Here is a 144,179-nt window from a genome sequence, read left to right as displayed (position 1 = left end):
TCAACATAAGAGGTATCATGGTTCTCAGGAGGAGAGAGTGCTCTTCCTGCCCAGAGGCACCCCACATGATGTGCAGAGGCTCTCAGCTCTGCCCATGGACCCAGCCAGCCACGTATGTACCACCCTGGGTCAAGCTACACACCTGTGGTGACCACTTTGAAGCTGCAGATTGGTGTGCCCACGCTTACCTCTCTCAGGGGTAAGGACCAGAACCCCTGCTTGCCTGTAAATGTGCTGGGTGGGCAGAAGCTGTTGACCACTACCCCTGGTCTCCGCCAGGCTCGGCTCTGAGCCCGGGTCAGCCTCGAGGCACGGCTGGTCAGCCACTCACTTTTGCCGAGAGCATAGGCTGCTGTTACGTCAGAAGAACTAGACCACGTTAATTAATTCAGGAAAGATAAGAATGTCTGGTCTTTGCCCATCTGCTGCTGTAAGGCCTGGGGCATGTCCCTTCCCCTCTCGGGTCCTCAGCATCTCCAGGGACTTACACTCCATGACCTCTAGGAACCTTCTAGGCTCAAGCTGTTGATGGAAAACTGCAAAGACCCCAGAGGGTCTCCTTCAACTAGTCCCACTTTGCTCGCTTGTCTGGAAAAGCCAGTGGCAAAAACACCACTCTCTCCTGTCTGATTTGTACCCATCCCTGGCAGGAAGACCTCAGGACTGGTTTCTGTTTCCACAATTAACGCTATTATTGTTACTGTTGTTATCTTAGCTGCATTAACTGACCTGGAAGAGAAGAGTGCGCTGAGTATTTTCTCTGCGCTATCTCTTGAATCCCCGAAATAACCTCGGTACCACGATGCCTTCCCTTAACAGACAAGGCAAGTAAAGCTCAGAGGGGTTGATTAAGTAGCTCAAGGTCGTTCTCCGTGCCCGGTCGGGGAGAAGCCACAGTTTGAACCCGGGAACTCCCAGTTCAGCATCTCGGCTCTCGGCCACGAGACGTCCTGCCCTGTGGGTCAGAAAGCAGATCCTCCTCCTCTTGCCCGAAAGCTCCCCTCACCTTGGCCACCCCGCATGGAAATATTCTGCATCCAGATGGCCAAGAAAAGAGAAGTAAGAGAAAGGGAAGAAAAGAAGAATGAAGAACGCTTTGTTCCTTGAACCATTCTCCATAAACACAGCCTCTGCCAGGTACATGACATAACTGTGGAGGTGACCCCTGACCCGCCTGGCCGCCTCTGGCCCCCCTGGCAGCCGGGGGGTCATGTGATGCTCAGACAGCCCTGGTTGCTATTCAAGCATGCCCACGTGAAGCGGCTCCAGTGAGCATGGCTCCCATGAGGGGGGCAGGCGGCGGCTAGAGTCAGCCTCGGACATGGCCCCTCACCCTGCTCTGGAGGAGCCTCTAACAGTGCCAACTGCCCTTGTGAGGAGGCTGTACACTGAGCCTGCTTCTGTGCCCCCTGCCTAGGAAGCAGCATCTTGGGCGAGATGAAATGGCCAACACAGGGTAGCATCATCTCGGGGCTTCTGCTCACTGGGGCTGAGCCTGACCTCCTAGCTTCACTCATTCATTCACTCACTCATTTGTTTATTAATTCATTTCATACTCATTGAGAAAATGTAATGTGTCTGCCACTCTTCTCAGTAGCTGGGATACAGCAGTGAGCAAAATAGCGGATACTCTGATGGATTCTCCAGTATAGCAGGGTAGATAGCCATTAAACAATTAAATACTCTATTAATTATTCAATTGCAATTGTGCTAAGTTTCAGAAAGGAGTAAGCATATGATCACATAGAAAAGGGACCCAGCCTTGTCAGACAGCCAGTTACGAAAATATAGAGCACTCTTTCTCTCTCTCCATATTGCAAAGCAGATATTTGCAAGCACTTAGAATCCTGCAGGCCTAAAAATGGCAGGCATTGGAAGAAACATCAAAGATTATCCCAGTCATCATGGCAAAAGGCTGTGGAGTGATGTGGTCTAGGGCTCAGACCTTTGAGCTGGATTTCTGGGTTTGAAACCAGCTCTACTCTGCACTGTAGAGGTTGGTGCTAGTTCCTGAAGCACGTTTCCTTGGAAGAATGAGGATTAACAGAATTCTAGTGCTACGGGAACATTAAATGAGATGCTACCTGTGAACCACTTAGCATGCGCCCAGCCCAGAGCAGCAAGTGGTTCGTGTCACTCTCTGTGATGGTTTATCTCCGTTGGGAGGAGGAGAACCATATGCCCCAAGGCCACTCACCAGGAGTCTGCACGCGAACCCAGGTCTCCCAACTGCCACTGCAGTGCTTTGGACCAGCACAAATGAGCTTTGGGTGCCTCATGGAAAGCTACCCTTCTCCTGCCCTTCACCAGCCTGTCGTAATATACCAGATAGCAAGCCCAAGATCAAGTCCTGAGACCCATGTACCCGGGGTGGCTGCATGACTCTCTTCCAGGGCACCCTGGCTGGTGGGAGGAGGCAGAGGAGAAAGCATCCAGCACAGCTTCGCCGTGGCGGGAGCGGTAACGTCTCCTAATTATTTCCCAGCTCCCGGTTTCATTAGCGACCCCAGTATTAATTCAGATTGTTGCATTTATCCCCATCTGTCCCAGATTCATCATCAAGACACTGACGATGCAAGTGTGGGGGGTTTCAGCTCCAAAGGCTCACTGGTTAACGTTGTTGCTGGGAAGGAAGAAGGGCCCCGGCAATTGTTGGTTTAGAATAGGGAGCCCCCTACCAAACCCAGACACACCAGCCCCTCAGCCTCCAAACCCCCATATCAGGCAGCCCACAGGCCCACGGGCAGATAACCTTGCACCCTGGCCTCAGCATCAGAGAAATTCCTGTTAAATGACTCTGCAGACCTCCCCACCCACTGAGCTCCCCTCTTTGGTTAACAGATGGGCTCGGCTAACCATTCCCAGCTTTCCGATAAAGCAGTGTCAGGCAGTGAGGCCCCCTCAGAAAGGCATGCTTGGATAATAAATTCCAAGGCACCCCCGCCATCTGCAGGCTGCCAATCACAGGGGCGCAGGGCACACCAGGGCTCCCAGCCTGCTGCTGCAAAGGAGCTGGGGTGGGACCGTGGCGGGTGGGGCTGCAGCCCGCCCCCGCCCACACTTGCCTGCCCCTGCTGCCCTGTCCTGCTCAGCCTGTGACCTGTCCCGGCTGAAGCGGGCCAGGGCCGTTACGGCTGAGCCCCTCCATCTACTGACGTGAGACCCAGCATGCCGGCAGCACTTTGATTCAATGCCATGATCAGGAGCCTCAAAGGCAGACGGTCAGAGCTGCTGCCACCTTTTGGCTTAGCCACAGTCCACTGCTTCATCCCAGGCAAGCCTTCCCCACTGGAGCCTGGATGTCTCCATCTATAAAATGGGAGTTAAAGACAGCCCTTCCCGTGTAGATTTCATTTAAGGATGTAAGCAAAATGCGTGGCACAATGTCTGGTTCGTGAATATAAGTGTATCATGGTGCCTTAATTTAGAAAGCCATTTAGCCTCAAAAATGGACGTTATGATTTCTGCTTCATGAGATTCTTGGGTTGGAGATGTGATGGTCGGTATACAATGTCTTAACCTGGTACACAGTAGGCATTCATGAAATGTTACCTGCCTCTGTTGAATCTCCAGTTCATTCATTCATTCATTAATATACGAGACGTTCACTAAGCACTGTGCCAGCCTCCGTTAGGCCTGGAGAAATAAGGAACAAAGCACATGCTTTCTGCCTTCAAGTCTCTCATGATCTAGGGGGCTGATGGAGCAGTCCCTGCACCGGTACAGGTCCTGAAGCTCTCAGAGTTTTGACATCTGTCTGGAAAGAGACCAGGCTTCCCAGATGAGCCTTTCCCATAATAATAGAGGCTATTTGTATCATATTGCTTGAGCTCTTTCTGATTGCTGAGGTTTCCTGAGGCCAGGGATGCAAAATACACGGTATGTGTGTTGTTGGATCACATATTGGGCCAAGACAGACATAACTAATTGAACACCATTTTCTTCCTTATTGAGCCTGAGAAAGATTCCTAGCTCCTGGCAGACACAGGCAATTGATTGAAATTGGCACCCACATTGTAAACGAACATCATCCCAGTCTTAGATTAGGGATTAGCTATGGCCAGCTATGTGAGCGACATCTGGCCCTCCACTTCTTTTTGTTAATAAAGTTTCGTTAGAACACAGCCGTGCTCATTCATTTACATATTACCTGTGACTATTTTCACATCACAGTTGAACAGTTGTAGCAGAGACCAAATGGCTTGCAAAGCCCAAAGTGTTTACTCTCTGGCCCTTTACAGGAAAAGTCCTATGCTGCAGGGGTTTTACTATAAGGAAGTGAACAGGATCACTATGAGCTGAGATTGTTAGCACCTCACCAAGTCCTGTCCACACTCACGCTTGCGTCTACTTGCTATAAATGCCCACAGTTCTCTGCTTCTGAGTGTTGTCCTGGCCTTGACAGCCTGTGCAGCCTAAGAGAGGGCAGACTGGAGGTGCCAATGAGTTAATGCCCCTGAGTGGAGATGGGGTTGAGATGGGTAAATGCCCCAGTCCCGGAGCCCTGAGGCCACAACTGCACGTGGCAGAATTTCTTGCCAAACCATCAGAGAAGGGGTTTCTGTCCCTTGCCCTGGCTTCCCAGTATCTGTGTCTGCATACGGTGCTGTTAGCTAAACTCTTAGCCTTGTCTCCAAAAGCACATTCCTACCCCGAAATGCCCTACTTCCCTGCCCAGGGCGGACATCATTAATCAATCACAGCCTGACTTCCTCTTTGCGTCTTTTCCTGTAAAGCATGCCAGACAGCCACTATGGACGGATGGGAACCAGCACACCAGATTAAATGCATTATACGGGGGAAATGCCCATAATATGAGTGGAAGGAAGCACAGTGGTAAGTATAGCGTAAAACGGTTCTTCAAAAGAGAAACTAAGTATGCCAGTGCACATGCTAAATGTAGGAAAGTGATGTCTCATAGGTGTGTGAGTGTGTATGTAGGGGCATGGGGCAGGACTGCAACATTCTTTTTCTCTTTTGTGTTGCCTCTACACTGAGTATCTACTCATTTGATGCATGTGTTCATTGAGCACCTATTATGTGCTGGTCCTGTGTTAGGGGTGCAAGGACTATCAAGACTAATGCATAATTGCTTAACTGAAAAGACAGTTAAAACACAATGTGATAAAGTAGGGACGGGGCCCGTGGGGACATGCTCAGATTAGATCTCAGTGCACCTGTGCTTCTTTTCCACGATGTTCATCGCAGTTAGGATGCTTGCGAGATTACGTGCTCAATCTCCCTCCCAGAAATCTCCCTTTCTCTCTCTCTCTCTTCTTCTTAGACTACAGACTCTGTAAGGGCAGATACTGCATCTTGTTTTGTTTCCTGCCACATCCCCAGGGCCTAGAATAGTGCCTGGCATAGGGTCTGGACTCAATATTTCATAAGGAAACAGACCCATTTATTAAGAAGCGGGAGGTGGGCATGGGGTGTAGACTGCGATAAGGGATAAAGGTGGACCACACTGACTTGTAAACTACACAAAAGAGTTTTCACTTTGTCCTGAAGGTAGTAAGGCACCCGCTGAAGGTTTTCAATGTAATCAAACAAAAGAAAAACAGACAAAACAGTCTAGTCTTTGCAGATCCACACAACAATGAACCACCCAGGCTAGTATCCAATTATTAGCTAGTCTGTTCTGAACGGGGTTTACTTTTGAGTTCATGCATAGGCTCTGGTGTCTGAGAGCTTTCACTAAAAGCACAGGAACTGGCAACACAGACTTGAAATGCTGATGGACGGGTTTGCACCCCTGGAAGGTCGATATGTGACATGTGATTTGTCCTTAAGCTGTAGGGTCACCTTGAGTACTCTTCTTAAAGTGTTTCCTACCCACTGAGGCAGAGAAGGGTTTCCAAAGCAGGCAGTGGAGAGGGAAACAAAAGGTGCTACTTTCTGCCTGCGATGCCCAGGGTTCCTGAATCCCTTAGAGGCTCGAGTTCCTCCTCTGTAAAGTGGGGTCAATGAGGATGGTTCCTTCAGAGTGGTTGTGAGGAGGAAGTTGCCTGACACATACTGGGAACTCATTTTCAAAGGTGACACTGGTGATGATGGTGATGATGAAATATTAGAGCTGGTAGAGGTCTGGTTTTGCAGGGAAGGAGGGAAACTGAGGCCCAGAATGGTAAGTGGCTTGTTCAGGGTCACACAGGGAATCACTTAGCAGAGCTGGAATCCCAAGGAAGTTCTCAAGAACCAATTCACATACCCTTTTCTCTGGGACTGCAGTTCCCAAACTGTGAGCTGGGGCACCCTGGGGTACCACAGCAGCCTCCCAGGAACGCTGCAAGATATTTTTAGTTGTCAAAGTCATCTTACCAATACTTGGCATCTCTCGAATGTCACATGAACTATTAGCTTGAGGTCATTCCCAGTTCCAGCATTAGAGCAAATCACATTCCTTTTGATGATGTCATATCTTTGTGACCCTGGGTTTTCGGTGGTTGCTGTGATAAAAAGCAAGGTCTGCGCCAAAATCAACGTGGAACAGGAAACGAGGGTGGCAGAGTCCAATCCGATTCTGAGGTTTCAGAAGCTGTGCAGAGCCTAACAGGCATATACATTTCGATAGTAAGTAACTGTGTTTATTTAAGACTGAAATAAAAATATTATTCTTCTATCAACTTATGTGAATTATTTTTTAAACTGCTACTAAGTATTTAGGACATACATGCTCATTAAGTTTGCACCTAAATACCTAATAAACAGAACGATGAGGGATTTCTTTTGGTGAAACAATGTTGGAGCACTCAGGCTGCTGTGAACCCAGAAAGTTTAAGAACCTCTTCTCCATGAGAGAAGGCTCCGAGCTTGCAGGGAAGGAGGCAGGCAGCTCTGAGCCTCCATCCAGGACTGAGGCATGAGAGAGGGAGGTTAATGCCTTGCAAACAAGACAAAGCAGAAACAGGAAACCTCATCTCTCAGCTGTTGCCAAGTCATTGTTTATTTAGAACCAGTGGTGTGAGTACATTGGAAACCGAGTCCTACCCAGTTCCCCAGCAAGACCGGCTACTCACTCATTCCGTGAATGCATACGCAGCGTTTACTCTGTGTCAGACACTGTGCTGATACAGTGATAAAGGAGGCATAGTCTCTGTCTTCAAAGGTAGGAGAGGGAGCAGAGGAGGAAGGATGAGAGGCAGGAAGGGAGATGCCACTATTCTTATTTGTACAAATAAAGCTCAGTGAGACAAATGTTCAGAGAGGTTAGGTAAATGACCTGGAGTCACGCAGCATCAAGAAGTTAGATCATGACTCACTGCCAAGACAATGACCTATACCCTGCGTGTGGGCATTCATGGTCTACTCTGAGAGCTCAAACACTGGCATGCAACATAATATTTGGAGACAGGATTTGACACCACTTAAGAAGGGTATGAACAAGTATGGTACCAGCACAAGGAAAGAAGTCTCGATCAATGGAATAGAATTGAGAGTCCAGAAATAAACATTGATGGTCAGTTTATTTCTGAGAAAGATGCCAAGAAAACTAAATGGGGGAAAATAGTCTTTTCAACAAAGGATGCTGGGGACAATGGATATCTACATGCAAAAGAATAAAACTTAACTCAAAATGAATCATAGACCTAAATATAAGACTCAAAATTATAAAACTCTTAGGAGAAAATACAGGAGTAAGTCTTCATGACCCTGGACTAGGCAAGGGTTTCTTAGATATGCTACCAAAAGCACAAGAGACAAAATTAAAAATAGGCAAATTGGACTTTCTCAAAATTAGAAATGTTATGCTGCAAATGATATTATCAAGAAAGATGGGGTTGCTCCAGTGTTCACTGCAGCACTAGTTACAATAGCCAGGACATGGAAGCAACCTAAGTGTCCATCAACAGAGGAATGGATAAAGAAAATGTGGCACATATTATTACTCAGCTGTAAGAAGGAATGAAATTGGGTCACTTGTAGAGACATGGATGGACCTAGAGACTGTCATACAGAGTGAAGTGAGTCAGAAAGAGAAAAACAAATATCGTATATTAACACATATATGTGGAATATAGAAAAATGGTACAGAGCAACCAGTTTGCAAGGTAGAAATAGAGACAAGGATGTCAAGAACAAACATATGGACACCAAGTGGGGAAAGCGGCGGGGGTGGGTGGGAGGGGGCGTTAGGAGGGAATGAATTGGGAGATTGGGATTGCCATATATACATTACCTATTAGAAAAAATATCAAATTGTACACTTTAAATATATGCAGGTTATTGTCAGTTGTATCAATAGAAGTTCTTTTTTTTTTTTTAATTTAATTTAATTTAATTTTATTTTTTTGGGGGGGGTACATCAGGTTCAATCATCTGTTTTTATACACATATCCCCATATTCCCTCCCTTCCTTGACTCCCCCCCCTCGAGTCCCCACCACCCTCTCTGCCCCAGTCCTCTAAGGCATCTTCCATCCTCGAGTTGGACTCGCTTTGTTATACAACAACTTCCCACTGACTATTTTACAGTTGGTAGTATATATATGTCTGTGCTACTCTCTCGCTTCGTCTCAGCTTCCCCTTCACCCCCCGCCCCCTCCCATACCTCGCGTTCTCCAGTCCATTCTCTGTATCTGCATCCTTATTCTTGTCACTGAGTTCATCAGTACCATTTTTAGATTCCGTATACGTGAGTTAGCATACAATATTTGTCCTTCTCTTTCTGACTTACTTCACTATGTGTGACAGATTGTAGTTCTATCCACCTCATTACATATAGTTCCATCTCATCCCTTTTTATAGCTGAGTAATATTCTATTGTATATATATGCCACATCTTCTGTATCCATTCATTTGTTGATGGGCATTTAGGTTGCTTCCATGTCCTGGCTGTTGTAAATAGTGCTGCAATAAACATTATGGTACATGTTTCTTTTGGGATTATGGTTTTCTTTGGATATATGCCCAGGAGTGGGATTACTGGATCATATGGTAGTTCTATTTGTAGTTTTTTAAGGAACCTCCAAATTGTTTTCCATAGTGGCTGTACCAACTTACATTCCCACCAACAGTGCAGGAGAGTTCCCTTTTCTCCACACCCTCTCCAACATTTGTTGTTTCCAGACTTTGTGATGATGGCCATTCTGATTGGTGTGAGGTGATACCTCATTGTGGCTTTGACTTGCATTTCTCTGATGATGAGTGATGTTGAGCATCTTTTCATGTGTTTGTTGGCCATCTGTATGTCTTCTTTGGAGAAATGTCTGTTTAGGTCTTCTGCCCATTTGTGGATTGGGTTATTTGCTTTTTTGGTGTTAAGCTTCATGAGCTGCTTGTATATTTTGGAGGTTAATCCTTTGTCCGTTGTTTCATAGGCAATTATTTTTTCCCATTCTGAGGGTTGCCTTTTAGTCTTGTTTATGGTTTCTTTTGCTGTGCAAAAGCTTTTAAGTTTCATGAGGTCCCATTCGTTTATTCTTGATTTTATTTCCATGCTTCTAGGAGGTGGGTCAAAAAGGATCTTGCTTTGATGGATGTCATAGAGTGTTCTGCCTATGTTTTCCTCTAGGAGTTTGATAGTGTCTGGCCTTACATGTAGGTCTTTAATCCATTTGGAGTTTATTTTTGTGTATGGTGTTAGGGAGTGTTCTAATTTCATTCTTTTACATTCTTTTACACTTTAAATATATGCAGGTTATTGTCAGTTGTATCAATAGAAGTTCTTTAAAGAAAAGATGGTGATGGATGTTAACTAGATGTATTATGATGATCACTTCAGAATGTTTACAAATATTGAACCATTATGTTGTGCACCTGAAACTAACATCATGCTATATGTCAAAGATACCTAAAAAAAAAAAGAAAAGAAAGAAAAGAAATATAACAACAACAAAATAAAGTGAAAGCATAATCCACAGAGGGGAGAAATTTGTTGCAAATCACATGTCTAATAAGGAATTTGTATCTAGAATATGTAAAAATGTTTAAAACTCCATGAGAAAAAGGCAATCCAATTGAATAATGAGCAAAAGATTTGAGTAGGCATTTTCCCAAAGAACACATCCACATGGCCAGTAAGAACGTGAAAAGATACTCAGCATTATTAGTCAGCAGGAAAATATGAATCAGAACCATTAAGATGGCTATAATCAAGGAGACAGACAATAACAAGTACTGGTGAGGATGTGAAGAAACTGGAACCCTCATACACTGCCGGTGGGAATGTAGAAAGGGGCAACCCTTTGTAAAGCAGTCTGGCATTTCCTCAGAATGTCAACCAGACCCAGACCACATGACCCAGCAATTCCGCTCCTAGGAACCTACCCAACAGAAATGACAACATATATCCATCTCAAAATTTGGACATGAATGTTCATAGCAGCCCTATTCATAGCAGCCAAAACATAGAAACAATGCACACGTCTGTCAACTGATGAATGGATAAACAAAATGTGGTCTATTCAGACAACAGAATGTTGTTCAATGATAAAAAGGAATGCGTTATACTAATGAATGAGTGAAATGGCATCTCCTACCAAATGTCCTTAACAATCATAATAAAGTCAACACAATTACCACCATTTTGACAATGGGGAAATTGAGGCACAAAGAGGCTAAAAGACCTCCCCAAGAGCCCGAAGGTGGGGACTTCTAGTCAGCACTGACAGTGTCAAGTTGGCTAGGTGCTGGATTCTTGGAGGGTCCCAAACTCACAGGCAATTCATTCATTCTCATTGCCTCATTTCATTTAATACTATTTATTGGGCTCTGTTGGAGTGGCTGCTGCCGTCCTGCTCATGTACCCCTGGCTTGACCTTTCCAGGGCATTCCAGCCCAGCTTCCAACTGCCAACATGTGTGCCTCTCTGCTGCAGGGTTTCCTTGGGCACTGAGGCTTTCTCAGCCCATGAACATGGTGATGTGGAATTAACGAGCCCTTCTCCCCTGCCCCTGCCTTCACCCCATGATGCGGGAGTTGATGTGCAAATACCTTAGCTCTCTTCTTCACCCACTTCTGCACTGTCTCCCAGAGGTCCCTGGCAGGGTTGGGCTCCAGTGGCCCACGGTGGTAACCCCATCATGGTGTCCTCTCCATTCTGTCCCATTTCCCCACTCCCATACAGGTGCCTCCTGGGGTCACCCATGTGCACTGAAGTCCTTGTCTCAGGGCCTGTTTCTGGAGGAGCTCAAACTCAGACAGGCACCTCCTCTGTGCCAGGCACGCAGGTTGGTGAGCAAACTGGTGAGGTTTGGTCCTCATAGGGCACCCAGGCTTAGGGGCCGGCCGACAGGCAATTATGACACTCAATGGTAGATAGAAGTGCCGGTTCCTGGCTTCCCGTTGCCTTGGAACCAGCATCTCCTTCCTTCTCTTCTCAGCCCAGAACCTGACATCCCACCGAACACCCAGAATCCCCATGGCAACCCTACCTCTGCCTTTTGACAACTTGACCAGGACAAAGGCAGTAGTTACCCTGTTTGATGGGTGCTGCCACAGAAGCCAGGGCAACATCCAGGACCCAACTAGGTGGGGTGGTGGGAAGTAGAGACAGGTTTCCTCCTTCCATCCTGCCCGCCCCCTCTGCTCCCCACGCCCCAGCTCCAGCCTAAAGCAATTAAGTCATTTGCTGCCGGGACCTGGAGGTGGCAGTAACATATAATCACAACATAAACAGTTTTATGTGGTAATTATGAATTCTGCTTATTTTTTTTTATCAGTGCAACCCAGACCGAAGATTATTTTCTGCTTGATATAATTCTAATTTTGATCCATCCTCCCCTCACCTCTACCCAACTTCAGAAGGATTAAGATGGGGCCATGGTTGATAATTTGGGATATGACAGAACTGAAGCCTCTATTTGCAGTTCTTGTACTACATGGATTGGACTGTAGTGGATTTGTTGCAGACGCTCCTCCCCGTATTAGGTTAAATATCCAAATGGTAACAACCCACCATTCCACGGCTGGGCCCAGCCCACGCTGCCATCACGTCTTGTCTGGGTTTCAGCAGTACTTTCTCCACTGGTCTCTGGGACTCCAGTATCTTTCCTTTGGCTGGGACCAAATTTTTCTTTGCAAAAACATGAATCTTTCTGCCTAACTGCTCCTTTCCAGGTGTTCAGTGCCTTCCTAAATGGCACTACTGATATCCCAAAGCATAAGCTAAAATCCCAGGAGTCTTCGTGTATTCCAGGCTCAGTCTCATCCTGTCTACTTTCCAAATATCCCCTCCCACAGACGTCCACAGTTCTCCATCTATGCCACTATCACCCGGTTCCAAGTCATCTTCTCTCACCTGGGGAGCTGAACACGCTTCCCCACTGACTGCCCAGCTTCCTTTTATGTCCTCCGTCTTCTCTTCTCTCCCTTTCCCCCACCCCCCACTCATAATCCACTCTTCACCCAGCAGCCAGAGTGAACTTTTAAGACATAAATCAAATCATGCAATGCCCTTCTATTGCACTTAGAAAAAAAAATCAAATTCTTTGCTATGACCCCGCATGCCTGGCCTCTGCCTCTGTCTCTGCCTCTCACCCTGTACCAGTCTCACCTTCACATGCCGTGCTCCAGGCGTGCTGGCCACACTTCTATGTCTCAGGCAAGATAAGCCCCTTTCAACCTCAGGGTCTTTGCCTCTGCTGCCCCCCTGCCTCCAGCACTGTTCCCACATGTCTTGGCAGAGGAAGCATCTACCTCTCATTTATGTCTTAGCAAACTTAGTGAGACTTTCTTTGACCACCGTCGCCCAAGCAAAGTCTTTGCCTGCTCATCCCACCCCATCATTCTGTTTTATTTTCTTCCTAGTTCTTATCTAAAATGATTGTATGTGTATGTGTATTTACTTAGTTGGTACCTGTGTTCTCCTACTGGAATGTACACCCCATGAGGGCAGGGGTTTTGTCTGATTCGCTCACTGCTCTATCTCCAAGGTCCCGAAGAGGACCCGGCACATAGTAGGTACACAATAAATAATTGCCAAGTGAGCGAAAGAAGAGCGCCCTTCATGGTTGCCTGAAAAGCCTTTCACGAGAGGCTGCAGACTGCCTTTCTCCTACAACTACTGTTGTATATTTATGGGGTAATCAGCAATTGAAAAGTTCCCCGTAATAGTAACTGGAGCTTAACATACACATACAGTGAACAGCATTAAGGACGTTTTGTGGCCACTGGGGTGGATCAAGTGAGCTAATCGCCCAACTCCCAGCAATTAAGTCAATTAACCAGTTAGACATATGCTGAGCCATTTCCCAGCTCGAGTTTCCTGGGGGCATCTGTGAAATTTGTGCAACTTATGTATGGTGTACGCTTCTGGTGGTTGTTCCTAACTGGGATGACTGGGGGAGCGGGAGAGAGGCAGCTAATTAAATAAGAAAAAAAGTCAAGGCTGCAGCAAACATGTGATAAGCTGTGTGTTTCCCTCCGAAGGCACTTTTCACTCCCTCGTTTCCTGTCGGCAGAAAGGATGAGGGCTGCAGCCATTTCTTGCCTTGACTGACTCCCTTACCACGTTCAGTGCTGTTTTAACACCTGGTGGGTCACTGAGGGAAGGAGAAAGAGGAGAGAAGTGAATGCAGGGTAACCTGTCGGGACACAGTCTCCGTCCTGGCTTTGAATCCTGACTCCCCCTCAGTAGCTGAGCCTCCCTGTCCTCGTCTGGAAACTGGGGAAGTACAGAGCCTGTCTCACAGGGTTGTGGTGGGGACGAAAGAAGACAAACAGTGTAAAGTCTTTAAAGCAGCGCTGGACACAGGGAAGGTGCTGCCTCAGTAGTAGTAAGGATCGTTATCTTCATTGAAAGGCTAAAGGGAGGGAGGGTGAAAGAGCACGGATAAAGGATGACTCCTGACTCTGATGACACACCTGGTTGGAATCCCAGCTCTTCCTGGTGTTACATTACTGTACACAACTAACTTCACCTCTCTGAGCCTCAGGGTCCCCATCTGAGAAATGGGGCTAAAAATGCCAAGAGGGGTTTTAAGATCAAGCGGGTCTGACCCTTGAGAGGCGCTGGCCTGTGGTCCTCCTCACCCCACCGGATTCTTCCTTGCATTTGCAGAAGAAAGAATGGAAAGGACTTGCCCCAGGTCACAGAGCAAGTTGAGAGATGGAGCCCAGGTCTCTGATTCCACTTGGGAGCTGCTTCCACATTGCCTTGCTTAGGCGCTTTGCAGTCATGTAAAACAAAGCCGTCCTTTCAAGGAGAGGGATGCTCCTGGAGATAATTAGCATGTATCGATCCGATGTTTTCTCTTTTCCCAAGCACTGCACAAAGCCTTTCACCGATATTGTGTAATTTAAACCTTACAAAGAAAGTCTGTAAAGTGTATTTTATAGACAAAGAAAGGACTCAGAAAGGGCAGGTAACCCGCCCTAGATAACAGAGCCCGGAAGTGATACAGCCAGGATTTGAACCAGGTTCTGCCTGAGTCCAATGCTCTCACCCACTGTACCCTCCTGCCCACGGCGTGCATGCTGCAATTTTCTCTGCGTGGAACTCCAGTTTGCAAGAGAACGAAAGCATCCCAAATTCAGGATTAATCAATGGCTTTTGGAGACGGGCCCTTACTCCCCTCCCCCTGCCCCAGCCCCAGCTGTCACCTTCCTCCTCTCCTTCTCTTACTCCCACCCCGCAGGCTCCCGCAAGGCAGCAGGTCCTTGGCTGAGGGTGGAGAGCAGCCAGATGGATCAGGCTGCTGAGACAGAGACCGAACCTCCACATCAGAGACAGTCCCCACCCTCCATGTGCAGGGAGCCATGCTGGACCTGCCAATATCCTGGGCCTTCAGGCTCAGCTCAGCCACATCCCTGCATGGGATTTTGGAAAGCACTGAAAGCAGACATCCCCGCACCTAAGACATATCTCTGATCTTCTGTAGCCGGGGCAGCAGGGTTGCCCGAGACTGTTTCTTCCTGGCAACAGTCAACACCAGCCGGTGCCAGAAAGAGGGAGGAACAGACCCCTAGCTGAGAGCCCTCCTCAGGTTCCTGCAAGGACCGAGGCACCAGTTGCTGGCTACTGGCTCACGTTGACAGTGTGCTAAGATGGAGGGGCATTTTTCCTACCTCCTCCTTCTACCTGGATGGAGCTTTATAGTTTGCAAAATGTGTTACTATTGGGATGCAATGCAATTTATTCAATATGGTCATAATAACAGTTACATACATGCCTTTTTTCACGTGTGTACACATCTGTGTATCTACTGCTTTATCTACTTATCCTTATGCAGATTCTCAGTCTCCGGCTTATAAATTAACAGGCAGGAAAACAAACAGTCATGTGCTAATAGAGAGAAGGACAGTAGGGCAGTGGTTATTAAACTTGGTGTGTGCAAGAATTATCTGGGAACTGTATTAAAAATGTAGATCGCTGGTGCTAACATCAGAGCTTTCAATGCCATAGGTTTAGGTCAAGGCTTGGGAATCTAGATGTTAAAAATGCTACTGAACTGTACATGTTATCCTGGTTAATTTTATGCTATGTAAATTTCACCACAATTAAAAAAAAATCACCCCAGTGAGCCACACTCCACAGACTAGAACAGTAGGCAAGGCTTCCTGTGAAAGATGCTATGTGAATCTCCATGGAGATTTCCAGGTGGGCAAGGCAGGGAAGGGCATTCCAGGCAGAGGGCACAGCATGGGGAAGTTTTGGAGGAGGAGACCATATGGGAATGTGGAAAACTATGAGGCTCGATGCGGGGAGGGGGAGGTGTAGGGGCCAGGACACAGGTGGCCTCGCTGGCCAGGCTGAGATTTTGAGTGTTATCCTGATGGCCCTGCGCGTCCTTGAAGTCTGTGTGATGAAGTTATGCTTCGAAACAGTCACAGGCTGACCCACAGGGACTTGATTGGATAGGCAGACGTACAAGGCATAGTAGCTAACTCTAGTGAAACAAAACAATCTCAAGTTAAATAATGCAGAAATCCGTAGAGTCAAAGGAGACCACTTCCCTAAACCACCCTGTTTTAGGCCTTTATAATATACATAATTAAATTAGCTACATACATTAGACCATGATAGATGTGCTGTCTAGAAATTACTTTTCTCTCTTAACAATTTAAAACAAAATGTTCCCATAATACTACACCTGTTAAACTGGCTCATCCTTTTGAATGGCTGCATTGTATCCTATTATTTGGATATATTCAGTTGAAATTGTAGATATGCCGCCATTTTTGACTTACAAAATAGCCATTTTGGTTTACTGAACCATCCCCTTCTTGACGGGTAGTTAGGTTTTCTCCCCAAGTTTCTTCCATGCTGTACTTAATAATGTTGCAATGGCCTTCATTGAAGATAAGCCTCTAACCATCTGTGCAAGTATTGCTCTAAGGTAGATTTCTGAAAATGGAATTGCTGCATTAAACGGTGGACAGTATTTAAAATTTTGATGGGCACTGTTAAGTTTTCTCTAAGGAAAGAAAAAGTCATCCATTTATACCCCCAGGGAGAGGAAACTGATACAGGGGAACTGCATCAAAACTGTATCTCTCAACACTCACACGATGTTACGGCATAATAAATAACTACAAAATCTCAAGGCATACAAACAAATTTACTCTTGGGCTCCATAAGGATTATACCCCCAGTGTTCAAAAGTGCCTATTTTGCAACAGCCTCACAGGCAGTGTGTGTTATCATTAAAGAAAAACGTGCTGATTGAACCATTTAAAATTATATCTGTTCTTGTAAATTGTATTTCTTTTATTGTGAGTGAAGTTTAGCTTGTGTTATGTGCTTATTTGGCCATTGCTGTGCTTCCTTTGATTAATTTCACATTTATATACTTAACTTCGTTTTTTTCCTGCTTTTTTTTGTTTTCTTAATAATATCCAAGAACTCTTTATATAATGTGTCTGTTAACTCTTTGCCCAGTGTATATGAAGCAAGTGTTTTTTCCCAGTGTATTTTGTCTTTTATTTTTTGAAATTGTAAATATTTCCATTTTTATGGAGTTTAATCAATCTGTGTTTTCTCTTATAGCTTGTTATTTTATTTTTATACTTAAAAACGTTCTCTCTGCTTAAGGTCACAATTTGCTAACCCGCATTTTTATCTGGGGGTTGTAGAGTTTTATGTTTTACTGTTTTGTTTTTATAAATGTATTTATTTATTTATTGGCTGTGTTGGGTCTTCGTTGCTGCGCGCAGGCTTTCTCTAGTTGTTGCCAGCAGGGGCTACTCTTCATTGTGGTGCTCGGGCTTCTCTTGTTGTGGAGTGCAGGCTCTAGATGTGTAGGTTTCAGTAGTTGTGGCACATGGGCTCAATAGTTGTGGCTCTCGGGCTCTAGAGCACAGGCTCAGTAGTTGTGGAGCACAGGCTTAGTTGCTCCATGGCATGTGGGATCTTCCCAGATCAGGGCTTGAACTCGTGTCCCCTGCATTGGCAGGTGGATTCTTAACCACTGCGCCACCAGGGAAGTCCCTTATGTTTTACTGTTAACTTCAGTCCATCAGGAATTGATTTTGCCGAATGGCTGTGAAGCAACAATTTAACTCTAATTTTGTCCTTTTATGGTTAAACAATTGTACCAATGCTGTTTGTGGGATAATCTTTTCCCAACTGAGTTGAACAGCTACCTGTAGTACATGCAGATTTTTACAAATCCTCAGATCTGTTCCTAGATCAACTTGTTTTTTTAATTAATAAGCAGAAATGCCTCTAACCTTTCCTTAGATTACATTTGCTGGTCTCAGCTTTGCTTCTGAGAAAAGCCTTCCCCCTGTTTTTACTCATTCATTCATCCCTCTGGGCATCCACTCATTTATTCATTCATTCACTTTTACTCTTTCATATGAGTTCTACACAGATGTGTGGGTCCTAGGATGAATGACACACGATCAGCTCAGGTGTATCTTCTGTACCAGGCACTGGGCTCTGCAGGTCACCTGCTCCAATTTACTGACTTCTCCCAACAACCCTGTGAAGTAGATTCTCCTTTTAGCCCCATATTACCGATGAGGAAACAGGCTCAGAGAGGCTAATTAACTTGCCCCAAAGTCCCCTAGGTAGTAAGCTCCAGAGAAGACATTCAGATCCAGGTCAGCCTAGTGCTAGTTTTAACTCTAACTTTACTGCTTTCCTTGTATAACATTCATTCATATTTATCGTGCACCTACTCTGTGCTGGAAATTGTGCTAGGCAGTGGGAATCTCCAGGTGGCCCAGACTCTGTCCCTGCCCTGAGGAGATGGCAGTCTGATGGTGGAGGCCGTTCATTAAACAGACGATTATAATCTAGTATGATGAAGGCTAAAATACGATGGTAAAGTAGAAACCCCAGTGAGGGTTTCCCTGGCAAAGCAAAGGCTTCCAGCCTCTGGAAAGATGACTTTGCTGTCAGCCTGGGAAGTTAAAAAGCCCATTTAAGGAAAAAAAAAAAAAAAAAAAAAGAGCCCATTTACAGTTAAGTCCTGAAGATCCAGAGCCAGGATTTTCTAGCCCTATCTCCTGTCCCTTTCCACTCTGGATGCAGCTACTGTGTGGGGATGAAGGACTCTGGGCAGCCTGCATGGGAGAGAGTATAGGCAATGAGCAAAGAAGGAAAAAAAAAAAATCAACACCCTTCAAATCGGCCTTCTGGGCCCCATAGCTTCTAAAAACCTCGCCATCTGTCCGCATAAGCATGTTCCAAAGTTTTAAGTACCTCTTTTCATGAAGTCCGTTAAAGTTAACCTGGCCTCATAATATATGGGGGAAATCTGCTATAAATAGAGGTAAATAGAGATGGTAAAGATAAATAACAATACCAGCATGTGAGGACCGATAATGCACTCTATTTATGGCCCGACTCTAAAAAGGGATGTCCAGCAACGCGGCGTCTTTAATGACTTACTTTCGCCGTGGCAGCCTGTGTTCCCCGTTAGGCTGCTAAAGATTCAGTGACACAAAAAGCTTACAGATAATTAAATATTGATTTTTGTTTTCTAATCCTATATAAAAATTGTCCTGGGTCTCCCAATGGTGGTTTTATCTCACCAGGACATGGAGAGAGGGGAGGCGCCTGTTAACCCTCTTCGTACCCCGGCTGCGTAACATTGGGGCATTGCTCCGACAAGCAGGGAGGGGAAGGTGTCCAGGGCATGTGACCTCTGCAGCCACACAGGACCCTGCACTCAGAAGGGCCCCACACTTGGCTTTATGCTCACCTGGTACCCTGTTAAAATTCTTAATAATTTTTGCCCAAGGGGACCCGCATTTTCCTTTGGTACCAGCCTTGCAATCATGCAGCCTATTCTTGGAGGCTGGTCTGACTGAGAAATTGGGGCAGCGGGTTCTGGACCCTCCGCCATCCCCTGCCGCCCAGCACTCTCCCTTCTCTCCTGCTCCGAATTTCGCCAGCCGTGCCAGAATCTCTCTGGGAAGAGGGCCAGAGAGAAATTTTTGACGAGAACAGTTTTCTCCCACCCTCTGCTCCCTTCTCTCTCTCTTTCTTGAAAAAAAAAAAAAAAACCACTTCATTGTCGTTTTGCGTCTGGAGTGTGGCAAGGGACATCTGGCAATGTGGCGGCATTGCTGGCTGGCTGGCTGGCTGGGAGGGGGTGGCGTCCACGGCCAGGCCGGTCCTTGGGCTCCAATAGCAGACAGTGTCTGAGGCGATAGAGTCAGATTCAGAGAGCTGGGTCCTGTGTCAGATCCTGCCATGTGTCTGTTGTGTGGCCTTGAGCGAGTGAATACAATCCTCTTATGCCTCAGTTTTCTCATCTGCAAAATGGAGACATTAATTCTAGCCCCGTTGCCTGCCTCCCCTCTCCCAGCAAGACTGCTGGGGAGATTTTAAGTTTAATAATAATAATACTAAGAATACTAGCTAATGCTTACCTATTGCCTGCATGTATCAGGCTCTTTACATAAGTTCTTTATAGAAGCTAACTAATGTATGCTTAGCAAAGACTTTGTATATTCTCATTCACTTAAACCTCACAGTAACCTCACGAGGGAGGCACTATTATAAACATCCCCATTTTAGAGATGGGGAATTATGCACAGAGAGGCTAAGCAACTTGGCCAAGGTTGCACAGCCTGTAAGTAGCAGAGCAAGGGTTTGAACTGTACATTCTTGCTGCTGAGTTCTGGCTCCTAACATCTGCACAGGACTATGTCTAGTTCTTTTGATGCCTCCTCCTACAGGATGTGAAAATTAGAGGTCTGCAGGCAAAATTGGACCACAGAGCTCTTTTTTTTAAAATTTTGGTTTGTTTTGTTTATTTTTTGGCTGCATTGAGTGTTCGTTGCTGTGCATGGGCTTTCTCTAGTTGCAGTGAGTGGGGGCTACTCTTTGTTGAGGTGCGAGGGCTTAGTGCAGTGGCTTCTCTTGTTGCAGAGCATGGGCTCTAGGCGCATGGGCTTCAGTAGTTGCAGCACGTGGGCTCAATAGTTGTGGCTCAATAGTTGTGGGCTCTAGAGTGCAGGCTCCGCAGCTGTGGCGCACGGGCTTAGTTGCTCCCCAGCATGCGGGGTCTTCCTGGACCAGGGGTCGAACCTGTGTCCCCTGTGTTAGCAGGCAGATTCTTAACCACTGCGCCACCAGGGAAGCCCCTACAGAGCATTTGTGATTGGTATTCCACATAGTATCCACTGTGTTTGAAATTGGAATCAGTTGCCAGTATTGAAAGAGAATCTCAAGATTTCTACATTAAAGTATAGATTTCCAGCATCTGGTAGATGCTCCGGTAAAGATGGGCTCCTGTACCTACATGGCAAAGATCCCTCATCTGCTGCAGTCCCTACCAGTCCCTATTGCTTCCTAACACTGATGTTCAGAGTCCATTATTTTACTGCATCTACGCATTGCCCTCACATACTTCACCTGCCTAGCCCCTGGGGAATCTCAGCTTTTGGTCCCTTCCCTGGGGTGGCAAGGATCTGCTGATGGAGACAGAAATCTTCCTCCTTAGTGTCCCCTCTGTGGATAGCACCATATGTGGAAGGAACAATTGATTTTATGGGAGGGGGTAGAACAAGGGAATCTAGAGGTGAGTCAATTCCCTGAAGTGAGCTTAGATTCTGAAGCTCCTTTAAGTTTTGGATTTCCATGGTCCTGTTTTGATAATTCCAACAAGCTATGATTGAAGAATATCAAATTTGAAAACAAATTTATAATTACAAAATTCTGAGATTTTATGACCCAAATTGTTTATAATTCTAAGACCCCCCATCCTAATATTTTATATCTCCAAAATTCAAGCTATTGCAAAGATCCTCTGATCCTAAAATCTCATGATTCAAGTTTACTCATTTTCTAGAAAATGTGATACAGTTGTCCCTTTTTATCTGTGGTTTTGCTTTCTCCAGTTTCGATTACCCGTGGTCAACCATGGTCTGAAAACAGTAAATGGGAAGTCTCAGAAATAAACAATTCATACGTTTTAAATTGTGTGCCGTCCTGAATAGTGTGATGAAATCTTACTCCATCCTTCTCCATCCCACCTGGACATGACTCATCTCTGTCCAGCGATATCTATGCTATATACGCTACCTACCCTAGCTGTTAGTATAGGAAAAACATAGTGTATGCGTGATTCGGTACTATCTGCGGTTTCAGGCATCTGCTGGCTGTCTTGGACTGTATGAGGGGATGACTCTGCTAAGAAGAAAGAGCACTAAAATGCTGTGGCTCCCTAGTGTTAAGAACTGTGATTTGGTAATTATCAGCTCTACAAAATCAGAGAGAAGTTAATCAACAGTTAACTGAACAATCATTGACACATGAGGCAGTCTGGTTGCTGTCTTGTTACAAGGCAGGATTGGAATTTTCCTTCCACCATCTAATCTGATGTGACTGTTCCTTCATTTTCATAATGAGATCAAATGCCACCAAAAAGGAGATGTGGAAGTTGGTATCTCACTTTGAATAAAGCCAATATGTAAATATCCTGAGTTAAGAAACAAACTTTAGGGATTGTGTATTTTTTGGCCTTATCCGCATCCAAGCCTTACACGCATCCCTTCATCAGACTGTGTTTAATGAAAGAGAACCCGTGTTAAATGTAAAGTCTGATTAGATTAAAGGCACATTGACCTCAGGACGAAGAATGTGGAAGGACTGATTTTGGGAGTGAGAGGATTTGGGCTCCTTCAGCTAGAAGAGGGATGCTTTGGAAATGTCATGGGACCAATGGGAGACAGGTTTTCAGTTCAGTCTTAAGTTGGAGGTGACTCTTCCCAACACCTTTAGATGTGGCATGGATGGACCGCAGAAGCAGCTGGCTAGGGACAGGGTGCCAGGCTGGAGAGAGAGAAAGTGACAGGGCCGAAGTCAGAGGAAAAGTACCCCTTAGGGTACCGAGGGGCAGACATTTTGCACGATGCACTGGAGGGAACAAATCTTATCAGCTATGTCATTGCGAATATCTCAAAACCTGGTGCCAACTTTTGGCAATTACATCCATAAATAGGGAAATTTCTCTGCAAATGAAAAAAGGGATTCTGACACCAGGATGCCACAGCCAGCACATGAGTCAAAATCGCAGGGAGGTCCTCACCGTCAACACTGTTGACATTTGGGGCCGGATAATTCTTTGTTGTAGGCTGTACACTGTAGGGTAGTGAGCAGTATCCCTGGATCCCTGGACTCTAGCCGCTAGATGCTAATAGCACTCCACCCCCGATTTTGACAATCAAAAATGTCCTCAGACATTGCCATATGCAGAACTTGGGGGAAAGACTCCAGGTTACCCAAAAGAGAGCCTTTGACTCTTAGCCACATCCAGATAAAGATTTCTGTCAATGCCCTAACATGGACATAATTAGCAATTCATATCAGAGTTCTACTGTGTGCCTCTTGGAGTTTGTTGTGTGTGATTATGCTGAAATTATCGGTAAAGCTCTCCTTCCAGGGAGGGGATTCAGTCATTCTCAAAGAGTTCTTTGTGGTGACTTTATTAAGTCTCAGCTAAAGAATTCCTCTAGGTATTGCAGTGGATCCAAGCATGCAAGGTGGGCTCTTCTGGACAAAAACAAGTATAAAGCTACCCTTATGGGAGCTTGCATTAACTGGTTGAATTGCTCTTTGAAGAATCTACATGGCAAGAGAGAATGCCTGATATATAACAAGCACTCTGTAAACATGAGATAAATTAACAAATAATTCTTATGGGTCATATCTCAGAGATGGGACTTACCCTCCAGGGCCAGGTTCCATTTTACCTGCCAGTTCTGAGGCATGAATAGTACTTTTCTGAAGCATGCTGTTAAGGATTCTGAGGGTGTGTCCATGCTCAGAGAAATGTGATCCACAGAGGATATCTGCTGTGGGTAGGGTAGAGGCTCTGACAGCCTAAAGGCCAGCAGTTCACCCCTTGCAGGCAGTATCCTGATCAAACTGATGGTAAGAAAGGTCATTTGGGCTATCAAGTGGAGGCTGGATTTAGGAAGGGCAAGATCCAAAGTTAGAAACAGAAACCATACGAGGTATTCTAGCAGAGAGAATTTAGTATAGGGAATCCATTGATCCGGTGTTGACAAACTGGAAAGGCAGAAAGGGGACACTGAGGAAACGCAGAGGCAGTGACTGCAGGAAGCAGCTATCAATCACCCTTGGGCTCAGGGAGCGAGCAGAGAAGTTGGAAAAATAAAAGTTGGAGGAGGGACCAGAACTCTGCTCTTGGAAGGGACCATGCAGAGCCTGGGCACAGACTTCCAGAGAAGAGCTGCCTGAGGGGTACGAAGAGGCTGGTTATCACTGTGAGGAAGACCTGGAACCAGCCATCACTGCTGGGATTAGGAACCACTGCTGCAGTGATGCTGACAAAAACCGCCAGCAAACAGGGACAAGCGCATCCTTTCCCTGACGGCAGCCTCAAGTCTCCCACTAGCGCCCCCTATGGGCAGGGGCTAACACAGGTCCAGCGGGCAAGGCGGAAGTGCAGTGTGCTGCATCCCAGCCCTGGCACCAGAAGGCAGAGAGAATAGAAGGGCAGGTGTGGAGCAGAGAGGCAGTCGTTTAATGACTCGTGTAATTGGGGCGGCTCAGAGAGACGAACCAAGTCACCAAGTGACTCGTCCAGAGCTGGACGAGGGCCCCCTGCCTTCTAACTCTGGTACCCTGTTTCTGGGCTCCCAATTACATAGAGATTTGCAAGCTCCAGGCAGACAGGGGTGATTGTTTTCAAGTTGCATCTCTCCTGAAAGAAGACTTCCATTTCTATCACGTCTCAGGGCCTGTAGAGAGTTGAGGTTGTTACTGGGCAAAAGTTGTGCACAAGCTGTATTCTCTTCCAGAACCCGCATGCACGTTATACAGAAACATTAAATATTTTACCAGGGGAAAAAATAGAGAGAGATTTCTTGCAAAGTGAATTTTCATCTCCTCTTTAGGGCTTCATCTGCAGTGAATCCTACACACCCTTTTGTGAAGGCAGAGCTACTGAAAACCCTGAGAATAAAAGTGGGGCTTGATTTTATGCTAATATATGTAAAGAATGTGACTATAGAGTCATAGGTAACACAATGAACTTAACTTTTTTTTTCTCCCTTTTTATTGAATTATAATGACTAGTTTCCATAGCAATTACTGCATCACCTTGTACATTACCAGGAAGATCTACTGCACTTTTTCCCAGTCATCCTTATAAACATTTCTACTTTTTTTTTTACGATGTTCTAGGGGAAAACACAAGCCCTTTCGGCTCAGCAGCAATTGGAGAGCATATTTCAGGAGATTAATAAAGCCGACCAGGGTGTTTTTATTTTCTAAGTTCAGCGGTTGGTTTTCCATCTTCGCCCTCACCAGCTTCTTGTCAGCCAGACAAAGAGGGAAGGAGGCGAAGAGGAGAGAGCAGAGGGGATGGGAAATGAAAAGGAAGGCACACAAGTCACCGGGGCGGGCAGGAGGGACTTGGAAGGAGCCGGCCTCAAGATCCCATGTTTGTGTCTTTGTTGATTCTGGGAATTTGCGAGCAATTCCCTTGGGCACCCTCCTCTTTTTCACACGGGCCTTGGAGGACACTGGGGGATGTTTCTCAGCTCACAGAAGATCGGGCATGGGAGACACACAGAGATACCTCTTTGGTAGCTTTGAGACTGCGTGTCTGAGCTCTCCAGTTGCTTCCAGAGCTTCCCAGGGGAGATGGGAATTGGGAATCCCCCCACCATTCAAAATCCTCATTCCCACCGGCAGTTTCCTGTTAGGTTTGTCATCTTGGCATCTCACACTGTATTCCACTTCCAGAAAGGCCTCTGCAGCTGATGTCTGTTTGTGGACACCTCCAGTTGAAAGGTGAAGCAGCCTTTGCTGTGAGTGAGTCAGGGGTATCGCCAGGGCTGGGCCAGCTGTGGGATGCCTGGCTGGTCCCATTGCTCCCTGCTGACAGTTACTAGCAGAGGTCACTGTCACGGGCTCTGGTGATAAGAAGACCCCGTGCTGAGCTGTGGGAACCCAATATGGGTGGGGGTTCTGAGCTTCCAATACAAGAGAGGGGCAACAGCCACATCATGAGCCCACGGTGCCTTTATTTCACTTGACAAAGGGCCTGCGCCACCCCTGTTTGTGCACCAGCTCACTGTCCCTGGGAGGACCAGAGGAGAAAGTGGTGCCCAGGTGTCATGAGAGGGCCTAGTGCTTGAGAGCTCAGGCCCTGAAGTCCGGCAGCCTGAGTTCCAGTCTCCCTGCAGTACCTCCCTCACAATATGTCTGGGACTTAGTGATTTCCCTTGCTCTGCCTCAGTTTCCTCATCTCTAAAATGGGACTAATGGCAGAATCCACCTAAGAGATGTTTGTAAGGATTAAAGACAAGGTGCTGGGTACCTGCTTAGGCACCTTGTTGTTTCCGATGGGTACAAATACCCACCTGTCCCCCTGGTGTGACCTTGAATGAGTTCATTAACATCTCAGAGCTCTGACTTCCCAGCTGTAAAATGCAAAATGTCTGCTGGGTGGTCTCAAAGGTCCCTCTTAGCTCTGAACTTCAAGGGCTTTTGGATTCTAACAGGATAGCTAGAGGGAGGAAGGGGGGGGGTAGAGGAAGAGAGAAAGAGAGGCGGGGAGAGAGAGAGAGAATGAACGTGTAAGAGCAGGTGCCTTAAGCAGAAGGGAAAACTCCCTAAGTGACAAGAAGCTCTGAGTTCACCAAAATGCTTAACCAAGATAAGAAGGATGTAACCGATGTTGGAAAGATTGTTATGAGATTAATAAAAGTGATTAAGGGATTAAGACTTCTCAAAAAAGATAGTGAAGGGACCACCAATGGGAAAATCCTCCCTCACCCTCTGTACTTGGCCTCTCTCCTTGATTTTAAGTCCTCAGTCATGCCGGCATCTAACAAAACGGTCTCAGCAGATGCTCAAATAGAATCCTGGCTTAAGCTCATCTTAGAGATTGGGGAAGGTCTTCTGTGTCATATTTATATATATATATTTATACACACACATTTATACATACATATATAGTCAAATGACATTTTCTTTCTCTGAACGCCCAGAGGAGTTTAAGGAATGTCTTGAAGGCCTAAGTTTTGGGTTGGAATTAATCAATGAGGCTGTCCTACTGAGCTTGGAGAAAGCTGTGTCCTGGATGTGAATCAAGCATCATAAGGAAGTCAGGGCATATTGGAGAGTGGGGCAGGGAGGTTATCTAGGAACTGAATGATCCTGATGATGTCAGCCTGCTCGCTGAGCCTCAGCTTTCCCACCTGTAGGATGGGATGAAGATGCTCCCCGTGACAGGGCTGAGAGATGCAATGAGTGGGAAAGCACTTTGCAAAGGAATTGCTGGGATTGCCATGCACAGTTCTTTCCAGCACGCCTTCACTGGAAGATTCTAGGCTGCTCTGTGGTTCTAGAATGACAAGCAGGAGCCTGGACTGGCCATGCCTCCTCTTTCAGCAATGGGCTCTGAGGGAGACATGTGATCAACCCTAGGGCTTTGGAGCCCATCATTTGAAACCCGGCTGCTCCTCAGGTGAGCTTGGCTCCCAGGGCATGTGGGAAAGGATGCTGAACATCAGTTCTGGAGCCAGTTGTGTGTCCCTAGCTCTGTCCAGGTGACAGGAGATAAAGGAGGCCGGATGTGGGGGCTCCTTACAACGGGAGGAAACCCATCAGACCCCCAGGTTCTGTCATGAACCCCCAAGGGCTGGCAGAGTCTGGGAAGTGCTAACTCAGAGTGGACAGGGAGACTCAATCTGGCACAAAGAGACCCCATCTCCTGGCCTGAGAGAGCAGGACCCTCCAGCCCTACTCAGATGACTCCCCAAGTCCCTCAGCCCCTGACAGTCACAGCACAGCCCTGGCAGCATCTCCGGGAGACAGGGATGGCCATCACGTTGCTGCTGCTGGAAGCTTCCTAGCAGTTGGGTGGAACATTATCTGCTGGCTCAGCCCCCATGGACGATCCCAGTGAGCTCAAAGAGGGAGGGGCAGGAGCAGGGGCCAGCCGCAGTCCCAACAACACAGCGACGGGTCAGCGGGCTCCATGCGGGCACCCAGCCCAGAGCAGAGCCATTGGCACTGGGAGCCGATTGCTCCTGGCAGGACTGAGGCCGTCTGGGAGATAAACACCCAGGGGTGGTAAGTAGGGTGGGGAGTCTGTTCAGAGATGGGGGCACCTCTGTCCCTGCTCAGGGCAGAGAAGCCATCTAGCAAGGAAGGCAGACAGGCTTGGCCATGAGTGTCTCGGCTGCTGGGGTTGGGGATGCTCCCTGCACAGACAGGCTGAGCCCTGGGGACCCAGGCCTCACTCCAAAGCCCAGTGAGGGAAGCCTGGCCTTAGACATGGACTTCTCAGCTTCAGTACAAATGATATTTGGGGCTGGATCATTGTTTGTTGGGGAGGGGTGTCCTGTACATTATAGAACATTTAAGAATATCCCTAGCCTCTACCCACTAGATGCCAGTAGCATTCCCGACCTGCACATTTGTAGTAACCAAAAAATGTCTCCTGACATTCCCTGGGGACACTGACTTGACCCACGGCTCTCTCTCCTTGGGCCCACACTCCCCCTCACACCAGTTGCTCTGTTCTGTGCTTCTTCAGGATGATAACCCTACAAATCCCAAGGACCAACTGATGCAGAGTTTCTCCTGGCCCACCTTGGGCAGAATGCCCTAAGCCTGGGGACCTGTGGGCTATGCTGTGAGCAAGGATAAGCTGGCTGATGGAGAGGGGGTGCTGCAGGCTGAGGTGCTGCTACAGGGGTGGCCAGGCCTCTCTGGGACATCCCATGTCCTGAGAAGAGAGCAGGAACAAAGGGTCACATTTGGCCTCCACCCTTTCCTATTGCTCCAGCCTCCACACTGGCCTCCCTGCCTCCACCCTCCCTCCCTCTCATTCATTTCCATCTTGGCAGCAGGGCCATCCCCAACACAAGCCAGTCAGATCACATCAGGGTGTCATGTGCAAACCTGCTATGGCCCCCTATGGGCTGAAGTTCAGAGTTTTTGGCAGTTTTGAAAAGGCTTCGTTTTCTGGCCCAGGCCAACCTAAAATCATCAAAATAAAGGCCATAACTAAAAGATGTAAAGGAAGTAATCCATGTAATATGGTCAGGTCTCAATAAATGTAAACTGTTCCCATTGTGATTCTGATCATGCATGAAACAGGGCACAGCCTGCAGCACTCTGCTGGAAGGATAGAGCAGGCAGTAGCTGGGAGCATGGCTTAGGCAGTTCACAGCATGTTAAACTCAGTCTCTGGGGTTAGACAGGCCTCAATATGAATCCCAACTCTGCTCTGTGATTCTGGCCAGGTTACTCAACCTCTCTGAGCTTTAGTTATAGCTTTTCGATAAGGAGTAAAAAAGCCCCTGACTTTCCACATTGGTTGTGAGAACAAAATGATATGTGTCAGCTATGAAATCACAGTGTATGGTATACAGTAGGCACTCACTACTTATTATGGCAAGAACTCATGAATTACTTGATCCTCGCAACACCCAGTGAGGAGGACACTGTTGCTCTCCCAATGTAAAGACAAAGAAACTGAGGTTGTAGGGTGGCGGGACTTGTCCGAGGCATCCTCTCCTTAGTTTTGACCCAGGGCCACCAGATCTCCCTGTCTGCTCCTATGGAAACTGGTTCCCTGAGGCCCCAGGGAAAGCCAGGTACCCAGAACATTATCCCCAGGGGCTTTCCTGAAATTCTGAGTTAAGACAGACAAAGCAACTTAGAAAATGGGGAACTGTCAGGTCCCCTCCTTGCCCCCGTTGTTTGCAGCTAGCATCTGCGTAAAGCTGAGTCAGGCAGCAAAGAAGCCGCTCCTGAGAAGGGCTGCTGTGTGGGAAAAACAAGGTCCCTGCCAACCCCTTGGAGGCCCCTGGCACCGCTCTCCTCTGACACGAAGCGAATGTGCCCAGACAGGGCAGCCGGGCCAGAGTCCTGCCACTTAGAGGGAGATTTAGAGGAAGCAAGTGGGAAGGCCAGACACACTGGCTGCTGAATTTACAGGTCTTTTCAGCGAGGTCGGCAGGAGGGCCCTTCAGCTCTGGGCTTTGTCTGCAGCCAAGATCCCCGAGTTGGTGGCAGTGTGCAAGGTCTCCCTGTCTCCCTGCACGACGAGGCTGGGCAGAGGAAGCCAACTAGCTCATGTCCTGGAAACTTTGGGGTGATTCATGGTTATTACACCGTGGAATTTCAAAGCATGGCCGTCTGCCAGGGATTCTGCTTTGAAAGTTAAAAGCACAGGGGAGCCCTCATCCAAGTGTGTCCTGAGTGCTCACTAGGCACCCGGCATAACTAGCCAACTTAATAGCCGTGAAAGTGTTGGCATTATACTGTTTCACAGACACGGATGTCTCAGAGATGGGCTGGGTTAGGGGTTGTATGTATGTTGTACATGTATGGGCTACTAAACCCATCACTTTAAATAACTGAGATTTACAGAGATGATCTGACTTGCAAAGAGGAACCCCCCAGTTCATAAGAAATTGAGACTTCCCTATAAATGCCTCTGTTTTCTCCTCTGCAGAATGGGTTTATTAGTATTACTTACCTCATGGGTGGCTGATGTTATTCAGCACGATAATGGGTGTATAAGTTGTTAGCAGTGGTCCAGGCACACGGCAAGTCCTCCATAAATGCCAGCAGGTGCTGTTATTCCTGTTATAATTGGAACGGACTAAAGAAACAGACACAGGAGCATGAACTTTTGCAGAATCACACTGTTAAAACAATCTCTTCTTTCATTAGGCAGCAGATACCTGCTGAGCAATCACTCTAGGCTGGGCTCTGTCCTAAGATGCAGGGTTATGGAAGTGAACAAGGCACGGGGTGGTTTTCATGATTTTGAGCAACGAATTACAAAATAAATGGATAGATTAATAGACTATTCTACAAGATGCTGAAGGTCAGGTCCTGTGGGGATAAATGATAGGAGGTTTGGCCTTGGGAGTGAACGCCACAGGAAGTGATTAAATTTGAGACCTGGAAGTTGAGTCAGTGTAAAATTGGTAGAAATAAAGTGTGTGCATGTGTGTATGTGTGTGTGTGTGTGTGTTTGGGGATAGGTCTGAGCGTTCCACACCCAGAGAATAGCATGTGCAAATGTCCTGAGGTAGGAAGGGATTTGGTGCATCTCAGAAATTCAAAGGTCTGAATAATGGAGCTAAGAGAGAGAGGCAAAGGTGGGGTTAAGCCCTGCAGTGTTATCTCCGCCCCCATCCCCACCTCACCTTCCCTTCCTGGCATCCATGGAGTAGGTCCCCATTCTCCATAGTCAGTACATCTCTCTACTTCCATACTTACTAAACCCTCAGATACATAGCTTCATAACCATGTAGCTGCATCCCTGCCCAGAATAGGACCAACGGAAGGGCAGAGATGGGAGTCATTTGTCTTGGTAAGTGAAACCCTATCCCTAGATCTATGACATCATAGCTAACTCGAACTCTGTGCCTGGGTGAATGAGTGAATGAATAAGTGAGTGAATGACTAAATGGCTATTTGCAGAGATCGGGAATTAAATGCCATCAGCACATTGGCACGCACGTTCTATTATAAAAGCAGTAAATAGGCATTGTAAGGGTTAGAGAAGAGATATGCAAAAAAATAAGAAGATAAAAAACATCATGCTCCTATGTCCCAGAAGTTGCCTTTGTTAATACCTTAGTTTGTATGTATGTATCTCCTATCTATCTATCTATCTATCTATCTATCTATCTATCTATATCCATCCATCCGTCCATCCATCCATCTATCCACCCATCCATCCATCCATCTACCTTTTATCAAAATGTAATCATATTCGCTGTCAGGCTTTGTAACCTGCATTTTTAGTTACCCATTCCCACATGGGCATGAACCCTTATCTAATAACTCACCTACATTCCAACCACCCCCTTTTGGCCCCCAAGCCTCCCTTTGAGTTCCTCCTGCAGAATGCCCCTCCTTCTGGACTAGTCTGACAAGTGCCCCAGCAGACTAACTCTGTGGTGCCATTTGTCTTCCTCCCCTCTCCCCTGAACTTCATGGACTGGACATTGGTTCTAAAGACTGAATGCATTCACGGTCACTTCTTATGACTAGAGCCTTTCACGGAGAGTGCTGTGTCCTTGCTATAGTCTCAGGAGACCTGTGATTTCTGCGTGGCTCCTTTTTGTGATGTAATATGAGACTGGCCCTGGGTTGGGGTGAGGAGTGTCATCTTCACCATGTATGTAGGTGTTTCCCCTAGAGATGATAAAGTGACGTGCGCACAGAGGTCCAAATCTCCTACAGCTATGCATGTAATGGTTTTGCCACCAAATGATAATGTGGTCTGAATAAGCCATTTTACTGGGAGGTGACTGAATACTAGTTTTCTAATTTTACGTCATTTCTTCTTCATTATTAGTGAGCATCCTCTAGAGCAGTAAATCTTCCCTCCTCAGCGAGGTTAGTGACCATTTTTAAATAAAGTCTGAACTGTTTTTTGTTCCTTTTTTTTTTAAAGATTATTTATTTATTTGGTTGTTCTGGGTTTTAGTTGCAGCAGGAGGGCTCCTTAGTTGCATCACGTGGGCTCCTTAGTTGCAGCAGGCAAACTCTTAGTTGCAGCATGCATGTGGGATCCAGTTCCCTGACCAGGGATTGAACCCAGGCCCCCTGCATTGGGAGCGTGGAGTCTTATCCATTGTGCCACCAGGCAAGTCCCAAGTCTGAACTGTTTTTATCTACTTTGCCAGGGCAACGACTGTAAAGTGATCTCTTTTAGCCTCCTATTCTGGATTATTTAACCCAGAGCATTTGACTGTGTCTGGGAATGGGGCTTCCTGGTGGTGCCTTCATGGTGATTTTTAAGGCCATTATTCCAGGGAGAAGTTAAGCAAGAAGACACAGGAGTGTAGAATCAGAAATCTCAGGAGCTAGAGTGTTCCTGTAAAGTCCTTCTTGCTTGACATGTTAATATCCTATGGACCAGCACCTCTTAAACTTTAACATGCGCACAAATCGGGGGGGGCGGCGGGCGGGGAGGGGTCGTGGCAGAAGGATGATGCCAACTGCGTATATCCGGGGGCCCTAGGATCTGAATTCCCAGCCAGCTGATGCTGATGCTGTGGATACATACCCCACACGTTGAGTAGCAAGGCTCTAGAACATTTCAACCAAGCCTCTTTCCAGCTTCTGCCTGGTCACGTTCTGAATGGTCTTCACAGCCCTACATCGTCTGTAGGGTATGAAGGCTCTACAAGGCTCTATCCACCCTTCTGGCCACAGAAGCAGCATTCTAAACTGTACATCAAAGACTAAGAGCCATAGTTGCACTCTGTGTCTTACATGGATTGGCTAATTTTTGCTGACAGGTACATAGCTAACTCTATAGACAAAAAGGAGTGAGAATTCAAGTGTCTGCATATTTATAAATTCGAAATATCCTTCGGTTAAAGACTCTCTCTGCCTGCCTCTCATGTGCGTTTCTCAATTCACCTACATAGCAACCTTCACTTTCTACTTCCCTTCCCCAGAAAGTACTGGCTTCTTCTCTCTGGAGATGCTCAAATTGAGCTTGAGTTTATCTCTATAAACACTTCACCTTATAAAAGAAAATAGCAACAACATGTCTCCTTCCTCTGAGCAGGCGCTATCGAATCGCTTGGCAATATGTTTACAGAGAGTGCCTTTTAAAGGGTCCCCAAAGTAGCTCTTCTAGAAACAAAGAGGATGGAGGCCCGGGTGTGTGTGTGTGTGTGTGTGTGTGCGCGCGCAGGCATTGGGCTGGACATCAGGGTCCAGAGAGGGTGAATGGCATCATCCAGGTTGTATGACTTTTGTAACTTTCTGTGTTGATGTAATTTCACACTTACAGAAAAGTTGTTAGAATAGTACTGTTATGGGTTGAATTGCCCCCCCCCCCAAAAAAGAGATATTGAAGTGCTAACCCCCAATACCTCAGAATAGGACCTTGTTTGGAAATAGGGTCTTTACAGGAGTCAAGTTGAAATGAGGTCGTTAGGGTAGGTCATAAGCCAGCATGACTGTGTCCTTATAAACACAGGAAATGTGGCCACAGAGACGGGGACACAGGGACAGAAGAGACACAGGGAGAAGGCCAAGGGAAGGTCGGGCTGATGCCAGTGGACGTCTGGGGATTCTAGACGCTGCAAGAGGCAAGGAAAGGTCCTCCCCTACAGGGTACAGAGGGAGCAGGGCTCTGCTGACACCTTGTCTCAGGCTTCCAGCCTCCAGAGCTGTGAGACAGGAAGTTTCTGTTGTTCTCAGCCACCCAGTTTTTGGTACTTTGTTATAGCACAATACTCCCCAGGAATCTAATAAAAGTACAAAGGAGTTCTGTTTACTTTTCACCAGGTTCACCAATTATAAACGTTCACCAGTTGTCACATTTCTTGATTTAAACATGTGTGTGTGTGTGTGTGTATATATAATTTGATACATAATAGATTAGCTACATAAAGTAGATTACATATTTCTCTCTATATACTATACTACATATACTATAGGTATACTATAGGTATACTATAGATATACAGTGTGTTAGATACATTTATTAATATATGTGTTAGTATATTATTAATATATTAATATATAATTATGTACTTATGCTAATATATTAATATAAATAATGCATTATGTATTAGACGTGTATATAATGAATATATACATTCGTATACTATTGAATATATACTAATATATAACACATGGCTTATATCACATATCTATACTTATATATAATAGATATGGTTTTTTTCTGAACCATTTGAGGTAAGTTGTAGCGCTGACTCTCCTCTCCAGAGGGACAGAGCCCCCTGGTTTGCCTGGAACGTTCCTAGCTCTAGCACTGAAAGTCCCACGCCCTGGGACCCCTCAGAGTCATGAGCAAGCTGGGACGATTGGTCCCCCAGCTGTTAAACACTTCAGCGTGTGTTTCCTGTGTAAGAACAGTCTCACCCGTCACCACAGCGCAGTCCGTTACCAGCGTCAGGCCGTTGCTGACTGCTGCCTCACACCCGCCTGTCCCATAGGCCCGATTCAGATCCCACCAGTTGTCCTGTAAGCCCTTTACAACCATTTCCCCGTCCCCATCTCCAGGGCTAGACCCAATCCAGGGTGATTTAGATGTCCCGTTGCTTGAGTTTCTTCTGGACGTCCAGCTCTTTCTTCTAGAACAGTTTCTAGGTGTGTGTGTGTGTGTGTGTGTGTATGTGTCTGTCCTCCATAACGGATTACACACCACAACACGAATCCATTCTGATAATAAATAGATGCACAGAAGAGAAGGCACAGATCTGCTCTACAGTAGGCAACCAACGAATAAATGAGGAGAAATAATGCAGGTACAAAACCAGCGTTTTGCAGCCGTTATGGCATCAGGCGGCTGCCTTCCGTGGATGCTAAAAGCCAGGAGTAAAAGTGGGATGAGGATGGGGATTTATAGTTTGGAAGTCCCCGGGTAGAGATTTTGGTAGGGGCCCCAGATCGCTTCACAGTAGAAGTGATTTGCTTTCCCAGGTCTTGCCCCACGAGAACATCAGCTCCCGGGGGCAGGTGGCCCTTTTGCTCACTGCTGTAGCCCCAGTATCTCGCCGAGTACCTGAGACATAGCAGGTGCTCAATACATACTTGTAAACTGAACTAGGGACTGGACGAGAAAGGTCTCTTAGGGGCAGGGGTTGGGAAAAGAGAAATGTTTTCTGCTGGATCTGCTTCCCTTTCCCACAGGTGCATGTTTTCTTCTGTACAGGGTTCCAAAGCAGAAACGGTGGTGGGCGTCCACTCTCTTAAATGTTAACAGTGTAATAAACATGAATCACAAAAAAGTGCTTTTAAAATAAGGTTAATGGAGCTGCGTTTATTCCATTTTGTTGCATGGTTAACTAGATCCGAATAATTACTAGCTCCACGTTTATGGATGCCTGTTCTCAGGTTAGATTATGTAGCTCTGTGAAGTGAAGGCTTTTGTTCTTCCCTCTTGGTTTTATAGGCCACTGTGGAGTAGAACGTTCAATAGAGGCCAGCTACAGGGGCGCACCCATCCTGGGGGTGACTCCCCAATGCCCAGGCCCCCGTGCTAATTCCAGGCTGGGCCATCCCTTTCATATCCTGCACGAGCTGAATGCAGGAGCAAAGCGTGGTCCCCAAAGTGTTTCAGGAGAAGAGGTGACAGCTCACCTGTCCCTTGTCACTTCCCCTGTCAACGTTACGGTTACCCATTCGGAATTAGGGACCATGCTGGCCCACCCCCCCTCCTTTTTCTCTGCAGTGTGCAGAGCTGAGTGCTTAATCGACATTTGCATAAAATACCATAAATCATAGAATCTTAAAGCTGCAAGAAAGCTCAGAGGTCAACCAAGCAGTAAACAAGGAAGCCTGAATGGCTGGGGAATCAAGGAATCAGGAAGAGAGACAGGTGGCTGACGGTGCACACGCTCTGCAGGCACCGTCTCATTTCATACTCACCTCATTCTGCAGAGCCAGGGATGCAATGTCCACTTGGCAGATGGGAACCCTGAGGCACAGAGTGATGGCCAGCCCAAGTCCCCCAGCTGGGATTCTCAGCAGGAGCTGATCTGACTGACCCCAGGCTTCATGCTCTGCACGTGGGGCCTCCGGGAACCTGGGGATAGGGTCATCTGTGGATGTGTGACTGAGCCTCTGTTTCTCCATCTGTGAAATGGGTGTAGACATGTCCTGGAAATGAGTTATTCAAAGAGTGGAAAACGGAGCCCTCAGCACACTGACGGAGAACTGGGGTACCCAGAGAACCCTGGCTCTGTCCCTGGCAGGGGTCAGAGGCAAAGAAAAGAGGTATAGATGTGGGAGTCAGACAGAAATAGGGTCAAATCCTACCTTTTCTATGTGATTAGTGCATGAACTTGGGCAGGTGACTCTGTGTTTTTCCATCTTCACCCCATAAATATCAACAGAGTCGTGGTCAAGGGCAGATTCAGAAGTCTGACTGTCTGGGTTCAAAGTGACTCTGCCACAGATGATCTGTATGACTTCACACAAGTGACTTCTCCTCCTCCTCCTCCTCCCCCCCCCCATCATCGTTATCCCCACTGTCGTCATCGAGACACAGTGCACATGTAATACAATATAATACACAAATCTAATTGCAAAGCCTGAAGAGTTTTCACAACGTCCTACCCTTGTGTAACCACCACCAAGGTCAGGCTCTGGAGCCCTTTCAGCAGCCCAGCAGCCCCCAGCCGTGGCCCTCCCAGTCAGCCCTGCAGTAATCACTGCTCTGCTGTCATCGTGTAGTTCTGCTTCTGAACTTCATATTAGATGGAACCACACAGTATATTACTTTGTATCTGGCTTCTTTCACTCAGCGTCGTGTCTGAGATGCATCCATGCTGCTGTGGCCTCACAAGCCTGTTCTTTTTCGCTGATGTGTAATAATAGTCCACGGCGTGACTTCACCACAGTGTGTTTATCCGTCCTGCTGTTGATGGACACTTGGGTTATTTCCAACGTTTAGCTCTTACAAATAAAGATCTCATGAGTGGTCTTGTGCACATCTTTGGAGTCCCTAAGCACTTTGTTTCTTTGGGGTCTACACTTAGGAGTAGAATGGCTGAGTCACACTTTAGACTTGTATTTAGCATAAGACAGTGTTAGTGTCAGGGTTTTATCTCCTCTGTGCCTCCCTTTCCTCATCTGTAAAATGGTAACAACCTCTTAAGGCTGTTGTGAGGATTAAATGTGATAATCTATATAAAGTGGGAAGAAAACAGCAAAATACAGAATGAGAGGTATAGCTAGATACCAGTTATGCAAAGTTTCAAAACCTGCGTGAACAACAAAATATAATGTTTATGGATACGTAATTGTGTAATAAACATCTAAAAACATCTATTGACATGAGCAACTCCAAATGTAGGCTCCTGGTTGGAAAGTAGAAGAGAGAACTGGGATCAGGGTAGGTGCACAGGGACCTCGGCTACAGCTGTGATGTCTTGTTGCAGTAGAAAAAGATCTGGAACAAATAGAGCACGCAGTTAAGATTCTTTAAAACTGGTATTTATTATATTTTCTGTATTCTTGCCTGTATGTTCGAAATACTTTTCATTAAAACAAAAACATTATTACTAACTATGTACTATTAATCTCCAAAATATTAATACTATGTGATAGTTTGTAACCTGCTTAGGATACAGTATGCAAATAAATGTTAGCTATTATTATCATTAATATTAAGAGCCCATTGTACATGTGATTCTAAATGTTTTGAGTGCAGGGTGAATCACACCTGGAAAACTAGGTCCAGTGTGGGTCCAAGTCTCACACAGTTGCTGGCACACAGGAGGCCCTCAGGAAACCCTAGCTCCGGACCTTTTCTTAAAATGATCAGAAGTCACCAAGCACGGTGGTGTTGACTAAATACATCAGCTCTTCTGTGTGTCCGACTCCAGTCACACTAGGAAACAAAGACCCCAGGAAATCTATGCATTGGAGGGAGTGGTGGAATGCATGTTCCCGGCTCAGCCCGAGAACCTGGCTGGGTGAGTTATTCTGTTTCTCTCGAGATCCGCACGGGGTACCCAGCAGCCAGGCTGCTCTTGACAACAGGCTTTGGCTTTAACAAATGTGATGCTGGCACTATTTATTTTCCAAATGTGGTTGAATTGCGACTCATTGTGGAGATGCAGTTGGGGAAAAAAAATGACCAGGACACACATACACACACACACACACACACACACACATGTTCACACACACAGAAAATAAGCCAATAGCAACCACCCTTCCCAGGAAAAAAATGGAAAAGATGAAGATAAGCAGAAGAAGCTTTTTTGTATCACTTCAATTAAGAGGAACAAAATAGCCCCCAGGCACGTGTGTGTGCGCGCGCACGTGTGTGTGTGCGTGCGTTCGTGCATGCCTGTGTGTATGAATTGAAAGGAGAGAGATTGAGTGGAGAGGAAACAGGGTGCTTAGCTTGGGAGATGAAGAGACTTCTTGGCCCCCAACCCTTCCTTAACCCAGCCACCAAAAAGATGCTTCTTGACTTGCATTCCACAAGCTGGCTGGGCAGAATGAATGTAGATTTTATTTTAATAATGTCTTAGGCAATACAAGGGTTCCTCAGCTCTAGCAGAACAGGTACCCTGCCCTGGCATGGCGTGTGGCGTGCAGGATGGAATGTTATTTCTGGGCTCTGGTGAAAGTGGAGCAGAGGAAGCAATTGTGCCGCTAATTGCTCCATCACGGGTTTGGTTTACAGTGATATTAATGCCCTGGCCTCCAGTAGATCAGCATCATAAAAAGAGAGAGAAATAGCAGTCCATTAGGATGGGAATGAGGGATGCTGAGGAGCAGGTGGACAGAAGCTCCATGCTTAGGGTAAGCTCTGCTGGTTGAATTTCATTGGTGAAATCCTGGGGACACTGAGGGGATTCTTCTCCCCAAAGTAAATGGCATTTGGAAACTTTGGGTTTGAGATCTGGCTCTGCCACTTCCAACCTATGTGCTGCCCTACCCACCCCCCTGAAACTCAGTTTGTTCATCTGTGAAATGGAGCAATGCCGTCTGCGCTGGGTTAGGGTGACAATTATAATGAAGAATGTCTAGCACCATGCCTGGCACGATGCCACTAATGCTGACTGGCTCTTATTTTTAGAGGGAAGAAAGAATCAGACTCTCTAAGGCAGGCAGTCTGGCAGGAAAGACATCGCATCCAATTGGGACCAATAGAAAAGGGCTCAGGATTGCAGAGCATTCTGTAAGAAAGGCAGCCAGGTGCTGCTGGGCACTTGTCTGAAATGTAGCTGGAGGTGGTGCAAATGGCAAACCAGGCTGAATTCTCCAACCTACCTGATTCTTCTCATCAGCAGCGGTGACCAGGGGAAGCAGAGGAAAGCTCTTTGTTAATCTCCTAATAAGCACCTACCACCTTCCGTGTGTTTCACATGCAATGTCTCATGTAATATTTTTTCCTTATAATGATGCTATTTTCCTCTCTGCTGGACATCTATTGGTTTTACCAGCCCAGCTTTCAATCCTCCTTCTTTCTGCTAAAGATGAATTTATACATTTTCATTCCAGAATAAAGTCCCCATGTGCTTCTGACAGGGCTGTTCTCTGCCTGCCATGGGAGGGCAGGAGTCTGGCCATGACTTAGGCCTGACCAGTCAATGTATTCCATTCCTCCAGTGCCAGCGATTGACAGAGATGAGCAAGTAACATATGCCAGAAGTGAGGCTCAATTGCAGGATGTTAGCTGGAACTGTTGGGAAAAGGATGGTCTTTCAGTGACAATTGCCAAACTGGGAGGATATAGGTTTGAAGCTGCTGGCACCCTTTTTGTACCATGAATAAGGTCCTGTATAAGAATAAAAGCAACACAAAGAAATCAGAGTGGAGATGAGTCAGATGTTTTTAATATTGTTTTATATTAAAATGGTTTACTAGGAATTGCAATTCCAATTGTTCACTAGGAATTGCAAAAATAGTAATTAGGGTTCCTGGGTACACTTCATCCAGTTTTCTCCAATGATAATATTTTACATAACCATAATAAAATTATCAAGACAAGGAAATCAACATTAGGACAATACTATTAGCTTCAGTGCAACCTAATTTGGATGTCACTAGTTGTATGGGAACTTTTTTGGGTGGGTGTATAGTTAGATGAAATTCTATCGCATGTACTGATTTTAGTAATTGTCACCACAAACGTAATATAGAACTCATCCATCACCACAAAGAAACTTCCTCAAGCAACCCCTAAATGGTCACATCCTACACCACTCCTAATGTCTGGCAACCCCTAATCTGTTCTTTAGAGCTCTGTGTCACTCTGAGAATATTCATATATAGCATTCTTTTCTTCATCTTTGAATATTTCCATCTTCCAGATGAATCATATAGCACATGAACTTTCAGAAGTGGCTTTTTTTCACTCAGCACAATGCCCTTGAGATCCACCCAAGGTGTTACATGTATCAATAGTTTGGTCCTTTTCATTGCTGAGTAGTATTCCTTTGAATGGATGTACCACCGTTTGTTTAACTCTTCACCCACTGAAGGCCAAGTTATTTCCTGTTTGAGGCTACTAGGAATAAAGCTGCTATGAACATTCATGTACAGGATTTTATGTGAAGATAAGTTTCACTTCTCTACAATAAATGCCCAAGAGTGGGATTGCTGGATTACATGCTAAGCGTATTTTAACTTTATAAGAAACTGTCAAACTGTTTTTGAGAAGAATCCCCCAGCAGTGGATTGGGGGGGGGCGGGGCATATGACCTTCTTTTTGCCGATGTTCACGTGATAGGCAGCCCCACGTGAGTCACTGGATCGCAGAAAACATACCCTCTCCCACTTTAGCGACTGTGCTTTGGAGCAAATACAAAATGAGATTCAAAACTCGCATCCACAAACAACTTTTTTTTTTTTTTTCTGATTATAAACACGGTGCTTGGTCATGGCAAAAGCACAGGCAGACCTCAGAGATATTGTGGGTTCAGTTCCAGATCACCGCAATGCAGCAAACATTGCAGTGATTTGAGTCACACAAAATTTTTGGTTTCCCAGTGCATGTAAAGGCTGTGCTTACACTACACTGTAGTCCATTAAGTGGGCCATCACATTATGTCTAAAAACCAGGCACAGACTCTAATTTAAAATAATGCTGTTGGAAAAATGGTGCCAATTGACTTGGTCGAAGCAGGGTTGCCTCAAACCTTCAGTTTTTAAAAAACACAGTATCTGCAGAGCATGGCAGACGAGTTATGCCTGTATTTGGAAAATTCAGCAAAGGGTAAAGAAGAACTAAAAATCTCCCACAAACTCATGCCCCAGGTGAAACCACCCTTGGGATTTCAGTGTTGGAATCTCAAGATTTTCACTCTCACCATCTTCTTTAAATGTCTATAAGTCAACATCCATCCTCGGCTGGTGGGGTGAGTGCCAGGTTTTCTCTTTCCTTTAATAAGAAGGGAACTAAAACAAAACACAACAAAAATGTGGAGGTGAAAATGCGCCTCAGGCCTTGGCTGCTTCTCTCTTATCGGCCTGCACTTCATGGAGCAGGAGTTTCCTCTTACGGCCCTCAAGAATAGACACGTTTCTCGTCTATTCCTGTCACGCGCCTCCAGGCCACACGGCCCGTTCTTATCAGCAGAAGCACCTGGTGCATTGTGGGAGAGCTGATGGGGGGGGGGGGCCCTTCCCGAAAGGTTCCCCGACTGGGCCCCAGGCCAGCCGCCCTGCTGACCTGGAGTTGATTTCTGCTTCTCTTTGCAGCCTTCCCCTCCTCACCTTCCCTCACTTAAAGGAGGCTCTGGGCTGAACAGAAATGACCTGCCAGGGTGCTGAGCTCCAGACGGACACCCTCTACGATTGTTCCCAGATCTCTCCAGAAGCCCCTGGGCTGGGAGGCCTTGGTGAGGAAGTTGAGGTCATTGGTGAGGGGTAGAGACTTCAGATCCTCAAGTACCTGATGATGGCTCTATCCCTTCAGGATTACTGGCATCCTGATGACTGTGATTTTTACTATATATATACATATTTTTCCCATAGTTGGGGAATTTGATTCAAGTTCATGGTGACAATTCTAACCTGCTAGTGTTTCTCCATTTTCAAAAACTCAGGGCTGCTCACTGTCACATTTAATCTTCTAAATGACCCTTACCGTGATTGCAATTATTTTTTCAGGTTTATAGATGAGAAAGAGGAGGCAGGCACAGAGAGGTGAAAAGACCGACTCAAGGTCACACAGCCAGGAAGGGGCAGAGCTAGGGTTCTGACCCGCGAGTGCCTGCCTGCTTCTGACTTCCTGCTCTTTCCAACACCCCGGGTCTCAGTTTCCCCATCTGCACAGGAGGCGGATTTAATCTAGAGCCTATCCATGGCTCCTTCTCCTTCGAACTTGTGATGCCTGTGTTTCAGGATCAAATATTTGCAAAACCCAGCTCAGAAAGGGGCCTTGACTCCTGGAACTGAAAACACGAACATTGTCGAGTGTGAATTTGCTAAAATGGGAGAGGCTGGCGCAGACCCAGTCCACCACATGCTGGGGGTGAGCGGCGGGGCATCATGGCGCCTGGCGGACAGCTCGGGCAGTCAAACAGGGGAGAAGAGAGCTGCCTGAGCCGTGCGTTTACAATCAGTTATTGCTTTGGGGAAGAAAAAAAGAAAAACATTTTAAACATGTGAGGAGAATGGAAACTTATAAACAAAAGTCAGCAGAGAGCCTCCTGCCTGGGAAGTCCACTCAATGTTTGGCCCAAATGGTTCTAAACATCTCTCTGGATGTTTGCATTTCTAGATGGAGAACAGTGTGCGGACGTGTATCACCCTTGTCTCTGGTCATGGCGCAACCTAGCCCCGGCAAGCTGGCTTCTTTGTCCTTGTCAGTACATGACCATCCCTAGGCTGATGTTTTCAGCACAGTCCGGGATTTGAGTAAGTCTCAGTTGTTGAACGAGTGCCCCGCTGATGGGCCTTGAAGTGGTTTCCAAATGTTTGCTATTGTGAGCTGCCCCAAGCTGAGATGATATCTAGATGGAAGCTAGTGTAGCTATAGTGATACAGATACAGATGCAGAAACAGATGCAGGTGTAGGTGTAGGAACTGGTTTTGCTATCTGTCGGTAAATATCGATATCAGTATGAGTTTTAACAACTGGTATCAGAGTTTATTTTATAACGAAGACTTGGTTTTTTTTGAGGGGTAAATGGGCTTGATAGCTGGTCAGTATGGAGGCGGGAACTAGAAACGGTCCCTCTTCTTCTCATAAGAGAACATGGGCCGAGGGGCAGACACATAGTAGGTTCTCAGTAATCATCCCTTTCCCATTCTCCTGCCTGCCAGCCTCACTTCGCAGACAACAAAGAGGCAGCATTCATTGAATAATTCATTCAGAAATCCAAACAAGGACTTCACACCTCCTATGCGCCAGATTCTATGCTAGGCATTTGGGACACAGCCATGGAAAAGGCAGGGACCTCACTTTCCAGGGGCTCCCGGCCAGGGAGAGATGCCCAGATCAAGGGCGCGGTGGGATGTAACAGCAGCGTGAAGAGTTCAGGCGAGGAGGCACGAACATGGTCAAGAGTGACTGCCGGGGCTTGGGGTCAGTTTAGCGGGGATGGGTGGGCACGGTCGGGAAACACTTTCTGGCACACCACAACTAGGCTTGCAGGGGGATGATGGGAGTTTGAGGGTGGAGAGTGCACTTCAGTGTGGCGGAAGAGAGCAGAAAAGGCAGTGGACGGAGCAAAGGTACGGTGGCTGGAACACGGTGGTTTTCTTGCAAATGGCAGCTGAATGAGCTGCTTCGACTCATTGCGTTCAGTGACTGAGTGGGGATAAGGTGCCTTTAGGCCTGAGACAGGGTCAGAGGTGAGGATATGGAAGACAGGAGATGCTGCCCTGTCTCTAGGCCCTGCTGGGCACCAGGGGCCAGTGTCCTGTAAGGGTGAGTCATGTGCGGACAGCTTATGTAATTTTTCAGGGGGAGGGGAAAGTCATATCTTTGACAAAACCCCTCCTGATTTTTAAATATTGCCAAGGGATCTGATCTAAAAACCAAATGAAATATCGACCATCACAAAAACAACTAAAAAACCAACAACTCCGCAAAATGCCTCGTAGACTAAACAGAAGGCATCCCGGGGACAAAATTCTACCCAAAGGACCCTGGCTGACCAGCTTGTCACTTGACACCACCTCCTCAGGGACATGTGACCTTCAAAGACAGCCTCCAAATACAAGTTTCAGAAAAGATAAGCCCCTTGCATGCGGCTGGGTTTATTTTTAAAGCAAGGTTTCCTTGTCTGTGCTCCACTCGATGGGTGGAGAAAATAATTAGAATTGATTTCTCTGCACCCGCCAAGGAAGAGAATAGGAGGCAACTTGCATCTCTATACACGGCAGAAGAGGGGGGAGAAAAGGGAAGAAACTTCCTTCCAATCCGCGTCCCTTTCCACGGGTAGCCTCCTCACTTTCTGGGCTGTTTTAGTGGTGTCTTTTGATTACAACATTGGTTTGAAGAGACACTAATTGTACCCTGCTTACAATGCTTGTAATTATGCGTATTACATTTTGATTCATTTCCATATGTCAACACCACTCGGAGATGGGGCGGGGGGTGGCGGAGCACCGCTTTTATAATCGGTTATTGTCTATGAAGAAAAAAAAAATCCGCACAGAACATGAGTGAAGTGTTCTTTGTTGAAACTGGAAATAAGATGATACATAAAAGTCGTCCTCTGACACCCAGAAAATGGACAGTTTCAAATAAATTGCCACTGCTGATCAACGAGATTGCGAGCTCCCTTCTTCCCTCTTACACTAATGAGGGAAATACTTTTCAAGTCTCTAACAGCAAGATGTTCAAGTGCGTCCTGTCAATAGCTTTGTTCTTAATAAAAGATGACCCCAATACTCCCCCCTTCGCTGAAGACACTGTCCTGCCCCCGACATATTTGTGATCCAGGCTTCTCTCCTCGTAAAAAAGAAAAGAGGGAGAGGGAGAGAAAGGAAAGGAGAGGGGGGCGGGGGAGGCGGCGGGGTGCGTGGGGGAGCGCCAATGTCTCCTTAGCGCGCAGAAGCCCAGCAGCATGGCGATAAGCAGAATCGGAGCCCTTCTGGTCTGAAGGCAGATGACCCTGAACCAAAGCAGAAATAAGTACCCAAAACCAAACAACAGCTTCAAAGAGCCTGTGTGCGGACCGAGCTTCCTCTGAAGACTTTTCCTGAGCACAAACCCCTTTCGTGCATGAGACGAAAGGACTTAGGCTTCTGGCTGGCATTTCCACGCAGTGGCTGAGGTGGGTTATTGCCTGCAATCCTGGAGCCTGAAAGATGCTGAAGGTTGGCTCCAGGTGGCAAATCCTGAAGGTCTGGGGGAGCCGAGTCTTGAGGGCTTTGGAGCAGGGTTTGCAAAGGGTGGGGGGTGGCGGGGCAGAGCCGGAGGGAAAGGACATGGGTCTAGGGCACCCCCCTCATTTCACCACTTACACGGGTGTGTGTGTGTACTGAGGTGTGTCCCTCTCAAAATTCATATGTTAAAGTCCTAACGCCCATAACCTCAGCGTGTGGCTGTATTTGGAGATGGGGGCCTTTAAAGCGGTGATTAACCTAAGTCAAGGCAATTAGGTTGGGGCCCTTATCCAATCTGATGGGTGTCCTTTTAAAAAGAGGAAATTTGGACACACAGAGAGTCAGCAGGGGTGCGCGTGGAGGCAAGGCCATGTGAGGACACAGAATCAGAGGCTGTCTGTAAGCCAAGAGAGTCCTCAGGAGAAACCAGGCCTGCTGACAACTTGATGTTGGACTTCAGCCTCTAGAGCCGTGAGAAAATACATTTCTGTTGTTTAAGCCATGCAGTCTATGGTATTTTGTTACAGCAGCGCTAACAGGCTAATATGGTGGGTGATGGAAGGCAGGTCACGTCACCCCATCTGTAAACAGAGAAGATAGAGCCCATCTTGCCCTGGTGCTTAGAATCACACTGGGTGCAGGAGCTCAAGGGTGGGAGTTTCTGGGTAAGGAGGTGGGATTTGTGTCACAGTCAATAGATGCACCCAAGGAGAGTGATAACAGAAATTATTACCGTTCGTTGAGCCTTAAGCCAGTGCTGTGCAAGGACTTCCTCATGAATCGCTCCCCCAGCCCTGTGAACGGGACTGCTGTGGTCCCTACAGGAGGTGGGAACTTTGTTAAGTGGCCTATTAGGATTGGAACCTATTCCGACTGATACAGGTATCCCCTCTTTTGGGAAGTTTGCTTTATGCCACCTCTCTTTTACGAAAAGCCTACATTAGCATCTGTTTTTGCTAACAAAAAGAAATTCCAAGAGGAGTTTCGCGTTTACGAAAAAGGGGGAGAAGCAAAGTTTGCGTTCAGTATTTGTTTGGCACTGAAACGTTATAGAGACAGGATGAGCCCTGAGCAGGGCGAGTGGCGCCGCCGAGCTCCTTCCCTGGGATCCACACTCAGCATCTCAGCACCCGGCCGCCAGAGCTATGAACCTCTGTCCATGAGCATCCATGCTTTATCTCGATTTATCTTGTGCATCCGTGAGCAAGATGTGTCCTAAGGGAATTGCTTCTTCTCTTTACACCATTTTGGCTTATGGAAGATTTCGGGTAGTGGGAGAAACCCGTGCTGGTTTTCTGTGGTTCGTATCTCCTGATCCTGAGTGTGAAAACCATTTGGACCCACCGTTTGGGAAAATGCCAAGGGCATGATGGAGCAGTCGCTCTTCCAGACATGTTTCCCCAGCTGTCATCCCTCCTCCAGCCTTTAAGGGTTTAGATGTCTTCTCTTCCCGGCCACCACAATGGGAGTCAAACAGTTTTGCCCGGGCTGGAGGTCAGGTTCAAGTCTCTGAGCAGAGATTAATTTCTGCTTTGGAACATTCCTGGGAGTTTTTCATTTTGCATAGTCTGGCTATACAGCAAGCCTCCTCGATGTGCTTGCATGCTCCTTGAGGACACCAACATGGCATCCTGTGATTCAGTCTTTTCACGGGACTCTACTCTGTCACTACATAGGACAGCCTTTGGGACAGTTTGCTCCCTGGGGTCAGCTGGCCCTGTTGTGGGGCCTGGCTGTCTGAGTGTTCATGGTAACAGGGTGCTGTCCCCTATAGAGGGCTGTGCTTTGAAATATAGGAAGAGATGCCCCCAACGGTGGCCTGCAGGCCATCAAAAAGAAACTCCAACCTGGCCAAGCCCCGACCTGAGAATTTGTTCTCAGCAGTGCTGGCACCTCTTCTGTAACCCCAGCCCGTGTTTACTAACATGAATGAATAGTACAAGCTAACCTTCTGTGATGGGAAGGCCTGTGCTAAGATCTTAGGCTCATCAGAGCAGGTCAACCCCCCACCCCCAACCAACAAGCAGGGAGAGGCAAGGACTCCTGGTCTTCAGAGGAAGAGACTGAGGTTCAGAGAGGCCCAGCAGCATGCTGAAGATCACACAGGGAGCATAGCCGAGGCAGGATTTGGATGCAGGGCTGTCTGACTCCAAAGCCTATGTGCCAAACCGCTGGGTTGTACTGCCTGCAGCTGCTGCTTTGCCTGGGACCCCCATGCCGGGGACCGCTCAGGCAGGACCCTCCTGCTCTTTTGGTCCCAGTTGGCCCTGACCAGTCCACCAGCTTCCCCCTAATTTCAAGGTCTTTCTGCAAGTGCCTGTGCTCTCTCTTAGTGTCCGTGCCCTGGGTGACCCTGGCTTCTGCTCTTGCCGCCTCTGACTCCGTGGTCATAATGTGAATGGCAGACCCCTGGGCTACAGGGTCCTTTTAGATCCACATCTGGCTAGAGACCTGCAGGAATTCGGCATCATCCTCCACTTGTTTTTGGCCTCTGTCTCATCTCCATGTTTTTTTTTTTAACCTGTGTCCTTTCATACTTCGTTTTGATGTTCGCTTTTACACTGATATTTACGTTAATGTTTGTGGATGGAATTCCTTCATAGTCTCTGCCGTCCCAGAAGGGCCTCGAGGATGCTGTGAGCCTCACAAGTGCAGGACCCCCCATCCCTCTGATCCCCGAGCCTCCCTGCCCTACACAGGACCTGGCTCACGGTCGGTGTCCAATAAAGAGTGGCTGAGCATCTAGCGTCGTTATCCATCCATTCCTACCACAGGTGTTTATTGGGCGCCTGTCATGTGCCAGGCACTCAAGTAGATGCTGTGGATACGACAGTGACCCAAGGAGACAGAAATCCCTGCATTTATGGATCTTACATTCTAATGGAAGGATGGTGATAACAGAGGGAAGGTGGGCGGGGGAGGAGGAGAAATCAGAACATAACAGGGAGGGGAGAGAGGAAAAGAGGGGGAGGAGGGAAAGAAGGAGAGCAAGGAGGATTTATGCACACAAGTGTCTCAGAATATCGAACTTAGCAAATTTTCAACAGGGGTTTCCTTTTTCTTGAGTTCTTCCTCTCCTTTTCTATGACGTTGTCTTGTTTTGTTCGTTTGTTTGTTTGCTTTTACCTTTCCAACACGGAGCCAACCCAATTGGTTTAATGGTGTTCTTAAATGAGGGCTTTTTGGACTTGAAAAGGAAGGAGACTGTGATCTGACCTAACCTGTTCATTTCATCGATGGGAAATTGAGGTCCAGAGTGGGTGAGTGATGTGCCCAAGGTCATTGTGTGAAGGACAGGGCTGAGATTGGAATTCCAGGCAACCCTCTCCCCCTGCAAATGCAGACCCTCAGGAAGGAAGCTCCCATAGAAACATCTGCAGACCAAAGCCCAGCCAGGGTGGACAGTTCCAGGCAACTTAGACTCGGGGCCACAGCGCCCACACCAGGCATAAGGGGTAAGGTGTTTGCTTTCTGCCTGAGGCAACAGTCCTGACCCCTGGGGCAGTCGTCATTCCAAGGTCACGCCTCAGCAATGGGGCACAGGAGCTGGACTTTGCTTGGGCAAACAATTCTGTGAGGTCCTAGGGGAATTGAGCCCCTGTTCACAGCAGTGACCATGACAACCAGCTTCAAATAGGCCCTCCCTTGTCGCTATCTCGCTGAACGGACATTCAATAGGTAGATACTCCTTAAATAAGTAATATGCCTAGTATGCCAGATGGTGCTAGCAGCTAAGTATAAAATGAAGCTGAGTTCGTGGGGTGGAGAGTGACAGGAACTGCTGTTTTGGAGACAGTGGCCAGGGAAGGCCCCTGATGAGAAGGCATTTGAACAGAGACCAGGGATGAGAGAGGGAGGGAACCCCAAAGCTATCTGGAAGAAGAGGGTGCTAGGCAGAAGGAAAAGGAATGCAAACACCTGTAAGTGGGAGGGTATCTGGACCATGAGGAAAAGAGCAATGCTCCAGGGTGGCTGGACGGGAACGGACAGTGGGGAGAGTGATGGGAGAGGTGAAGAAATCTAGTGTTAGAGAGGTGAGTTGATTTCCCCAAGGTCACACAGCAGGGCTAGGCTTAGAGTCACTTTTCTACATCACAGCCAGCATTGTCCTCAAAAATGTTGCATGGGATAGAGAAGGAAGGAGTGAGGGAAGAAAGCAAGGAGGGGAGATGGATGAATGGATATAGGGATAGATGAGTGGATGGATATAAGGGTGGAAGATGAATGGATGAATAGGTAAGTGGAAGGATGGCAAGAAATAAGGAAGAAAGAAAGGAAAGATAATGGGTGAATGGTAGGAAAGCAAGATGAATGGATAGATGGATACATAGATAGATGAGTGGATAAATGGATGGATGGATGGATGGATAAATAGACGGATGGGTGGATGGATAGATGGATGGATGGATGGATAGACGAATGGATGGATGGATGGATGGATGGATGGATGGATGGATGGATGGCTGAATCAGTGGCTAGAGAACAGGAAGGGAAGAAGAAAGAGAGGAAAGAATAAAAGAAGGAAGGAATGATGGATGATGGTAGGAAAGCAAGATGAATGGATAGATGGATACATAGATAGATGAGTGGATAAATGGATGGATGGATGGATGGATGAATGGATAAATAGATGGATGGATGGATGGATAGACGAATGGATGGATGGATGGATGGATGGATGGATGGATGGATGGATGGATGGCTTAATAGTGGCTAGAGAGCAGGAAGGGAAGAAGAAAGAGAGAAAAGAATAAAAGAAGGAAGGAATGATGGTTGGATATATGGATGGATGAATAGATGGATGGATAAGTGGAAGGATGGAAAGAAATAAGGAAAAAAGGAAAGATAGTAGATTGATGTATAGCAGAAAGGAAAGAAGGAAGAGAGGAAAGAAAGAAGGAAGGAAAAGGGAAGGAAAGAAGGAAGGAATTTTTAATGTATTTAACCTCTGTGCTTCCTGCTCTAAATCTGGACCACCAGCATGTCAGGGGCTGCTGCCTGCACCCCACCCTGTCTCTGCACCCCTCCCCCGCAGCCCCCTTGCTGTTAAGCTTGCTGAGCCCTCACCCCAGAAAGGTAATTCTACCCTCTAATTACAGCACTTGTAAAAGTAAGAGAGGGGCTCATTCTTCAGAAATAAATCAATACAAGTTAAAAGGCCATCCTGTTTGTTTCTGTAACAATGCTCTTTAGAAAATTGGGTGCTGTTCCATTTGCTGACGGGTACCCCATCCGTCATCGGCAGCCAGAGTCACATCACATTATGTTGCCAAACATAATATCGCATGATCGGGATGATACATCAAACTGGAGATTGGCAGGGAAATGAATTTTAGTGGAGAGATTTCACTTGAGAAAATACATAAAGCCAAGAAAGAGCAAAAGCTTAGAGGGAGTTTTCATAATCAGAGATGGGATTTAGAAAGCTCAATAGTGCAGGAATCCCCAAACCAGGAAAATTACACCAATAACAAGATATAATCATAAAAACCAAGAAACATGTTAATAATTAGAAGAGAAGGGAGGACAAAACTATCAGCAGTGTTCCCTCCACTGAGACACACACCAACCACATGAGACAGGTTCTCTTATTCCTATTTTATGGGAAGGAAACTGAGGCTCAGAGAGGTTAGATGTGTTCCCAAAGGTCACACAGCCATTAAGCAGCAGAGCCAGGGTTCAAAGTCGGATCTGCTGATGCTAGAATCAGAAGCACCAAGGCATGTGGATGAACTGGGGCCAGTTTCTTAATTAGATGTAAACAATGCAATTGAATTTCTGAAACGCCCAGAAACTTACCCGGAGCACCAGAATACGTACATCTCACATTCTGCCAGGGAGGGATAGCTGGTCTGAATGTGCCTTCCAGCCCTATAGTCCTTTGGGTCTATAAATAAGTGGCACATGGGTTGTGATGGTTCAAGGGAGGGTAACTACCCTCCTTGTGGAAAGCCTGAAGCTCTGCCCGTGACTGGTATTTCTGTTGGCACCAACAAGGCTTTTGACTTTGCACCAATGGGCAGGTTCATGGTTAGCAAGCCCATCCTGGATTTATGGCCCTAGCTGGTCCCCCAGTTCAGCTCATGCTGGGACTTGGAGGAAGATGGAGGGGGCTATCAACCAGAGGGCTTGCTCTGCCTTGCCCAGACTCTTTCTCCATCATGTCTGAGCAGCTCCTTTCTTGAAGTCACATGGCCTTTTTTTTCTGGCAGATCCAAGCTGGTGAGATGCCCATGTGAATTTTAGGGATTCCAAAGCAACTTGAGCACACACTCTGCCTAGGAAAATTAGGCTTAGTCCCTGCCCTGGAGGGGCACAGGGGAAAGTGCATGTAAACAGACGAGTGTAGTGCATTTCATTTATTTGGAAATGCTCTAGTATCTCAAGTGTAGAATACAGTGCCAGAATCATAGTGAGGTTAAGTAATTGGAAGCTCAGATTGTTGCTTCTATGTAGGAATGTTCAGCCAAAGCAGCACAAAAGAGAGTAATTAACTGAGCTAGGAGGAAGCAGTGAGGTTCATGTTGGGTTTTGAGGCATGCATAGGAGTTTGGTTGTAGGCAAACCTATTAGAGATAAAGGCGTTCTAGAAAAACAGGTTAGTGGTCAGAAGGGCAGGACGAATGGCATGTTTGGGGAATAATATCATTTAGGAAGGGGGTGTTCCCCGGTTTGCCAAGCAGAGGTGAACAAAGAATGAGAGATATATTATAAAACCCTCTTTGGTTAGGTACCATGCCAGTCTACCTGTGGGTGGCACTAAAGACAGAGTCCAGATGCCATGTGCCCAAAACTGCATTTTCCAAACCTGAAGCTAATTAACTGAAATGCAGGAGCATGTAGGATGGTAACGAATATTTTCCTCCCTTTAGAAACCTCCTTTCCTTCGGATGATAAGAGAGACCTCTCTACTTCAGCAGACACAAAAATTGCCTGGGGCAAGTGTGGAAATGCAGATTCCTGGGCCCCACCCCCTGAGATTCTGATCCTGATTGTCCTTGGACCACACCTGGACAAATACCACTCCCCATAGACACTGAGCAAGGGGCCCACAGAGACTGAATTCTTTATGCTGCAGCACCCACACCAGGGATTCAAAGGCACTAACAGACATTCCCCAAAGGAGGCACGGTTGTTTCAAGTCGGGAAGAAGGGAGGCGGGGCGGGGGCTCGAGATTTCACAGCAAGTACTTTGTGAAATCACAACGGCATACTTTGCTGTGGAACCACAGCAGCACCTTATTAAAAAAAGAACAGTGGGGCCCTTGGAATTGATCATAAACTATTTCTGTCAATGTCACACACAACCGTGTTTGGGGAAGTTTGCAGGCACATCTGTGAAAATGAAAAGCTTTGGGGTTTGAAAACAAACAAATAATAAATAAATGAATATATAATAAAATGAAGAGGGAGGAAAATCACACTTTGCGTTGGGAGACAAGAAATTATCAGAGAAAGGAAAACAATGTATCCATGTTGTGTGTGTGCCTGATACCAAGTTCATAGGAATATTTGCTAAGTTAGGAATGAATGAATGAATGATGGTTAACATATTTTAAGGACAGTCTGAATGCAGCTGTGCCTAGAGCAGGTGCTTAGAAAGGACTGCATTTCCAGTTCCTAGTATTAGTTTTAGAAGTGGGATAGTTTCTTTGTTACAATGAATTGCAGGGAATTTTCTGGTGGCCCAGTGGTTGGGACTCCGGGCTTCCATTGCAGAGGGCAAGGGTTCCATCTCTGGTTGGGGAACTAAGATCCTGCAAGCCATGTGGCACGGCCAAAAAAAAAATGAATTGCAAGTTTGGGCAGCAGTTAAGATGGCAAGTTCTTCCATCAGAGTCACTGGGTTCATCACCGCACTCCTCCCCCATCAGCTGTGGAATACTTAATTATTGGTTTCAATTCTTGACTCTCCTGTAGTGATATATTCACACCCTTGCCAGGGCTTCCTAATTGGGAAGGGTACTTCTCCAACCAGACTTGACCAGGTGATTTGCTTCAGCTCATGGGATATTAGCACGTATGACACCTGCCTTTGGCCATGAGTAGTTGATGGTTTAAGGAGGATGGGAGGCATGTGGGGTAGACCCAGAGCTGAGCCCAGTCAATGACAGCCTAGATTACCCCAACCAACCCTTAGATGCACGAGTGAGAAATCAACAGTTTTTGTTTGCCACTGAGATGTCTGTGGTTGTTTGTTATGCAGCATTATTGTGGCTGTAGCTGACTCATACACCAGCTGTGTGACCTTTGGCAAGTTATTTAAGCTTCTTATGCCTCAGTCTCCTCATTAGTAAAATGGGGAAGAATATTTTACCCACTATAATCAATCTTCCAGAGTTATTATGAGAATTATATGTAGTAACACAAGTAAGGAATTTGGAATAGTGCCTGGTATGTAATGTGTCCAATAACTTTGGGCAGGTTAACATCACCATCATCATCATATGTGAAACCATGAAAATTGCTGCTTACATTGAAAGAGGAATTTGGGGTAGAATCTAATCATGATCAAAGTCTAATAGTATTCCAGTTGAAGGAGATGAATTTTCTTTATGTTTGTAAGTAATAATTGCACTTGCTGAGCCTTCTCTTGTGCCCAACCCTGAGTCAAATATTATACAAGCTATTGCTTTGTTGAATCCTCAGAACTGGTCTATTTACAGGTATAGAGACTGAGGTTCAGAGAGCTAATTCACCTAGGTAGGAAGTGATGGAGCTGGGATTGAGTTTGATGGAAACTTCAGACTCCACATCCATAAGCTCTATGCTCACAGCTAAAAGTTTCCACATACTTTACAGGTGAGGAAACTAAGGCTCAGAGAGGGGAGGTGTCTTGCTTGAGATCACACAGTGGGTAAATGTCAGAATCAGGTTCCTTTGGATATTATCAGCTCTGTGAGATGAGAGGAAATCTTGGGAGGTGACTTGGAGATAGAGGCTGGTTTCTGGGGGTGCAAGGATGTATTCTTGAGAGATTGGATATAAAAAAAGAAACTCCCCTGATATCAGAGGGTGGGGGGTACCGTGCTGGGCCCCCGTGTGCTGAGGGTAACTGAGCATACGTTCCTGGACCCACTGCTGGAAAGTGTGCAAGGGCAGAACTATTTCCCCTGCAGAGCCGGGCGGTGTGCAGATGGGACTTGCACAGCTGTGGAATCCTGCAGGGCTTGTCGGCCGTGACTCACCCCCTTCACAAAGCCAGCCTGGTCATTTTGGGTGGGGATCAGGAGCATACAAGGTTGATTGTGGCGTTTCTGCTTCCCAAAGGACCTGTCGGACCTGCTGCCAGGGCACGCCCTCCTCAACTGCATCTTCTCTCCAATTGAGTTTTCAGAAACATGGATAAGGCAGGGTCCTGGAAGAAATAATGAGAGAACAAAGAGAAAGGAACATCGATAAAGTGCCTACTGCATGCCAAGCCCTGGCTAAGTCCCACGTGTTACAAACTCTTGCTCTTCAAAGGCTCATCCCAGCAGCATGGAGAGCTCCGCGGAGCTAGCTAGAAATGCAGAATTCCAGGTCCCAGACCTGTTGAATCAGAATCTTCATTTTAACAAAAGCCCTGGTGACTTGTGTGCTCATCAGCTCTGTTAAAAATCCCCATTGCCTCCCTTGTAGTGTAAGCCTCCCCAAACCCCAGTTTCAGGGGGAAACTGAGGTTAGATCTGTGAGAATTTCCAAAGGTCTCCCAGGGAGGAAGAGGCTGCACCACTCTCTGCACTTGGCTCCATCTGACCCCAGAACCTGGGATCTTTGGGTCACCTTACAAGCAGAATGGCTCAGAGTTCTGTAGTTTCAGGACCATGATAAAGAGGGACAGTGTATTGGAAAGAGCGTTGTCAGTGGCAGCTCTGTAAGTCTCAGCTCTGCCACTCACTTGCTAAGATGTCTCTCTAGGACTCAGTTTCCCCATCCATCAGATGGGAGCGAGGAGGCATCACCCTTGGCTGGGAAGTTCTGATCGTAGGATGGTGCCGGGGGCCTCTGCCATCTCCACATGGGGTTGAACCGCATCCACCCTCCAACCCCAAGGGACCTCCCAGAAGCCACTCTCACAGCCCACAGAGATCCCAGACTCTCGCCATCCCCCAGTCAAACAGAACTGCCCGGCCACCTCAAACACTACACAAAATCGCAGGCAACAGGGCAGAAAACCCAATTATTCTCAGCTGTTACACTGCTTAATTTAATATTTCCAACGGGTTCCTTGAGCTGCTTCTCAAGAATGAAATGCATATTTGGGCTCTGTCACAAAACATTACATTTTGTCAAGGCAATCCATTTTGCTGCGGTAATTTGTAAGTGCGTGCCAGCCCCTGTGCAGTTTAGGGGTTTTACCGTGCCTTCTGGGAGGAGAGGCCAGAAAATGGGGATCACTGCAATGTCAGGTGACGGTGGAACACTGACAGACCCTGTTGTGGCATCTGTCTTTCTGAAGCTCCAAAGAAAGAGAGGTTTAGGGGAGAACCAATAGACCTGGGACTTCCTTTGCCACTGCAATTACAGAACAGGACCTGGGGTTTGGGTGGGGGTATTGCTGGTAAAAGATAATTCTGTTTTTAAACTTTTAAAAAAGATTACAGAAATCATCATTCCTAGGCACTGAAGAAAAAAAAATTAATTCAGATAATAATAACAAAAGAAGAAATCACCTACAAATTCTCACCTAGAGATGAAGATGAGTCTTGTTAACATTCTGTGTATATCCTTTTAAAGTGGTTTAGAAACACTGTGCACACACATTCACAACCACATGGGATCCCATATGACATACTAACTTAAATTTAAATTTTGAAATAACTTTGGACTCATAAGACATTGGAGGAACCTTACAGAGAGTTCCTGTGTACCCTTTCCCCCGTGATGACATTTGTGCAACCACAGTACGTACTTGATCACAACCAGGAAACGGACATTGTGCATACTATTTTATTATCTGCCTTCTTCACTTAACACTTCCCCATCAGGTTAAATCCTGTTTCTGCCCCCTTTCTACCCATGGGATCTTGGTCATGAGACTTTAGTTTCTAATCTGTAAAATGGGTTGATAAATGAGGCACTCATCTCACGGCAGGCTTGTTGTGAAAATTAAATGATATAATGCCCAATGCGTGACCCACGTGAAATGCTTAGAAGATGTAGATGCCATCTGTGCCCATATGATTTTATCTTTGTATTGTCCCTTTACATCCCAGACATCTGGGGTGGTGCCTGAGGCATGCTGGGTGCTGAGAGTAGGGAAGGGCTGAGAAGGCAGGACCCCTGTTTCTCTAGCTCCCAAGAACCATGGTTACTATTTTTAAAAATCTACTCAATATATTTAAATTTCATGCATAAAATTTGGTTTTGGGAAAAGGAAGGATTGTGGGGTTTTTGAAAAGGAGGAATTCCAAAAGCTTTCCTGATCTCAAATGGCTGCGAAGGATTCTGTTGCATAGAAGCCCCATTCTTTACTTAGTCAATCCCCTTTTGTTGGACACTTAGATTGTTTCTGATTTGTTGCTAATACCAACTGCTCTAAAAGGAACATATTTGGGCATCTATTCTTGCCTAGTGACTAAATATTTCTTTAGGATAAATTGTTATAAGTGGAATTTTAAGCAAATCAGGGAGACTTGATGAAGAAGGAATCAGGTGCTTCTCTTTCATGAAGCACAGCACTGGGGACCCCTCTTGCAGAACCTTGGACAAGCATCACAGGGAAGTCTATTTACATGCTTGGCCCTCAACTCCCTTATCATACCGAATCCTCCCATAGTTGGATGTGGTGGGAATTTCTCTTCCCATTTTGCTGATGAGAAGACAGGTTCCTAGAAGAGAAGGAGCTTCTCTCCCTTCTCTCAGGGATTCAACCTGTTTGCAATCCAGGTTCATCCCACGAAATATCAGACTACCCCACACCGCTAACACACACACACACACACACACACACAGACTCAATTTAGCAACCAATTTCTAGGTTGGCTTTGAACTACCACACACAATCCCTTGGTCTCAATTTCCTCAACTGTAAAATGGGAAATATATACACACGAGATTATATATTCTAGGGATATTTGAATTTACATGAAATCTGAGATTTTCTTTACTGAAGGATTTCCCGTAGCCTTTATTACAAGAACGCATATTATGAATCTCTAAGAAGGGGATTTGCTGGGCTGCTGGACATTTATTACCAGGGAGTCTTTTTTTTTTTTTTTTTATCAAAAAGCATCTTATGGAGCTGTTATTTCATGGAATTCCTTTAAGGGACACTTTAGCCAGGCACCTATCCCCATGTGAAACTATCCCCGACATTCACTGTGCCAGGCACTCTGTACATGTAGCTTATGGTTCACTCCTTGTGATTATCTCTGAACGAGTGAGGGATTGTGCTGCTGGGAAAATGGAAAAGTGAAGGAGTGAGGGGTGGGTATCATTGGGGGTCCCAGCAGGGAACAGATGGCTCATTCAAAGGGGCTGAGATGGTAGAGAAGAGGTAAAAATAACAACAGAGCTGTTACCATCCCTAGGCCAAAGGGGGCAAGGCCAGGGGATGGCTGCAGGGCATTGGGAAGAGTAGCCACCAGAGAGGGCTGCTTGACAGGGGCCCAGCACAGCCTACAGCCAACCTGCCACCCAGCACAGAAACAGCCAGGGAGTTAATCCTCTGTCTCTTTTCTCCTGCTCCCTCCCATTGCAAGGCCTCTCATGGACTGCACCGAACTGGGAGCCCAAGGGCTCTGGACAGGAGTGCCTCCTAGCAGCTCAGCCTCCCTGGGCACAGAGCAGGGAAGAGAGGTGTGGGGAGTGTGTGGAGGGGAAAATGAGAGACATCTCGTGCTTTGGAGTGAACTGGTGAGGGAGTGGTGGAAGAAAGCAGCTGTCTCCCTGGGATCCAGCCCCCCTCCCCAAAAGCCACCCTGCGCTCCCTGCTCCGAGCACCACCCAGGACCCAGGCTGGGGGTCAAACCCTCCTTAGCTTCCCTCATTATCCCATCAGATTGGGGCTGTCATTAGCCCCCAGCGCCAAACAAAGGGCCCTCGCCCAGGCGGCCGTATCCATGGGGCTAATTAATTGGATTAATGGTAGAGCAGCCCACACTGGGTCCGGCTCGGATAATTTCAATGAACGCTGAACACCAGTCCCCAAAGTCAGTGGAATATGGATGAGGCAAATTGAGTTAAAATTGAGGAGATTGCTGCATTCATTAGCCCGCCCACCCTCTGAAGTCGCTGGTTAATATGCAAACTATTAATATGCAAATCAGTGCAAATGAAAAAAAAAAGAAGTGTGATTTCCCCCCACAGGCACACTTTTTTTTTTTTTCTGGAAATTCAGCTACACATGGGCAGCTGCTTCCTGTGAAAGGGAGAGGCAAGGCGTGTGAGTGTAGGTCTCTGAGGCAGGAGAGACTGGGAGCTTTCATGTCAGAAATTAATTAAAAACAGTGGCAGGGACACAGCACACCTTTATCAGCCTGCAAACATGTGTTCGAGTAAGTGGGGCAAAGTGGGGGAACTGAATTCTCAGGGGAAGGTTTGTTTTTCACCTGGGAGTAGGTCCCTGGCAGCCTTGCTGGGGGGTAGGGGCTCTCTTTGGATTGAGCTACTAAAAATTTTTAGTTATGTGCGTGCTTTTGTTTTATTTCAACATATTTTCATGTATTTATTTCAACATATATATATTCAATATCATATATGTGTATGTGTATATAAATATAAATACTCCATGAGCAATACATGTTCATCTAGAAATATTAAGAAACAAAGCTTGGTTATCTAGGGTTAGAACCAAATCAGAACCAAAAGTTAAGTCAAATTTAAAAGTTGCTTGAAACAAGGAATCATTTGATAAGTGCTGTGTTCCTATATTAAATATTTTATTCATCGTAAATTAGTTGGTTCTTCGATAAGGGATATAGGCACATATGTCAGAATTATAACGGTTTAAAAAAAAAAAAGGAAAAAACAGGAGGCAGAGTCACCTGTGTGTCTCCATCCCTCCCCCACGTCCCTGCCACCCAGTCATCTTTCTCAGAGGTGACAATGCTACTCTTCCGTAAATATCCTACATGCACACAAGCAATTATACTTAGGTATTTTATGTATTTTTTCTCTTTCGCAACGGGAGGTTACCGAGTATACTGTTCTGCATCTTTGTCCCCTTCACAAAACGTCTCAGTGACTGTCCATGAAGACCCTCCCCACCCTGTTTACATACTCACATTGTGCTATTGCTTCCTTCCCGATGCCCTATGGCTGGACATTTAGGTTGCTTCCCATTTCTTTGGCTACTTCGGCCGACACAAAAACAAAACAAGCCCCTGTCCTTATGACATCTTGAAGGTATAGGAGGTGATCCTCAGGGGACACTCCTGGAGGTGGAGTGTGTGGGTCAGCTCGCAGGCACAGGGGTAGGTGATGACTGTCATCAGCGACTCCCACCAGCCTCTGCTCCCACCGGGTACCCAGAGCGCCCGCCTGCCCACAGCCTCGCCAGCACAGCAGGTTGTTAAACTTCGGAATCGTTGCCATCTGATAGGTGGAAAGTAGTGTCTCCTTAGAGGTTCATTTTGCGTTTCTTTTCTCAAAACTGAAGCTGAGCATTTTCCTTTTCTTGTGGTTCAGAGCTATTTGTATGTTCTTTCTGTTAATTCTCTGTTCATTCCTTTTTCGACTTTTCCATTACATTATTAGTTTTTCTTTCTTATTTTTAAAATTTTTTATATTCTTTTAGTTCATATTTTATTATCTATATATATATATAAATTTTTTCAAGCTCTTTTTTGGAAAATAATTGCTTTACACTCTTGTACCAGCTTTTGAGGTACACCACAGTGAATCAGCTGTATTTATACATATATCCCCATATCCCCTCCCTCCCGCTTCTCCCTCCTGCTCTCCCTGTCCTGGCCCTCTAAGGCATCACCCATCATCGAGTTGATCTCCCTTTGTTATACAGCAACTTCCCACTAGCTATCTATTTTACAGTTGGTAGTGTATATGTGTCTATGCTACTCTCTCATTTCGTCCCAGCTTCCCCTTCGCCCCCCAGCCCCTCCAACCCCGTGTCCTCCAGTCCATTTCCTGCATCTGCATCCTTATTCTTGCCCTGTCACTGGGTTCATCAGTACCATTTTTTTTCTTTCTTATTAATTGGTAAATAGAGCTCTTTACAGGCTAATAGCCCTTTCTCTGTGATATGAAACCCTGGTACTTTTCCCCAGTTTTCTGTTTGTTTTGGGAGTTTATAGTTATGGTTAAAACAAAAGAATAGTATATGTTTACTTAAAGCATATCGATATACATTCACTCATCAAACTTTTGATGCCTGGCCCAAGGCTCTACCTTTGAATTTAGCTTCTCTGCCTGGAGGTCACTTACAGCCTGTGTTTCTTGACTAAAGCCACAGCTGCAATGTCTCCTCTCTCGTTACCAAGGTCTTTCAGTGGAGCAAGAATTTAAAACGCCACCCGAGCACAGGATTTTTCTCAATTTTTTGATTCTTCTCTCCTATGTCTTACAGTTTCCTTGTTTGCATCTTATTTTATATATACATAAATTATTATATTCAAGATTCTATATTATCTTATAATTTATATATATAAATATACATCTCATTTTATATATTTTTATTATAATACATATACTATAGATCTCATTTTATATATTTTATTATATTACATATTATTATATATATCTCGTATAAAATTATTATAGATAATATGTATTTATATTTTTTCTATGTATATATAATTAAAGCAATTTACGTTTATTGTATTTTTCCAAGAATTGCACTTAACTTCCTTGAAAACAGCGGCATTTTCTTGCATACTCATTAAGTCACCGGTTCCCCTAAAATTTAATTAAATGACATACTTGTGCTTAACTATGCTAACAAGTACAAGTGGAATAAGTAGATTTTGGCAAAAACACGGCTGGTTTCCAGTAAGTTGGTGCCCTAAAGAGTGGGAGGAGATGTACCTGGGTGAGGTGAGGGGCAGCCCGGGCCAAGGGCGCTTTCTGGGGTCACAGGCGTTTGCAGTATGTTTGATGGGAGGGATGGAGGACATTGGTCCATCCAGCCAGTTTGGCAAGTGGAGATCCGTTCAAAGTGCCGCTAGGTCAGTGGCAAAGGGGTGAGGGAGGAGGGAAGGACTGCCTGAAGTTTCCACAATCCCCAGCCCTTTGGGACAACTTATTTATTAAGTACTTATTATTTTCAAGCACCAGCATAAGTGCTTCACAAGCCTTTCTTCATTTCATTAGCCTCATTTTAGACAAGGAAACTGAGGTCCAGAGAGGGAAAGTGATTTGTCCCAGTTTGTCTTAGAAATGAGTACTATTATTTTACAGGCTTGATGGATGAGAAAAAAGATGAAAGAAAAATGGAATCACACTGGACTCCCGTTTCAAAGCTTGTTCTCTCATGTAGGATATCATACACACTTCTTTTCTTTCAAGAAATAAAATTAAATATTATGCATATGTAGGTGAATATATATAAAGTGTGTGCAGAGTGTAAATCCCTATTGAATCTACCATCCGGTTTAAGGAAAAGTGCAGCTCGGTGGCCTCTGTCACCATCACATGCTCCCGCAGGGCTCACTCCCCCCATCCCTCCAGGGTACCCACCATTCTGATTTTTGTATTGATCAGCCCTTGCTTTTCTTTTTAATTCCTAAGCCTGAACATTCTATTGCTTACTTTTGCCTCTTTTTAAACTTTTGATTCACAGACTCTTCCTGCCTTATTCTTTGGCACTTGCTCTTTTTCTCCCCACAGGATGCTGTGGGCATCCCCGTCCCCCGTGTCAGCTCTGCCTCTCATCACCCCTTGAAGGAGAGTGTACTTGTCACATGGCTGAACTGACACTTACCCGACCGGGGGCCGCTTTCCCGCTGCACCTCACTTCCCAAGGGGATCTATCAGGCCATCCTGCTTGCTGGTTTCCAGAGCAGGGACGTGACCGTGGCCAGTCTGCTGGCAAATGGAAGACTCAGATTCTGTCCACCACGCAGGTGTGCGGGTGAGAGGCCCCCAAGGAGTGAGCAGGACCTCCAAGCAGGGCTGTGAACGTGACAAGCGCCCGATCTCAGCTCAGCACCGCTGCTCGCAGGCCTGCCATGGCTCCTCCTTGCCTTGGCTGGACACCCAAGGCTTGAGGATGCTTGTGTCCTGCCGTCACCTAGCTCCAGGCTGGAGCAACGCCTAGTAATATTGGGTGAATGAACGAAGGAACCAAGGAAGGAAGTCTCCCCTGATTCTGCCCTGTGGTCATAAGCCGCCCCTCTTTTCCCTCTGATCCGCCACCCACTTTCTCTGTCTTTCTCTCATACTAAACTCTGTCCATCTTGCAACACTTAGAAATAGGATGTGCCCACAGATGTTTAGCAGCCTGTGTGAGCCTGTAGGGACTCACAACTGTATGGACAGTGCACTTCGAGTGGCCGACCCCAGCAGAGGTACAGACCTGGAGACAGTCTTTGCTGGTCAAGATTTTAAGTGTTTTCCATGGAGTCAGCCCACAAATATTGATTAAGCATTTGCCATACAACAGACCCAGTGCTAGACCCAGGTCAGAAACAGCCAGGAAGGAGCAAAGAAAAAAAATTATCATGCTATTATCATCACAGATAACATGTAGTAATCACTCACTATATTCTGTTCATGCTTCCAAGGGCTTTACATATTTAATTCATTTAATCCTGAAGGCACAGTCTGATGTTGGTACTGTTGCTATCTGCCTTTTTCAGATGAGTTAATTGAGAGCTGAAAAAACTTGCTGGAAGCTCACACAGGTTATCAGAGGCAGAGGAGCTAGTATTTATTAAGGTCCTGTGATGGGTAAGCAATTGAACTCTGTGTCTGTCAAGCGCTATAGGGAGCCTGTGAGCTTGCTGATGCTGTTTCCACACTGAAGGCGAGAAGCTGAGGATCAGAGAGGCCAAGTGACATTCTCAAAATCACACAGCCGGTTAGTAGCAGAGGGAGGTTCTGTTGTTTACAAAGGCAACTGAGTTTTACTGGATGGTGGTGGAATGGGAGATGATGGGAACCCAGAAGCTGTTTTTGAAGACACAATCTGATGGCAGAAGTGGGCCAACAGCCAGGCAAGCAGGATGTTGGGGGCGGGGGAGTTGATAATGGAGGGGGCATAGGCAGCTGCAGAAAGCCTCAGAGGGCTCCCCATTCTGCCTGGAGGTGATAGTGGGCTTTCTAGAAGAGGGGTACATGTGCTGAGACAGTAAAGACTGGAAGAGAGAAGTGCGGAGGGCAGGGCAGTCAGAGGGAGGCAGCTGAACCAAGGCATGGGTTATGTATGAGCCTGACCCTGGGGGGAAATTGCACACCTTTACCGGGCAAGAATTTAGGAAAGCACAGAGGATGTGATGATGCTCATCAGAGCCTTATTTATTTATTTATTTATTTATTTATTTATTTATTTTTATTTACTTATTTATTTATTATTTTTATCCTCCCCCCGACCCTCTTTGGTAGCCATAAGTTTGTTTTCTTTGTCTGTGAATCTGTTTCTGTTTTGTAAGTCCATTTGTACTACTTTTTAGATTCCGCATATAAGTGATATTATACGATATTTGTCTTTCTCTGACTCACTTCACTTAGTATGATAATCTCTAGGTCCATCTATGTTGCCGCAAATGGCATTATTTCATTCCATTTCATGGCTGAGTAATATTCCATTGTGTATGTATGTACTACATCTTCTTTACCCATTCATCTGTAAGTGGACATTTAGCTTGCTTCCATGACTTGGCTATTATACATAGTGCTGCTGTGAACATTGAGGTGCACATATCCTTTTGAATTAAAGCTTTAGTCTTTTGGGGGTATATGCTCAGGAGTGGGATTGCTGGGTCATATGGTAGCTCTATTTTTAGTTTTTTAAGGAACCTCCATGCTATTCTCCGTAGTGGCTGCATCAGTTTACATTCCCACCAACAGTGTAGGAGGGTTTCCTTTTCTCCACACCCTATCCAGCATTTGTTATTTGTAGACTTTTTAATGATGGCCATTCTGACTGGTGTGAGGTGGTACCTCATCGTAGTTTTGATGTGCCTTTCTCCAATAATTAGCGATGTGGAGCATCTTTTCATGTGCCTGTTGGCCATCTGTATGTCCTCTTTGGAGAAATGTCTATTTAGGTCTTCCACCCATTTTTTTTTATTGGATTGTAAGAAACCCATTTATTGAGCACCTACTATGTGCCGGTCCCTCTGCTGAGCTTTATGAGTGTTCTTCTCCAATTCTTGCATAATCTTACCCTCCAAGGAGAGAGCTACTATTGTGCCCACCCCCCAGAGCAGCAACTGAAGCTAGAGAGGGGCTGGCGGCCTCCCAGGACTTCCAACCATTGCACTTTGCTGTCTCCCTGTAAAGAAATATCCATCTCCCAACAACTAAAACAGGCTACAGGAATAATATATTAGTTGGTCTGCATTTAATGCCTGTGTGTGCCAGACAGAATGCTTGGCACTTTCTGCCAGTAGACATTTATTAACACATGCAGTCACTCTATGAATTAGGTACTGTTATTATTCCCATTTTACAGATAAGAAAACAGAAGCTCGGAGAGGGGAGTGTCCAGCCCAGCTCACCCAGATAGGGAGCAGCAAAACTGTGCTGTGAGCCCAGGCAGCCTGGCTTCAGCTTTCCCCCTCTTAGCCACCTGGCGGCACTTCAGATGGGTCCAGATGAGTCTCCCCAAAACAGCCTCGCCGGGCACACTCCGGTCTTCAGTACGGCTCCAAGCTAAACAGCAGGAAAATCGGCCCAAGGAGGACCTCAGGCCCCTCCCTGAAACCCAGGGATGGACCTGAGCTGGGTCAGCTGGCGACACCGTGGGTGGCCTGGACCAGCTCATAAATGGAGAATGCCATATGGCTGTTTGTGCCAGTGACATCATGGCTCCAATGTGGTCCTGGCCGCGGCAAATTAAAGAGAGGGTAATTGACTTAGTGTTAGGATGGCGGCTTCATAATTTCTATGTGGCCACTGCCATGTTAGCTCATGATGGAAAGTTCCTTCAAGCCCTCAAAAGAGGCCTTGGCACGGGCTCACCAGTGGGCTGATTCACAGGCAGCTGCTCTCAGAGCTCAGCATCGACCCTGAGACCCCAAGGCAGGGAGAGAGGCTTCACCAAGCCGCCACTGTAGCTGGCGAGGAGGACTCGGGGCCGGCTTGGGATTCACCTCCCCATCCTCCCACCCCCAGCAAAACCCGTGTCCCCCTCATGCAGCGTGTCCTCCAAGCTCTTGAGAGGCTCACCGTGGTAACCCCAGCACTCACAGCACCTCACACACAGTAGGTGCACAATAAATACTTACAGAACATGTAGACAAAACTAGACGGAATGTGCAGTGAACCATCTTCCTGCCTCTTTAAACATAAGCCGAGTGGGAGCGCATGGGCGGAAGGAACAGTCTGTGTCCTGATTCCACCTTTCAGTAGCCAGAGCCCTTTAGTGAGTTGTTTCTCTTCTGAGTCTCAGTTGCTTGATCTGCAAAATGGGGAGAATAAGAACTCCTAGCTCCCAGGGTTGTATCAAGGCCAACAGAGCCAATTCACACAGAATTAGGTTAGCACAAGCCGGGTATGACTGCTCCTTGCCTCTCCTTCACAAACTCTAAGTACTTGCTTTAGCAAGAAGTGTATCTGTTTCATATCTGTACCTGTTTCCCAGTATTAGTACAGTACCTGGCACACAGTAGGTGATCAGTGACTACTTGGAGGATGGATGGATTTTTGGATGAATGAATGATTAGAAGTATGGTTGGAAAGACAACAGTTAGATACGGTTAGATACCTGGATGGACAGATGTATGGATGAGTGGGTGGATTAATTGATTATTTAGCGGATGATTGGATTGATAGATGGATGGATAGGTGATTGGTTTGATGACTGGATGGATGGATGGATAGATGGATGGATGGATAAATGGATGGATGGTGGATGGATGGATGGATGGGTGGATGGGTGGAAGGATGGATAGATGGATGGATGGATGGATGGGTGGAAGGATGGATGGATAAATGGATGGATGGTGGATGGATGGGTGGATGGATAAATGGATGGATGGATGGTGGGTGGATGGATGGGTGGATGGATGGGTGGATGGGTGAATGGATGGATGGATGGGTGGATGAATGGTGGATGGATGGATGGATGGATGGATGGATGGATGGATGGATGGATAGGAGGATGGGTGGATGGATGGGTGGATGGGTGGGAGGGTGGGTGGATGGGTGGATGGTTGGGTGGGTGGATGGGTGGATGGATGGGTGGATGAGTGGGTGGATGGGTGGGTGGATGGGTGGGTGGATGGGTGCATGGATGGGTGGGTGGATGGATGGATGGGTGGGTGGGTGGGTGGATGGATGAGTGGATGGATGGATGGATGGATGGATGGATGGATGGATGGATGGATGGATGGATGGGTGGATGGATGGATGGGTGCATGAATGGATGGATGGGTGGATGGATGGACACTATGATTTTGTTTATTTTTATTCTTTGCCCTTCTAGCATTACACATCAAAAAAAATTTTTTTAATTATTTTAAGAAAATTCATAATGGAGTGAAAATAATATCCTGGGTGCTCAAATCCCTTAATTTTGAGCCTCCTTTCATCCATATCCCCACCTTCCCACTTATTACTTGAGAATGCACAACATCATTTTAAAAGCCCTGATAAGTCCTGCAATAAAGAAACATGTTACTTCATTTAAACCAGAGTTTATTGATTACAGTCAATGACAGCTTTTATTTTCTCTGAGGATCTACTGCTTATGGCCATTGTAATATAAAAGATCTTCAGAAATTTTTATTTGGCAATCCCTTAATTGAAATGTTTCTGTGAGGGGAAGGCCACCGTGTGTGTGCATGTGTGTGTGTGTGTGTGTGTGTGTGTTCTGATGGTGTGGGTTTGAAAACACTATCCTAGGAGACAGGAGACATTGCATGCCTACCTTCCTGGTGATGGAACTTGCTGTATTACCATGATGATTCTCTATCATCTATAAAAGGAAGAATATGATGGACTCAGACTCTAAGTTCCCTTCCAGCTCCAGCCTGGCTCTACCCTGCGATTCTGCCTGCTTCCCAAAGGATGTGTCCAAGTGTGGGTCACCTACTACGTGCCTCCCTGGGTTTCCCTCTCTCCCGAGATGCCTACCCACCCCATTTGTCTAAGGGACAGACATGCCAGGAAGGGGTAAATTACCCACACGTACTCCAAATGTTTAGGTACCTTGGTGCTGTGACTTAATTTGCCACGTCGGCCCCCCAGGTCCTGGCAGTGGGGAAGGGGTGGGAAGCGCCTATTTTCCTACCATGGCCCAGCCCTGCCAGGGGCCATCAGCTCCCAGTGCCGCTGCTCTGCTCCCAGCTTGGTGCCCGCCCAGAGCAAACTAGCCCGTCACTGTGTTTTGACTGCAGTCAGTTGTTCCTCCTGCTCTCGTCCCTCCTCTGTCTCTCGGGAATCAGCGGTGGAGGCTGAGCTGGCAACACTGTTCCACCCCAATTATTCCCGAAGCTCATAGCAGCAGCGCCAGGACCGCCATCTCTGCATTCCCGGTAGAGATTGCCAGGGACTCTGCTGAGTCTGCCTGGACCTGGGAGCCCTGGGAAGGTGTCTGAGTGGAGACCGAGGTTCTTGTACCTTGACTGAAGCTCAAAAGACCCCTCAGTGAGGACTCCTGAGGGTCTGCAGATGGTTATTACCACCTCCGCCATCACCTCTCAAAGTGGGAGCTGTCTGCAATCCCCATTCCGTGGCCAGAGCTGAAGGCTCAGAAGTGTGAATGGAACCAAACGCTGGCACTTAAAATCTGTGTTCTCAACACAGGGAGATCAACTCGATAATGGGTGATGACTTAGAGGGCTGGGGTAGGGAAGGTGGGAAGAAGTTGCGGGAGCGGGGGTATATGGAGATATATGTATAAATACAGCTGATTCACTTTGTTGTACAGCAAAAACTGGCACAACAGGGTAAAGCAATTATATTCCAATAAAGAGCTTAAAAAAAAATCTGTGTTCTCAAGACCCCCTAAGGATTTCAGCTTTCCTGGAGCCTCCTCCCTCGGTGAGCAGGACAAGGGGGAAGAATGCCCAGCGCACATCTTACACATACTAGGGGCTCAAGAAACACCATATTTCATTCCGTCAGATATGCCATTGATTGTAATACGCACCATTATTTGATGTCTTGCTAAGAAAGAAAAAAAGAAGCTACCAATTAGACTATGGCATGCCATTCATTATAAGAAGAATCCTGATTCAAAGATATTAACATCTAAACAAGTGCATTTTGGAACCGACTATACCTGGCATCTGTTAAGTAAGAGAACCAGTGGGCGAGTGGCAGGAGGCTTAGGTTCGTTGTTTTGTTTCTGTTTTATTATGTTTACAGGTGGTGCTGCCACCGACTTGCTTTGTCGCCTTGAAGAAATCACTTTCCATCCCAGGCCTCGTCATAGTGTGGGACCCACCTTCCTCTCCAGCTACCCCATAGGGTTGCTGTAGAAATCATAGAGTCGGGGCTGTGACAAAACTGTAGCTGCTGAGACGTTTACATGAGAACCCAAGATGTCAGCTTATAGTGAAATCCTAGTCCAAGTGTGCTTGCTGTCAGTGTATTCGCTGTGTGACTTTGGACAAGTTGCTCCACCTTCCTGAGGCTCAGTTTCCCCCATCTTCCCCAGGGAGACAGAGATAAACCTTACAGGGCTGCTGTGATGCTTGTAAGGTGCTGAGCGCCATGCCTGGCACACAGTAAACAGCCCCAGGAATCCTAGTTGCCATGACTATTTGCATATGTACTCGAAATCTCTGAGTGGTAAGAAACAGGCTTCAGTATTTTTTTTAAGCACCATCATATCTCCAGCATCTCGAAGATAGCTTGTCGAACAACCTGATAAATGAATGGATGGATGAGTGAATGAATAAATGGAGAAATGCATATTCTCAGGTGTCCAAGTGAGACTGAGTTCCACAAGCAAGAGCTTTTTGAAGCACTCAGAGACAAAACAAGAAATAAATCACCTTGGAAATAATGTAGCTTTATCCCCATCTCACAGAGGAAGATACTGAGGCTCTGAGAAGTTTCGGAAGTTGCCCGAGGTCACACCACTCACAAATAGACTCCAGTCCAAGCCCCCGACTGTCATCGTGGCCTTTCCCCTTCAGCCTCAGACTCTGGGCCAATGTCCAGTGGCTCCAGACTCCCGTGACCAGGGCCAGACTGTCGCCAGGTTGAGCACTGCACCATTTCTCCCATTGTAATCGCTTCCAGAGGAGGCCCTGGGAGGAAGCGACTGCCACAGCCTCCGAGGCCTCAGCCCCGGTCCCATTATTATTCCTCTCGGTGTAATAAATACATTTTAAGAGAAACAGATGCTGGAACAGTTGGACAGGAAGGGCCCAGGCATGTGAAGAGGAATCTGGTTTGTGAAAGTCTGTCGATTTGCCAGACGGTGAGCAATATGGTGCAGCCAGCCAGGTCTGGGTCCGGCTGCCAGGCGGACTGATGAGGCCTCCCCACTGTGTCCTGCCGGTCCTCTTGGGCCACCATCCTCAGGCGCCCAAATGGGCGTCCAGCTATCGTTCCTGCCAAAGACGGGTCCCGGAAGCTGATGGCTGCTCCTTAATGACTTCAGCCACTGCAGCAGGGTAGGGACCCTCGTCTTGGGCACTGGCAGCTTGTGTCTAGAATGGCAGGGCTGGCATCTTCCAATTCAGATCCAGCCACCTTCCATACGTGGCTTTTCTCTTCCCTATATTGGCTTCACTCTGATGGTGCTGGTACCTGCAAGCAGATACTTTGATACCTGAGCCTGTGAAACCACAGTAAGAAAGGGTGTCTTGCTGCCTCTCCTGCCTGGTGAGTCTCTATTCCTCTCCCTACACTACCACTGATGAAGGGAGAAAGAAATGTTGGCTTCTTTACAATAGATGCTTTGGCTGCTGCAGACGTAGGGTCCAGCTTCAGTGAGGCAGAGATGCCCAGAGCAGACTTCCGTCCTTCAGGATTGACATCCCCACACTCTCTGCCTTGGCCTGAGCTCACAAATCCTGCTGATTTTTGGCAGGAAGATATGGTCTGTGGGTGGGGGCTGGGAAACAGAATATCGGATGTCTGACCTTGCTTTTTGTCTTCATAGCAGTCCAACAGGGGAGAAGTGATGGCCCCCATTTTGCAGATGAGAAAGTGGAGGCTCCAAAAGGGAACGTGACTCACCCAGGGTCATGCAGCTCAGAGGAATCAGTGTTGGGCGGGGCCCCCAGGGTTGCCTGACGCTGACTTCTCTCCTCTTTCTGCTGACACAGCCACCTCTCTAGGGACTAACTGATGTGTCTTCATTCTCCGAAAACACAGGCTGGAGATGAAGGTATTCTGCCCTCTCTCTTGCTTTGTCTGTGGTCACAGCAAAGTGAGGCCTTCATCTATTTCTGGGAGAACTTGTACTGAGAACCTCTTTCTTCCCCAGATGTTTTGTCCCCCTCCCTGAGCTGATCTACAGAGAGCGATTAACCATGTAATAGGGTTTCCCCCAACAGACCTGACCCCAAGTATGCTTTTCCAATTTCCCCAAAAAGGTAAAAAAAGAAAAAGAAAAAGAAAAAGAAAAAAGCCCTGAAAATTCAGGAATTCTGTATCCAAATTATATTTCTTCATGGATTTCTTGCTCCCAGAAGTAGTATGAAATTATTATGTGTGGTTGTGTAACCTGATTTTTTTTTTTGGGGGGGGGGGAACTATTCTTTTCTAAAACAGTAATGATAAAAGTCTCACTTCCTACACTTTATTGAGAACCTAAGATATTCCAGGCTAAACGCACTGAGCAGTGTATACACATCATCTTATTTAACTGTCTCAGAACCCCTCTAAGGTGGCTGTCCATATTATCATGTCATAACAACAATAAGGGACATACAGTTAGATGGTGGCAGAGCTGGGATTTAGTTCCAATTTTCCTGTCTATGCACCAGGTCCTCTGGGCAGTTTCCCTGAACTTCTATTCTACCTCCTGTAGCTTGGAGATGAAGGGAAGGCAACACTGATTTTTTTATAGACTCATTTGCTGCTAGAATTCTGGATGTAGATTGGTCCCTGCCAATAAGAGGCACTGATGTGAGATTTGGGAAGCTGATGTGAAGCCCCACTCTGGTGGCTCGTGGCCACTGCTGTTGGAAAGTCTAGTCATGCAAACGCAAGACTCTCCTGCAGCAGAGACTGTACATCTTCATCCCACATCCTGGGTCTCTAGAGACAGTGGTGTTGGACGTGCCACAGTGTCTTGCTTCAGCCTAATTCCAGCTGTGGCTGTCCAGGAGCCTCTGTTCTGTATTTTCTGTTCTGTATTTGGAGTTATTCCAAGAGGCTCAACCTAGAACTTGCTCCTTCCAGTAATTCTATATGCACTTAAATCCCTGTATTAAATTCCACCCTGCTTAAAATACCTGGACTGGATCTTGTTTCCTACATAGACCCTGAACTGGTATGCTGTATTTTGACTTCAGGGACACCAACTCTGGGTCTCAATCCTCATTTTCCTCGTCTGTACAATTTAAAGAGTCACAGAGGGAATGTAATGAGCAAGTGGAAGCAGAAGGCTTTCCCACCAGAAAATGTTCTCTGGAGAATGTGGCCCAATTGAAATGTACTCTCCCTAATAGGGAATGTGGACCTTAGTTTCTCCAGTAACTGAGCCCCATCCCTCTTTTACTCTCAGTCCCATTGCCTGACTGGCTTGCTGAGGACTTGGAGGGCAGCTGGGGTTGGGAGTGAGGGCAGGGGGCGCTGGCTTGTGGCTCCTGTCCCCTCATGATCCCCCTCACCTGTAATTACATCTCCTGTGTCATCTCACCTGGGATCCTCACTATGACAGTGCAGTAGAAGCTGCTGGCATGTGCTGTACAATCCTTGTCTTTCTATCTTATGGGGATCACAGCAGGAGTTCCACCCTTATTTTGCTTAAAATGGTGCAGCCTCCGGAAGTTGACAGTGTTGATCCTGGCCCTCTGGGGTCTTACTTGCTTAATGGGGAAATAGGTTGGGAAGGGGACAGTCATGAGAAGAGAACCAGACACCTGCCAGGATGGATCAGCCACTGTTGGGTTGACTTTTGTGTGCAGAGAAGCTGGATCTGAAAGGAGACTGAGAGGGTGTGGAAGCCAGTGGGTTCGGTCATCATTCAGTCAACGTTTTTTGACCACTTACTATGTGCCAGGCCCCATGCTGGCCCGAAGAATTCAATAGTTAAAAAAATCAGGTGCAGTGTTTGCTTGTAGAGAGAGCAGCAAACAGACTTTTGTACAGGAGAGCAATTAGTGCCAAGTTAGGAGAAGCAGAAGCAGCAGGGGGAGCCCTGGGAAAGCACCTGACTCAGTTCAGGGAAATCAAGAAAGGCTGCCTGGAGAAGGTGACATCTAAGCTGCAATCTGAGGGACATACAGGAATTTTTCAGGCAAAAGGTGGGACTGGGAGGAGTCAGAATGCTCTTAGCAGAGAAAAAGCTTAAGCAAAGACTCTGGACCAAGAATGAGTTTACCTAAGGACTCAGAGTTGTTCGGATGGGCTGAGTAAGTATTGAGGACAAGTGGCAAGGCCAGGTCTGGATGCCACAATATCTAAGGTCTCTTCTCTTTTTAAAATTGTATTATGCTCTGCCTTAGACTAAAAGTCCACTCCCAGTCAACTTTAGGAAAAAACAAACAGGTTTCACTGGACCCCAGGGGCCTTCTGTGAGAAAGTAAGGTTGAGGAAAGATCCCACTCTCTCTGTGAGGCTTTTCTTCTTACCAGGTGGAGAACTGGGCTCTTGGACATCCAACTTTCCTCAGGGGACACTCAGTAGAACCCTTCCAGGAGAAAAGGTGGTGTGCAATGGCCCAAGTTTGGAAACAAAATGGACAGGAGTAAAAATACATATTTTCTGGAGTTAGGACCCTCTTTGTTCCAGTAATCAAGATTCCCAAAGCACTTGTAGCAGCTCCTTTACACTGAAGAAAGCACGTTTGATGCATGAATGCCTGTGGGTCTTAATGTGTCTAAAGTGGTGAAAAATCCTGCTTGGATTAAGGACTGAAGATTCTTATGCACTCAAATGTAAGCTCCTTGGAGGAGGCCAGGATGGTTCTGTTGTTTGTTTCTGCACCTGCAGAGCCCAGGGAATGGGCTTAGTGAGTATTTGTTGAATGACTAGATAAACGACTGAAAGAAATAATTTAAATAGTAAATAGGAGGGAGTCTTCTACAGTGCCTGGCACATAGTAGGTGCTCAATTTAATGACATATTCTTATTGCAAGCCCCGGATCAGTTGTCAGGAGCCTGAATTATGAGTCTAGCTTTACCTTTAACACAACTGGGAAACACTGGCCCAATCTCTTTCCCTGCTAGACCTCAGTTTTCCTATCCATAAAATAAGGGTCCTTCCACTTCAGCCATTTTATAAAATGTATAAGAACTTGGCTCTGGTTAAGAAAAAAAGTGATCTGTACACACAGTGAGATACTACTGCATGCTCACAAGAATGGCTAAGATTAAAAATACTGACAACGACAAATGTTGATGAGGTTGTAGGGCAATTGGACCTCTTATATGGTGCCGGTGGGACGATAAATTGTTTTAACCACTTTGGGAAAAAAACTTTTAAAGTTGCTTATAAAACTCAGCATACCCCTATATTATAACCCAGAAATTTAACTCAATATTTACCAAGAGAAATGAAATAAGTTCACAAAAAGATTTGTATAAGAATGTTCATAGGAGTTTCACTTAAAGCAAAATTAGATATGGCCCAATGACCATCAACAGGAGAATAAGTAAATGAACAGTGGCATGTTCACATGGTTGAATCCCACACATGAGTAAAAAGGACAAACCACTGACATATGTGATGGTATGAGTCAGGCTCCAAAACTTCACGTTGAATCAAAGAACCAGACACAAAAGAGTACAAATTGTGTGACTGCACTTACATAAAGTTCTAGAACAAAGAAAACTAATAGATGGTGGGAAATAATAACAGAGCTTGCCTCTAGGAACTGGGGCAAAGATTGACTGGGAAGGAGCTGTGGGAACTTTCCAGGGAGGGGTGAGAGGTTTGGGTCACACGGGTTTTTGCATTTGACGAGATTCAGTGTCAGCCCCACTTACAATTTATGCATTTCAATACACTCATATACTTTTTAACGTAGAAACTGTAAACACATACTGATACTGCATTGCTGACATGTTTGCTTGAAATGCATAAAAATAAGATGGATTAATAGATAGATAGAGGGTTAGATGGATGGACAGATGATAAAGCAAGTATATAAATGCTAATGGCGGAATCTAGGTGGAGGATGGAAACTTTATAAAAGTTTCAGACTTTTAATAAACTTTCATAAAAAGTTTGCTACAAACTGCTTTCAACTTTTCTGTCTTCGAAATTTTTTGCAGTAAAATGTTAGTGAGAAAGGAGGACCCATCTAAGTTTAGTACAAAATCCATCAGCTTCACTACTCCCATTTGATTGTTTTTTAGACCGATAAGAAAAATAAATTAATCTTAGAAATTCTAAGGGTATGTACAGACTCATCTCCTACTATTCCTGTTCCTATATGATTACTAATCTTTAAAGAGGCCAAGAGACTCGAAGCACCAGCAAACAAGATGGGATTCAGCAAGCACATATCGAGCTGGACCACGTGCTAGGCACTGTGGTTTCCTCGGCTTCATCTTCAAAACAATTCAACAGAAAGTAGACATCTTTTCAACTATTTTACAGACCTCCAACCAAACTCAGAGGTGTTTAGAAATTTAAACGAGCTCACAGGGCCACTGTAATGGTCTTCAGTGACTATTATTTCTCTCCTTCCAGAAAATGCACCCACTCTCCCTATCTTAAGATAAAAAACCTTATCATGTAGCCATGGCCAGCCCTTTGGATGCAGCAATTACAGGCATATCTCTGTCTATCGTGTTTCACTTTACTGCACTTCACAGATACTCCATTTTTTTCAAATTGGAGGTTTGTGGCTGTTCCTGTGTTGTCAGATGATAATTAGCATTTCTTAAGCAGTAAAGTATTTCTACATATATACATTGTTTTTTAGACATAATGCTACTGCACCCTTAACAGCCTACAATATAGTGTAAATGTAACTTTTATATGCACTGGGAAACCAAAAAACATGTGACTGACTTTATTGCGATATTTGCTTTATTACGGTGGTCTGTAACTGAACCTGCAGTATCTCCGAGGTCGGCCTGTAGGCTAAAGGATAGTGACATAACGGGGACAGGCCAATCGCATGCCTTCTCTGGGATTTTCTAAGTTGAAGGTAGTAGAAGGACATCTGGCTCTTTTTCTTAAATCTCAGGCTCTGAGCTCATAGGTTTGAGGGTATTGGGGGTCATAAGTCCTTGATGTGAAGAATACTTTATGCCAGGATCTCTATACAGACCATCCCATTCAAACCTCACAAGAACCCTAAGAGATGAGAACTTTCCTTTTCCCTTCTTGTGGATGAGGAGACTGAAGGTCAGAGAGGGTAATCTGATTTCCCAAGGGAGCACAGCTAATGAGGGGAAGATTCAAAACCAAGCTTAGTCACCACAGGGTAGGTCTGGAGGACTCCCCAGTGAGTCCACGAGGTCGGCCTGGTGCTCACAAGGCCCCCTCCCATGCAGAACTGCACTGGTCAGAGCTATCCACTGCCTTCAGCTCTGACCCCCAAATTCACATCACCAAGCAACTGCTTAACTCCCAGTACCCAGAGCATCCCAGCTAGAGACCTCTGAAGGATCTCCCTGGTGCTCCAGTCGTAGACAACCCAGTCTTCCATTGCTTCTGCAAAAACAGATTCTCTTCCTGTGTCAACAAGATGCAGAGCTCAGGATTTTACTGTGGTGATGGGGACGTGAAGGAATGAATTCTCAGTTCTGGGGGCCTTTGTTCCCTCTGGCAGCCTCTCAGATGCCAGTCAATCACAGTGAACTAAAGGCAAAAGACAAAACAGGAATGGCTTTGGGAGCTGGTCTCTTAGATCTGAATCCAAGCTAGACTGTGTCAGCTTATGTCATTTGATTCTTAGAGGTAGATAATAGCAGTCCCATTTTACAGATGAGGAAACTGAGGTCAGAAAAGACTTTTAAACTTGTCTTTTTGAGCTCTTTACTCTGTGTAAGCTCCAGTGCTAGGCTTTCTACGTATTTGACTCACATTCTTGCCCCGTGATAGGTAGAGCCCATCATTCCCATCTTACAGATGACAAAACTGAGGTTTGGAGAGGAAAGTGACTCAACCAGGAGGTGGCAGAGCCAGGATTTGAAGCTACAACTCTAGAGCCTATGCGTCTGATGCCTTGCTCGCCTTCGCAGGAGGAGCTCTGCTGGTTCAGATGAAGGAATGGATTGTGGCTGCAGCCTTTCCGACCCACAGGGCACGAAATTGAATCCATTATTGACATTTTAAAATCCAAGGTGTTTTTTTTTAAAGGCTTTGAAGTTCTGTGCTGCCTTCAGATAAAAGAAAGAAGAGGTGCTGAGGTCTACCTCCCCCACTGCCCACTCCTTCCCTAACACTCACCTGTTAAAAAGTCCCTCGCTGGCCCCATGGGCCTGAGCCTGGCACCTACAACTGCTGACACCAGCCACCGCAGGCCACGTGCTGCTAATTGTATTACAGAGTTCAGGGGAAAGGAGGGGAGGCAGAGGGAAAACCCGACTTTCGCCAGCTCCTCAAACAGTCCCGCCCACTAAGTCTTACTGCGTAGAAGGTGCCAGATCAGATTAGAGCCACCCGTTGCCACATTATCCTGTCTTGACTTCTCTAACGCGCATTAAGCTCCGAAAATCCCTTTTACGGTGTTTAGGACACCTCCAGAGGAGTTTGCTATGTAAATATTATTCCACCATTAAATCCTGCTACAAGGCTGCCGTCAACAAGTTCCGCCGAGGGGGCTGGGTGGGGCGCCTGTGAAGTGCGGCCAGGAGGCCCCGCCAAGAAGCCAGCGCGAGCGATAAAGGCTCCCCAGTCTCCCACGGAAGCCTCCTGCCACTCGGGCCTGCTTAACGGAGCGGCCGCTGGGGCACGATGTGGGCTGAAATTCAAACACACCGTCGGGAGCCGGGGCCTGCCTTGGGCAGCTGGCGTGCGCGCTGGACCCAGTCCATCCGGGGCGGGGGCCTCGCGGGCGGCCGCGCCCTTGGCGGAGGCTGGGGTCTGGCGCCCACCTCTCCCGCCTCGGCAGCAGATGTGGGCATCGGGCTTGCGGAGGCGACTTTTCCCAGCTGGAGGCCTCTTCGCCTTGGCTGTCCTTTCGTCTGCACGCCTTTCTTTATTAATTTCTGTATTTGGAGGAGGGAAATCGCTGCATTATGAGCCATCGATTATTGCGGATGGATAACCTATCTGACTCAGCAGATGCTGCTGCGGCTGTCACTGATTTTTTGCTTTTTTCTTTCTTTTCTTTCTTTCTTTTTTTTTTTAATTTAATCAATTTCTCTTTTCAGCTGATTTGCAGGTTGCACTCCTGGGAGATGGCGACAGAAGACGGAGGACGTACATATGGAAATTTCACGACGCAGCGCCCAGCCTGGCCTGGGGTGGACACTCATTGCGCCACAAATGACCTCTGAACCCCCTACTCCGTGCCAAGTGCTGGTCTAGGTTCTGGGGACCCAGCAGCGAGCAGGACAGGTATGGGCCCTGCCTCATGAGGTCACCGTCTAGAGCGCTGGCTGTGCGGAATCCAACAGGGTCAGTAAGTCCCGGCACATGGGGGCGCTATAGTGCACGCAGAGCCCCTGGCGCTGTGTCAGGCACATAATAATTGCTCAGTTAATGCTAACTGTCTCTTTCATTCTCTCTTCGGGGGTTGGAGTCCCAGGTGAGTCATTTTTTGCAGCTGTGTGACGCTGAGATCATCCGTTTCCCACTCTGAGCCTCAGTTTCCCCATCCGTAAAGTGGGGCTTATCATCAAAGGTGCCATTTGGAGCTTCTGAACGGGTTTGTTTATCCACCTGGGCTTGTGTGGCATGCAGTTATCGAGCACCTGCTGTGTGCTGGGTGCTGAGGGTTAAAGCCATGATTGAGATCTGGTGCCTCCCTTGTGTTTCATAGACGGCTGAGAAGTTAACAGGTGAATTCAACGACCCGCGCTCAGTGCTGTGATGGGGTAATTCAGGAACACCGTGGAAGCCTCGATGAAGGGCCTTTAACATAGCCTGGCTGGGGGATGGGGACAGAACTTTATAGAGCAGGGATCAGCAAACGAGGGCCCACAAGTCAGATTGGGCCCATTGTCTGCTTTATGTACAGTTCCCAAGCTACGAATGGTGTTTACATTCTTAAATGATTGTTTTAAGGGTCAAAATAGTATTTCATGCCACGTGAAAACTGTAAGAGGTTCAGATGCCTGTGGCCATAGATAAAACTGCATTGAAAGCCAGCTGTGCCCCTTTGTGCATGTATGGCCTGCAGCCACTTCTGAGCTGTGATGGCAGAGCTGAGCTGTGGCAGCAGAGGCCATGGGCCCCACAAGGCCTAAAATATTTACTGTTTGGCTCTTTACAGAATACATTTGCCAACCGTCATCCCAGGGGAAGTTGAGGGGTGAGCCAAGAGCCGAAGGTTGGGCAGAATTGGTCAGGTAGGGGTGGTTGGAAGGGGCAAGGAGAGGTCTGCCTTGCGGGTTGGAGGAAAAGCCTGGCATCTTCAAGGCTGATGGACGTGCCATGCAGTAAGCTGCGAAGCGTCAATCCAGCTTGAGTATTTGGAATAGTGAGGAAAGGTCCATCGACAGCCTGATTGGAGAAAGTACAAGGAGAGTAATACTGATCCTAAGTCTCATTTATGAAGTAATTATTAAGTTCACTGTAGTTCCCCTGATAGTCTCACCTTCAGTCCTCCAAATGGACCTGAGTGTTGAGATCCTTAACCCACGTCACAGATGAAGAATCAGGAGCTCAGAGAAGTGCAGACACCTGGTCAGGGTCACACAGCCAAACAGATCAGAACCCCAAGCTGCATTACTCAAAAACCCATGTCCCAAACCCATACCAGTAAACCCTGGCATTTCACTGCCTGTATCCTGCAATGTTTTACAGCTATGCATCGGTAAAAAGAAAGGAAAAAAAATTTTTTTTGACATGAAACTGGGCTAGAATCCAAAGGATCTTTGCAGCCACTCCTCACCCCCACCCCCACCCCACCACATCCTGAATGTTGTTTTTTCTAGTCCCCCCAACCTTGGGGCTCCTCTGAAATCTAGCCACATTGCTGGCAAGGAGAAAGGGGGGTGGGAAGCTAGGCTTCCCGGAAAAGCTAGCAGAGGAGGACTCTCTGACGTGGGTGGAGAGATGCGTGTTGAAGGCGCAGCGTGTTGGCAGCCCCGGCTCCCGGCAGCTGTTGGCTGCGCACAGAATAAACACAAACGGATGGATGGGTTCGGGCTGGGAAGCCACCTCGCCTCGCGGGCTTCAGGCAAAACCGAGAGGCGCTGGATGACAGGCCTGCCAGCTGATGGGAAGTGACTCGGGCGTGGGGTTTGTGCTTTTGGCTGCTTGGCGCAGGTCTGCGCACCACCGGGGCGGCAGTGAGGGAGATGGGCAGCTCCAGAGGCAGAAAGTCCTGGCACTTCCTCTCTGTGCATCCTTGGGCGAGACAGTTCATCCACATGAGCTCAGCATCATCACCCATAAGTGAAGATAATGGTACCTACCTTTGCGGACAGTTGTGCGGTGGATACCACGGGACATCATCCAGATCCCCCTTCAAGGAAATTCTCGTCGCCCCAGTGGCTGGGGTACCGTCCTCAACAGACAGGTGCAGCTGTCAGCCCAGGACAGCCCGGCTCCAGAGACCCACCTCCCCAAGGTCACATCCAGGGACTGATCAGTGCAAGGTGTACAGGCCTGCACAACTTGGAAGAGCCAGCCTAGCTCCAGGGCTGCCTGTGGAATTGACCCAGGCTATTGTCCTGCCTGCATCAAGGTTCAGCTTCTCCCTCCATCCACTTTCCCTTTTCCCTCCTCAACACAGGTGCCATCCAAAGAATCTTGCTAATAACTGGCATGCATGCTAAATTCTATCCTACACGGCAAGCAGGGCACCCGACCTGGGGCTGTTTGTTTGGAAAGTGCCCGTGGTGTATTAGGGGTTCAGTACATGTAAAGGAACAAAAGGAAGATGAGAACTACAGCAAGAACCTACTTCAAGGTGTCCAGATTCCTCTTGATTTCTAAGACAAAGAGCGTGTGCCCTCTTCCACGGCGCTGGTGTCGGCAGGGCCATTTGCACTGCTTCAATGCCATCACACACTGCAGCCCAGCTAGGCACTGCGCTTGCACGGACAGCCAAAGGGATCATTGTTCCCATGTGACAGATGTGAAGACTGAGACCCAGAGGAATAAAATGATGTACCTACAACTCGACAGAGTGCCCCCTGTGATCATTTAGGCATCTATTCAGAAAATATTGAATGCTGGGGTCTGGGGCCCTCACAGAGCTCAGAGCCAAGGCGGGAGACACACTGAGCCAGCCGAGCCACGATGATGACAAATGTCTAAGGGTGGTGATGTCTGACAAGTGCAGGGTGTGATGTGGGGATTGGAGTGGGGCAACCAAAGGCAGCCGTGGCGAGTCACACAGCAGGATGGGAATTCAAGTCTTCCAGCTCTGCACCAGCAGCTACCTGACAAATCTCTGTTTCAAGGGGGGGTGTATCAGAGAGGCTGGGTTCTCAGCTGCTCCCTGGTTTCTCCCCAGCTCTCCTCAAGAGTGCCCCAAATGCCCCCACCCTCTCTGCAACTAAGCCCACATCCCTTTTCCTGGTTTCTCTTCCAACACTTCAATGCTGATCAAACGCAGTTTCTTCCAAAGCAAGATGACCAAGTTTGGAAGAGACTTTGAGCCCTCTCTTCCCTCTGCATATCTCCTGGTGAGTGGTCAGCCTCTCCTTCCAGGAATCAGAGCCAAAGTTGTCTTAACCGTTCTCCTGCCTCGAAGGCTGAGGCATCTTTCCTCCGCAGAAGCCCCATCCTGCGCTCAGGCACCCCACCCGGATCTTTTTTCCTGGCAACACCAAGGAACTTTCCCAGCCTGCGGAGGAGTCTCTGAGGGCCACAACTTCGTGGCAGCTATTGAATTCCTGGAAAAAAAAAAAAACAGGTTCAGAGAGAGGAGGAGCCAAAGAGAGGACAGTCAGAGTGGCATGTGTGCGGCGGTGGGTGCAGGAGACTGACCCCACCTTCGAAGCTGCAGCTGGGAGAGCGCTCCCGTAGGAGGGTCAAGTCGTGTTGGGCTTGTGTGCCTACCAACACAGCTCCCAGAGGGTCTGGCCCCGCCTACCCAAGAAGCATCCTGGCCAGCCCCAGGATTTAATGCCCCTCCCTTAGACCTTTCTCCACATCAGAGAGCTTGTCACAGTGAAATATAATCATGGGTTGACCTGTCTCCTTCTCTCCCCAATCTTTGAACCGTTTGAAAGCAGGGACCACCAGGTTTGACGTGTCCTGAGGTCACCAGAAGTTAGCTCAGAGCCTGGCACACAGTAGGTGCTTTGTCACTGCCTGAGTACATGAGGGTTTCCCCTCTCTCTCCATCTCTTGACTTCATTCTTTAAACAGGCCTCAAATGGTGGCTGGGATGGCTATCAGCCTCCCTGGACTCATATTCCGCTTGCCTAGCAGCCCACCAGGAGAAAGAAAACCAGGGAAGATTCTCATTGGTCCAGATTGGGTCATGTGTTTCTCCCTGAAGCATCACATGACCTGGGGAAAGGCTGGCTCTGATTGGCCAGGCCTGGGTCAGGTGTGGCTCCTGTGTCTGGCAGTGGGGTCAGCCACAGCAGGACCGCAGGGCATAGGTTTCCCACAGGAGAGATGGGTTCTGTGGCTAGTACGGATGAGCGTGTGAGACCGAGAGAGACAACAGATCTCCACCACCGTGAGCATTGTAGTTCAGTCTTGGGGAAAAAGCTGTTGTTTAACCAAACTATCTGATTGTTTTATGGAGTTACTGGTGGTTTTCCCCAAAAGGAGAGATTCTGAAAGTCCTCAGACTCAGAGCCCGTACTGGGTTATGAATTCACCCAGGGGACAAGCCAACAGATATTTAAACCTGAGGCTGGAAAGGTGGGTGGGGGCAGAGTATGAAAGGCCATGCAATGATACAGCAGGAGGCTCGGTCCTGTCGCTCAGCACAGTCTGGCCCTCAGGATGGCCATCTGTGTTTGTAAATAAAGTTTTATTGTAACACAGCCATGCACATATTGCTTACGGCTGACTTCACACTCCACCTGCAGAGCTGAGTAGCTGTAAGGGAGACCATCTGGCCCACGAAGACAAAAATATTTAATAGCTGGCCCTTTGCAGAAAGTTTGCTGGTCCTTGTGGGAGAGAGAGAATTGGAGGCACGAGAGTGTTGTAATCCACTCTATATTTTAAGAAGCTGAGTTCTACACTCCAGACACAGGAGATATTTTAAGGATTGAGTCTGGACCTTGCAGGTCAGGTGGATGTGGGTGGATCAGTTGATGGTGGCCTCTGTCTCAAGTGGGGGTCTCCAGGAGCCCACCCTGAGACACGGAATCTGTGCAAGGAGTTTATTTGGGAGGTGATCTCAGGAAGCACCCTTAGGGAAGAGAGGAAGGGAGGTGAGGAAGGGAGGTGGCCTTTAAAGGGGCCGTGCAAACAGGTTACCATTCTGGGCGAATGGCGCTCGTGCCCACTGGGTCTCTGGGAGTCGGGTGGATCCTGCGCCTGTGGGGCGAGAGGGAGCCCAGGGTATTTATAGGCTTAAGTGCTGAGACGAACACCCACTGAGCGCAAAGATTCCTGAGTTCCGGCCTTTGCTCTGCCTGTTACCAGCTGTGGAGCCGTAAGCAAATCCCTTTTGCTTTCTGGGCCTCAGCTTCCCTATACGTAAAATAGGAAGGTCCTAGGAGTCCTTCCAGCTCGGAGAATTGATGCCTTTCTTGCCTCACCCCAGGCTGCTCCAGGCCTGACTGTTGCCTGATTCTGATGACGTTGGCTTGTTTCTTGGGCCCTCCAGGATCCAGCTGGAAGTTTCTTTTCCCTCTGAATGTTCACAATGTATTTCTGGACACACCTCCTAATCTCACACTTGTGCTTTCCTTCGTGCACTAGAATGAATCCAGTGGCGTGCAGTGTCTCCATGTCTGGTTATGCATCAGCAGTAACCTGGTTGTTGCTTAGATGCAGAGTCCCAGGCCCTGCCTCGAGACCCACTGAGTGGTGCTCTCAGGGCAGGGGGGCCCTGGCCATCTGCATTTTAGCAAACACCGCTGGGGATGCCAAGGCTGCTAACGGTTGTGATTCTGTGCTCAGGCTGGTATCCCTGACTTGCTGTGTGGTATTGGGGAATCAGCTACTCTCTCTGATCCCTGTTTCCATCACAGAAGCAGAGCTAACCATATGCCCCACCACGTGGCAGGGTGAGGCTTAAATGAAACACCGTGCGTGGAGCCATGAGCAAATTCAAGCTACCCTGGGCATCTTTATGGCAGGTCTGAGTCCTGCCTGCCAGCTCAGGAGTGTGTGAGATGTCACAGCTTTCTTTTCTATACATCAGCTTAATTTCTGTTTCCAACCCCCATCCCATTGGGCTGGAGGAAAACGTAACCTTGGACAGATACTCTGAAAGCCCAGCCCCCGCCATACCCCAGGGTGTTGCCACAACCTGGGTCTTAGTTACGAAACACCCACCAGGAAACCGGGGAGCCTGTTCAGCTTTCTGCATTGGCTTTACCCACCGCCAAATGACGACACTGGAGCTGGCGACCAGCTCGAGTGAGGTGGGGAGACAGAAACGATGGACTACCCTCCAGAACAGAAACACACGTCCACACCCAGCAATTTAGATTCAAAACATTATCCAGGCACATCCCCTGCCCACCCCCACACACACCTCATAATGCCTATTTAATCTGACCTTTCCTGAAACAGCCTTGAGGAGGGTTTTATTGGGTGGATACGGTTGAAGGATAATTTTAAAGTAAAGGTAGAATCACGACTCTTGTGCAATTACAAAATGAACACGTGTCAAAGAGTATAGTTAACTCATTAATTAACGAGGGAACCAGAAACATGGCACAACTGGTTCAAGGGAGATTTCAAACAACACACACATACACAGGCAATCAGAAAGGCTGGGATTAATTTACAAGGAGATGCAAAATTGGTCGATAACTTTAGGGTAATAATCAATTGCATTTTGCTGGACAAAATTCATTTGCATTTCTATGGCATGAATCATTTGTATTATTATCAGTTTTTTTTTTTTTTGTTTAACTTAGAGTTATAAAATAGCTCAAAGACAGGGAAAGGCACAATAACCCGGAGGGGGGTGCAAGCCACAGCATGCAGCCATCTTTCATTTATTTTTTTTACCTATATCAATGTCATTCGCAATTTTTCCTGACCTTACAATACTGCCACCACTATCCCAGAAAAGAGAAGAGAGGCTGTTTCATGTCTCCCAAGCCTCCGTTTCTTAATCTCGAAAATGGGCTTGGTAAGAGCCCTTGGCAGCCCAGGGACAAGAGCCCAGCTTTGAGGAGTACAGTGAGAGATGGGAATCGTGTCAGGAAAGGGTTCTCAACCTCAGTCACGCATGTGTCCCTCCTTCTTGATTTTGGCCACATCCTTGTTCTACCTTAAAAGAGTTACTCTTACCTTTACAATAATTCTGATTGGATAATACCCACAAAATCAGAGGATGAGGTGCTGGTTCTATTTATTTTTTTCCTAATACATGTGAAAGTAGACATATAGCCATTGAGATAAGAAAAGTAAGTTCATCCTTGTAGCGACTAATCCAGGGCTCGAGGGGAAACCCTGGATTAGGAAGCTATCAGGGAAGAAAAGAAATAGAAGCGGGCACACAGTCTGACATACACACACATCACCACCACCAGCAACAGGCTCTACAAATCAATTTACAATTGGCAAACCCCCTCCTGAAATAAGAGGGAGGGCAAAGGAAACCCTATCAAAGGCAGTACTTAGAAGCAGAGACCAAAGGCTGCCCCGGGGAGGGGTTGTCATTCTCTGGGCTGTGGGAGACAGATCCCTGTGCCTCCGTGCACGCCTCCCCCTGGCCCCCCAAGCCCCCCATCTGCTCCTCACATCCCCCCTCCTCCTCCTGCTCTGCGCCTTTAGAAGCCCAGACAGTGGCCCCCTCCTGTGAGTCATCCGGCTGGAATGTGGGAGTTCTCACATCGCTTGAGCTAAAGCCTTTTAATTCCCCTTCAGTGATGAATGGGCGAGGCTCTCAAATGAAATGTTGAGGCTCTGTGTCCAGGGCCGCCGTCCTCCCCCTGCTCCGCGTAATTATTTCTGTACAGAACGTGTCAAGTGCCCCCGCTTCCCGGGAACTCGTTTTGCATGCAAACATTTGGTGATTAAGCGAGGCTTACTTAATTAAGCACTTTGTAATGACTCTTAAACCAAAGAAGGGTGGATTAGGAGTCCGATTCGTGCTGGCGATGTAAATGGCGCCTTCGCAACAGGGGAGGCAAATGAGGATCCAGCCTGGGAAACAGAGTAGAGACTTGGGCAACTGGGGCAGAATCCTTCCTTCATTCACTCCTTCACGTATGCATGGAGCACACCAGGAGCCAGCGTGTATGGCGAATAATATCAATAATAATAATGCCGGGCACCGTGCTAGGAAGGCTGGTGAATAACGTTGCAAAGAATAGGGACAGATGATAGTTATTGAGAGCTGGCTCTTGTAGGCAGTGCTGCTGCCACGCATAATAGTAACATTCATAACAATGTTAATGGCTTATTTATCTAGTTTGTGGTCAGACTCCCCCGTAGCGGTGTACAGTGAATTCCCTGATGTCTCCTAGTTGTCCTCTGCCTGATTTTGATGTGGTTCTTCACGCCCTGAAACGTTACTGGGTTTCTGACCGTGACCTTGGCCTTCAGAAATAGCCCCCTCTTTGTCTCTGTCTTACCGACTGAACATTTTTCACCCACCAGTGACTCACTTTTCCTTTCTGTATAATGGGTAGTTTGATGTGGATCATCTCTAAGTCCCTGTCTGATGCTTGAGAATCTTTGGAGCAAGGAGTGTCTCCTCTGCTTTGGGGACCACAAGAATGACAGTGGCAATTACAGAACCTTGGCTATCAGGTGCAATATTGCAGAAGGCTTCAGAGCCCAGCCTTGCACAGCTCTGAACCAGAGCAAGGTTGAGTCTCATCTCTGATCTTCAGAAGCTGTGTGGCCTTTATCAAGTGGCTTGCCCTCTCTGAGGCACAGATCCCTCACCTCTCAAATGACTGTTGGAGTCATCAGTACAGACTCATGGGCCCTTTTAAAACTGTCTGCCTTGTGGCAGAAGCCATTGTTTCCCAAATTTGGACCCACAAATATACACCACAGTGTCTACTTCCCTACTTGTCTTTGTTTTCTCATTTATATAATAACCTGGAAAAAATGCCTTATAGCCTGAATGATCATCTTATAACCAAGGACTTCTATGGGACTTCAAAGCCCGGATTGCTTTGTGCTTTCACAATTGTGAGCTTGCTGTGTAAAGACCAAACAGCCTCACGGTGTGGTTCCAATGAAGATTTTGCAGGTGTTTTAAGGGTAGGATGCAGAGTCAGCTCATCACATGGCAGATACAAGCACGGTAGTCTTTGGGGACCAGGGGTCTCAGCCCCACAATGTAGCACTAGACTCATGTGTGAGTGGACATGTCTCTAGACCCTAGCCTTGCACAATGTGCAGTCATTCACTGGCAGTGAGGGTGGTAGGAAATATGGAGTGAAGACCTCTCTCTCCTCCTGATACCAGCAGGAATTGCACTACGTGCTTGTTTAATGATTTCAAAACTCTGTTTCATGCAAAGCAGACCAGCACCTTGCCTACTCAAGTGATGCAACATTAAGATCAGTAGATTGAGTTAAATGTGAGGTCTGATTATCCAGAGCTAACAAGTAAAAGTTGCCATGTTAAACAGCACCTTAGTCCTAAAAGTCATTCTCTGCTTTGGAAGTATACAAGGTAGCCAACAGACATTGAGTGTGGCACCCACTGCTTCTCTCCTACTTAAAGTCAGTTCTCCCTCTCATCCCTAGTGACAGGCCCCTTCTTTCATCTGAGGTGCTGATATGCCCAGCTAAAAGGTTTTATTCCTTGCTTCCCTTAAGTTGCCAGTGCATCATAAGCTGAGGTCATTAGGTGGTATTTCTGATCAGATTCTTTAAAAAGGGTAGATGTACCTGGGAAGCATGCTTCCTTCTTGTTTTCTTCTTGCAGGGAGGACAGCTGCAATAGCTGGAGCCACAGCAGCCGCATTGTGACTGTGAGGCACCTTGAACTAGGTGACCATGTGCTAAGGATGTTAGTACAGAAAAGACTGGGCATTCCCTCATTTCTTTGACACAGGTGAAAAATAAAACCTCAATTCATTTAAAGCATTGTCATTCTGGGTTCATTTCGTTAGTCCCCATTGCCATTCCCAACTGATAGAGTTTATATATAGAAGCAGATCTAGAATGCCATCTTTCTGTATTAGACCTGGCATAAGTACTTCAGATTCAAGAAAACAGCATATTCTGCCATATTAAAATAATGTTGATAATTTAAATTCTGTGGTTTCATAGTTAGGTTTATAAGGTGAAGGGGCGTCCTACAAAAATAAGATAGAAGTTTATATGTTGACTTACATGTATTGTGTCAACTTTAAGTCAGTTTTAAAGTAAAGCGACTTAAGTAAATATTAGGGACCTCTTCATTTTCACTCCTCAAAAGAGGCCCACACATTATTTGAGCTCGAGACATGCTGGACCTGGGACTTGTCTGCAGTGTGGCCTCAGCTCCTCTTGTACACCCTGACTCACTGGAGAAAGTGAAGTAGGAGAATCAGGAATTCTCATTAGCAGGTGAGAAGAACTCAAGCTGGTTTGGCTTGAGGTGAGGGTGGGGAATAAAAGAAGTGCTTTCTGGAGTTTTGAAAAACTTTCCCACCCAAGCCAAGGCCCAGCAGCATTTGTCTTCTCAGGGTTTCCTGGCCTGGAGCGAGGCCGGAAAGCAGCAACTCTGAAGCACCTTGTGAGAGGCTGTTTTTATAGCGTCCCCTGCAAGTGCTGGCCTGGGAAAGGCAGGGCCTCCGAGGGAAACCCCACCTGATGAGATTTCCAGCTCCAAGCAGGTGGAGCTGCTGTGACTGAGAACAGATTCATCACACATCAAGGCAGGACTTACTGCTGCCAAATCAGGTCTCTCGGTGGCCCCCGGTCTCTTCATCTGTGGAATAGGACCATGGGACCAACAGAGCACCAAAGTGGCATCCATGGATGGAAAAAACACGATAACCACGGTCACACAGGAGATACCCACAAAGGGTGAGGGGTCGTGTTAGAGTTAACTTAGCTTATTTAAGGTATTCCTTTTCCTTCTGAAGGGATATTTAATTTACCATTTTGTTGCAAATGACATTTCCAGGTCCACAGTCACATTCAGATGACTCCGTGTGAAGCCTTGGACTGGGTGTAGATAAATGCAGGGACCGAGGCTGCGACCTGAAATAAGGTCAGAGGTGAAGGAGACTTGGGCCAGTGGAATCATGAGAAATAGGACCCAGAACAAATCTCTCCCAGTAATCGTCAAGGTTAAGGCACAGGGTCTTTGTTTTGTGGAGTTATGAGTGTGCAGAGCTATGTGTTGAATCTAATGGGTAAAGTTGAACAGGAATAAGCCCGAAGTTGTCCTGCTGGCTCCAAGAAGTCAATGATGTGAGTTGTAGTGGCAGCATTTTTTATTATTATTACAGTTAACCTTGGGTGTTTGCTATGTGCCAGGCACATTGCCAAGCATCTGTATGTGTTACTTCACTCCAAAGAGGCAGTGGGTTCCCCCAGCAAGGGGCTGAGTCCAGCCAGGTGAAGCACCAGTGTTCCTGGGGAATTCTGGATGAAGACTAAGTCCCTTTAGGGGCCTGGACTTATCTGGAATCATTTATTTATCGTCCATCTCTCCTGCTAGACTGTGAGCCCCATGAGGACAGAAACTGTCGCTGGCTTGTCCATCCTGAATCCAGATGCTTAACGTGGCATGTGGCGCATGTAGCATCTGAGTTCATCCTGTTGTGTGCATGAATGCAGGAATGTACGAAAGCCAGCCTCTGGCAGACGTTCAGGCCTTTAGTGGCATATTAACCTCTCTGCTAGTCCTGGACCAACCTCGATTCTGGTGTGAGTCAAAGCCTAACAGCCCTGTCATCCAAAATGGCACATGGGCTAGGAGTGTGGGTCTAGAGTCATACTTCCAATGGCTTTGAATCTCTGCTCAACCCATCTCCCAGCTGGAAGACCTCGGGTATGGGAACCAAGCCTCAGCTTCCTCCTCTGCAAATGATAACAGAGCTCGAGGGAAGAGAGAATTTGTGAAAGTGAAACAAGGCATGTGTGCAAAGCCCTGGACACAGTTCTAGGCATCGAGGGTGACATTGTGAGCTATTGTAATTGTTATTTGTAGAGTTGAAATTTTGGATCTAGAGCTAGGATTTTCATAGTTCTCTGTTAAATTTCACTTTGCAAGATTCGGTGCAGTCTCCAGTCCCTGGAGATCCTATGGGGACCTGAGTCCATTGTCCATCAGGAGTCCAGCCTCCCACATTTGATGATGGGTACTTGGTGTCTCCTCCCAAACCACCAAGAAAACAGAAGTCCACAGCCAAGGCAGAGCCACATGGGTCCTTCTGATGGAGCGGCTGTATTTCCCCGAAGGCAGAAGCAGGGGTGCTAGACACATTTGGTGAAATGGAGTTGACATCACTGACCACACTAAGAAAGGGCACAGATTTGATCCAAAAGTGCCTAGAGAGGCTCTAAGCATGGCCAACCTTGACTACTTCCATCTGTGTTCCGGGCATTGGGTTACAGATTTCACGTGCCTTATCTCATTTAATCTTCACAAGGACCTGAGAGATGACGTCTATGAGTGTCCCCATCTTACAGATAAGAAACTGAGGCTCACGGAGTGCAAAGTCACACAGGAAGTGACCAGGTGTGATCTGAACACAAGGCTATGAATTCGAAGCTTTTCACCCCATACTTCAATCGTGTCTGACTCAAGGGCTTTCATTACATGTTGGCTGCTGTCTGCTTGGCTACGGGAGTCAAGGACTCTGGGGTTTGCATAGTGACACCATGGGGTGTCTAGAATCCCACCCCAAACTCGGCCATAGCCACTCCTGTGGGCTCTCCCCGCAGGGCGGGCTGCCTTGGGAAACACCCACTTCCCAGCTGTGTGACTCCCCGGCTTCAATCACAGCCTCTTACGTGGATGAAATGACACTCCCCTCCAGGGACCAGCGCAACAATTTGTTTTGGCCGTGTTCAAAGCCAAGCTCAGTGGTGAGGGCCCGATTTCCCACACCCTGGAGTGACTCAGAGCATCAGAGATGAAATGAAAGGTTTCGAAAGAGAGAAGATGGAGCCCTGCCTACATTCAGATGTGTGGTGCAGGGAAATTCACCGCTGCGCATTCGGAACGTGAGAAATGGGAGCCAGCCTCGGAGCCTGACAGTAGGGAGGTGTTTCCACATCAGCCACTCTTTTGCATCTATTTCAAAATAGCTGTGTTCATTTATTCTATGTTCTGTTGATTCATTTACTCATCAAGTATGTATTGACCCCGTACTATGTACAGAACACTGGGAAAGATTGGGGTGATGCAGCAGGGGACGGGATGGTGGTGTCCCTGGCCTGGGGGAGCATTGGTCCATCAGAGCAGACCAGCGCTTCATGGGTAATTCCAACACGTACAGGGCTAGGGAACGTACAGGTGGCCATCCTATCATGGGGCCTCCTAGCACGATTACAGGGTAAATTTAATGACCTGGGAAAATCCTTATGCTAAAACATTAAGTGAAAAAGCAGGCTACAGAATTTCTCATGGAGCATAATTCCAGCTTTATTATAAAAATATATGTGTACGTGAATAGGGAAAAAGACTCATAAGGAAATGCATAAAAATGTCAACAGTGGTTATCGCAGGGTTGTGGGAATTAAATATTCTTCCTTTTACCTTAACACAAGGCTCTGGTTCTCAACCACAAGTAGGTATTCGTTTCGTTTTATAGGTTTATATACATTTTAATTATAAAGTAATTTATACTCATTGGAAAACTCCAAAGTCCCTAATTCCCCTCTCCCCACTTGAAACCCCATTATTTTAAAGTGTGACATGCATATTCAGGTCACACACACCCCTCCACACACACACACACACACACACACACACACACACACACACACTGCACTATTATAGTATCACTTTGTTTCTGTTTTGATTTATATTCTGTTTATAATATGGTTTGTTTCTTAATTAAAGAAATATATATTTACATATGTATCCATATATACATGTATACATAATTTCTGAAACTTTTCCTTAATATATTTTGATCTTTTCATAACAGCACATGTAGATCTACCCCGATTCCTATTAACAGCTTCAAGGTATTCCAAAGTACAGCTGTAGCACGATTTACTTAATCAGCACCCTAGTGATGGACATCCTTAGATAAACATCTTTGCATATCTGTGCAAACTTTTTAGAGGATAGATTCCTACAAACAGGCCATTGGCTGGGTCAATGGGTGTGGTCTGTTTTTAATCAGTTATTAAATTAGCATTGACTTAATAATCATACAGTCTAGGTAAGTAGAAGAAAAGAGCTAAAAACTCACAATAGTACTTCTTGGTCCCATTTTACAGATGGAGGAACTGAGGCCCAGGGAGGGCCACTCCTGGCCAAGGTCATGCAGCAAAAGAGTGCCACGGCCAAGTCTAGAAGTTGGGGCTGACACCCATCAGGGGCTCTTTTCTCCTTCCCACCCCCAGCTCTATACTCACCTGGGCTGGGGCCCCAGAGATCTCTCTGCATCCCTCCCTCCAGACTGCCCTGTCTTTGTCCACAGCTGGTTTATTGACAGTGCTTTCAATGTGTGGCCTTGTGGGTGGAATTATTGGCCCTTAATTGAATTGAAAACAAAAGGAGATTGAGTTTTATGGGGAGCGGGAGGCCACGGGAGGGGGGAAATCAAATGCAGAACAAGCATGAAAGGTTCTCGGAGGAAGCTCAGCCACAGGTGGGCGTGTGGGCTGCCTCGGCTGTTTATGGAGCTGCAGAACTTAAGGTCAGTCCCTCCCAGGGGCCCTCTGTTGTCACCTCCCCCCCCCCCACACCAACCGGATGCTGTCCTCTCCCAGGGTCCATGCTTCAGACTCTGTGAAGCACCTGGACTCCCTCCCGTGTAGCGGGACAGAGTAGGACACCAGCTCCTGGTGACTCAGGCATCTTAGGTCTGGCTGCCCCAGGCGAGCGAGAGAGGCCAGCCCCTCACTTTGGGAGCCTGGTCCAGGGAGGAAGCATGTCTGCATCACCAATCATCTCCATACCTCTTCATAGGCCCCCTGTGAGAAGGCGGGGCAGACAGTGAGAAACAAGACGGTGAAAGTCCCACCACCAGACAGCAGCCTGCTGGGCACTGAAGTGCGTCCCCTCCACCAAATTCATCTGTTGAAGTTTTAACCCTCAATATGACTATATTTGGAGATAGGCCTGTAAGGAGGTGATTCAAGTTAAATAAGGTCATAAGGGTGGGGCCCTGATCTGATGGTTTGTGTCCTTATAAGAAGAAACACCAGAGCGCTCTCTCTCTCCCTCTCTTTCTCTCTCTCTTTCACTCTCCCCCTGTCTCCCCCTCTCCCCCCTCCCTCACTCCATGCACTTACAGCGAAGAAAGACCATGTAAGCACATAGTGAGAAGGTGCCCATCTGCAAGCCAGGACTACAGTCCGCACCAGAAACCAAATCAGCTGGAACCTTGATGGTGGATTTCCACCCTCCAGAACTATGAGAGAACAAATTCCTATTCTTTAGGCTACCCCCGTCTATGGTGTTTTGTTAGAGCAATCTGAGTAGACAAATCTGTTACAGTCCTGTTACAGCCCATCTAGGACTTGAACTCAGGGCTCCAAATTCCCAAGCCCAGTGCTTTCCCCACTCCATTTTTATCCATTCGTCCCTCCATCTGCCATGTGTTTCTGTCTGTAGACTGACTTACTCCAAGGCTCAGAGGTTATAGATTATTTATTTCTGCTTCCCAGGGCTCAACCCAATGCTTGGCACAGCCTTGGTCCTTGGGGAGCTTTGCTTAATGAATAGATGCATGTTTATAGAAGCAGATGAATATTCATGGAGCCGAGAATGTCACTGGGGGCAGGAGTAGGGGATGAGGATGAGATGGCCTCTGCAAGGAGGCCACTGAAGGAAGAGAGAGGTGTGAGCTGCAGCCAGCGTGGTGGCCATGGAGGGAGGGGCATTCTAGGCAGAGGACGGTGTGAACGGAACCGAGGCAGCTGGAAATTCGGAGGCTGTTCCTGGGGAAATAGCAAATGGCTTTCTGATCAGCCAGAGAAGCGTGGCTGAGAACCAGAGGGAGGCAGAGGCTGTCTTGGGAAACACATGTGTGCCAAAGTCAAGGCATCAATTTTGACCCCGTGAGATCTGATTCTCCACCTCGTCTTGCAGACCCTGGAGGGACTCATGGCATATTCTTATAGGAACACAAAACCACAGGATAAACACAGTGCATCTTCCCAGAGCATTAATTAACTTTTTAGGGTTAATTATTTATAACTATGAGATTTGCAGCCTTGCAGTCTCTGGAGTTCCCATCTGAGTTCAAATCGTCCTTCAAATTGCTGGCCGCATTACCTTGGGCAAATCATTTCACCTCCCTCACGTCAGTTATCTCATCTGTTAGGTGTAAATAAGCGCATAAAAACCTGTGCTTGGGTGTTTGTAGCACTTTATACATAAAAGCCCCAGACTGGAAACAACCAGGATGCCCTTCAGTGGGTACATGGTGGTACATGTACAGCAGATAAACTGTGGTACATCCTCACAATGGAATACTACTCAGCAACAAAGGGGAAGAATTACAGATACCACATCAACTTGGATGGAGGTCAAGGGCATTATGCTGTGTGCAGAAAGCCACTCAAAGCTTTATGCTGTGTGATTCCATTTATAAAACTTTTTTTTTAATTTCATCTTTATTGGAGTATAATTACTTTACAGTTTTGTGTTGGTTTCTGCTGTACAACAAAGTGACTCAGCTATATGTATACATATATCCCCATATCCCCTCCCTCTTGAGCCTCCCTCCCACCCTCCCTATCCCACCCCTTTAAGTCTTCACAAAGCATCGAGCTGATCTCCCTGTGTTATGCAGCAGCTTCCCACTAGCTATCTATTTTACATTTGGTAGTGTATATATGTCAATGCTACTCTCTCACTACGTCCCAGCTTCCCCTTCCCCCCCATATCCTCGAGTCCATTCTCTACATCTGCATCTCTATTCCTGCCCTGCCACTAGGTTCATCAGTACCATTTTTCTAGATTCCACATATGTGCGTTAGCATACGGCATTTTTCTCTTTCTGATTTACTTCATGCTGTATGACAGACTAGGTCCATCCACCTCACTACAAATAACTCAATTTCGTTCCTTTTTATGGCTGAGTAATATTCCAGTGTATATATGTGTCACATCTTCTTTATCCATTCATCTATCGATGGGCATTTAGGTTGCTTCCGTGTCCTGGCTATTGTAAATAGTGCTGCAGTGAACATTATGGTACATGTTTCTTTCTGAATTATGGTTTTCTCTGGGTGTATGCCCAGGAGTGGGATTGTGGAGTCATATGGTAGTTCTACTTTCAGTTTTTTAAAGAACCTGCATACTGTTCTCCATAGTGGCCGTACTAATTTACAATTGAAGTGGTAAGATTACAGTGATGGAGAGCAGATCAGTGGTTTCCAGAGACTGGGGTTGAAGGGAGTCTGTGACTATTACGGGGTGGTCTGAGAGAGTTTCTTTGTGGGGATCAAGCTGTGTGTAATCTGAGTGTGGTGGTTGCTTTTATTCTTTAGCTGTGATAAAATGCCATAGAGCTGGATAGATGATAGATAGATAGATAGATAGATAGATAGATAGATAGATAGATAGATAGATAGATGATAGATAGATGATAGATAGATATAGATGTAAAGAATGCATATACAAACTGATAAACTCCAGATAAGGTGTGTAGCGCCGTAGCAAAGTCAGTTTCCTGGTTTCAACAGTGCACCATGCCTATGTAAGATATTATCATCCTTGAGGGAAGGAGAGGGAAGGGTACTTGGGAACTCTCAGGCCTATTCTGGCAACTTCTTATGCGTCAAACTATTTCAAGCTAAAAAGTTATTTTTAAAATGCAGATAGTCACAGTCTCTACCTTGCGATGAGGATGACACGGGATGATTTGTGTAAGGTATCTGGCACCCAGCAAATATTCTAAGTATTCTAGATATGTTAGCTTTTTGGAAAGAGGGGTGGTAGGAGCAGGATTCTGGGAGCGTCGCTGAAGCTGACAGTATTTCCCGATGGAAGCACTTAAGGCTGAAAGAGAATTCAGATTTAATCTCTCAAGAAGGAGAGAGAGAGAGAGACAGAGAGAGAGAGAGGGAGAGAGAGGAGCTCTGGTTTGTGTATGAGCCTGCATTCCCCGTCAAGCGACGCCTCGAAACGCTTTGCAAGTTCCTTGCGCAACATCTGTTAATCCCGTGATGTCAAGGCCCGAGCTCACCGAGCCTGGGAAATCGCTGCTGTGTTTTACTGACTTCCCCACAGTTGGCAGTTTCCCTCGGAATCGCCGTCAGAAACACGCCGTCCGTATTGTCAACACTTTGCTTAACCACTTCTATAAATTCAGCATTACTGTTGGAACGGTCCCGAGTTGATGGATGAAATCGGCGGCAGCCCCAGACAGCCCAGCCCCATAAAACAAAGTCCAGGGCGCGAGGCTCTAAAGAGGGAGACACTTGACATTCACCGGGACACGTGACATGGCGATGACTCACCTCTGGGCTTGAAAGCATGGCGGGTCCCACGAGGAAATGGCTCCAGGAGCAGGGAAGGATTGAAAACACGTGGTCTCCGGGTAGGATCCTGATGGGGAGATCGTTGGAGGAGTCTCTGCCCCACGGATTTGGGTGATGCCTGGAATGAAGCCAGGGGACAAGGGAAAGTGGAGAAAGCTTGGGGAGAAGGGAGTCCATGAGATGGCATAACTGGTCCACCCTGGTCCAATCACACTCGTTCTTTTGAGGAACGTGCTTTGATTGGCTGGTGGCTTCCAGTGATGCATGTGGGTGGGATGCATCCTTCCTTGGAGCACGACCTTCCACACATTCCTAAATAGGAGGTACAGAGGTGTCTCCATCTGTCCTTCAGTCTATCTGGTATCTGCCTGGTGTCATGTGCTGACCACGGGCCTGGGGTCTGGCAGACCCAGTCTGAGCTCTGCCCCACCCTTGGGCTGGGACACACATGAATGGGAATGTTTCCGTTTGTTCTTTGAGTGCCAACTGTGCATCATGCCAGATGCCAGGGAAATCACCGTGAACAAGATGACTATGGTTGTGCTCTCCTTGGCCTCAGAATGAGCGAGGCAGATGGACATTGGCCAAGTAATTAACGCAGAATGCTAGAACAATCTATAACAGGGCCCCCAGACTTAGTCTTGGGGATTAAGGAAGGCTCTCCCAAGGAGGTGATATTTAAGTGACACCCAGAGGATGAGACAAGGTGGGTTCAGAGCAAAGAGGAGGGTTCCGGGCAGAAGGGATAGACCTGACTCTGGCAGAACATGGAACTTCCAGGGTCTGAATGAAGTTTGGAGCCCAGTGCACGAGGAAGAGACTTATGTGGGAGGAAGTTGAAAGGACAGGCCAGGGCTGGACCACATAAACTCTCAAGGCGTTTGATTCCAATGGGGAAACTGAGGCCCGCAGTGCGCTAGTGATGTGAGCGGCACCCCAAGGCCTTAGCTCATGCCTTGCAAAGCTAACCAAGATGCCAGCCTGCACCCATTGCCCACTTGTCTCCCTTCATCCCTGCTCCAGAGGGGAAAGGCTGGCTGGACGAAGCATACGCCTCAAGACTGAGGCAACAGACATCAACCAACTCTCATCTTCAAGCACGTCCTCCCCCAGACCTTCAGACCCTCGGACGGGGGCCAGGTTCCCAAGTCCCAGCTCAAGAAGAGGCCGCCCAGGGGTGCTGGCCCTTCTCCTCCCACGCTCCCCCATCCCTGCTCCCCAGGCCCGCAGCTCTCCCTTCCACATCCTGCCCACCTCGGCCAACACTTTCCAAGAGCCTGTTTTTCCAGAAACACGAGTTGAGCAAAACAGTCTCCCTCCCTGAACTTGAGTCTGAAATAATAACCCCAAGAAACACACGCTTTCTTGGAAAACCCTCCCACTGCCTTTGGACACGTCAAAGCAGGGTTTGTTAAAATAATAATCTTTAGGAACTCAAGCCTCTCGGCTGCCAAATGCCTTGCATAAGAGCATCACGCATCTCCGTCCCTGACCCAGAAAACTGGGCCATGAGCTAACGTGGCCCGGAGTCCAGGGTGAAATCACTGGCTCTCTCTTTTTCTTTCTTTCTTTTTTTATTTTCTCTCTCTGGCTCTCTTTTTTTCACGTACAGATGGCTTCCTGAATCTTGCAGGGTCTGAAGCATCTGGGTGCTGTGCTCGTGGAGACAGGATGTTTTGAACAGGGCTGCACTTGGGTTGGGGGTTGGGACAGGGTGGGGGACTGACCAGACCAGAGGCTCTGGGAACTGTGAAGCCTGTGGACTTGGTTTCCGCTCAGACACTAAGTGTCCAGCAGGACAACAAGGGGACATCCAGTCCAGCGGACTAGCTGTGACCAGCGTCTCCCTTGACGCCTGCCTGGCAGACTTGTGAGGTCGCCGTCTGCCTGAGCAGAGTGGCTGCCTTCAGTGTCTTCTCCAGCCATTTGCAGGAAGAAATGCACATCTCCTATTTTAGGCGGTGGTGGGTAGACTCTTGGGCTCTGGAGTTGAGTCGTCCGGGCCTGGATCTCTGGCTCTGGTGTTTACGAGCTGTGTGACTTGAGAAAGGGACCTTGCCTCTCTGAATCTCCATTTGCTCCCCTGTAAAATGGCAAAGCTAAGAGGATCTCACTCAGGGGTTATAGTTAAGATTCGGGAAGGTGCTTAGGACAGAACCTGCATGCCATGCAGTGAAAGCCCACTGGGTGACAGGATACTGAGGAAGCCATCCACCACCCTGCTCTGGGGGGCACGCAGGATTTCCTCCAAGTGGCCTTGGGTGGAGGAAGCCTCTGAAGGGGGTTGGTGGAGAGGGTGGGGAGGTCTGCTGGCAGGCTTAGCTGGCCTCTCACATGTGACCTTCGCAATGGCTGGGTTTCCACCATCGAAAGCTCATTTTTTTCTGCCTCCAAGAGTCCCCTGCAAATTATCAATCCCCTCTAGAGGGATGGAATGTTTGTGGAGTATCAGTTTGTTACTCTAGAGACTTGACAGCCCAGATAACAACCCAGGGAAGCACCTACTATTTGCGTCCCCATTTTAGAGATAAGGAAACCGCGTCCCAGAGAGTTTACATCACTTGATGAAGCCACACAGCTAGTGAAAACTGGAGAGCCTGGAAATAAGGCAGGTAATCTGATTCCAGAGGCCCCAGGCTAACCACTGACCTTCACTGCCCCCCCCACCCCCAATGTGTCCTCAAGCAACTTTTATTCCCACCGCCTGCGTTGGGGAGGAGACTGCTTATTAGCCGGTACAAGCTCTGAACTCAGTTCTGGGTTCTCATCCTAGCTCTGACCATTCCTTGCTCTGTGGTCTTAAGCAAGTTGCTTTCCTCCTCTGAGCCTCCACTCCCCCATCTTGAAAATGGGCATAAAAATAACACCCATGTTTAAGCGAGTGGAGGGACACAATGAGATGATTCATATAAAGCCCCAGACACTTGGAAGATACTTTAAAAAGTAATCTAAATGGTGATACTCTTCTTTTTCCAGGGTGGATGGAGACACTCACGGCCCAACCACTTAGAGAGCGTTTTTGTCCAATCCAGTAGAGTCTCCTCTCCTCTTTTTTCCTTTCAACCTTTGCTCAGAAGCTAAATCAAAGCTGAGCGCTGGTCCCTGACAGGGGCTGCCTTCAGCCAGTCGCCAGTGGCCATCCAGCATGCTCTACTCTGCCTCTGCAATTAACGCCTCGGCCTCAGTGGGATGTGCTGGCCTGAAAGCCAGGCAGCATCCTCCTCCCTCAGTGGCACTGAGTCCTGGAACCCAGACAGCTGTCCCACATCCTCCTCAAAACCAGGGGAGATCTGGGGGGCTTCTCTGGACAGCTAGGCACCCCATTTTCACCTTTGGAAAAGATACTGGGCTGGGTATCCCATGAAGGGGGGCTGTCAAATCAAGTCCCTGGTTTTCAGCCTGAATGTGTGTTATTATTGTTGCCTTGCTACAGTTTTAGCAGAGGAATGTTTTTTAATTTAAATTCACTCAGATCTCCAAGGCATGCTGTATAGATATGGTTGGCACCCTGCCCATATTTGCTTGTCACTCACTGTGCGCAAGCCCACTGGCCCTAGAACTGGCTACTGTCTTTGCCCAAGACCTCTCTCTGGCCCACAGTACACACTGGGCCTGGGCCGTGAGTTAGGCCAAGGATGCTGGGGAGCTCACTTCCCTGGGAGCAGCCCTCAGCAAATAACTGACAGGAGCTGGAGGATAAATAGCCCAGCTCCCTCACCCCAGGGTGAGACAACTCTGAGGTTTGTCCTACACGGTCTCCAAGAGGTCCCCGGCAGGACCGAGCTCCGGTTGTCCACGGCAGACGTCTGCTGATCAGCGTATCCGTATTTGTTTCTTCCCATCCCTGTCCCCCTGCCCACCACCCTATGGAGGCTTCCTGAGTTCATCCCCCAAAGGAGCCACCTGCCCTGGAGTCCTTATCTCAAGCTTTGCCCTGGAGGATCCCAAACTAACACAGATGCATAAAAGTGATCATAACTGCTCACATATATTTTGCAGTTTCTATGGGCCAGGAGGCACTGTGCTAAGTGACTGTCATGGCCGGAGTCATTTAATGATTACAGCAGTCCTGGAGGAAGGTATTGTTATCATGCCCCTTTTACGGATGGGAGCCACAAGCCCAGAGAGGCCAAGTAACTTGCCTAAGGTCACACAGCCAGGAAACGTTAAAGCTTCTCTGTTGGAGCTAGGAGTGGGTGCCTGGACTCCACTTACTGACCCCGCCTCACTTCCTCTACCCTTTGAGTTACCCCAGTCCCCCCAGAACTCACCTCTGACCCCATCAGAAGTGGGAAGGGGAAGGTTAAATAAGACACAGCCAGTGACATGCCTGGTGTGCTGTGTGCCACAGCCCCGGTAGCCCTGTGTTCTATCTTGGGACATACTTCCCAGTTACCCTTATGCTGTCTGTATAGGAGGCAGGGGAGGCAGCTGACGGTCCAGGTGGAGCCAGGCTGCCTGGGTGTGGAGTTTATTCAGCCGCTGACGAGCCGCGTGAACTTGGGCAAATCTTAGGGCTCAGTTTCCCTGTTTGCAAAATAGAGATATTTGTCACAGCAGACTAATCATGTCTGTTCACAGAGTTGGTGAGGGCTTTCAAGGAAGTGACCTTTGCAAGGCACACAGAACAGTGCTCCAAACTATTACATGTAGGTCACAGCTTGTATAGCGTTTAGTCTTACCAAGTCCTGGAATTCACGGCAGTAAAATGAGGACAGTGCTGTCACCTACTACCCTGAGTGTTGTGATGAAAAGGAAATCATGTGAAGAGCGTGCCTGGAACATGATAGCTACACAGTAATTGAGGTGTTTTAATTTTCATATTAATTCATTAATGTTAGCTCGTAAGAACTAAGATTAGCTAGTTAATATTAATTAGCATTAGTATTTAATATTTAGTATTCCTGACCTGACTATAATAGAAATGGCTACTAGGTTCTGATCATTTTCTGTGGAGCTGGGCACACAGTGAAGTTCACGTACACATCATTTCACTTTATTGTTATAGCAGCTGGGGGTGCCAGGTAAAATACAGGATGCCCCATTAAGTTTGAATTTCAGAGAAACAATATTTTTTGGTATAAATATATCCCAAATATTACATGAGATATACTTATGCTAAAGCATTATTCATCACATCTCTGAAATTCAAATCTGTGTTTTTAATTGCAACATCTAGCAACTATAGCAACAATCCAGAAACAGATGCAAAGAGCTGAAATGACTTGGAAGATGACCTGGAAGATGCAGAGCCTAGTAGGGTCTCTCGGGTCCAGGACCCGTGGGTTCATCCACTTCCCTGGGTGTAGCGGGCAAGGGGTGTTTTCTCAGAGGAAGTTGCTCTTTTGATCAATTGGACTGTCCTCCGTATGTCATGATGGGGGTACAGTCTGCTGGTGTTTTGAGGGATCAGCTCCCGCTTTCCCTCTTTGCCTGAAGACCCCTGGGGACTCTTCAGCACCCCCTGCTGTCCGTGTACCTTGGCTGCCAAGCAGGTGACCTGCTCCGTGGTTCACACCCTGGGCTGAGCCCCCAGGTCCCTGCTGTGGAGGGAACAGGACCAAATTCAAGGCTGGCTGGTGTCAGGCAACCCTGCAGGAAACAAACAGACACAAGTGGAAAAGGGGAAAAACTCCACCAATTACTTAATGCTTTCCTGGTTCCAAATATTTCGCCTCGTGTGAACTGAGCTCGGAGACTTGGCTGGGAGAGTGGGATGCAGCAGGGGCCGGGAGACGTTTGCTACGCACATCCGGAGGGATGGAATTGCGCTTTCAGATTCTGTGAGGTGGATCGGGCATCCCTCATCTGAAAACATCTTGAGGTCAGAGCCGAGGTCAAGGAGAGGAATGGGGCCCACCTGGAGGTGCAGGTCTCCCCCTGGGCTGCCCTCCCCAGCCTCCGCTTCCTGCTGCGGGCGCTCCAGCCTGTTTCTCTCCTGTTCCCCTGCCCTCTGGGTCCAGCTCCCTGCCTTTAGCACGTGTCCCCTCACCCACACAGACCTTCCTCCCCTGTGAAGGGGTCTGTGAACGTCCCCAGGGACCCAGACATTCAGGACAGGGCCTCTGGATGCAGCTCCCTCTTCACAGATACAGAAACTGAACCCAGAGAGGGGGGTTTCTCTGACGTCCTGGAGGGACCTGCAAGCAGGGTCTGGACTCCAACACCGGGTCCCTCTTCAATGCCCAATGTGGTCTATTTGACAGTGAAAGGGCACCCTAAGGTGGGCCCTGCTTCTTACCTGCTGGGGGAACCTCAGGGAAGTTGCTTAGTTTCTCCAAGGCTCATTCCAATGATGGTGCTGTAAAAAGTACACTGGCTGGGAAGATATGACACCCATGTTTTTGTGCCAAAGTTCTTTCTTTCTTTCCCCTTCCTTCCTTCCTTCCTTCCTTCCTTCCTTCCTTCCTCTTTCCTTCCTTCCTTCCTTCCCCACTTTCCTCCTTTACTCTAGACACGTTTCTATAATATTGTTATCCTAGGACCTAAGGACATGGAGTGAATGAGGCCCACACCAAGTCTCCAGGCCCCCTCAGTCCAGGGGGAGAGACAGACAAGCAAACGGACATAGACAACCTCAAGGCAGACCCGCGAGGGCAATTCGGGAGGCCTGGTGGTCTGTGGGATTACAAAGCAGGAGATCCCCCTCCCCCAGCCCCTGGACGGGACAGGGGAGCCTTTTCCAGAATGTCATCTTGGACTGAGACTTGAGAGATGACTAGGGTTTATCTGGGCAAAAAGTGAGGGGAAGGGCATTGTAGGAATAAGGAACAGCCTGTGCAAAGCACAGTGGACTGGTTCTGGGACATGCGTGGAGTCCGGGAAGGGTTCGGGAATGAGGAAGCAGGTGAGGAAGGGATGAACAGGACAGTGGGGCTGCCAACCCTATTGGGTTCCGTCCAGAGGGCCCTGGGGCCCCAGCTTTCTCACCAGCTTTTCCGTGTGGCTTCGCTGAGTGTGGAATCTTTGAAACCAATTTGGACCAGATCAGAGTTGCCAGCCTGAAGTTCTCTAGTCTGAGGGCCCGTGGGCTAGACAAGCTCTAAGAGCCCCTCCTGCTTCAAGGTTAAGGCCCTGGTGGAGAAAGGGGCTCAGGGACCCATCCCCTCCCCCACCCCCCCACCCCCCCACCACCGCACACATAAGCTGAAGCCCTGAGCCTGCTTCATAAGCCACAAAGCTGAGCGGAAAGACCATTGTATAGGCGTTGGTCGTGAGGAAGAATCTCCCACCTCCTTCCATGCCACTGGGGCCTATGACTTGGTAAGTTGGGAAAAAGGACCCACATCTGATTTCCCCACTGGTTCTGGCCAGAGTCCTGGATGTCTCTCCCCTGCTGACTCACCATCCTCTAGAACTACCAGTAACAGCCACCCGTTCCCAGTCACCCACACTGCCCTCGTGATGTTCCCAGCAACAGCCTTGCAAGTACTGTTAAGCTCCACCTCACAGGGGAGGCAATGGAGGCTCAGAGAAGTGAAGCCATCTGCCTGGGGTCACACAGCAAACAGAGTTCAGCAGGGATTAGAAGCCAAGCATGTCTTATTCCAGAGGCACCGACTTTCCCCTGAGCTGCAGTGGCTCTTGGACAGGGAAATTGGAAGATGCACTCCACCCAGGGAACTGAAGTTTAAAGGCATCTAAATAAGTCCCCTGATGAAACAGACAAGAAATATCTCCTTCCTGAGGAGGAAAGGACTCTCAGCTCCCTATGAACCCCTGGACGCGCAATGGGCATCCTCAGGACTCCAGCAAAATGCCAGAGATGACCCCAGCTGCAGGGGAAGGACCCTCGTGGGGTCATGCGTACGTGATAGGAAACCCAAAAGATACCGCATGTGTACACACACATACACACTCACAATTGCAGTGCACTTTAGAGTTTATAAAGGCACTGCTTCCCTGCATTCACATGTTCACCCAGAGGCCACGTGTGATGGGTGTATTTGTGTCATCCCCATTTCCCAGAGGAAGCAACTGAGGCTCAGCAAGGTTAAGGATTCCGGTGGGTAGAACTGGCAACAGGTCCCAGCACCACGCACTGTGTTCACCCTGCTGTGGCCCCAGCACATCATGAGTCTTCAGAAAGCGGGGTGTTGTCCTCACTGCAGGAGCCCCCACGACCAGCACTTCACTCGAATCCAAAGAAATTAATTCAGGTGACTTGTGTGTGGATGGGGACCAGGTCTGTCTTATTCACCCCGTAATCCCAGAACCTGGCACAGCCCCTGGAGCAGAGGAGCCTCACGGTGAATACCTGGGAGTCTGAACTGAATTGCAGGTTTATTGAGATAGTGAATGAATGAATGAATTAAAATATATAGTAAACAGATACAGGGTTAGGTGAATAGTTTCACTAATTAAGCGCATTAGGATGTTTGGATGAAATTAAAACTATATGGATGGTAATAGAGGAAGGCAGGATGGGTGGATGGATGGATGCATAGATTTATTGATAAGCATAAAGGTGCAAGATGGATGAATGAATTAATGTAGACCTAAACAGACAGGCGATCATCAGACAATCTATTAACAGCTGACGAGGTGGAAGGATGGATAAATGAACCAGCGGGTGGTGGTTCACGTGTGGGTGAGTTGTCAGAGTGGCCCACCTTTTGGGCTGCTCAGGGAGAGCAGAGCTCCCTCCATCCTCAGGCATGCGGCACCCGCCTCCCACCTCCGTCAGAATCCTGCAGTTGGGTTATTTTTGTCCCCGCTGCGAAGGGGAGCTATCTTTTTTGGACACAGCTTGTTAGAGGAGAAAGCACGCAGAGCCCTTCCTCCCACGGGTGCCTCTTTAGCTGTGCAGTCCCCTCTCTGTCAGGCATCCAGGAATAAAACTGAGCAGAAAGCCACAGAAAGTGCAAGAAACCCAACACAGAAAGACAGAAAAGGGAGCTGGGAAAGCTCTCCTGCCCTCCCCAGGGAGACAGAGATCCGCGGGAGAGAGGTTTCTTGGGCTGAGCCTGAAATCACTGACCTCCAGTCACTCATCCCACTGTTGGTTAGTGAACTCCGTGTGCCAGGCCTTGGGGGCACAGTGGGGATTTGCACAGGCACAGCCAGTGCCCACATGGAACTTGCCGTCTAGCGGGGGAGAAGGACAAAAATCTGTGAACAAAAATATAGTACGGCATCAGAGTAAAGGAATCCAGAGTGTGTTAATTACCTATTGCTGCATAATGAATTACCCAAAACTTAGTGTTACAGTTTCGGTGCCGCTGTGTGACTCCGGTTCGGGTTCTCCCAGGAAGTTGCAGTCAGGGTGTCAGCCAGGGCTGCTGTCTCATTTGAAGGCTCCACCAGGGCTGAAGGGTTCATTTCCAAGGTGGTGCACAGGCGTGCCTGGCAAGGTCATGCTGGCTCTGGGCAGGAGGCCTCAGTTCTCTCCATGTGCACATCTCCAGGAGGCTGCTTGAGCATCCTGACAGCGTGGTGGCTGGTCCCACTCTTATGAATGATCCAAGAGAAAGCAGAGGGAAGCTCCAAAGCCTCTTATGACCTAGTCTCAGAAGTTGAGCACTGTTCCTTTTGCCACATTCTATTCCTTAGGAGCAAGTGGCAGAGTCTGGCCCACACTCAAAGGGGAGGAGAACAGAGCTTGCCTTTGGAAGAAAGCGGTGTCAAAGAAGATGAGACTGAAGAGAGGCAGGAGCAAGGCTCTGTAGACCAAGGTGCACAGTGTGAATTCTGAATGGCTGGAGATTTTCTTTAGTTCTTGCTTGTGCCACTTTTTTTTTGTTTGTTTTGGCTGCTTTGGGTCTTTGCTGCTGCGTGTGGGCTTTCTCTAGTTGTGGCGAGCAGGGGCTACTGTTTGTTGTGGTGTGTGGGCTCATTGCAGTGGCTTCTCTTGTTGTGGAGCACAGGCTCAAGGTGCGTGGGCTTCAGTAGTTGCGGCATGTGGGCTCAGTAGTTGTGGCTCACAGGCTCTAGAGCACAGGCTCAGTAGTTGTGGTGCACGGGCTTAGTTGCTCCACAGCACACAGGATCTTCCCGGACCAGGGCTTGAACCTGTGCCCCCTGCATTGGCAGGCGGATTCTTAACCACTGCGCCACCAGGCACTTTGTAACCACTCAAGAACCTCATGCGGGAGGTTCTCTCATTATTTCCAGGGTAGAAGAAGTGAAGACACTGAGGAACAGAGAACTTAAGGAAGATCACACACCCACCTGTGAATTCAAAGCCAGGGATTAGAACTCAGGTGGGTGGCCCCAGAGGCAACAATCTTAAAATGCTATAGGGGGAATGTTGCCTTTAGCGTGTAGAGAAATTGGGGTCAAAATGCCTCTGAAGAGAAAAAGGCAAAGTAAAAGGGAGAGCAGTGGACGCAGAGGGAGATACAAAATGCAAGAGAGGATGGGAGATCCAAAGGTACAGTAATGGAGAAAGACAGCAGGGGAGATACAAAAGGATTAGGGGCGGGGAATCTTTAGGCAGACAGGCGCAAGGTGGTGGGAAAAATAAAGCAAGAGACACAGACACGGAGACAGTGGGAGGCGGAGCAGGGGTGCCGGCGTGCTTGGGGTGTGCGTGTGTGCTGGGCACCATCTTTCAGGAGAGCTGGGGGAGGGAGAGGAAGCTGACAGGAGACAGTGCGATTCCAGTAATTCCAGATGAAATAACAGCCAGAATGCTTGCCTGCCAGGCAGTCCGGGTGGAGCGGCCAGGGAGAGGGAGGGAATGGCCGGAGGAAGTTCAGCAAATAGCGTTCTGATTCCCTCCTCCACATCCCCAAGCTAGGCTAGATGTGGGGGCGGGAAGGGTGGTCCTGAGCTGGGAGCTGGAAGAAGGACATCTGGGTGGGCGGTGGTGCCCAGTGAGCAGGAGGACACCTGTCTCCACCAGCCCATGTGAGGCTGGAGGCTCCCAGGAGCCCTGGCAGGGGACCAGAGGGTGACAGAGAGCGGCTTCAAACCTTAGCCAACCTCACACCAAGGAGAGTGGGGTATTGAGGGAGAAAGGGAAGGATTTGACCTTCCCCAGGCACCTACTGTGTGCATGATGGGTCCATTTTCCCTTGCCTAAAAAAGTGCCTACCTGAGCTGCACACACCATCTACACCTTGTCTCACTCACACCCTCCACCCGCATCCCCCAACAGCGTCAGGTACTCAGTAAGGTCCTCATTTGCAGGAAAAGAAAGTGGAGTTCAGAGAGGGCCAGTCGCCAGCCCGCTGTCACTCAGCTGGAAAGTGGCGGTGAGTGTCCAAGCAGCCTTAAGCCATCAAGCAAGGCTACCCCGCATGTCTTAATTGAGCCCCTTAAATTCCAGGTATGGAGAGAGAGACACCATCCCTCCTCAATATCAGATGTACTGAAAAGTTGGAAGAACATTGCTTGTCTACCTTCACTTTATTTTGCCCTGTTTGCTTTCTCTTTCTTCCTTCTCTGCCTTCCCAACCACCCCCCCACCCCACATTTAAAAGTAAACTGCAGATCTCAAGGTACTTACTCCTAAATGCTTCAACAGGCATTGCCTAAAGATACGGAACATCTCCTGTAATCACAACACAGTCATCACACCCGAGAACTTTTACACTGATACAATCATAACACTATCGAATGTGTAGTCCATTTCCAAATGCACCCAATTGTCCCAAACATGTCCTTTAAGCAGTTATTTATTTTTAAAATCCAGGATTATGCATGGCATTTGGTTTTCATGCCTCTTTTGTCTCCTTTTATCTAGAACAGACCCTCACTTTTTTCTTTTCTTTTTTTTCCTTCCTTCCTTCCTTCTTTCCTTTCTTCCTTTCTTCTTCCTTCCTTCCTTCCTTCCTTCCTTCCTTCCTTCCTTCCTTCCTTCCTTCCTTCCTTTCTTTCTTCTTTCTTTTTCTTTCTTTCTGACATGGACATTTTTGAAGGCTCCAGACCCACTGGGCTGTAGAACGGCTCACAGTCAGATTCAGAGCAGACCTTTGGGCAGTCACATCACAAAGGTATGTGTGTGCTTCCTGCTTCATCTCTTCTGGGGACACATGATGCTACTCAGTCCCCTTATTGGGGATGCTAAGTTGGTTAGTTGATTAATGTGAGGTCCACTTGGTCTACCCTTTTCCTTGTGTAAATAATACAAAATCTGTGAGGTGCCACTGGGGATTGTGTCAACGTCCCATAAGTTGGTAAACTTTTACCCAGTCGTTTTTTGTTGTTGTTGTTGTTGTTGTTTGTCTCCATCAGTAATCCTTGCCAGAATCAAATATTGCCGTGGTGGTTGCAACATGGAGATTTTTGTTTAAAGTTCATCATTCTTTTTTTTTAACACTTGTTCGTTAATATTTTTTGGTACAGAGTTTCCCACTGCCTCCCCCTTCTTTTTTTATTTCATATGTTATCCATTAGCATTTTTTTAGTGCTCAAATGGCCTCAGAGATGGCCAGCGGGAGCTCCTCCAAGCTGGCCCTTGGGTCTGTTTGCACGTCTCCCTCATTCTTGGAGAACTTTCTAACTTTCTGATAGAAAAGAATGTCCCAGGCTCCTCTTGCATTTTCTTTACACCAGTTTTGGAATCATCCATTTCTTCAAGACCACCCAGCTCCTTTCAGTGGAGAATGGTATTTAGAAACTAAGATACGGGTCCGAGGTGTGCTCATTCCTGCTAAGATGTTGCTGTTTCTAGGATCTTTCAGAGGCGAGAATACACGCATAAACTCATCGCAATGCCACCCACTCAAATCCAGCGACACTAGGTTCTCCCTCACATTCCCCCGTTTCCTTCTTGCCATCTCTCTGATTCCACCATAAGAACCCCATTTCCCCAAATATCAAAATGTATGTTCATCTGTTCTGTCCTATAAGCCACATGAAATAGTTTCAGAATCACACCAATCCAACTATCAGTGACGACATATTCATTAAACTGTAAGATTTCTTTGAAGTTCTTCTCGCCTTTAGAGTATATTCAATTAAGAGGGTATAATTGAAGAACTGTGTTCAAAGGTTACTTGAACTAACTCCCTGTCTGAGTGATTCTTTTTTTGTAATACCTGTGGCTGCTCAAAAACTACACAAAATGTAGTCGCTTCAAACAATATTTATTATCTCACAGTTTCTGAGAATGTAGGTGTGGCTTACCTGGGCTCTCTGCTTCAGGGTTTCTCCCGGGCTTCTGTCAAGGTGTCAGCCAGAGCTGGGTCCCTCTGGAAGGCGTGACTTCCATGCTCACTCCTGTGGTTTTTGGCGAGATTCAGTTCCTCGAGGGCATTGGGCTGCAAGTCCCAGTTTTTCACTGGCTGTTGGCCAGATGCCACCCCATTCTTTGCCAGACAGTCTTCTCCACCAAAGTAAGCACATGAGAAGGGCCAGAAATGGAGAGTTCTAGCAAGACAGAAGTCACAGTTGTTTTTAACTTAGTCTCTGAAATGACATCCCATCACCTTTGCAGTATTCCGTCCACTAGAAGTGAGCCCCTAGACCTGGTCCATAGTCGCGGGAGAGAGGGTTATACTAAGTCATGAGCTCCAGAACTAGGGATCCTTGGGAACCAGTTTAGAAGTTTACCTTCCCGAGTTATCAGTTTGATAAATAAATTCCTTTGTTTCTGTTTGTGTTCAATTTTAAGGTTTGATGTCCTTTTCAAACTTCTTAATTTTTTTCTTTGAATCTATAAAACGATTCATAGGGTTCAAGAGTATAAATTGTATAAAAAGAAGTCCCAAGGGACGTTCACTCCTATTTCCATTCTGTCACCCTGTTCCCATCTACATCCTGTACTAATCATTTTCATTCACTTCTAACCAGAAGTGCAAACTACCAGTTTTTTCTTTTACAAATTTATATTCCATAGATGTATGGCTTCAAATGACAGGCAATTATTTAGTTCCTGAGTCTGTGGCTCAGTGGGGGTTTCTGCTGAGCGGGGCTGGCTTCCCTAATGTGTCTGTGATCAGCTGCAGCTCAGCAGTGATGCTCTACTTGGAGGGGTTGGCTGAGATGATGGGAGGGACTGGACCACATGTGTCTCATCTTCCAGGAAGCTAGCTTGGGCTGGTTCTCATGGCAGCATTGGGGTTCCACGAGAGAGACAGGAAGTGTGCGAGGCCTCTTGAGTCCTAGGCTTGGAAGCAATACGACATTGCTTCTGCTGCGTTCTATTGGTCACTAAAGTAAGTCATGTGGCTGGTTAAGAGTCAAAGGATGAGGAAACAGACTCACTTCTGGATAAGAGGAGTTATAAAGTCACATTGCTGTGGGTGCATGGAGAACTAGAGCATTTGGAAAAGTAGGGTTTTAGGCAAAAGTAATTTAGCACATGGGATCACCTTACTAACATGGAATTTGGGTATTATTCCAAGTCAGGGCTCTGCAAACATTCTCTGTAAAGGGTCAGATAATAAATATCTCAGGTTTGGCGGATCATATGGTCTCCCTTGCAACTGCTCAACTCTGCCTTTGTAGCGTGAAAGCAGGTGGATAAAAATCACAGACAAATGAGTGTGGCTGTGTTCCAATAAAAGTTTATTTACAAAAACAGGCGGCGGGCTGGATTTGGTCCACGGGCTGTAGTTTTCTAACCCTGGCTCTAAGTGTATGGAGAAGCTATTAAAAGGTTTTAGGCTGGGGAGTGCTGAGAGAACATCTGAAAATGCCCTCAGGCTGGAGAACGGATTGGGGTGGGAGGAGGGAGCCTGGGGACCCCTCAGGAGGCTGCCTAAGTCTCTGGGAGAGAAAGGACATGACGTTGGCCCTGATCCGAGGGTGGCAGCAGGGGTGGGAAAAACTAGATACATTGGAAACACATGTAGAGGTGGAATCTGCCAATCCTGCCCCAGGCGGGGTTGAATGTGGGTGGTGAGGCACAGGAGCGAGGAGATGCACCCAGGTACTGTGTGCGGGCGATGCTGATGGCAGAGATGGGCATGGGTGGAGGACCAGAGAAGGAAACTGAAGAAAGTGTCTCTTCTTTCAAGGAGCCCATGCCCTCAGATGTAGCTAAGAGGTCCTCTGAGGCAGAGGAAGAGAATGCCACATACCAGAGATTCATAGCAGGGAAAACTGAGGCCCACAGTGGCCACGCGGCGATTGGCAATGAACCCTGGACTCAGTCCCCAAAGCTCATTCCCCTAGAACCCATCGTCCCTCCTCGGTGGCTATCTGTCACCCAGCTCCTTAAAAGAAAAAGGAAAGGATGTTGAGTAACACAGCATAGTAAATCAACTATACTTCATTAAAAATTTTTAGAAAAAGGAAAAAAAAAAAAAAAAACGAGAGGGACCTCTTCAGTGGATTTGTAAGCAGGTGCGATGACTCGGAGATGATACTCCTTCACCAGGGCTGATGGGGCTCTGGCTCAGCACTGCATAGGGCCTTCAGTTTCTGGAAGCTTAAAAGAAGAAGGATTTTGAGCTCTGAGGCTTTCACATCACAAGGAAATAAAGTCCCTAGTAGAATGAGAGGATCAGATAAGTCGAGACAAAAATGGAGTGGCATAGAGGAGAAATCTCTATCTGCATTATTCCTCTGCCCCTTACTGCTCATGATGAGAAATAGGGGGTCGCGCTGGGGAGCCTTAGGCTGATAACTAGCATCCCCCCACCCGTTTGGGTTCCACGAGGCTCCTGAAAATAGAGGGATGATTTGGGCTGGTGAAGAGGGAACTCCAAAACACAGTTTCCCCTTCCCAGACTCCAGGAGAGATGCTCGTGGCTTAACCAGGTGGAAAACCCAGCTTCCTGCAGCAGGGACTCTGAGGGTGCAGAGCCTAGCTTATAAACACTCAAAATGAAAGAGGTAGCATTGCCCCTCGGTTATCAACTCATTAGATGCATCCTCCAGGTGTGGATAAAGCATCCTGGCTTTCCCTGCCGGTCCACGTCCAAGTGCGGGGCCCTTAGCTGACGGCAGAAAGGAGGCTTGGAGACGTATATACTCTGGGGTTACATAGACCAAGTTGAATCCCACCTCTGTGTGACCTTGGGCAAGTCTGTGCCTCTTGGAGCACTGGTTTCCCCATCTGGACAAAGGGGATGAAGATGGAATGCATCTAGGGAATGAAGTAAGACAATGTGTGTAAGATGGGTTGCTAGGGAATGAAGTAAGGCGATGTGTGTAAGATGATGGCTCAGAGTGGGTGCCAAGTGAACAACAGCTTGAGTCATCCCTTTCCTAAGGTCTAATCCTTGGAAAAGAAAGAAGTAGAAAGAATTGGAAAACAGCACTTACAAAGAGCCTATGCTGTACGAGGCACTTCAAAAAACTTTTTTCGTGAGGTTCTCATGTCAATATCCTCTGCGATGAGTGCTGTGTGTGTAATAAACACATAAACAGACACCGAGGTCCCCTCAAAACTGCCAATATGGGACCATAAACTCGAAACATAACAGATAAAATCAGCCTGTCTGCACTCTGGGGTCTAAACTCAGAACATCTCTTAGACCAGATGTCCCAAAACCACAGGTCAGATCCATCCTGCCACCTGTTTTTGTCAACAAGTCTTTACTGGAACCCAACTACCTATTTGCATATTGTCTGTGGCTTTGGGTTGCAGGAACGGAGTTGAGTAGTTGTGACCAGACGGTCTGGCTTGCAAAACCGAAAATATTTACTACCTGGCCGTTGACAGTAAGTTTGCCCTGGTCTAGAGCCATGATAGTAACGCCCCCGCGATGGATGGAGCTTCCTGGGTGCCAGGTGCTATTCAGAGCACAGTATCTGCACGGCTGTGTTGGGTCCTCCCACCTTTCCCGGGAGACGGGTTATTAACCCCCCAAGGAGTGTGGCAGCTGAGATTTAGGGAGGTGAATGGGGTAAGAACTGGGGGGTAGCCACACAGGGGTTAGATCTGACCCAGGTCCAACTTGACTGGAAAAGCTCCCACTCAACTTTTTGCAGGAGGAATAAACAGAATTAGGGGCTGGTCTCCTCAGTCACAGTAAAAAGGCCAAGCTGTGAGTCTCTACCATGCTGTTCATTAGAATCACCCAGGGAGGTCTTTAAAAAATAGGACCCCTGGTTTCCCACAACCGCAGTCTGACTGAATTTTAATTGGTCTGCGTTGGGGGTGGGTATTTTTTATAGCTCCTCAGGTGATGGTATGTGTGGCAAAGGGCGAGGTCCTTGGAGCTAAAACAAAGAAAGGTGACCCGTGTCCCCCAAACCCTAGAATGATGGGGAGCCCACCTGAGCCTGGTGCCCTTCTGCTTTGGCATCACCGAGAGGGTATCTTAGCGCCTGAGCCCTCTGGGTGCTGGAACGGGACTCCTGGAAGGATGCGCCAGGACTGGGTCAGACCACCCCCCCGACTGTTATAGCTCCTGCCCTCCCATGACCCATCCAAATCAGTGGCCGTGAAGAACACTCATTGGTCTTCTGTGGGGTTAACTAGTTAGTATAAAGTTAGTCTAAAGCCACCCTAAGGGACTGTAGGAAAAAAGTCACTCAGTCCAGCAGAATTGACCAGTAGGGGGGTCAAGAAACTCACATCTCTTTGCAAACAATGACGTTCACTTTGGAGGTATACGAATACCCTCTCTGGGCCGGTCACTGGCTAAGTGCTGTGCATTCTTTCCTTTATTTAATCCTCGAGGCAAGTCTAGGAGGGAGGTTCTGTTGTCAACTGTATTGATGGAGAAACTGAGGTGGGAAGAGGGGGACGTGGGGCGGGGAGGGGGAGGTGAGGCGAGGCCATGAGCCCCAGGCTCCCATCTGTAACTGAGTGTTGGCGCTGGAAAGCGATCTTTCGCCCCCCCCCCCCCCCCCGCCCGCCCCGAGAACATTCTTCCAGGAGGGGCCTCTTTGAATTGCCGCACCGACATCTCCTTGGCTGGAAAAGATCTTTGTTCTGGGAATGCATCTTGAGAAATAATAGGCCGGGGCATTTCTTTCCCCCTTACTCGGTCCCTCAGCATCCTCAAGAGAGAACTAAGCGATCAGGAGAAGGGTATTCTGCAGCAGGGCCCCTCACTGCCATAGGTCTAATAAAACAAAACCCAAGCCAAATTAGGGGCATATTTCATCTAATGGGAGGAAATATATGTGGCATTTCTGCCTGGCGCTTGACCCGCTGCATTTATGCGCAGAGAGAGGGTTCGATACATCACGGGGCAGTTATACGCTACTTAAGTGGCCTCCCGGGCAGGCGAGGGACGAGAAGAAAAATCTCAGGCCCGGGCCTGGGCCTCCGTCTTCCTGCATTTCTACCATCTTGCTTTTGGGCCAGCGTTTCCAGGCAGCGTCACAGCGTTCTGGCTTGGGGGAAAGACCTCCATGGGAATCCAAAGACCGGGTTTGGTCCCACTGTGCCACTCGCTGACTGTGGGTCCTTGTGTGAAGCGTGGCTCCTGGCTGAGCCTCAGTTTTCCCATCTGTGAAATGGAGAGGTTGAGAATCAGTGCCTTCAAAAGTGAATTGAGCAGTGATCCAGAATTTGCGGGGAGAGAGCTGATTTCTAAGAGCACCTTGGGGGGCAAACAGTGCCCTAGAGGTGAAGCCAGGGTCTCTCAGCTCTCCTGAACTTCAGAGCCATGCTACTGTGTCTGTATAATGCAGGGTGTCCAAACTATTCAAACTCAACCCCAGTAAATAGATACATGGACATATACACATGTATAAACATATACATGTTTATAAATTGTGATCATGGACCACTTTATTCACAGATTATGTACATTATAAGAAGACAAGAGGGGAGATTTGAAAAGGAAAAGCTAAACTACATATAGTAGTTCTATTAAAATTCTAACATGCCCTCCCACCCTCGGAACGACCAATCCCACTTGCCCTGATGTACTTCTTTCTTTCCTATAACATTTATCACCTTCGAGCATATTCTAAAATTTGTGATTTATAACTTCTGCATACTCTGAGGCTGAGAAATCAGGCTGGAGAGATGGGAAGACCAGATACTGCACCTCTAGGGCTAGGTTTCCTCCTCCGTTTCTAAATAAACAGGTTCCTGTAAAACTGGCAAACAACAGACGCATTAAGAGGATATACTGGGAGCAGTTTATGGAATAATCTGGAGACATTAACCCAGAAGTGGATTCTGTCCAAAGCCATCTATGGGTAATTGCATTGATCTCATAAAACAAGATTTAGAGCTTGAGAGTATGTATTTGTAACGAGAGAGGCAGGATACGCCAGGCCCTATTAGGTGTGGTCCCATCCATTGCCTCATTCAACCCTCGGCTACTCAAGGTGATGGGTCCTGTGACTAGGACGCATTTTGGAGACGAGGAAACTGAGCAAGACTTCCAGCCTGATAGAGTCTGACTTCAAACCCAGGCCTGTCTGATCCATGCCATTCCCATGTTGCAGCATCTCTTGGCTGAAGTGAGCCAGGCCAGGTGTCCAGCTGCCCCTGCTGCCCTGGGGAGGATGCATCTCAGAGCCGATAGTCTGTGAGCCTGGGAGGCAGACACATTTGGAGGATGGGCTTCTGGGCTGCGTGTTGGCCGGGGTCCAGGCTCTGTGCCGACTGCAGCTGGGGGAGAGAAGAGCCCACTGATTTAGAGCCCATCTGGATGGACAGCCGACAGGAACCGGGCTGCTCCAGACACTCTGGGAGAGCGATAAGCACGGCCTTCGGGTGCCCCCGCATTCCTGGCCAGTGACGCCGCTGTGGGGGAGGCGGCTGCGTGGAATGCCTCTGCTGGTCCCCCACTTCCCAGGCCCCTCCACACAGCTTGTGGCCTTCTGAGGACCCCCAGATCAGCAGGGACCCCTTGCTCTGACTCCTCCCCTCCCTGGGCTGCCAAGGCTCATGGATCTGGAGTGTGGGCTTGGGGGCTCATCAAAGACAACTTAAGTTTCAGGGACATGGATCCCTGCCCAGGAATATGGGGACCCCTACACACACGCCAGGAGACATTTCCTGGCCACTTCCTGCTTGTTTTGTGAAAGTGAGGGCCACCCCAAAACCCCAATCTCTTCTCTACACCACACAGTCTTTCTCGCGCCCTCATCTGACCATGTCCTTCCTCTGCCTACAACTTTCCGTGGCTCCCCATTGCCCTCAAGGAAAATCCAAATCCCTTTCCCTTTTTGGCTGGGAGATTTGGCCCCTGTTGACCTCCAGGCCTCCTTCCTCCATAACCCCCTCCCCAGCCCCCACTCCTCTCAGAACACCCCCCACCCCACCCTCACACTAGGTTTTGTTTGGTGAAAACACATCATAGTCCTCAAGTGCACATGTGCCTTGCTCACTACCAGGCTTGCATACATGCTGATCCTTCCCACCTGAGGTTCTCTCCTCACTCACCTTTTTCTGACCAAGTCCAACCCATCCTGAAGTTCTCTCCTACAGGCAGCTGCCCACTTCCCACCCCGGCTGTCTCAGGGACCTCCTCAGGGCTCCCTCTGCAGCGCTGGTCACTCGAGGACCAGCTACTCATCTGCCTCCCCACCGGGCTGGAGGTCTACGGGGCAGGGATGTTGCCCCCTTGCTCACCAGGACCCTCAGCGCACAGGGCCTGGCACACAATGGATGCCCAATAAATATTTGTGGTTGACAACGGGTGGCAGAGACCTCATCTGTTGGGGTCTGCGATGCCACCTTCTGTTTGTGCCACAGCCCCGCTCCAGGATAGCAACAGCAGTAACAATAGTCCGAGTGATGTGTGTTGAGCACCAGGATTGGCTGGCACTGTTCTAAGCACTTTACATTTAATCACTACTTCCATCTTCATCCTGTGAGGCAAGGATCTTAGCCCCAGTGTACAGATGATGAAAGTAAAGCCCAGAGAGGTTAAGTAACTTGGCCAGGGTCACACAGCTGGCCAAAGGCAGATCTGAGCAGGCTGGTCTTAAAGCCCTTGATGTCACCACCTACCACAAGACCAGGGGCCCATGACAAGTTCTTGGTAATGAGCAGACATGAGGTTGGGGCTTGACTGCCCCAAACAATTTGCGCGTCAGTTATTGGACAGTGAGACTAACTGTGCCCAGCCTTCGTCGTCATCAGAATATCAGACCAGAGGGTAATTCTCGACTGCTAGCCAGCACCCCAGACTGTGAGCTCCCTCAGGGTCTTACCTGCCCAGAAGGTCCTCAGCTCAGGGCCTTGCTCTGCCCACCCCGAGGGAAGCTTGACCCCATCCTCCACAGGGAGGCTACATACATAATAAAGTGTGGGCTCTAGATCAAGGTCCAACTTTGCCACTAATCATCTGTGTGACCTTGGGCAAGTTACTTAACCTCTCTGGGTTTTCTACTCTTCTGTTGAAAACGGGGATAATAACCGTGCTCTAGTAGGGTTTGGAGGAGAATTAAATAAGCTAATACACTTCAATTTCTTAGAACAATTTCTGGTGGAGTGAACCTCATGTAAGTGCTGGCAACAGCCAGGTTCTCAACTTTCTCATCTCCTGCCTTTACAAGAGCAAATCACATCACATGCTCCAATCACTCCCAGGGCAAATGGAGTCATCTCCTCCCCAGGAGAGACATGCCTAGAGCTGCAAAGAACCTCTAGGCGTCTAGGAGGACAAATGTGGGAGCTGGAATCCCAGCCCTGCCCCACCTTGCTGTGTGATCTAACCCAAGGGGCTTGCAGTCTCTAGGCCACAGTTGTCCCATCTCAACAAGAAAAGGGAACTGTTGCTCTTTGAAGGTCAGCATCATGTGGTATCTCAAGGCAGTGAGGAGATGGTGTGTGTGAAAAGGGCACAAATTTGGCCCCTGTGTGGAGAGGGAGAGGCCCCAGGGGCTGGGATTGATGAGGCTCCCTTGTCCGCCAAGGTCCTGGGGACCTCTTGTCCTCAGCAGGCATCTCACCAGGTCCAGGGGTGAGCAGCCCAGTGGCTCCAGCTCCCTCCTGCCCGCCACCCCGTGTCCGGCTTTATGGGGCCCATCAGCTGCCCCCTGGGTAATTAGCTGGGCAGGCAGCTGGGGCCCAGGCAGCTCTGTTTCCACCAGGTCCTGCAGGAGGATGCTCCCTCAGCACTGTCCAGGCCAGGAGGGGCGATGCTGCTCCCTTAACTCTGTCCTAGCCGAAGGTGGAGGGGACAGGTGGGCATGTGAGGGACCCTGGAGAGGACACACGGCCCCTGGGTTTTCTTACCCCCACCCACCCCTTCACCTCTAGCACTTTCCCCTCATCTCTGCATCTCTGGAAACTGGGCACCAGGCCACACAGTCCCAGGTTCATTCCTGGCTCTGCCACCTGCAGGCGGGATCGCTGAAGCAGTGTTTGCCCCTCTCTAAACCTCAGTTTCTGCATCTGTAAAATCGGTGTCAGAACTGCCATCTTGCAGGTTTGCCCAGAGGGTTGACAGAAATGACAGCGGAGGCTGAGCTTGTGCAGGGACGGGGATCTGGAGTGCTGCCCCCGAGCTCCTTCTTGGCTTCCCTCCCTTCCAGCCTCTCTCTTTGTTCTTGCCTCATTGTTGCAGGTCTCTGCAGCCACTGATTTCCCTTCCTCAGGGGCCAAGGGGTCAGTGGCTGCCTTTCTTGGCCTAAAAAGTCCCTGTTCATCTTCTTCTGGGTTTCACTCCAAGTCCCTCCCGAGTCCTGCCTCTTCCCCACCTCTCGTCTCTTACTTCTCTCTCTCCACCCCCTTGAATCTCGTGTTAATCTCCTACAACCTTTCCAACATCGGCTACATCGCTCTTATCTTGGTTAAGCATTTGGGGGAATGCAGAGCTTCTTGTGACTTAGGGAAGTTTTCCTGCTTCTTAAGGATCTCTTCTCTCTCTCTCTATCTCTCTGTCTCTCTCTTCCACCAACACACATACAATAGCACATGTCACCCTGGGGCACTGGACCAGTGGGCTGGTCTCTGGGTGGGAGAAGAAGTCAAAGTGTGATTCCTGGGAGGACATCGCACTCCTCATCAATCATTTGAGTCATCTATTAATAAGATGTGTTTTCATTTCCAAGGTGCCCTCATCCCAGGGAGAAGCGAGGCGAGGGTATAGGGTACAGGGTCCACCCTTCATGGAGCAGCTGGGGAGATGTGGGCATATGGAGATAGGACAGCGTCAGAGCCAGCAAAGAGGATGGGGACCAGCCAAGTCTTCTGGGAAAGGGGGGCTCAAGCCAGGATGCCTGGAGGATGGCCCTTCTGGAGGCAAGGCCCACAAGGTAAGTGCAAGGAGGAAGGGACAGATGTGCAGCTGAGTGACTGTGGGCGGGGGCGGAGGGTAGGGTGGGGTGGATGTATCCACGGAGGGAGGGCCATGAGGGTGAGAGTAGATGTCCAGAATGCAGGGGGAGTGCCCCGGGAAGGCAATGTGAGGCCACTCTGGGGAAGACCTGGAAAGCCAGACCAAGTTCGCCTCCTGGGGAAAATGTTCCCGAATGACCCCAAGTCATTCAGTCTCTCTCAGGATAGATTCATAAGCCTCATCAGCCCTGTGCCAGCTCTGGTGCTGATGTTTCTTTGCTAAGGTCCTCCAGAAAGTAACTCCAGTTGGGCAAGCCTCAGTTTTCTTATCTGCTAAATGGGCATATGAATAACAATACTATGAATTAGCCTGGTTCTCCAGAGAAACAGAACCAGTAGGTACCTTCCTCATAGACTTGGGAGAATCAGTGGTGCTGACAAAGGGCCTGGCATGTAGGAGGCGCTCGGTAACTGGTGAATGTTGTGGTGGTGGTGGTTGGATTTTACTGTGCTGGTGTAACCCCCAGTCACAATTATCCGATGAACCTGAGAAGCAGGTTGGCGGGGAGGGGGTCCCCTCTGGCTCTGGAGGGTGTGGACGCTGCCAGGGAGGGTGAGGCAGTCGGTCCCAGGCCCAGCTGGGATCCTTTCCAACGCAGAGGAGCCATTCCAGCCCAGGAGAAATAAAAGGCCAACTGGGGAAGTCATGCCAAGCGTCCATAATGGCCTGTAATTTGGACTCAGCCTCTCGAGGCAAAAGGATTTTGTCAAAAGCTTTTCACGGTCCAGTGGCCCCATAGCCCAAGGTCACTTGGATCAAGTCCTCTCTGACACATATTTATTATCAGGTGGAAATGGCACTTGGGTTTCTCCCAAGCTGTGCGCAGACGCGGTCTCAGGCCACTGCTGAGCTCCCCAGCCGACAGCCTTGGCAGAAGCGTGGCTGGGAGAAGGGCTGACCCTGGAGGGCATGCCGGTGCATGGCAGTGGCCAGGGGAGAGCGGGCGGAAGGCTGTCTCTGCTGCCCACTCACTGGCTGTGCAATCTACCTTCAGGCCAGGATTTAGACTGAGCCTCAGTGTTCCCATCTGTAAAATGTGCATAAGAAGGACCTGTGACATGTGGACGGTGCCAGCCCAGGGTGAGCCCCCGAGAGCGTGCAGCCGCTCTGCTTACTTTCATTAACAACTTGCTCCTCATTTCTGAACCCACAGATGAAATCACGGCACAGCACATCCCATACACTGCTGGCTCCCTGGGCTCAGGGATGGCCCGCTTGTGGTGAGTGGCTGATAATAGCCCTGGAGGAGAGGAGGGGTGCCTACTGAGACCACATTTTACGATGTAAAAATAAGGATGAGGGCTATTTCCCTGATTTGTAAATTTCTTTATGTGCAACATCTTACGTAGGTATAAAACTGACATTGCACTTCGTTATTCATTTCTCAAATGGCTTTTATGGAATAGAATATGACTGTGTGGTGGCCTGGGAAAACCAGACTGTATTCACTGCTGCTGCTGCTCGAGACTGTCCTGGCTGCAAGCTCTGCGACCGGCATCGTGTTTTGGGGACACCCTGTGCTCAGGTCCCCAACTCCAGATAAAGATGCTGAGGGGTGGTCTAGTGGTATCGGGAGGAGGTGGTCAAAAGCAAGGACCATGAAGTCTGAACGCTTGCTTTCTGCCCCCTACCCCCGTTCCCTGGCTGTGTGGTCTCAGACATGGTACTTAACCTCTCTGTGCTCCAGTGTCTTCAACAGTAAAATGGAGACGTTGTAAAACTGACCTCATAGGATCATTGTGAGGATTATATTGAGTGAGTACACTTGAGTGCTTTAGCACAGGACCTGGAGAATAAGAAGCTCTCAGGAAGCCTGTTTATCATTAGAGAGGTTGAGTCCTTGTGGTTTAATATTCATTCAACAGACATGAATCAAGAGTTCACTGAATGTTGGTTACTGGGGTGAACAAGACAGAAATGGGCCCCAAGTGCACCACCTGGGTGCAGGGCTGGATGTGGAGGGCCAATGGGCACAGATGCCTCTTTTATCGTGACTCTGAGAAAAGGCCTGGGGTGAGATGTGCCTTCAGTCCCTGTGGCCTCCAGGACACCCTATCTTATGATCCAGGGGCTCATTGTGCTAGGACCTGCAGGGACATTTTGGGAGGCAGTGCCCTTGGCCAGTGTGCTCGTGTGACATCAAGGCAGAGACCCCACCATCAAGGCCACAGAGCCAAAACCGGGAGGTGCGTGGTCAAGCAGCAGAGGTTGAGCTGGAAAGGCCTGGATGGTGACTCAGCACCAGCGCGCCCACCCCAACTTCGAATCATAGCCCATAGCCTCTTGTCCAGCTGAGGCCCTCTCTGGCCTCTGCTTCCACTTCTGAGACTCTCAGGGGAGCTGCAGGCCTCTGGGGTACAGGGAGGATGCTCTAGGCATGTCTACAGGTCAGCCAGCGAAGGAGGCAAAGTGAACAGCAAGCCTGGATTGGCCATCAAAGACCACAGCTCAAGCCCCAGATTCCTTACTGGCTGTGTGACCTTTGAGAAGCAATGTCTCTGTGTCTTCAGTTTCCCCATCCCTACAATAGAAAGAGTAATCTCACTTTCCAGAGCCCTTGTGAGGCTTGGTGAAATGAGCCATGTGCAAGGGTGGTTAACTGAGTGGCTTTCCATCAAAGGCGGCAGAGCAGGTCATCAACGGGCAGGACCAGGCTCGGGAGTGGCGCTGGGCTGGGTTCAAAACCCAGTTCTACTCGTTCCCAACCACGAGGCACTGGGCACAGCTACAGACCTCACCTCTCTAGGCCTCAGCTTTCCCCATCTGTAAAGTAGGGATGATGGAAATCATTCCTGCATCCTTGGTCTGTTGTGAGGGATAGAAAAAATACTAGATCCAAAACACATAGCACAGCACCTGGAAGGAAGCCAGGGCTCTCTATGTGGTAGGTAACATATAGTCAACAGTCAATGAGTGTTTTTTGAGTACCACTAAGGGCCAATCACATTTCAAGGCACTTATGATAGAGCAGAGAAGAAAACAGCTCTCCTGGAGCTTACAATCAAATGGGAGAGACAGGCATAGATACGATGAAATAAACTATAGAATAAGTTAATGAGGGTAAGTGCTTTGAGAGAAAATAAAGCAGGCGCAGGGATAGGGAGAGTTGAGGGTTGAAGTCTTGGCGGGGTGGCCAGGGGAGGCCTCGGTGAAAAGGTGACATTGAGTAGAGAGCCAAAAGCAGCAAGAGCACAAGGCAGGAAATTATCTGGGGTAAAAGTGGTCCAGGCAGAGGCACTGTCAGTGCAAAGGCCCTGGGGTGCATCCTGGGAGATGAGGAGGAGAAAAGCAGAGGTTGGGGTCTGGGAGATGATCGGACACATCCTTGTAGGTATCATAAGGGCTTTTCTCAGAGTGAAACGGAAGCTGTCAGAGGATTTTGAACACAGCAATTATGTGATTTGACATGTTCTGAAAAGAGTGCTTTGACTGATGTGTTAAGTACAGACTAAAGGGGAAACGTTGGACCCAGGGACACTGTTAGGAGGCCGTGGTCCAGGCAAGAGGTGACGGTGACGGTGACGGCTGTGAGCGGTGAATATTACCATTGTTCAGCTTACCACGCTATTGCATGTGTCTCGCATGGGGCCTCATGGTAGGCACTGCCTCCCAGTCGCTGGACCCCTTGGCAGCCCATCCTGCCTGCAGTGGCTGCCCCTGCCCCCCAGCCAGCGTCGCATCTCCTGTCCTCCTCTCCCAGACGTTTGTCAGCCGCCCTTTAACTGCAGCCCGGCCAAGCAGAGAGGTGTCAGCACCTTTAATCTTCCCTGGCGCCAATCTCCCCTTCCCCTTAATCATGGCAGCCGGAGCACGCTGGCCCCATGCCAATTTGTCTACATCTGTCTAAGACCAGGAGGCCCAGAGTGAACTCCAAATGCTCTTCAGAAACCACAGAATCGTCCCAGCTGGGAGGAGCCTCAGGGAGACCCAAGTCTGGTGTCCCTGTTTCACGTACACTGAGGGTTGGTGAGCACAAGCCCCCCTCACCCCTTGTATGCTGGTTAGTTGCACTGCTGGTTAGTTGCCGAGCCACCATTGGAACTCAAGTCAGGGTCCCAACTCTATTCTTGGCCTCCACATGGAACGGCCCCACCCATCACGAAACGTTTTGCCTCGTCCAGTGGAAGACCTCATCTTTCCACTATACAGACCCATGTCCCTCCCTCTGCAGACCTGAGGACAGGTGGGTTGTTAACCACATCTGATGGTGAACCTGGGGTCCACTGTGACCACTTGATTTGCTCACATCAGTTGGCTATTGGGTGGCCAGAACTGTCTTAGTTCAGATCTGCTGTGTGGGAGGAAGGGAGCATCGAAGAAGCAAGGTAGGATACAGGGAATCTGAGCAGAGGCTGTCCTGGGGGGTGTCAGGGAGCTTTGGGTGCTGCCTAGCACGTTTCATGAGTTCCCAGGTCTGGCACTATCGTGGCACTTGCTTCTCCAGGTGACCAGGGCTTTGCTCTCAGCACCCTCACCCACATGGTGTCTGCACACTGCTGATCTTTGCCCAGACAATAGGGGAAAACGATGGTGCAGCTCTAATGTAATATACAGCATGATGGCTACAGTTAATAATCCTGTATTGCATAGTTGAAAGTTGCATAGATGATAAAAGTTCTCATCACTAAAATAAAAGTTTGTAGCTATTGTTGTTGTGGACTTATGGTCCAACTAGACTTGTTGTAGTGATTGTTTTGCAATATATACAGATATGGAGTCCTTATGTTGTATACCTGAAGCTACTATAATGTTATATGTCAATTATATCTCAATTAAAAAAAAAGAGTTAGTAGGGGCTACCCTAGGATCTGTCTGCCACACAGATTTTGTTGAAGAAGTTCTTTCAGAAGAGATGACAGTTAAGCTAAAACCTGAATAACTAGGAGACAACCATGCAAAGATGTGTGGAAGCAGCCAGGAACAGCAAGTGCAAAGGCCCTGAGGTCATTATGAGTTTGCAGAAAAATTTAAAAGCCGGGTGTGACTGGAGTATATAGACCAGAGGGAGGGTGGGATGACATAGGGAACAAATGCAGTGCACAATGAAACAGAATGAATTAAATGAGTGAGAATTAGAGCTAGGAACACAGGACTTGAAATCAGGAGACCAGCCTCAAATCCCAGGCTAACGCCTCACTCACAAGGTAATCCTGGGCCATTTCCTTTCCTCCTTGGCCCAATCTTCCCTTTATGGATGGAAGGGGATCAAGTCTGATGGTCCTGAGGACCCTTCTTAGCTTGAGCAACCCTGGAATTTCTGATACACTGAATGATACCTGCAAAAACTAGCAAATGATGCCAAATTAATTAAGGCGGGGAAAGTGATTATCCCTATCTCGGATTTTCTCATACTTCTCGGGGGTTATTGTGGGGCAGGGAGAACTACGTAACAGCAGAGAATGCAACAACACCTAGGGGGACAGGCGAGGCGGTTTTCAATCCCCCCCGAATCAGCGCACAGTGGTCTGGACCCCGGCTAGAGCACAGCAGGTCTGCACAAATCATTAAGCCCCCTCGCCGGGCAGGATACTCAGCCTGGGGCCAGCCCTCCTCACTGACAATCTACACGGAGTGTGTTTGGCCCCATGAAGCACTGGGATCGGATTTCTGCTCATCCTTGCCACGGAAAAGCAGAAACACGGTGGCGGTTGGGAGTTTTGGGTTTGCTGGGGATTTTCTTCTTCTTTTTTTATTTGGTCAGTTCCAGAAGAAACATTGGCTTTCAGCAGAAACAGTGGAAGGAAGGGTGGGCCCCAATCAAAGCGGGACTCTGTCCAGATTTCCTCGAATGGCTTTTGGGGAGAGCAGGCTATTCCCCCACCAGGATGAGGGCAGGACAGAGGGACGATGGATATTCTGAACACTCAGTTCTGTTGTGTGGTCACCTCGAAGGCACAGAGTTCAAAGAGAAACTGGGAGGTGTTGACAGCAAGTGCTAAGAACCAGGATTCAGAAGGGAGAGTTGGATGTTCCACTGGGACATTGTCCGGCCAAGGGGCAGTGGTCCTGACAGCCCTCCGCAGGCTAGAGATGTGGAGTTTGGCAAAAATGTCCTAGTGTGTGGTGACAACTAATATTGTTTTTGGAAGTAGATTTATTGTTTTTATAAAATTGACACTTTTCAGTTGTGTAAGAAAATAGGAGGGAGGGAGGAAGAGAGAGGGCTGAAGAGAGGAAGGAAGAGCAGACGTTGAAAAGTGCAAGAAAGAAAGTAAAGGTCATCTTTAGGGCTTCTGAACTAGACCTTCTAGACTGTAAGTCTCTTAAGGAGGGGGTGGGGGGAATTGTTTCCCACTTATACTCCCAGGTTCTTTATTAAGGGGGAAGATGATGCTATAGGGGAAAATACAGTGAGCTCAGGATTTTCCTAGGAGGGCCATTCACATCTGTGTGGTTAGAAACCAAGCCCAGCATAGAGAGAAGCAGGACCCCCGTGTGCCCACACTCCCAGATCTGGTGCTGTTCCCTGAAGGTGGCTCATTGTGCCTGGGTCCACTTCCTGCGTAGCCTTGGGAGCTTCCAGGGAGGGAGAAAACAGGCAGAGTGTGGTTTCTGAGATTCACATAAGAAACAGCCAGGGGGAGATGGGCAGGGATGGGATATGAGGCTTTGATTTTCATTCATGCCCTAGGCAAGCTGGTGCCACTTGGTTTTGGTACATGGAAAAGTAAGTGGCATCTGGATGCCCAAATAGGGGATAATTTTCTCTTCCATGTTTTTGTCTCTGATGCTAATCTCCTAATTAGAAGCTGAGATGTTCAATTACAGAGAAGGAGAATGTCCAGTGGCACAGAGCTCCCAAGCATGCTTGTTGTTCACCAAAGCTGAGGGTTTAATCCTTCCTCCTTCTCAAAATGGAGAAAACTGAGGCTCTGGGAGTGGAAGTGACCTCTTCAAGGTCACAAGTTTATTCAGTGGCAAAGGAAGGATAAGTACACAGACATTCTCACATCTGGTCTTTGCTTTTATTTCTCTGGCTTCATTTCCCACTATTCTCCCCCAGGGCTTTGTCCAGCACCAGTTGTGAACTATGCATGCCTTCCACTCTGCCGGTCGTCATCTCCACACTGTTTCCTATGCTGTTTCCTCTCTTTGGAAGTCCTTCGTCCTTTCTGGCAAGTTCCAAGTTGTCTTGGGAGACAGTTCAAATGTCCTCCAGGCTGCCTTCCCTGATACCCCACAGTGAAGAAATGCCTGCCCTGTTCCTGCACTGTATTTGTGCCACTTACATTTATTGTTGTAATCTTCTAGTGTGTCTTCCCAACTACACTGGCATGCTTGAAGGCAGTAGCTATGTCCTATTTAGCTCTGCTTCCCTAGAGCTTCACACAGACAAATATTTGTTGAATGGATTTGAATTTGTAGATTTCTCATAACTTTATGCTGAAATGACAGCCATCATACTAAGCTGCCTCCTTCAGCACCAGGCACAGAAACAGAGACATCTGACTGCCAGTCTTACCATAGTGGTGCTCACTTGAAGATAACAGTAGTCTTTATTCTATTCCAGTGCCTGGTGACCCCTCACTAAGCAGATGGGAAGGGCCCAGCCTGCTGTCTCTCACTTTCAAGAAAGTGATATGCCCTCTCTTCCTTGGGCTGTCACCAGCAGTGTGATGAAGCCAATAGTTCAACAGTGATCTCTTTTATAATTGAAATATTAATTATAAATACTTCTCTTAATTTTCTAATGAAATGTCCTTGTCTCAAAGTCCATCAACCTTAGAACCAGGAGATAGAGACGATAAGTGGCCAAGACTCTCTAGAAATCCCTTGGAGGATTCAAGGTGGCTTCCTCACCACCACAGATGTTGGCTTCAAGGCTGGATACTTGTCTCCATAGCCAGTGACTCGCTGTATGAACTTGGATATATCAATGGCCTCCTCTGAGCCTCCATCTCCCCACTGATAACATGGAAATATATTATTTGCCTTACAAGGCTGTTATGAGAGGGCTCCAGGCAGTGCCAGGCATGCACCAAGTCATAGCAGTTATTATTGTTGTTGTTGTTATTAATAGGACAGCTGGAGTCTGACTACCTGGGTTTCAATCTTGGCTTTGCCAAGCTGGGCAACCTCAAACAAATGACCTGCTGTTTCCAAGTCTCTGTTTCCTCAGTTGCCAAAGGAAATGATAATTGTTCCTCCCTCACAGGGTTGTTGTAAGGATTAAGTGAGATAATAATGTGAACTAGCTCTTAGAATAGTGGCAGGCACATAAGCTAGTAAGTCATAGCCTTAAGTGGGGGATCTGTAGGAGTCCTGGAGAAACACTCCCAGCCAATTTCAAGGTGCCATTGGCTCTGGAAGGGAAGTCAAGACACAGGATGGATGCACAACTGTTGAGTGTAGTCCAGGCAGAGACCAGGCAGGCCCCTTGCCCTCCTGGAAAGCACATTCTATTTGAGATACGGCGACAAGCAAACCAATATTAAAATGACGACGAAATAGAGGGAATTGGGTGCTGGGCCTCTAAGCGAGCAGATCAGAGAAAGCGATGCTATTGAATGCCCACACGCAGTGCCCAGGCCTCCATTCCATCTCCAAAGGGCATTTTCCCAGGAGCCCTAAGGGTTCCTATGCAAATTAACACTTGGAGATTTGCCCAAATATCCCAAAGTTCCTAAGGGGAATTTGTAGACCAGCTCCACATCGCCAACCCCCTTGGAGAATGCTTCAACAGCTCAATGTGTCTGCCTGGAAATCCTGAATCCTCCCTCCTTGTCTCTGCCATGTGACTTTGGACAACTTACTTAACCTCTCTGAACCTTGGCTTCCTCATCACTAATACAACGTGGTTATGATAATAATACCAAACTCAGGTGATAAGAGAATTCAAGCAGATCATATATAAAAACACACACACTTATGGTGCAAAAATAATAGCCATTATTTATTCTTTTTCTTCACCTTTTCACTGCCTTCTCCATTCACCCCTCTTTTTTATATACCTTCTTCACTCTATCCCCCATCTTACTCTTCTTTCTTTTCATCCTTTCCTTTTCTCTGATATCTAATTCCCTTATTTCCTCCTTCTCCTCCTGCTTCTCTTTCTAGCCTCTTCATCTTCTCCTCCTCCAGGTAAATATCAGAATAGATATTACCCGAGCAGGGTTAAGAACGCCATTGCCCTCAAACCATCTCCCAGTGGCCAAAGCAAGAACAGGCTCTGCCCAGGTGAGCAAAACAAGAAAGTTTGTCTGAAAGACAATGCTAGCCAGCCTCCTGGTGGCACGTGGGCAAAGGGCTCCTCACTCCATTTCCTGAGCACTGAGATGATGGCTGAATTGGCCTCGCTGCTGTCCACACATACCTCCTTTTCTTCCGTCAACTTGGAGGATAAATACATCATGGCCATATTGTGGCAGTATGGGGTGGGGCTTGGGGGTTCCTCTCAAAAGCCAGAAACAAAGGCATATTGCTTCTAACTTATCTTAGCAGTTTTCAGTAATATAATTTTCAGTTCATTTGGTTATCAAAAACACACGTTTCCCCCCTTTCTCCTCACCAAAAAGGTGAGGCATATCTGGGCCGTGCTGGGGGTGCTAGTGGTTTGGTATTCTTTTTTTATATATCCACTAATTTCTCCATGCTGTGGAGAATTTGTCACACGCGCAGGTCTGTTTGATTTCATTAAACAGAATATTTAAGCATAAAAATTGTTTAATCGCCTTGTGTCATTATGAGATGAATTTCATTTTGCATACATTTGCATATTTCATCAGAATTAAGGCTGCTAATATGCAAATGAGAGACAGGTTGCGGCTGAGGTGTTTATTGTAATAGCTGCAGGCTGTTCCACTTGGACAGCTTTCTAGGTGGTGGGGAAGGAGGGGGAGGGAGGACTAGGGGTGGCTCAGAATACTTCAGGAAGCCAGTGGGCCTCTGGGGCTTCTGCCTAGGTGGAGCAAAGATGGGTGGGCGTGGCCTGCCTCCCTGCCTCCCTGCCCTAGGAGACTGGCCAATCAGGGCAGGCTGGGTTGGGGAGGCAGGAGGAGGCCCAGCTGTCTGCCCCAGAGGCTCCTGGGAGCTGGTGGGTACCAGGGCCGAGGTGAGGGACCAGAGCAGAGCTGGGGCCATGCTGTTGGCCCAGATGCGCCCCCTCAGGATGGGCACATGGCATTCTGGAGGCCTACACAGGCTTCTCTCCTTGTTTATGCTGCTGCTTCTCCCTCTGCCTACATTTCTTCTTTCCCTTTGTTTTCTCCATGGCTTTGTTTCAAACCCTATTGAGTTTCTTTTCACCCTGTATTTCTTCCTCTTTGCGTTTCCTTTGCAGGATTCCTCCTGCACTTCCCACCACCCCGCATGGGCTGGCATCCTTGTCTATTGTCTCTTTTCCCTCTTTGCTTGCTGCCCTCTTTGTTGCCACCCTACTTTGCTGGTCCCTTCCGCTTCCGCCTCACCTCCTCCTTCCTCGATCCTGGACCCCCTTTCCTCCCCGGCCCGCCACCCTGGAGGGCATCCACAGCAGCCAGGAGTGGGGGCGGTGAGGACCACATTAGGCGAGGCCCCCCTTGTGCAGCAGCCCTGCGCCTCCATCTGAAATCCTGGATAAATCCCTGCCTTCATTTGAAGGTCAGAGATTAGATACATATCATTTTCCTCTCCAGGGCCTGCCCTGCTGGTCCCCTGGAGAGGAGGTTCATAGCCGCCCCCCAGGCATGCCCAGAGGAGAGAAGAATTCTGTTCTCGGTGCGTAAAGAAGTGGTTTCCAGGGCGCGGAGGGGTTTGATACAGGCGCCACTCTCAAAAGAAAGTAGCGCGGATACTCCCCAGCCCTTTCTGTTACAGACGGTGACACGTCACACTACTCCCGCCAAGATAAGCGAGGGCCATTCATACAAGTAAAGTTGAAAGGCAGCCTGAGCTGGGCACTGGCCTGAACGAACCAAGCCCCTTCTCCAGGCCTCAGTTTCCCCATCCATCTCTTGAGATTCTCCCAAGACTTCCCTAGCAGTTGCAGGCAGGAGACGATTTGGTAAGGGCAGAATATGTTTACTGAATCAACCTGGCACTGGGTGAACACTGATACAGGTGACATTTGGATGGGGAAGGCAGACCCCAAGAAGGAAAGAACAAAGACCATGTCAGACAGTGATAAATGCCAGAGGGGTAGTGATAGATGGTGACTAGACCCTTCCAGCCCACTTTCCACGGCTCGCTTTGGCGCCTCGTGCTGGGCGCCACTTCTTGGGTCCTTTTTCTGGGCCACATCCCCTCTGGCCAGCGGCCCCTCCCCTCCAGACCACCCAGAGGGACCTGCAGAGAGTCGCTGCTTTTTCTCAGACTCTTTGAGCATCTCCCCAGAGCTGGTAGAACAGCATCTGCCAGGCGAACCACCCCCGGCCAGATTAACTGTTGGGGCCTGCGTTTGAGAGCCGAAGCAATTAAAGCAGAATTAATTGGCTAGTAGGCAATCACCTTCCAATCCGAGGAGGGAGCGAGCAGCGCGGGAGTGTTTTGCTGAGTCCACAAAATGAACACAGTGCTCGTCGACTGGGGGCAGTGGGGAGGGGTGGCCAGGCGAACTGGCGGGAATTAGAGGCATCCCTCCCCCCACCCCCACCCCAGCCAAGTACAACCGGTTAGCTGCTGGGGTCTGCGCATCTCTGCAGGGACTCTAGCTTCACTGGCGCGGAACTTTCTGGAATAGAACTTTGCCTTGGCAACTTTGAAATGCCCAATCCAGTCCTGTTTGGAAATTTGATTTAATTTTTAATATTTTGATTCTCTCCCCAATAGCAAAAGCAATACATTTCCTATTGATTTTTAAAAATCAAATCTTACAAATGTGTATGGCTTAGAAAGCCCTATAAAATTATATGTCTGCATATAAACTAGTATTTGATGGTAGGGGGAATTGGCAGGAATAGACACCAAACTGCCCACAGTAATTAGCTCCCGTGTGTGTGTGTGTGTGTGTGTGTGTGTGTGTGAGAAGGAGGAAATTGAAGGAGGCTAGATGACATGTAATATATCAGGGCACCAAAATGAATCATATAGCTTCTTGCTATTGTTAATGTGGATTATACTGTTTGGTTTTTGTATGATAAAAATCAAACGTTCATGGTTGAAAGAAATACAGAAAAATGTTAACGACATCTGAATTCAGGCTCCTCCACTTGCTGGTTGTGTGACCTTCTCCAAGTCATTTGCCCATGCTGGGCCTCAGTTTCTTTATCTGTAAAATGGGTTGTAGACATAATCCTTACCTCAGGCTACTAAAAGAATTGCACATAAAGAACCTCCCACAATGCCAGGTGCGTGGTGAGCACTTAACAAATGGGAGCAATAGTACTGGTTACTGTCCACCCTTCTGGCAGGGTGCCGAGCAGGCAGGTTTTATTTAAAGGAATTTGACTTCTGGCATCAAAACCCCCTGGGATTCAGGAGCCGCTGACATCCCCCTCCCCGACTTCATTGCGCCCAAGTAAGATGACAAAAATAAGGTAATTCTATTTCCAGGATACCCAATTTCTTAGTGTCTCAGGAAGTGTCAGAAGATTCTCAGAAAGGATTGTTGAAAGGTGGTGCAGAACAGAGGGAGTACAGACAAAAGCTGCACTGCATTGACATTGACATGACCTGCAAGCCCAAAGAGCTGACTTCGGTTCCTGGTTTTGCCCCTTCCCACCTCATGGGCTTGGCTCTTTCCTTTCTCTCGCCCACTGAGGCCTCAGTTTCCCCACCTGAAACGTGGAGCAAGAACAAACAGCTAACCTAGCACCCATGAACGGATGGAAACATATTATGATTCGCATCATTGTTTTTTCTTCGAATGAAATTGTCCATCCAGTGTGCAGGATCGGAGAGAGTTGAGGAGGGGTAGCAGGGATGGGAATGCCATCCGGCTACGTTGCCGGGTTTGAGAATGCCTCTTGGGCTCACAGAACTCCGGACAGAGGACTGCGCTGTCAGGCATCCGATGGAGCACCCTTCTGGAAGCCGGTGGCCGGGTCTGACGCAAGCGTGCCAGGAAGTCCTGGGCCTGAAGGTAAGTGTTTGTGTAAGAAGTCGGGGCGGGGGCAGGAGGGGGGCCGCAGAGATTGTACCGAGGAGGCCAGAAACCTGAGCACGTCCTGCCTGCAGTCAGACGGGGGTCACCAAACTCAGACTAAATAGTCTGGCGGGCCGGGCTCTGGGCTGTCTGGAAAATGATTCCAGGATGGAAAGAACCAGTTGGGGAGGGGCCGGGAGGGGGGCACAGTTAACAACACGGAGCCCTGTATCAGCGGCCACTCTGAGGCCACCTCCCCAAGGTGGGCCCTAACCATGAACCAGACGGAGGTTTGAATTTTTCATTTCAGTTTCCGCTTCTTAATAGGAGAGGGGGAGGGGGCGGGAGGCTGAGGGGCTGCCCGGGGCCCTCCTCTGCTCACCGGCTCCAGGCTCAGGGCTGCACACTTTGCTCTGTTCTCTGGGCCTGGAGCCAGGTTCTCACACGTGAAGGGGGTCCAGGTGTTGCTGTGTGGCCTTGGACTGGTTAATTAGCCTCTCTGTGCTTTACCATCCCTCACATGTCAAGCAGGGGTAAGTCTGGGTGCCTAGGTTGATTGAGACTGAGAGCTGCATGCGAATATATGTGCCTTTGGGGGGGTGGGATGCAGCTGCCCCCTCCAGGCAGAAACTGTCCCCTGGATTCAGACCGGCAAGTCAAGCACTTGGAGCAGGTGCTCTCAGGCAGTGAACAGCATGCATACTTATAATCACCCGTGGCAGTCCTGGGCAGGGGCACTGAAGAGGTCATTCCTAGTACGTTTCTGAGCATCTGTTCTGAGCCCATTGCCATCCTTGTGTCCATCGACACAAGGAGATGGGTGTTCTTGCCCTCTTCTTAGAGAAGAGAAAATGGAGGCTCAGAGAGGTCAAGTAACTTGCCTGAGGTCACACAGGTGATAAATGGCAGCATCAGGATTGGAACCCAGGTTTCATCCTAAAGCCCCGTCTATAAACCCCTCATAGCCTCATGACCATGAAGGTTAATATTTCCTTCTAATGTTCACAGCAACACAGTTCATAAGAACCAAACAGCAAAAAAATAGTGTCCATGGATGGATAAATGTCTAAACAAATGTGGTCTATCCATGCAATGGAATATTCAGCCTCAGCAAGGAAGGAAATTAAGACACGTGCTACAACATGGATGAACCTTGAAGACATGATGCTGAGTGAAATAAACCAGACACAAAAGGACAAATACTGTGTGAGTCCATTTATATGGGGTACCGAGAACAGAAAGTAGAGAGGAGGCTGCCGGGGACTGAGGGGAGGGGTAATAAAGAGTTAGCATTTATTGGGTGCAGAGTTTCAGTTTAGGGTGATGAAAAGGTTCTGGAGGCGGATGGTGGTGATGTTTGCACAATCAAGTGAGTGTATTTAATGCCACTGAGCTGTACATTTAGAAATGGTTAAAAGGGTAAATTTTATGTTACCTCTGTTTTACTATAATTTTAAAAAATCACTTCTTTACGGAGATATTTGGGACTCCCCACTCACCTTCCCAAACAAGGGTGCTCCCACAGAAGCTCCTGCTCCCTCTTGCCCACCCTCTGCACCCAGAAAAAGCGGGCTTCCTCTCTGGACCCAGAAAAGACAGTGGCCTTGCCTGCCTCCCCCCTGCAGTGCCCCCCAGGGCCAGCCCAGCACCCGCACCCGACAGGCACCCTGGAGATCATTCTGAACGAATGACACCAACTACAGAGAAACAATAATGCCGTCTATTCAAATGTAGCTGGCTAGAAAAGGGAGTTTCACTGGGGTGTTTGAAAATCTGGTTCCTCGAATCACCCTGGAGAAGCCCAAGGCTGAAGACCCTGTGGTTCTCATCTTGGGGGGTGAAACCAGACCCCTCAGTTCCTTCTGGAAATCCTGGAGGAGCCCCTTGACAAGATCTCTTCCTGATCCGGACTCTGCAGAGCGTGAGCGCAGCAACCAGGACACGGTGACCTGGCTCTGTTCCCTCAGCGGGTCTGCAAGCTGAACACGTATGTCTCCAGCCCTTCTCAGGACTCGCAGTCCTGGCTGCGCTGCCCAGCTCTCAGTGAGCTGAGCCAATGGTCGCAAAAACCGGTGGTGGCCCGGTCATCCTGACAATGCCCGGGGGCCCTCCCGACACCAGCCCAAGGCTCTCGTGCCTTCCAGACCTGGAAGCGTCTTGCTCTGCTCCGGGTGGTTTTGGAGCCTCTGGCAGAACAGGGACAGGTGCCGAGGGATGGGAGACCACGAGCCCATTTCAGAGTTGGTGAAACTGAGGTCTGAGCAGAACAGAGGATGTGACTCCTCCTTCAGCCCATTTCCTGGAGCTGGAGAACATGTTCATTCGTTTTGCAAATATTAGTGAGTTCTTGCCAGGCGCAGCGCTGGATGCTGCAGGTGTAATGAGATGGGTGGCAGGGGGGCCGGGGGTGTCCGGGGAGGGTGTCCTGCCTTTATCTGGCACACAATCCAGGGTGGAGACAAATGTGCAGCAAAATCTCTCAAGTAAAATTAAACTGGAAACTTGGATATGGGCTGTGAAAGAGAGGAAAGGAGAGTTGATATAATGGAAACGATGGGTCTGGTCTGGGGAGGTCCTGTAAGGCTTCCCCGAGCTTCCTCAGATTAACGCTTCTGGTAACCAGGCTGAAATCTGATCATGGGGAGGGGGCAGAGAACTTTCCAGAGAGAGGGAATGCCATGTGCAAAGGCTGGCATGTGGACCAAGCAAGGTACGTGCAGATCACAGGAAGAAGGTCAATGTGGCCAGAGCCACAGAGAGTCACAGAAAGGACATGCGTGGTGGAGAGGGCCAGCCATCCCCTTCCGGAAGATCTCTGGTCCACAGCCTGGGGGCCAGAGGAGGCATGGGAGGGGCTCATTAGGGCTGAGACGTGACTGAGTGTGTGTTTTGAAAAGATCACATGTACTGCTGAGTGTGCAGTGGCAGGAGGGAGCTGGCAGAGACGTGTTAAGGCTACTGCAGGCATCCAGGCAAGAGATGAGGGCTGCTGGCATCAGGGAGGCAGCGGGAAATGGGGAAGAGGTGACAGATTCAAGAGAGATTTTGGCAGGAAAACCTCCAGGACCTGCTGGGTGGTGGTGGGTGTGGGGGTAAAGGATAGAAGGGTGCAGGGAAGCCCATCTACTGTGATGGGGTCCCTGGGAGAGGCACAGGGCAGAGGGGGGCGTGGAAGAAGCTGCAGTCACAGAAAGCTCTTGGAGCCTAGCTGGTCCGCACCTGTCATCTTACAGGTGGGTAAACTGAGGTGCTTAAAAACAACACACCTTTTCTAAGAGAACACAGGGAGGCTGTGGCTAAGCCAGGACCAGAATTCAGGTCTCACGTGACAGATGATGAGACATCAAGTACAGTCTGGCCAGGGAAGAAAGTTACTTCATTCATTCATTCAATCAGCATTTTTTTCATCCCACAGAAATGAACATATCCCCGTTCCTGCCCTCAAGGAGCTCTAGGTGAAGGAGACAGACACACAGACCTGCAATGAGAACCCAGGGTTGGTAAGGATCAAAGGGGAATTGGCTACAGATGCAGGAAGCACAGAGAAAGGAGAATTCATTCTGCTTGGGGGGTCTTGAGAGGCTTCAAGAAGGAGGTGGTTTTCAGTTGAATCTCTAAACATGTGTTTGCTGGTAGTCCAAAGGAAGGAAAGGAAATCAGCCATGAGGAGAGGCATGTGCAAAGGCCCAGGGGCCTGAAAGTACATTGGGCATGTTCATTAATTAAAGAAGTGTCAGTTGCAATGGAGACTTAAGTGCAGGAAGCAGGGCTGGCCTGGGATCTGGGTCAGATGGACAAGCTGTGGGGGTGTAACTTCATTCTTTCTGGCAAATCTTCCAGTCCTGCAGGGGATGGCTTTTGTCATTGTTAACTGGCATCCTCCTTTTGCAGGGTAAAACATCAACATCCTCCGGCATACAAAAAGATGTGATGGTGATTAGTTTTTCTCAGGTCTGACCATCACATTGCTTCATTTAACCAAGAGGCAGCTTAGGGTCACTGGGAACAACAGGGCCCTGGTACAGACTCCAGCTCCACGTGACCTTGGGCAAATCACTCTCTTGGTTCTCTTGTCTCTAAAATGGGGATCCATCTAGGATTAGGACTAGCACATGTACAGGGCTTAAAAGAGTGCCTGGTACTCATTAGATATTAACTATGCTGGTTGATTTCACAACAGCTCTATAAGAAAGATGCTGTTATTATCATCTCTATCTTAAAGGTAAGAAAGTTGAGGCTTTAAAAAGGATGTAACTTGACCAAAGGTTCAGATGGAAGTTGGCAGAACTGGGGTTTGAAGCCAGATCCTGAGTTCTTAACCGTTGTGCTACACAGTGTCTGATCTAAACCTGAAAGTCAGGGATACGTGCAGGTGATTCTAGACGGGGGAATCCAATGTCAAGCTGGCAAAGGATATACTCAGCCTCCATGAAGGCAGGGCTGATTTTGGAGGCCGAGCTCGATATCTGAGGCATGAAAATTGCTTTTCCAGACGTGGAATAGCTGCGGCAGGAGGATAAGCTCCGGAGACAGACAGCTGTAGGTGCAGATCCTAGCTCTGACCCCCTCCAGGCCGAGTGACCTTGGACGAGGCACTAACATCTCCAAGTCTCAGTTTTCCCATCTGTGAAGTGAGACGGCTGGCTAGCCCAAGTCAAAGGAAACTTCCAGCACCAATGTAACCTCTTAAGTAATAAGCATTCATTCAGCTAGCTCAGAAAAAGGAAATGATGTCTCCCCGGGACCCACTTTGCTGTGCTCTGTGGCCACCTAACCTCTCCGAGACTCAGTTTACTCATCGAATAAACAGGCAGAGTAAAGCCAAGTGGCGCTCTGCCTCCCTCTCAGAGTTACTGTGTGTGCAGGGAACGTGGCATTGGAGCACTGCAGCCCTGAGCTTGATTCCTAAATCTACCTCGAAGATGCCTTTGTGCAAGTCTGAGTCTTAGTCTTCATCTGTAATATGGGCACAATAATTCCAGTTTCGCAGAATTTGACTGAAGAATTACAGGTAACATACATTTAGCATCTCATGTAGAGTAGACATGTAATTAATAGGAAATAGGTAATAACATCCCAGCTAATAGTCTGGAACGACTCCTTTGGGCCAGGCACTATGCATTCTGAGCTTGTATCATAACTCAGATAAAACACATGAAGCTGCTTTATAAACTGTAAAGTCCGTGCACATATAGGTAGCCCTAGCAGAAGGTCATCGGATGACCCCAGGAGCTCCTTAGGGGCAGAGACCCCCACACATGGAGATTTCACAGTCGCCACAAGACGGTGGCATGCGCGCCCCCCACCCTAAAAGTTTTCATGTGTCAGCCTTTGAGACACCCCCAACTCAGCGGAGTCATCGGCCGCTCCAACAAGGCGGAGATGAAGTGCCCTTTGGGTTCTTTTCAAGTTCCAGTGGCACGTAATGACGGCCTTTTCCTCCACTCATAAACCACATATGGAATTAATAGCTCCGGCATCAAACCAGACCAGGCTGGGTTTATTCACCAGAAACAATGAGACGTTCAGAAAGCAGGGCCAGGAGAGGCAGAGAAGGCTTTAACAAGCTTCTAGGTGGGATTTTTACTCCCCCTCCCTTTTCACTTTATTGAATCTGGTCCTTGCTGATTTGGTTACAGCCTGTGATTTCGGTTTATGATTCAATAACCCATTTGAAAGCTTGTAAATAGCACGGTTCTGCTATCTGCTTTCTCCTCCCCAAGGGGGTTGCTGCTGAGGAAAGAGAGGGAGCCCGCTTGCTTTCGCAGTCGGGTGGGCGGCCCTTGGAGAAGTGTTCTGAGGGTGGGGGCGCTGAACGAAGTGGACCTGGGGTGGGATCTTGACCACTGGATAAGGTGGACCCAGCCTCAAGCATCAGTTGGACCACAGGGACCCACCAATCCATATGAGGATTTCTCCCATCCAGACACAACCGTGGCTCCCCACCCCAACCAGGGCTGGGACCCCACAGGTGCAAGCCCCAGCTCATCCCTCAGGAACCTGTGAGTAATCGCAGTGGCTCTGGTTCACAGATTCTGTGTCCTCAGAGCCTAATTTCTCTAGAGGGTCATCTGCACTCCCTCTGCCATGCCCTCACCTCTCCGCACCCCCCCCCCCAACCCACTGCTAACTGGCTAGCCCGCTGGTCCAAAGAGGAAGATGAGAGACTATTGGCATAGGACCCCACTCCCAGACAAGCCCAGTCTAGAGAATAAGCCCCGGCAACCAGCAGAGGCATGAGTGAGTCCAGCCAAATAACCAATCCATAAGTGGTTGTTGATATAACTCACTGATTTGGTGTGGTTTGTTTCACAGCAATAACTGACGGATACACCACCTGCTTGGGGCTTTCTGACTTTGTTAACCAAATGACCGAATGAATAAATGAGCGCTACAGTTCTCGAAATTGTTGGGTCCATGAGTTGGAGAGGTCTTAATGGTGGGATTCCATGCTTCTGAGTCTTTGTGGTTTAAGTTCCTGGAGTAGAAGTTGGGCGTGATGTCTCCAGGAGAGCAGCATGGTCCATGCAGAAAGGTCCACGTTGATATTTACCCCATCCCACATTTCCATTTGACGTTGGTGAGAGCAGCCCAGTGCCAGGCAGCTGAATATAAGGGGAAGTGGAAGCTATGGCATAAACAGTTGAACTGGAACACATCTTCATGACTCCTTTGTCCACAGGAAAAAGCCCAAATGCAATGGGAGGACCTCTAGGCTCTGGTTTAATCTATGTCCTGGCTTTGTCTCCTGCAGCTATACCACCATACTGCCTAAGATGGAACACTCAATTCTGTTAAATGGTCTCCAACACATCATCCTTTTTCATGGATTCCTGCCTTTGCTCCTACCATCTCCTCTGCTCGAAATGCCCTTCCTCCATTTAGCCTTCTAATGAAATCCTACTCACACTGCAAAATCCAACCAACGTAGCCCTTCTGTGAAAATTTCCCCGAACTCAGCTCAAACACTCTTCCTATGATACTGAAATAATTTAATGGCATGTCAGATCAGACTCCATTCCCTCTACTAGACTGTGAACTCCTCCAGAGCGTGCTCACTAAAACTGAAGAGGGTAGATGGGTGAGTGAGTGATGGGTGTGGGGACCTTTCCAGTAAGGTAGAGTGGTTCTGTGCAAACACCACGGGCACTGGAATCAACAGATCCTGGGTTCAGATGCAGCGGGCTGTTACTCCATGAGACTAGGCTAATTCCATTGTTCCGTGGGTCTTAATTTTCCCAGCTATAAAATGGGACCAAGAGTGATCTTGGCAGGACATACTATCTCCAGAGAAAGGGCTCCCTCCCTTCCCCCTGCCAAGGGACTCAGCCTTCCTATTCTGTGGGGAGGGCTTCCTCTTTGGCCTTCTTCCTGGCACCTCTCTCAGGGTGGGAGGTGCCAGGAGGATGGAAATCATGGAGAGGCTGAGCTCAGGGTTCCCTGAAGGCACTTTTCTCTCCCTAGGGAGTCTCCGTGAGCAGCGTGACACCATCACCATCACCATAATCATTAAGTGCTATTTGTCAGACACTAATGAGGACCTTCCGTTCATTATCTCGCAACAGTCCAGCCAGGTAGAGACTCCTGTTATCCTCATTTAAAAATAAGAACACTGAGGCTTGGGGAGGTGAGATGCTTTCTCTCCTTCCCACTGCTTTCTCCTTGGTCTGAGGATCTCGTCTTTGACCTTGTATCTCTCTGCAGTCAGTTGTGGGGAAATTGTTGTTTGATTTGGGGCTGATCTCGATGAGCCCGTGGTTTGGGTTTCCTGGACTCTGGACTCTGCTCCACAGAGACCAAAGGAGAGAGAGTGGGAAGCAGGGCCTAGGAGAGCTCCGAGGGTTTGGAGTAGCCTCAGTGAGGTGCTTCTGCATTTGTAAGCACCGCCTGATGGGTTCTCCCCAATTCCCAGATTCCCCTGCTTGACAGATATTTCTTCAGTGCCTAGTGTTTGCCAGGCTCTGTGCCAAGAGGAGGAGAGGCTGAAATAAATGTCATTGTCATGCCCTCAAGAGCTTCCCAGTCTGATGGCCGAGGCAGCCCTGAAGACAAGCTTCTGGAGGCCATTTATCTAAAGGCTGTAGTTAATGACACTTGGAAGTGAGAAGCCATTAAGGCATCATCTTGGTGCCAACTCCCGTCAATTGCTCATGGTTGCCTCAGTGCTCCAGGGCTCAGAAAGAAAGGATGCTATGATTGATTAGCAATGTCTGCTATGTGCATGGCTAGGAGAGTTCTGCCCTGTGTGCCCTGCCACCCCAGGTTCAGCAATGCTACTCTTTGTAGGTGTGGCAGCCTACCCAGTCAGAAAGGTTGGAGGAAGCCATAAACAGGATTTTTCTTATCCTGATCAGAGTACGGGCTATATGCCTTGGAGGAAGGAAGGATTTCTGCTTCTGGGAGAGTCTAGAAGGCTCCCAGAGGTGCTGACAAGTAAGCTGAGCTTGAAGGATAAGATTTCAGTATCTTACAAGTGATTTCCGTGGACATATATTGAGCACTTGGTGTATTCCATACATTTTCTAGATGGAGATGTCAGGGAGGGCCTTTCAGGCAGCTGGGTACAAGGGACATCTTGAAAGCAGCATGGTGAGGGTGACTAGAGAGAGGAGTATGAGGAGAACAGAGCTAGGGGTGGGGGGGGGTAACTCATGAAGGTTCTGGAGTGGAGTTTGGCTTTCATCCCACGGGCCCTAGGAGCAAGGGGGCACCTTGCTTTCGAACACAATTTCTCTGCAAGGAGCCACCAGCAAGGGGGCGGCTGCCAGGCTGAGAAATCTTCTCCCTGAGTGTTCTCGGCTGGGAGAATGGCGCTCCTGCAGCCGTGAGGACGCTGCTATTTTAAGCCACCTGCCAACAGCCCGCCTGCCTCCCCTGCTGCTGCCTTGACATGCGGCTCCTGACAGCGAACCCGGTGTCGCCCCAGCAGACAGCCCTTGGCGGCTGGATGCAGATGCACACCCGGGCAGGTGACAGCTATGGGGACCCTAAGCATTTTCCCACACCTAGTGCCCACCATCCTTGACCCACTAGCCTGGGGGGTGCTGAAGGGAACCCACATCCTGCTCTGCTCAGACAGGGCAGGCAGACTTAGGGGCTAACCTCTGGTCTCAAATAGGTGGCAAGACATCTCTCTCCTCAGAGCCTCTGTTGCTTTCATCTGTAAAATGGGTATAATGATGAAATAATCAAGCTGCCTTTTCAGGCGATCAGATATATAAGGGACCAGCACAGTGCCTGGCACATGTTAGAAGGTGAGAGGACCTATAACAACCACAGTCACTCTCCCTCCCTTTATCTTGCCTTATTCCTCCCCACCTGACATGTTGGATATTCACTGGACCATGACGGCAGAGATTTTGGATCCCTAGCATCTAACAGTGCCTGACACATACTAGGTGCTCATAAGTAGATCCTGAGCAAAAGGAATGGTCCTGGTTACATAGTTTCACTTCTCTAAGCCTTCCTTTCTCATCTGTAAAGCATTCATTGAACCGGTGAGCATTCTTTCACCCATTCATTCACCCAGGAGTCACTGAGCTCCTATGATTCGCCAAATACTGTGTGAGGCTCTAAGAACCAAGGCTGTGCAAATGTGAATGGCCTGCGATGTCCAGACTGGGTCTATTTTCATCCGGTTAAGGATTAAATTCCTAATTCTAAAAGTGGACCAAATCTGAGATTATTTGACCTCCAAACAGATGGATCTGTTCCCAATCTCTTCACCATTCATAAAACAAGAGCCAGCCTTGTTGACATGGGCTGCCATCACCAGGTCTACCCAGGGAGGAAGGCGAGTTATGGAGTATGGTGGTCCCTAGTCCAAGCAGCGCAAGGGGAACATTTGATGGTGGAGGCCCAGGTGTGGTCCCAGTGCCTGTGGTTCCTTGAGAACCCTGGATCCACCTGGCCAGTTGGGAGAAGGTCAGCAATTCCACCAGTAGGTTCCTGAATGTGTCACCCCTTGGCAGGGACCAAAGCGGTGTGTCCAGACCCTCAGAGACTGGTTGGCCCTGGCTCAGGTACCAACCTGACCCTGGCCCAATTGTATCTCTTAAAGCCAACTGCACTCTGCCATTTCAAGTATAGCATCTGCATCCAACATTCAACCTTCTCTGTGACACCCCATTTTCACCTATAATGGATCGGAGCTTGCTCTCTGCTGCCAGCCTAGGTTCAAATCCTGGCTTTGCCCTCTACTGGCTATGTGACCTCAAGCAAATTGCTTAACCTCTCTGTGCTTGTTTCTTCATCTGTAAAATAGGGATAATAATAGCACCTACCTTATTGGGTTATTAGGCGGAGAAAATGAGTTGATACATGTAAAGCACTTAGAATAGTATTGGGTTGGCCATAAGTTCTCGCAGAAAAACCTGAATGAGATTTTTGGCCAACCCAATACTTGGTACTGTAGACACTGAGTAAGAATTTGCCATTTTTGGTTCTCATGATCATTTGAGCCATAGACTTCTGGCATCATTTAATGAAGAGCCCAGTCTGGAGATCAAAGGGTATAGGTCTTTTTGCAAAAGTTGTATTTGTTTGGGGCAGTGGGATGAGAGGTCCTGATTCCCAGAAGAGATTGTGCTGGAGACTCCCTGTGGTACTTAACTCTTCATTCTCCTGTAACAGCATTAGACACGCACACCCTGGCCATGGACTCATGTGGGCAGCACTTGCTTCCTCTCTCCTAGATACTGGATGTGCCCATGTGACTGGCTCTGGCTAATGGGCTGTTAGCAGACATGGTGCAGGCAGAGGCTGGAAATGTGCTTGCCCCTCTATGTATAACTGACAGCTACTGAAATGTGGAGGCCATTTGTTACACAGCATAATCATGGTAATAGCTAACTGATACATCTGCCAAGGCACTGCCAGCAAGCGATTCTTGTGATGATTATAAGAAAGAATGCTTGCAAAGTGTTTAGTATAGTAAGCCTTCACCTAACCTTAACTATTTTCGTCACATCCTCATCATCTTCATTATTATACCCTCTTCCCAACAGCTGGAGCCAAGCTTCTCTTCCCCTAACTGGAGGTCAAGTACCTTTCAAGGGCCCAGCACACATCTCCACCCCCTTCCCAACCGTCTTCTCCTTGATGTTCTGAAGAAATGAGAAAGAAGTGTTAAATTTGTTCTTGGCTACTTTTCCTTGCAACTCCCAGAGGCCCTGCTTACAAACTGAATCAGTTATCAGCTAGTTAGGCTGGCGGTCCCTGGAGGTGCCGCTTGAATACAGATAGGGACCCATGCATTATTCAGTGCGAAGACGGGGAGAAATGAGCAATGCGTCCAGAGCCAGAACAGCAGTGGCAGTAAGGGAATAATTAGCGAGCTGTCACTTGTCCCTGTCACTGTTTCCTCCCTTAACACATGAGGGAAAATAAAAAAATAAATTTTTTTTAAAGGGAGAAGAAAAAAGGCAGGGAAGATCATCTTGCTTCCCGAGGCAGCTGGTAGGTTAAAATGTGACACTAAAGAAGCTTGAAGCAAGGGCTCTGGTTCAGCTCACAAAAGCCGTGGCCTGGGGACCCCCCCAATATTTTATCGAACTCCCCTTTCTGCTTGATGATTCATGAGCGCTGCCCCAGCCTTCCATTCAGATTTTCTGCACGTTTCCATAGCACTGGGAATTAATTTCTCCCCTCTAAGGAAGAGGTGGTGGTGCTGGGAGGGGGCGGAGGATGGGGAGGAGATGTGAGGGGCAGAGCCACCCAAGCCTGCAAAGATTTGAGGTGACCTTCCAGGAGGAAACTGGGAGGAGGTTGACAAGACCTGCGCTTGGCTCGTTTGAGGACTGTGCGATTTGATTATTCATGAGTTTACGCGCACAGAAAGAAATCATTTTGTTGCGTGACTCCTCATCGTTTCTTGTGGAAGCTATTTTTATTTATCTATTAATGTCTTGTTAGAATTTTTTCTCTTTTTTTTTTTTGGTGGTGTG

The sequence above is a fragment of the Hippopotamus amphibius genome, chromosome 8 (genome assembly GCF_030028045.1).
Source record: "Hippopotamus amphibius kiboko isolate mHipAmp2 chromosome 8, mHipAmp2.hap2, whole genome shotgun sequence".
NCBI classification, from domain to species: Eukaryota; Metazoa; Chordata; class Mammalia; order Artiodactyla; family Hippopotamidae; genus Hippopotamus; species Hippopotamus amphibius.
The sequence above is the reverse complement of the archived record's forward strand: the minus strand, read 5'-3'. Positions refer to the sequence as shown.